The following is a 144,179-nucleotide window of genomic DNA, read 5'->3' as shown; positions in this document are numbered from 1 at the left end:
TACACTTGCTTCCAGACATCCTGGGCTTGAAATAAAGATACTGTACTACTATACTCTAACAGTACTGTACAGTAAAGTACACTAAAGTACAATCACTTGTAGAGGGTGCACGCATGTGACAATGTATGCCAGACACAGATGTTCGCATCTTTGAAAGTTCGCAACTCGAAGGTTCTTGTGTAGGGCACTTGTGCTGAGTTGAACAGCAACAATACCAAATGCGGTTGCTTCTTTAACTTATGTGACTCCAGTCAGTTGTTTCCTATGAAGGCTCAGTGACTTTTTAAAGAAATTGTTATGTCTCCAATTTACAAGTAACATATGTAAACACATTTTGAAAGTGGGGAAGTCAGATTCAACTGAAGGCAGTATCTTCCCCCAAGTTCCAACAAAAGGCCAGGTGGCCCCTTGTGAAACTTGTTTAACCACACCTGACCAACTAGAGCAAATGTTGCAACTGTTAACAAAATGTCTTCAGAAAGGTGATTTTGGAAGTGCTGAGTTTCAGAAAGACTCAGACTGAGGAAAGACCAGGTAACTTTAAGAAAAGGGTGGTTTGAACACCATCCCTGGTGTCAGACAGATCCCGGTTTCAGTACTGGTTATGTTCCAGATATATCACCTTGGGCAAATTCCTTCCACTCTCTGGGAGCTCAGCTCCCTCACTAAGAAAATGGGAAGGGGGAATAATAGTGCGTACTCAAGAGGGCGTTGTGAATAGGAATGAAGCAGTGCATGCCCAGTGTCCACACATAGTCAGTGCTCGGCAAAAATGTACCTGCCATTAACAACAAGGAGGGTGATCCTCAAGGGATGGGAGGGGAAAGCAGTGGAAAGTAGGAATAATGGGGACGGGATAGTGTGAACTGGGGAGGGAACATCTAAGTAGACCTTTTTGTATAGCTCTGACTCTTATGTTTTGCCATAATAAGTATTTACGACTGGGAGCTGGAGGGCTTACATGAAGTATGAAAGTGAAAGTGAAATCGCTCAGTCGTGTCCGACTCTTTGCAACCCCATGGACTGTAACCTGCAACCCCAGGCTCCTCCATCCATGGGATTTTCCAGGCAAGAGTACTGGAGTGGGTTGCCATTTCCTTCTCCAGATCTTCCCAACCCAGGGATCGAACCCGGGACTTCTGCATTGCAGGCGGATGCTTTACTGTCTGAGCCACCAGAGAAGCTGAGTTTATACATGAAGTTTATACATGAAGTATAAACACTAACAAATGAATCAAATTCCATTATAGGTTATTAAAGTAATTGTGGAAAATAGCATTTTTACTGAATACTGTAAGTCTTATGACAAAGATCTGTCCACAAATACTGGACTCTAGTTAATAAATCTGTTATAGGCATATGTAACTACTTTATGATACTAGGGTCAAAGAAACCAGTGAATTGAGCCACATTCTCTCTGTCAAAGAAAAAAAAGTTTAAGAATAAAGAAAAGGGGAAGGTTAGAATGGATCTTGTGGTGTGGATGAGAGTGGAGACAATAGACATATGGAAATAAACATACTGACGTCCCCACTCTCACTCAAACTACAGGATTCATTCTAGCCCAGATACAGAAGTAAACATAGATGTGTGTGTACATGGGTTAGTATGCATGCTTGTAATTCCTAGCTCTGTCCACTGGGAGGACCTAGAAGCAAGAACACCCCAACAGTCATAAGCACATCTAGCCCTCGGATCTTGATTTCTAATACCATTGTCCAGTAAAGGAACCAGGGCTTCTTGAAGTAATGGTTGATTCCATACCAGGGCAGGGTAAACACAAGGTAAACCTGTAATATCCCATGGTGTCAGGAAATAGGAAAGTGCTTGAAAAAGGGTGGGACTAATGGGAAGATGCACAGCAAATGTTCCAGGGGAAAAAAATGTGCAACAGAAATGAACCTGTGATTTAAGTTCAAAACTCTCAAATACTGTCATAATGAAAGGAATAGGAGAAAAAATGTTGAGAAGTTCTACTGAAAAGCTACTAAGTTTGAAAGTCACTTCAGTCATGAATCATGAGGAGGCTCATTATGATGTACACTCAGGCTGTATAAAGAGGAAACTTGAAACTTAATTTGGCAGTTTTTCTTGGTAATGCTTGAAGTTACAAATAATAATGAAAAACCATTAAAAATCATTACTCTTTCAAGTGGTTTGAAGTATCTATAAAATTCACATTTAAAAATGGCAAAGAGCACACACAATCGTTCATGCCAGAGTTATTTTGTCTGAAGCTGCCCACGGGATCATAAAATAAGCCAGCAGAAAAATTTGAAGATCACATTAGAAGAACTCTGTAATCATCTTTGAAAATGCTTCCCAGTGCCAGAGGAAGTCAGTTTGCATTCTTAAAGATCAGCCATGACCTCAAAAAAGCACTTTAGTGTACAAGTCATTTGGAATTATTACCTTCAATGAGCTTAATATTTTCCTCTATGCTATCAGTGTATTCATTTCCACTTAAGAGCTGAGTGCCAAAGGTTAAGTGGCAGTGAACAAAGAGCCAGGTTCTGGACTAAGATTGCCTGGGTTCAAATTCCTCATCTGCCCCTTCTAGCTGTGTGATCCTGGGCAAATGATGCAGCCTCTCTGGGCTTGCATTTCTTTATATGCAAAACTGGGGCAATTAAAAAAACCAACCCACCATCATAGGGTTTATCATAAAGATTCAAAATGCTTAGTATGGTCCTATTGCATATGGTGATAATAAAAGATTAATAATAAATAGGGTTTGGGGGTTTTGTGTGGGTTTTTGTTCGGGTTTTTTGTTCAACCTGAACATGTTTTGCTTCTTATTCTAGGTAATTCAGATACAATTTTAAAATATTATATTTACCTTTTAACTTTCTATCATTTATTCAACAAATATTTATTGGGCACTACAATTTGGCAGGCACTGTTGTAGGGGTCTGGGATAACGCAGTGAACAAAACAGTCCAGGTCCTGCCCTCACAGAGCTGATGGTGTACCACCGGAGACAGCCAATAAATAGGGAAATAAAGGAAAAGCTCCATTCGGCAGGTGCTTGTAAGGGAACAGCTCTGCCATAGGCCATGTGGACAAGGTCAACTGCAGTCAGACCCTAGTCTCAGATCAACGCCCTGACCCTCCCAGGAACATGGTAAACAGCTTTGTGAGGAGCTGTCCTGAGGCTACTGGTCACCCACCTCCCAATCTTGAGGGGCTGCCTCAGAAGGTAGTTTCTGGTCCCTCTCCTTGCTTCCTGAGAGGCATGGGACTTCCAACCTTGCATCACTGAGGGTACAACTGAGGGTGATACAATCATTTAGTTGGAGTATGGAGCCGACCCCACCACGACAGGGCAACCCACCACTTGTCATCTGTCTTCCCTGGTTTGGTGCCATCCTGCAGGGACTGGGGATGCAGGAAGCTGACATCATGCTGGGATCTCCCTACCCTTCGAAGTAATAAACTCTCTGCATCCACCTTGGGCTTTGTTTCCTCCCCATCCCAATCGATGGCAGAGTGGCAAGTCCCACCTAGCAGCTATGGCAGTAGATACCATTTAGGGACTGCCTGACCACTTGACAGAGCTAAGGACCATGAGGAGATTAAAACAAAGGTAATGGAGAGAGACTTTGAGGCTATTAGGCAGACCAGGGACAGGTCCACCAAGGTGATAGGTGAGCTCATCTGGGGAAACAGAGTAATAGGAGGAAGGAACAGCAGTGTGAAGTAAAGTGAGACAGGAGGCGGAGGATAAATGAAGTTAGGGGAGCGGGCAGGGGCTGATTTACCTTCTCCAAGATCCCCTGGAGAAGGAAATGGCAACCCACTCCAGTATCCTTGCCTGGAAAATCTCATGGACAGAGGAACCTGGTGGGCTGCAGTCCATGGGGTCTCAAAGAGTCGGGCATGACTGAGCAATTAACACTTACTTACTTACTTTTGCAGGTCTGAGGATAGCTTGAGTTTTCAAGTGTTAAGAAGGCAAGTGGTATACAGCTGACGCTTGACCAACACAGATTAGGGCCACTGACCCTTCAAGTAGTCAGAAATCCGCAGAGGTGTCAGTTCCATGTGCACAGATTCAATGCACAGCAGAGTGTGTAGCCCTGGAGGTATTTTTTTGTAACACATCGGCATATAAGTGGTCCACACAGGTGAACATTGTTATTCAAGGGTCAATTATAATCTGATTTGTAGTTTTCAAAAGACTATCATCCAAAAAAGAGGAAAAAAAACACATAAAATGAAAAAAGGATGTCCCAAACTATGGCAACCCACTCCAGTATTCTTGCCTGGAGAATCCCATGGACAGAGGAGCCTGGTGGGCTACAGTCCATGGGGTCACAAAGAGTTGGACATGACTGAAAGCAGGGGCCTAGCACTCTGGTGAAATATGCTCAGAGTACTAGGAGTCTGATGCTAGGAGCAGCAAGGTGGGGAAGAGATAATCTACCCTTGTAGGAGTTGGGCTTGAACTCTGAAACCAGGAGCCACAGGAAGGATTTGAGACTTCCCAGGTGGCTCAGACGGTAAAGCGTCTGTCTACAATGCGGGAGACCCAGGTTCAATCCCTGGCTTGGGAAGATCCCCTGGAGAAGGAAATGGCAATCCACTCCAGTGCTATTGCCTGGAAAATCCCATGGACAGAGGAGACTGGTAGGCTACAGTCCATGGGGTCGCACAGAGTCGGACTGAGCTTCTTCAGTCACTCACACACGCATACACAGCCCTATCAAGACTCACTCTAGATAAGATTTAAATTAGGATCACTTAGGGTGCTGTATTGAGAGACTGTGTCTGTTGGTCAGGGGAAAGGGGGACAAGAATGGAAACTGGAGTTCGAATCAAATCGAATTGGAGGTTACTGCCATAATCCACGGAAGAAACCATGGCCAATTTGTCCGTGGCAGCCTTCCCTCCACGATTTTGGCAACTGAAGCTCAGAGAGAGTCTCTTCTGTGAAATGTGCTTAGGATGGATAAAAATAATGTATATAAATAATTTAGCACAGCATCTAACATATATTAAACCTATTAAATAGTAGCTACTACTGGCTTTGCCAGTTTCATTCCTGAAGCCTCTGCACCTACCTTGAGAACTGCTCTTACAGGTTCTTGTGTCTTTAAAAAATGCAAATACAATCTTATCTCTCTCTACTTAAAAACCTTGAAGTGCCTTCACCCTGTGGAATGCAGAAAATCTACCTTCCTGGTCACAGCCTACTGAGTGGTCCATCGTCTGGCCTTGACCTTCCTCTCCAATCTCAGGGCCTGCCTCTCTCCTGGCTCAAAGACACTGGCTTTCCTTCTCTCCCTCTGACCCCTCAGATGGTTGTCACCATCAGCTCATCTCTTCATGAGGCTGGTTTCTCTTCCATTCAGTTGCAGCTCAACAATGACCTTCACTAACTGCCTTATCTAACATAAGGCGTCCACCCCTCACCGACCAGTCCCTAGCACATTGCTGTTTTAGGTCCTTCACAACCTGCCACTATTGGAAATTATTTGGTTTGCTGTCCCTCTCCCCAACTAGAATGAAATCTTTGTGAAACTAGGAACCTTGCCCATTTTCCCCAGGACCTAGCATATTGTAGATGCTCAATGTATTTCTAGGATCTCAAATGCAGGGAAGGACATTACTTGATTAACTTAAGCCTAGCTAAAGTATTAAGACACTAGCCCAGGTTATCTATAAATCTTCTATACATGGAATTAAAATGGGGACCTACCTATATTTACAGGTATGATTCATAGAATATTATAAGCATTCACAATATGGTAACATATGAAGGCTTTGACATAATGAATTTTCCAGGTTGCTGAGGTTTTCTTCTTTAAGCACCAACATTTCCCTGGATGGCAACATTCCTAAAACAGAGTCTGTGTTGCCCCAGCTCCTAAGATCAAGTAAATGAAATTTCATTTTCCCTTCCTTATGAACATTCCTTATTGTAAGAGGCCGAAGTGAAAGAGCAGCCCTGAGGGATTACTGAGGTGTGACATTTATGACCATCTGCTCCAATCCTCAATGACTGCATGGTCCCGGAGCCTGCAGCTTTTTCCTTTTAAATATTCTTCCTCTACCTTGACAGGCTGTTATCCTCAAAATTACTGCTATTCCTGTCAGTATCTCCCCTCCCCTTTCTTATAAATGTGTTAGGGGAAGCATACTAATTGAAACCGCCCACCCTGGCCAGGCACCATAGTAGCCATTTACATGAGCTGTTTTATGACAGGAGATCCTGATAAGGAATACGGAACTAATGAGCCACCACCAACTGGACGAGTTTGGGAAAGGTCGAAAGGAGACACTGCATGTCCGTCCACTTCCCGGAATCCCTCTCGCTAGCATCCATCTTGGCTGAGCGATGCATGTGCCACCAGGAAAGACTCTGAATTAGAATGATTGGCCAAAGACCACCCTGAAACTAATCCCGTCACCATAAAACCCGACATTGCAGGCCACACGGCAGAGCAGTTCTCCTGGGTTCCCTTACCCTACTGCTCTCTACCCGGGTGCCCTTTCCCTATAAAATCTCTTGCTTTGTCAGCACATGTGTCTCCTCGGACAATTCATTTCTGAGTGTTAGACAAGAGCCCAGTTTCGGGCCCTGGAAGGGGTCCCCCTTCCTGCAACAGAAAGAAGAGGGTGAGGCAGGTGTGCAGTGGGAGGCAGGATGCAGTGGTGAGTAGGGTGGCCTGGGACACCTGGTGGGGGGACGTGGTGAGGAGAGGACTTGCGAGGCATCCTCTTCCTGATCCTGGATGCTACACTCACAGGGTAACACTTACCTCAGACTCACAGGTCACAAAGATCAAATGAGATAACAAAAAGTGACAATATTTTGCAAACTAGGAAGTTCTAGGAGTGTAACACATTATTATTCATTATCATTCAAAGTTCCCCATGGGGAATCACAGAAAACTTTTTAAGGCACAAATATAGCTGGATGGCCTACAAGGTTGCTAGTTCATACCTTACCTGGAGCAGAGAAGCAGTGAAGAGTTTTGGCTTAAAACTTACCTTCCTGCTCCCAGGAAGGTTGTTGTTCTTTAGTCAATAGAGTATTCTCTACCCAAAGAAGGTAGCAGTCTATGTTTGAAAAGCTGTGGAAGTGTAGGTGAAGTTGTGACTGAAACAATTTAACAGAATTACAAAAGAGAGGGCCATGCTATTTTATTTTTGGTTGCCCTTCTCAGTTTGTGGGATCTTTCTTCCATGACCAGGGATCGAACTTGGGCCCTTGGCAGTGGAAGTGCAAAGTCCTAACCACCAGACCGCCAGAGAATTCCCTGAGTGGTGTTATAGGAAAATATAATAAACTATATACTATGTGTCTAAAATCCAAGGCCTCTGAAGAAGGTCTAGCTCCACCAACCCGTTTTAATAGAAAATCATTATTTGCTGTGTTTGGTAAGGATTACAATTAAACTATCTACTAAAATTTAACAGACAAGGAAAAGGTAGCCAACAGAAAACTAAACTAGGTTAATTTGTAGAGAAATGACAGGTATGCATAATTCCCTTTAAAGAGACAGCCTTTATTTGAAGGATTTTTACACTAAAGAATTCAAAAAGTGGTAGGTTTTTGGAACTTACTGACCTGTATTGAAAAGGAACTGTTGACAAACGTTCACCAGAAATAATCTGAACAAGCAAGAAAATATAGTTAATACTGCTGGAAATCGACTAAAAAAATTCCAGGACATACAGTTTCTCTGACATAACAATACTTCACAGACACGAGACTGCCTGTTACTTTTCTAAACGCTCAGTGGTATAGTTAACAATATTCAATCACTTGTTCTTTCCTGAATATATAAAAATTAAAATACCAATTAAAAAACTAATATATTCTTCTCTTTAAATGTTTCTTACAGATACAATTTCCATATTTTCAGTCAATAGTGGTGTGGCTTAAGAGATATTTCATTCACAAGTCAAACAACAATCTACCCAAAGGGAACTGATAGTCTTTAGGCTCGTAGTGCAAATGAAGAGTTCAGGAATGCAGCAACTGACATTTCTAAAATACAAAACAGATCGAATTCTTAGGAGATACATGCAATAAGCTCTACTAAGCAGCTGGCCACAGAACGAGAACATTGGATCATGTCACTGGTGATTTCAATGGGATGCCAGGTATTTCCAAACTCAACTCGAACTCTCATCTTAGGCTTTGTATTTTGCTTTTCCAGTTTCGCTAATGACACACACGTGCTATAAAATAAAAATTGAGACATTTACATTAGGAAAGTATCATCTGAAGTGAAAGGCAAGAACAATATTTGGCATGTCTTCTATGAATAGTATTATGCTGCAGGGGTTTTAGTGAAACCAACAGAGGTCTGTGTGCCTTCCCTATCTTCCTCATCCATGCTCACAAATGCATTCTCCAGATTCCTGCCTCCAGAGGAGGAGGTGGGTATTTGAAGCAGAGTGACTTAAGAGACAGAAACTAGTTCCTTTCTTTCTTATGATCATATCCATCATCTGAAATAATAATGGGACGGTAATTGTCTATTAAAGCTGTTCAACTGTTGAGCCAGCAAGAAGTGTTGCCCTCGCCTGGCCAAGTTCCAGCTCTAAGGACGCCTGTACTTGACTACAGCTTTATGTGACTAATGGGAACCATCAGTCTGTTCGAATTATGAGGCGGTGGAAAGAGAAAACAAGTCTTCCCTTTTGTAAATTTTTATATGGGTTCTGAAAACTGAGAGTGAAGAAAAGAAGCATTACTTACGTTCAAGTCCCTGAAGTATTCATTATAGTCAAGGGCATATCCCACAACAAACTTGTCTGGAATTTCAAATCCAACAACTAAAAAGAACCATAATTCATCATTCAGATACAGAAAACATCACTTTCAAATCTAATATGTGTAAACATTCTCTAAAGTAACTCTAAACCATTTCATATAAAACTTGTTTGGGTTAAAGATGGTTAAATGGTTAACGAAAAGTAATTCACTTACAGTCTGGTCTATATCCAACACTTCGAGGGGTCCTTTTCACCAGCAAGCTGTTAATTATAAAATGTGACATGTGACACATGGAGACAGCAGAGGGCATTACAGAAGAGGACATGTGTGCTCTGCAACATGGTTTCATCCGCCGTTTAGCCTGCTATGGTCAGTTTTCACAGACTCAAAGAAAGACTGTGAAATGGAGAGCAACATCACAGGGCTCCCTGGGCAGGGGCAGCAACGAGTTCACACTACAGATGGGGCCCTTGACTGATCTCCACCTGAGACAGAAGGGACTGTTCTGAGAGCTGCCCCCTGACTACCCACATGCCCATCAAAGGGCAGCTCACTAGGAGAATGAATGGGTGGGGAATGCCAATGAGCAAAGATGATAAGATAAAGGCTCTTAGTCCCAAATCCCCAGAAAACAATCCCTAAGCCACAAATAAGTGGCTTACAAAGAGGCACTTTAGCCAAAAAATAAATAAATAAACTACCACCCTAAAGGAGCTGGTATTTACTTTGGAGAGCAGAAACTGCTGGTAGGATGCGGCAACTCTACAAAAGCTAATATCCTAACCCAAATGCTGCCTGCAGAATTTTTTCAGCTGTTAAAGAAAAAAAAAAAACAACAAAAACCAGAACGTCTTTACATATGATAAGGGCAGTCCCAATAAAACTCAAGATTTCACACCTTCAGAGATAAGTATATTAAAAGGGCTGGAAAAAACCTACACATCAGAATTATCTGGGAACCTTAAAAAATATATAACAGAACTGAGATGCCCAAGCCATACCCCTCACCAATTACATCTGAAGCTCAGGGGAAGGCACTTTTAAATTCTCAGGTGAGGGACTTCTTGCTCCAAATACAGGGGGTCTGGGTTTGATCTCTGGTCAGGGAACTGGATCCTATGTATCAGAGCTGGGAGTTCACAATGCCACAACTCATGATTCCACATGCCGCAGCTGGGGATCAAAGATCCCGAGTGCCATAGCTAGGACCTGGGGCAGCCAAATAAATAAATTAAATTAATAATTATTAAAAAAAAAAAAACTCTCAGGTGATTACAATGTGCAGCCTAAGTTGAGGAGCACTAGCCTAAGTCTTAGACTCCAAGAGATCACAGTCTAGTAAGTCCTTCATGATTCTCCTTCCAGTAATGAGACCAATAGTTTTTTTATTTGCAATTTAACTTTGAAGTTAAAAAGCTTTCTAGTTATTCTTAATCCTGCTCTGAATAAAAAGAATAAGCTTTATGTTTCCTCTGCTTATGCATAAAGCACAGATACACATACACTATACAAATGCACAATATATCTGTAATATTAAAATGCAATGGCAAGGAAGAGATTAAGAAAAAAAGGACGAAAAACAAATGACCTGGGTCAAGTCCATCACTAAGAAATGACCTAGGTATTCTTTGAATACTTCACACCTCCAGCAACAGGAAATACCTCTCTCATGAGGCAGTCTTTCTCAGTTTCTCAGCATATTCCAGGAAAGAGGCACAAAAGAATATCTAGAAAAGTACATACCACGGTAGGTTGACATTTAAAACCCTAAAAGCACGTACAGAAATAAGCAAGTGCACTGACTGGTTTATAGGAAATTGGTTAGAGCACTAGAATGCATCATTTCTACACTTTCATCATGCCTGTCCCAAATCCTGATGATAAACTTGCACCAGCTATCCGAAAAGCCCTGAAAGACAAACTGCAGACATATGACTCAGTGGAAGGCTTACTCTGATTCAAAGATGTTCAACAAATACTTTGTTCCTTTAAGAGAGGTTTATGAAAAACCAAGTAATCATTAAGGGGGAAAAAAGGCAGATCACTATCTGACCCCTACAAAACTTGGTCTCAATTTTGCTAAGTGGCCCCAAACCCTCTGCCATGCTACCCTGGAAAAGTTGGTATCATTACTATATTGTTGAAAATCCAAATATTAATAACATAAGACGATAAGGCAACTGCACTGAAAAGCTTTAAAACGTGATGAATGATTTACAAGGACATTTACTGAGTCCTATTTGAGATTATATTACTTTGAAGATACAACTAGAGTTGAGAAAATTTACTCTTACAAAGAAGCAAGTACTCTTTTTTCAAATGAAGTAGATTATGTCAAAATGTTATATACATACCTCGCAACCTTGACCATCTTTGGTTTATGCTTCTTGACCAAGGAAAGCAAAGTCTGCATTGTCCTCCCAGTGTCAATTATATCCTTTAAAAACAAAGCAAAGATATTTAAATGGCAAATAAAACCATCACAGCTTTAAATTCAGTCATTATACAAACACACACAAAAAACAAAAATCCCACATATAACTGGAATAATGCCACTGTTTTCAGTGCAGTTATTCTCACCACAATTCATACTGAGATATTCTGGAATCTGAAAATCAGTTGGCTCTCAGCAAGCAGTAGGAACGCCAGTGCTCAGGGCTGGATTTTATAGGCACCAAGAGGTCAATGACAGCTAGTTTAAATATATATGCAAGTATGTACATGCATATTTTATTAGAGAGTTGTGGTGCTGCCCTTCATTATAGGAGATTAGATATTTTTTCATAAATTCAAGATGAGGATGCTTTCCTTCCAACTCTTAGACACGGATGGTTAAAAGACCACACTGAGAAACACTGTTTTATATCATCTTAGAAGTATCCAAGGGACTTCCCTGGTGGTCCAGTGGCTAAGACTCCACATTCCCAATGCAGGGGCCCAGGTTCTATCCCTGGTGAGGGAACTAGCTCCTGCATGCCACAACTTAAGATCCCGCATGCCACCACTAAGACCAGGTGCAGCCAAGTAAATAAAGACTAAAAAAAAGTATCCAAAATATTAGGATTTTACCATATAGAATGACTTTACATGAAAGTGAATTTTAGCTATTTAGTCAAAAGTAGGACATTATTCAAAAGAAACCCATCTCTAATTGGGAAAATATTTCTTCAACCATAACCCTAATGTTCTTTAGTGAAAATATTCTCTGCAGATGGTCTAAAGCAGTGCTCACAAAATGAAGCTGTAAGTCATCAGAAACATCAGGGCTGGGGATTTGTGAAAAATACCGATCTCTGGGCTGCGGTAGACAGACTCTGACTCCCGCTCTCTAGTGGACACGTCGAGAATAATCCCCTGCTCCCTGAGGGTGAGCAGGGCTTGTGAAATGACGGAGTAGTCATTAGGTTGTGTTACACAAAATGGCTGCAGCAGCCTGGAGAGAGATTTGGCTGGTTTTGAAGAAGTCAGCTGCCATGTGAGAGGGCCATGTGCTAGGACATGAGGACAGCCTAGCAAGAAAATGGGGCTCCCAGTCTCGCAACCACAGGAACTCAGTTGTGCCAACAATGGGAATGAATTTGGAAGACAGTACCAGAGTACCATGAACCAGCCTGATGAGACCTGGGGCAGAGGACTCAGCTACCCTGAACTCAGGCCCCTGATCCCTGAACCCTGAGATAATAGTTGTGTGTTGTTTTAAGTGCTTAGTTTGTCGTAATTTCTTAAGTGGCATTACCCTAGACAAAATGAATCAATCTGAAGTGGAATTAGCCTGAATCTGCATTTTAAAAAAGCAACCAGTTCCCAGGGATACTCATGTACACAAACCATTTGGAAAGAGTCTTACTTGTTTATTTTTTTAATCTATAAGCTAAAATCTAAGAACCCTGATAACAATAAAAAAAAATGAATTAGGGGTTGCTGGCGGCTCAGATGGTAAAGAATCCACCTGTAATGCGGGAGGCCTGGATTCAACCCCTGGGTCGGGAGGATCCCCTAGAAAGAGAAATGGCAACCCACTCCAGTATTCTTGCTGGGAGAATCCCCATGGACTGTAGCCCTCCAGGCTCCTCTGCCCATGGGGCTGCAAAGAGGAGGACACAACTGAGCAACTAAGCACATGCTGCTCTTAAGCCTTACATCATTTTACAGAAAAGAGTGAGAATTTATTCTATATAGTACTTCGATGAGTAATTTGGCAATAACAGTAAAATCGAAAATGTACAAATTCTACAACCAAGTCATTACACTTCTAAGTGCCTGCATCCAGAGGGAACTCAAACACATGCACACGGGACATCACAAGGATGCTCTTAGCAATCCTGTTGTAGTAGGAAAATTTGGAGGCAAACTCCCTATTTGTAGGGCAACAAATAGGTTGATTCATACACTGCAATGTTATGATGGATTTTAAGGTCAAGTAACTCTATATGTCTCAACATGAATAACCTCAAAACCAATTCTGAGTGAGAATAACAAGTTGTAAGAGAGAACATATAGAGACTACGGGCTTCCCTGATAGCTCCGTTGGTAAAGAATTCACCTGCAGTGCAGGAGACCCCGGTTTGATTCCTGGGTTGGGAAGATCCCCTGGAGAAGGGATAGGCTACCCACTCCAGTATTCTTGGGCTTCCCTTGTGGCTCAGCTGGTAAAGAATCCACCTGCAATGTGGGAGACCTGGGTTCCATCCCTGGGTCGGGAAGATCCCTGGACAAGGTAAAGGTTACCCAATCCAGTATTCTGGCCTGGAGAATTTCATAGACTATACAGTCCATGGGGTCACAAAGAGTCGGACACAACTGAGTGACTTTCACATGTAAATTATCAAAAGATACGCTTTGTATATGATTATATATATGCAACAGAAGCATAGAAACATGGATGGGAATGATATATGTAACTTTAAAAGAAAGTTTTAAATTCCAAGCCAAAAAGAGAGGGGTAAGATATATACCATAATGTCTCCACTACCCAATTTAACTTAAAAATAAATTACTAAATACTTCTTACGAACAATCTCATTCCCTTATAACACAAGCCCATCATGAAAACTGATGAAAAGGAATTTCTTTCCCTGGGTTACCTTTAGGACTGCGTATACAAAGTTAGAAAATCATAAACACCATATTAAAAATATGTAAAACTTACTTCGACAATCAAGACATTCTGGAAGAAAAAGAGAAATGAAAATCAGTACAATGAATCAGACAGTGTTTCCAATTATAGTTTAAAGTCACATCATAACAAACTCTAAGGATTTCTCCAAATTCTTGTTATAACCTACTTTACTATATCAAACCCTGATTTAAACAAATGGGCCATCTGTTGGGATTTGAAACTCTTTAATATAAAATTTTCACTGCAATGGAATTTTTAAAATAAAATTTGACCCATATGTTCAATTTTTTAAAAGAGTTTCTATTACTTAAACAGAATAATCTCAGGCAAGTTGAAAATTTTCTCTGGGCCTCAGTTTCCCATGTAGAAATATACTAATGTGTATTCCAACTCTAACATTTAAAAACTATAATTTGTACAATAACTCCAAAATCATGCAATTAACTTACCATATGGAATGCTATTAAAACCCCCATTTTCTTGGTAGGCTGAAATTGATCTGCATGTGCTCATATTCTTGGACTAAACTAAAAAAGAAGATACCAATGCTTCCTGCTACCATAAACCCTTATCCCAATTTCTACCTCTTAGAATTTTATAGCTAAAAGAACCCTTAGAGGAAATACTGCCTTAACTGTCTAAGATAGAGAAGAGTCCTATCTATTCTTGGGAATGAGGTAGCATTTCACATACTGATTATAATCAGTCATAAGAAGATTCATGTTATAGTATTTATTTGTAGTCCTCATTTCTCTGTCACATACCTATAGCATCAGGTATGATGTTCTCTATACTTTTCTAAGTCGGTGGTTATCAAGGGAGGTTTGAAAGAAACATTCGAAATTTTTTAAACCTCACCTTATGTAATCTGTAACTTTATAACTGCATGTATTTTATAATATACATAGTACTACAATAGTTCATATACAATACTCTCTTCCTCATATTACAACTAATTTATCTATTCTCAAAAGATACTGTAACCTAAATCTTTAGGAAAATTGAATATACATTTGACCCTTGAACGACAAGGAGGCTAGGGACACCAACCTTCCACACACTTGAAAACCACATATAACTTTTACAGCCGACTGTATCCACAGTTTCTCCATATTCACAGATTCGACCAACTACAGATTGTGTAGTAGTGTAGTACAGATAGAAAAAAATGCGCATATGAGTGGACTCACACAGTTCAAACCCATGTTGTTCAAGGGCCAACTGCAATCAAGTAATGAACCAATAATTGTTTCACCAACCACCATGTGGTTTGCTCAGCATTTTCTCTAGCCCAGCTAGCGCATCTGAAGGATAATATTTTCCCATCAGTAACTTTGGCTCACTGATGTGGCAGTCAGAACCATGGGATGGAGTTAGTTTGAAAACAGCATTGAATTATGAGACAGAGAAACTGGAGTCTAGTCTTGGCTCTAATACTAAGTAGCTGCAAAAGCTTGTCTAAATCATAATCAAAGACTTTTAGTACTATGAGACAGTTTACACAAATCAAAATCTAGAGAGATTAAATATTTGCCACACAAAATTATAGTATCCACAGTATGGTATCATTACTGTTTAAAAATAAAAGAATGAGAATTACAACTATTATTGAGAGTTTATTTTATATCAAATAGCTACCTCTTTACTTAATAAATGAAAAAAAAAGAGGTTCAGAGGTCAAATGATTTGCTTAAAGTTATAAAAATAGTCAAGTAGATAGACTTGAAGAGAGGTTTTCAGGGTTCAAAGCCCATATTCTCAGCTACTAACTAGAAAATAAAAGGGAAAACTACTCAAAGAGACAAACTGAAATAGAAAGTCTAAATAATCCATAATCTTACCCCTAAGAAATAACTTCACCCAACTTCTGCATCTTGATTTTTTCCACAATAAATGAGCTTACTCTAAGTTATTTCAGAAGCAAAGAACTTGTAAGATCACAGAGCTATGCAGTGGGACAGCCACTAGGTAGGAAAGGCAAGGTCAAATGGAATCAGAAAGCTTTGAAGGCTAGGCCCCTTCCAGCACTAAAAACTGATTCTAGGAGTAAGGGCTTCAAATGACTTCTAAATATGGACAAAGCAAGCTGAAAGGGAAGAAGGATATGTCTGGCAGAAAGGGAGAAGAGTCAACAGATTACAATTTCTCCTTTGAAGTTTTCAAAGATGTTGAGGAAGACAACCTTAGTCTGGCATGACTCTGATATGAGGCCATAGAATTTGACACAAGTGTTGTATGTTAAAATTGCCTTACAGATACTCAGTCATGTAAGTAAGCTATAAGCATTAAAATCTAAAAACCAGAGGAAGAAAAGAACTTTGGAGCTAGATAGACCTAAATTTAAATTCAAGTTCTATCATTCGCCAGCTTCCCTGGTAGCTCAGATGGTAAAGATTCTGCCTGCAATGCAGGAGGCCTGGGTTCAATCCCTTGGTTGGGAAGATCCCCTGGAGAAGGGTATGGCAATCCACTCCAGTATTCTTGCTTGGAGAATCCCATGGACAGACCATGGGGTCGCAAAGAGTCAGACATGACTGAGTGACTAACACTTTAACTTTCTTTCCCTCTGCCAGCAGAGTGACTTTGGACAAGTCCTTCAACCTTTCTGAGTCTTAAGTTTCTTGATCTATAAAACGAGAATGATAATATCTACCTCACAGGATTCTTGTGAAACTTTTATAAGTTTATGCCTTTATATCTGGTACTGTGTCTATCAGCAAAAAAAATAAAATAACTGGCAGCTGAAAAAGAAATCATAGCAGTCCCTCATTTATCACAGGTTACTAAAAAATCATTTCAGTGTATCAGAAGAATAATATTCAAACATTTTAATAGCTCTATTATCTCAGCTAAACGTCTATAGTGGAAGATTTCTGATGTATTTAAAACTCTTTTTGTGATTCCTTAAAATAATAGTATATTTAAAGAGTTCGAACTACCAGAAACTGCTGAAAGAGTTCTACACGATTATTATCACTTGACCCTTTTAATTCTCTGAGGTGGTTGCCAGTATAATCCCACCATACATATGGGAGACAGAGAAGTTAAAGAACCTGCCCAAGGTCACGAAGTTAGGAAGCACTGAGTCAAGCATTGAATCGAAGTTCTCCACTTCCAGAACCCACACTTTCAGTCACTACATTATACTGTTTATCCTTTAAGAAACTATGTGTGATCTAGCTTTTAAAAGGAGGCTTTTCCCTTCGTATATTCTTTTGAAGGATCCCAAATTAGATCCCCACAGAAGCATACCAACAGTACTTGGCAACAAGAGATTTGAAGTTTAATGTTGGATTCTGTGGCCTCTTTGCTATATGACCTACCTTAAACGCCTAACTTAGATTGTTTCCAAGGGCTAAATAACTTGTGTTTGAGTACATAAATAACTATCTAAACTGCCTCTTGGTGATGGATTGAAAGCACAGTATGACTTTGGTATGGAGTGTTCTTTTTTTCTCCCTCAAGATACATACCTTTCCATAAGAGGAAGTTTATCTATGAGCTTGCCTCAAGAAATGAGAAAAACATCAAATAAACAACCTAACCTTTCACCTAAGAGAATCAGAAAAAGAACAACAACAAGATACACACCTTTCCAGTTAAAGTTGAGAGATCATCTCCACCAATTACTTTTATTTCGCCTGTTGACTGGTCGTTCTAATTAAAAAAAAAAAGGTATAAATATACATGTATATCCTTCCATATAATACACACACATTTCAAGTTATCAAATGGGAACTAGGAGATTTAAGAAGTTAGCTATCTCATGTCACAGCATTATGATACTCTAAGAATTATGTTTCTAGAAATGAATGACAAAAAATTAAGAAGTTCTAATCGGCCATTACTGATTTGATGCTTTGAAGAGTCCTAAAAATGGGGCACACGCATTTTCGAGTGGGCAATATTACAGCAGCCACCCATCTTCAGTCTTAGTAATTTCTGAACTATGAAAGAATTTATTAGCATGACAGGTGTCTGGTTCTGGCCCTGGACCATTCCCATGAGTCAATCAAACTGTAGAATCTGGTCTATATCACACTCAACTCCAAAGATATGTCCCTCAAAAGTGTAGCTGAGGCCCAGGCCATCTTCAGCACAGTCTGGGAAATCAGGTCTGATCAGTAGTCCTTTAAAGCATACCTCTTAGGCTCCTAGTCTTATGCTATCACAGAATCTAGTAGAAACCATTAAAGGAGTTTCAAAAAGGAACACTCCACACCCACTCTAGCTGGTGATAATGATCACAATTCAGCTCTGCTGGATTCAAGACAGAAAACTACTGACAGAACAGTGAATGAAAGAGCTTAGACTTGCCCTACCAGAGAGCAAACCATACCAAAGTTCTGCCAATTACAATGGTGCTGTACAGCACAGTAATAGACAAAGAGATCAAGGAACAGAATGGAACCCAGAAACAGACCCAGAAATACATGAGGATTTAGTACATGATAAAGTTGGTTATTTCAAGTCAATAAGAAAAAAATGAATTATTCAATAAATGGTGTTTCATCAACTAGAATCCATTTGGGAAAAAAATAATGTATGATCCCTACCTCATAGCATACACAAAAATAAATTCCAGATGGATTACAATCTAAACATAAAAAATAAAGCCATAAGCAGACCAGAAGAAAATGCAGAATATTTTCACATTCTCAACAAAAATTGGAGACAACCAACATGTCTATTAACAGGGAATTATTTAAGTTCATCCACACAGTGTAATACTGTGCAGCTATTAAAAAGAATCTGACAATCTGTACATACTGTCATGAACAACAGTAACTAAAACACCAAGTTGTAGAGCAATGTGCTGCCTATGAAGCCATTTCTGTTCAGCATTTCTAAAAAGCTTATAACTGCAATTACCTCTGAGCAGTGACAAGGGATAAGAAGACTTTCTACTTTTACATGTAGGAATACTTCAGAGACATTTTGGGTTTGGTTCCAGACCATCACGATAACATGAATGTCGCAAAAAACTAAGTCACACAAATTTTTTGGTTTCTCAATGGACATAAAAGTTACATTTACACTGTACTGTAGTCCATGAAGTGTGAAACAGCATTATGTCTGAAAAACAATATACATTACTTAATTTAAAAATACTTTATTGCTAGAAAATGTTATCATTTATATGTGGAATCTTAAAAAATGGTACAAATGAACCTATTTACAAAACAGAAATAGAATCAAAGATGTAGAAAACAAACTTAGGGTTACCAGGGGTAAGGGGGGAGAGGGATACATGGGGAGATTAGGATTGACACATGCATACTACTATATATAAAACAGACAATAAGGACCTACTGTGTGTAGTGCAGGGAACTCCACTCAATACTCTATAATGGCCTCTATGTGAAAAGACTTAAAAAAATGGACATATGCCTATGTGGGGCTTCCCAGGTGGTTCTAGTAATAAAGAACCCGCCTGGTAGACAAGATATGGGTTCAGGAATTTGCCCTGGAGGGCGTGGCAACCCACTCCAGGATTCTCGCTTGGAGAATCCCATGGACAAGGGAGCTTGGCGGGCTACAGGCCATAGGGTCGCAAAGAGTCAGACGCGACTGAAGCGACTTAGCATGCATGCATGCATATGTGTATGTATAACTGATTCACTGCTGTACACCTGAAACTAACACAACACTGTAAATCAACTATATTCCAATAAAAATTCATTTAAAAGAAAATAAAGTAATGACAGCAAACACTGTGGAGGATGCAGACAAACTGGACCATTTATACTTCATGTGAGTGTACAGGCACTCTGGAAATCAGCAGTTTCTTTAAAAATAAAACATGAAACTATGGTACAACCTCCCCCCAAATATATATAAATAAAAATTCTAACCATCATCGGAGCCTTCAGTGAGTCTTAATCTTTTTGTAATGGTAACATCAAAGATCACTAATCACAGATCACCATAACAAATATAATAATAATGAAAGCTTGAACTATTGTGTGAATTACCAAAATGTAATTCACAGATGCAAAGAGTGCAAAAGTGTTGCTGGAAAAATGGCATCAATACACTTGCTTGACACAGAACTGCCCAAAACCTTCAACTTATTTTAAAAAATGCACTATAAAATGAAGCACAATAAAACAAGGTGTGCCTGAATGCTTCTATATACATGTCCATATTTGATGGCAGTGTTATTTTTGAAAAACACAAATGGGCCAACAGAACACAGTGATGCAAACGAATATAAGATACAAAAGTATGACTTCCAACATCAAAAAACCCTTGCATATCACTTCTCATTGCCACCTCTTATTCTAACTTAAAACCTAGAGTTTCAAACACAAAATAGAAAACAAAAAGTGTATAAAACCTGAAGCTTTCAATGAGCACAACAAATCAAGGTAAACAGCGACATCTTCTGTTAAAATTTGGTATTACAGTCCAACTTCAATTGACCCTTTTGTACAGAGGAAAGATCTGAGAACTGAAAAGTATGGAAAGTATGAAATCATGGAAAAAACCCTATGATTCAAAGGCGACGGTAATAGGGAAACAGACAAGAGAACTCCAAGTATGCAAGACACTGCTGATCTGGTAGATCTAAATCTCCATATTCGTGTTTGCCCCAAGGGTTTTAGCTTCTAAGGCTTCTTTGATGAAAACACAAACAACTTTTAAAATGCAGGCTAAAACAGAACATTCTTTTAAGAAAAATGTTACAGTCCACTGTGCTAGAATACAGGTACATGTTCCCAAATCACATACAAATGACAACCATGAATCCATTACCCCACCAGAGGATTTTCCCTCACTCCCTCCATTCCCGTCTAGGTCAAGGTTCCCACTGTCTACCTGCTGCATTTCACTACTGAGTGACTCTCAAGTACTTCAAACTTCATGAGATGATGGCACTGGCATGGGAGAGCCCAATCTGTCCTTAACTCAGAATGTCACTGTCCACTACATAAAATTCCCAGAGAAGCTCTTTGGGTTTACAAATACATACCCTTAGTGTCTGTGTTTCCATTTTATCAAACTTTTTCTTTTTAAAAAATATTTATTTATGTGGCTGTACCAGGTCTTAGCTATGGCATGGGAACTCTTAGTTGCAGCATGTAGGATCTAGTTCCCTGACCAGGGATCGAACCCAGGCCCCCTGCATTGGGAGTACAGAGTCTTAGCCACTGGACCACCAGGGAAATCCCTCCATTTTTAAAAAAATAAAACTTGTGGTTTCATGGGGCCAAACGTGACTACTTCCTTCATGTTCTATGAGTCAGGATGCTTGTATAAAACCTAAGCTGCGCAACAAGGACTACATCAAAGTAAAAATCCACAGGCAAGGATGAGAAAGTACACTTTTGACCTTTCTGTTAGAGTTTCTTTACACTGTGGACAGTACATATCCCCATTCCTGCCAATTTAAACTGAACAAATTCTTTCCCCCATCAGTGTCCAATGGTCTTAGTTCAATAAGCAGGAGAAATGCACAAATCACTTCACTTGCTTTATATATATATATAAATAGGTTTACAGAAGATAAGCTTTAGACCACATCAAAGTGGTACTCTACATTTAAACTTTAACTGTTCTGAAGAAAAAAGCATACCTTAAAGCAATTGACTAAATAAATACATACAGATTGAAAGCTACTGACCTCTTCTTAGAAGAGATACTTTAAGAAACTACTCCAATATTTTCTGCATTTTTCTTTAACAAACTCACTCAAAAAGCCAGCTTCTTACAAATAACAAATCGCTATAAGTAATTTGTACCTTTCATGTATTAAACAGTTGGCCTAATCAAGCTACTAATCAAGTGACCTCCAAGATTAAGACTGAAACTTACAGCTTTATGAATCTTGATTATAATTGAGGAAAAATCCCATAATTGGCAAAATGAATTGTCTTTGCATGCAAAACTGATGAAGAAATAATAGGAAGCCGATATCAGAGGATCCAAGTCAGTTAAAAAGTTTTCCCAAGTAAGACTCTTCTGCACAGAATTAAAGGCCTGGGTTCAAATCAAACGCCTGCATGATCTTGGGTAAGTCACTCAATCCCTCTGCCCCTCATTGTTCTCAAATGTGTTGTTGCTGTTGTTTAGTTGTGTCCAACTCTTTTGCGACCCCATGGACTGTAGCCTGCCAGGCTCCCCTGTCCATGGGATTTCTCAGGCAAGAACACTGGGGTGGGTTGCCGATTCCTTCTCCAGGGGATCTTCCTGATCCAGGCATCAAACCCGTATCTCCTGTGTCGGCGGGTGGATTCTTTACCACTGAGTCATCAGTGAAGCCCTCCCAAATGTACACTAACTCAAACAAGTTTTCTACAAGATTTAAAATCCTAAGAACAATTTCATTTTAAGGTAAGCCATTTAGTCTGAACACATCATAAATCAGGCTAATTTTTCCTTTGATTACGGCCCACAAAAAATTTACTCATCTGACAACTTTCCCTCCTGAGGCTTTCCTCTTTTTTAAAAAAATTATTTATTTTTAATTAGAAGGTAATTCGGAGAAGGCAATGGCACCCTACTCCAGCACTCTTGCCTGGGAAATCCCATGGATGGAGGAGCCTGGTGGGCTGCAGTCCATGGGGTCGCACAGAGTCGGAAACGACTGAAGCAACTTAGCAGCTTAGCAGAAGGTAATTGCTTTACAATGTTGTGTGTGTTTCTGCTGTACATCAACATGAATCAGCCACAGGTATATATGTGTCCCCTCCCTCTTAAACCTCCCTCCCACCTCCCACCCCATCCACTCCTCTGTGTTTTCACAGAACACCTGATTTGAGCTCCCAGCATCACACACCATTTTTCTATATTCCATATGTATGTTAATACATGATACTTGTTTTTCTCTTTCTGACCTACTTCATGCTGTATAACAAGGTCTATATTTATCCACTTCACTAGAACTGACTTTATGGCTGACTAATATTCCATTGTATACATGTACCACAACTTCTTTATCCATTCATCTTGTCGCTGGATATCTAGGTTGCTTGCACATCCTAGCTACTGTAGACGGTGCTGTAATGAACACTGGGGTACATGTATCTTTTAAAATTGTGGTTTTCTCAGAGTATATGCTCTTGGAAAAGGAAACAGCAACCCATTCCAGTATTCATGCCTGGAAAATCTCAGGGACATAGGAGCCTGGTGGGCTACAGCTCATGAGGTTGCAAAAGAGCCGGACATGATTTAGCAACTAAACAACAACAAGCTCAGTAGTGGGATTGCTGGGTCATATGGTAGTTTTAGTACTCGTTTTTAAAGAAATCTCCATATTGTTCTCCATAGTGGCTGTCTCATTTTTTTAAATTAAACTATTCTAGTAAAAAAAAATTACTACAAAATTGAACTCACAATAGAGAAAATACATTTGCACACCTACTGCTTTTTAAAAAAACATCAAAGATCTTTAGTGATGGAAAAGGTCACTGAATATATAACATTTTATTTTTGAAGGATATATATATATATATATATATACACACACATCTTAATACCTCCTGAAATTGACATATGACAGTTGCCAGCAACTTACAGCTATAACTGACAGTGTCTTCTTTCTTAGCAGTACAAAAAGTAGTGGTAAATCTTAAAATCGAGGCTATCTTAGATTTAAACATGGTATCTGGAATCCCTAGGCAATTTCTCAACTAGGCAGTAAGCAAATAAAAATCTGAATAGCTAGTCTAAAAGTATGTAAACTATAATATGTGTGTGTATACACAAAAAATTCTTCAAAATATTAAAATTAAAAGAGGTACTGGAATTTAATTCCTTTATAATTTTTTATGGTTGTATGTTCTTTTACAGGTTTCTTTTAATCAGAAAAATTTACTTTTCATTCCGAAGAAAAACTAGATAGGGTGTGTTAACACTCTTATGGCTGTTCATATATCTGGGAAAATTTAATAGTTCATGGAGCGTTTCTTTAGGATAAGTACAGATCAGTTAATGTTTAATTCACTACTTCAAACTGGTGAAGATCACACTAACATTATTGTTACTGACGCTACAAACAATTTTAAATGCCTATTTTATGATTATATCAAATTGTTTTATAATATGCACATGTAAATATCTTCCAAAACAAGTTGATGAATTATTAAAGAGGGTAGAAATGTTACTTCAAATCAACAAAGTATATATGGTTTCCCTAATTTCTATTGTTTAGTAGTAAATCTACACAAAACATCACATAAAATAGAACAGATAATTTTTTTCTCTATGGGAAAATTTACCTAAATGTTTGCTTTAATTATGTTCAAGATCTCAACACTTTTTATCAGTTGAGGAGTTCAGCTTAACAATCCTCTAAGATCTAAAACTAACAGGAAAAACTAGCAATTCCTTGGTGGTCCAGTGGTCGGGATTCCACACTTCCACTGCTGGGGCACAAGTTCAGTCTCTGATCAGGGAACTAAAATCCTGCATGCTGTGTGGCGTAGCCAAAAAAACAGAATTAAAATGTCAATGTTCCTACTGCTTCAAATTGCTCTATGACTATAAATATACTTAAAAAGAAAATATTAAACTCCCTTCATTTTTTAATGAGCTTTCTTTTCAAAGAAAGAACATTCTGCACAAGTCTCCAGAGTAATGAAGTAGAAGTCATAAAGCAACAAAACTGATTTTTATGTGTATGTGTGTGGGCAGGAGGATTCTTAAGAAGATCAAAAACAGAAATCATGCCCTGGACTGTGAGCCTCTAAGCAATAGCATATTAAAGTCAGTTATATTGACTAGAATTAAATCTCAGTGTAAATCAGCAAAACAACTTCTGTTAAGTAAAAATCCAAATTTTGCATTTAAGCAAGTCTTTAATTCAAGCAAGATTTTGACAAGTTAAAAGGAGTTTATAATTACAAAGTAATGTCATGATATATAAGCACAAAGATTTTTAACAGGATAGGGAAACTGTCTATGATGATACTTAAATAGTTGTCCAATCACCAGCAGGACTGATAAAAATGGGGGAAAGGTCAAAGACTTGGGTCAAATAGATGATTAACGAAAAGAAAGGAGGCTGAAAGTTAAATGTACATAAGCAGTCCTTATTTCCAAATGGAAGTGTAAACATAATGCAAGTTTCTACAAAGATGCCCTACAATACTGATTTATGAAACAGGAAAAGATCAGACATTCATTCTAATCCTTGAAGAAGCTAGGGAAAAAATCTATTATTTAAGGAAAATAGTAACTCTCAGAACTTACAATGCCAACATGCAACCAGATAAAAGGCAACAGTATGAAGTAATAAAAATCAAACATATGGTTGATGAAATTCACGTGAAAAGATGACATGGATTTTGGTTCACCCCACAAGCATCAATAATGCTTACTCTGTCAATATTCTGAAGCATTTGAGACTGTGTGACACAGATAGAGTGACTGTGACTCAAAGGTGGTTTCTTCAATGTGCTAATGCTCGCACTCCAACACGCTTTCTAAGGGACAACTGCTAACCCTCCTTATTACTTAAAACTAACTCCAAATGCCTAGGACTCCCCTGCAAGTCAATCTAGCGCCAGAGAGGATATCTGCCGCCAGTAAATAGAAGATCCCCTAAGTCCCAAGAGCAATTCCTCAAAGGGGTTTTAAAAATCCAGAAAACCGAAACTAGATCAAAAAAAACTTTAAAATAAATATAGGCTTTGGGGGAGAATGGATACATGTATATGTATGGCCGAGTCCCTTCACTGTTCAGCTAAAACTACCACAACATTGTTAATGGGCTATATCCTAATACAAAATATAAAGTTAAAAGTTTGAAAAAAACTAAAATAAATACTGGTGACTGTATAAGGCAACTAGTTTGAAAAAGACAATATTCACTTGGATATAAAGTACTAGGGAATATATTAGAAAAGCTCAGTACCATGTAAAATGAACATTTAAGTATAGTTTGAAGAGCTTCAAAACATATAGGAAAACCTACAGCTGCCATGGGTTTTTTTGGTTTTGTTTTTATTTCAGCAAAACATAATGCTTCACAATAAATTCATGTTAATCTGAATTTTAGAATCCATGTAGTTTTGTTTTTATTTATTAATATAGATCAATTTTGATTCTTGTATAAGATTTATAAACAAAAGGAATTTATGCACGATCAGTTAAAGCTGATACATATAGGATGCATATAATAAAAATGCCATGTTTATTTTAAACATGTATGAAATATACTTACACAGTAGCTCTTCAGTCTGATAAAATCTACAGTCATAGGAATGGATCTGTCACTATTTCTGTTCAGTGCTTTGATGTAATCCAACAGGTCGGCAAAGAACTTATAGCCCCCCTTGAGCACACAGAGGGCCACAATGTGATGGCCACCCATCTCCTTCATCACATCTCGAGCCAGTCGTTCGGTCCTACAGAAATTAAAATCAATAATTTAATAGAAATTAAATTATATTATTTAAAACAAAATTTAAACTTTATGGGAATTCCCTGGCAGTCCAGGGGTTAGGACTCCATGTTTTCACTGATGAGGGTCTGGATTTGATCCCTGGTAAGGGAACTTAGAGTCTGCAAGCCAAAGGGAATGGACAAACATTTGAAAAAAAAAAAAGGAGGTTCAAGTCAGTAAACCTATGGCTGATTCATGTTGATGTATGGCAGAAATCAACACAACATTGTAAAGCAATTAAAAGAAAAAAAAATAAGTTCAAAAAAATGAATAAATAAATAAAATCAACGCATTACAAATGTAGAAAAAAGGATTAAGCTTCCACAAAACACTTTCTCTCCCCCCATGAAGTCTATCTGTGCTCATAAAGCAAAGGAAAAAATTCCAAAAACCTTCAAAATCCATGTGTCCTATAACATCTATCATGAAAAAATTTTTAAAGCAAATTAAAATAAGATACAATTTTCACCTATTAAACTGGCAAATTCTGATAATACAATATTAGAAGAGATGGTGAGGAAAACAGCACTCTCATATACCATTGGGAGTATAAATTAATGTAACTTTCTGGAGGATACTTTGACAGTATCAAAACATTCAATAAACACCTTCCCCTTGGCCCAAAATTTCCCCATGGATAAAGTTAATTGCCCAAATATCTGTAAAAGGTTGTTCCCTTCTAGTATGATCTGTAAAAGCAAAATAATGGAGACATCATGCATCCATCAATAAGGAACTGGTTATATCAATTATGGTACAGCCAGAAAGTGGAATGCCATGCAACCTTTAAATATATTTTAAAGGTTGAGACAGCACCAGATGTACTAATCTGAAAAAATGTCCGATAAATTGTAGATCTATACAACAGCAATATTCATGTGTTAAAATATATGGTATACATACATAGGCAGTGAGTAGGGAAGAAATGTGTACAGGAGACCGAGAGAACTTTACTCTTCATGTTTAAGCGTCTAGAGTCAGAATATTTTAGAATATAGTTATAATAATATTATAATCTTAGAATAAAAAAGAACAGCCAGAGACACAAGACAAGCATTTAAATAAAGTGAAGTTTTTCACTAAAATTCATTTCACAGAAAATTTTCAAGCTAGTGTGCATAATAATATGACCTTGCCTCCCCATGATTGAGCCCCACTCCATTACCCTGTTCAGGGTTGAGAAATCAAAGACTCTGTGACTAAAGTTCATTCTTCCAGTTTCCCTTCAATATTTACTTTATTCTTCTCCATACAGATTCCTGGTATACCATGACTTATACTGGGTAATTCATAAGTTCTCCTCCCCTCCCTTTTTTGTCAAGAGGGCTTCTAAAATAGAAAGCATCAATTATGTGAAAAGCTGGCCTAGTGTATGTTCAAATATCAACTACTTAAAACAGCTGCTGACACTAGAAATCAATATAAGAAAAGACAAAATTCCAACTTGAGATCATACTAACCTGTCCATGATTAGTCCATGAGGAATGAACACCCTTTCCAAATCCTTAGCATAATGATTGGGTATACAGAATAAATCTAGGTCATAACCTGGTTCATCATCGCTAATCTGAAAAAGAAATACAGCTGTGTTAATGAGAGCATTTCAGGATACAAACACTTGATTGGATTTAGATGTTTAAAAACCTTAGCCTATCACAGAAATTTAGATATTATGAGATATCTTGTGTGTGTTAAGTCGCTTCAGTTGTTTCCAACTCTGTGACCCTATGGACTGTGGCCAAGAACTTTCTGTAACTTCATAGGTATAATGAATCGTAGTTATAGAAGAAATCAACCACATGTTTCAGAGATGAACAGTTAAGATTACAGAAGTCGAGTGACATGAAAATTTCTTTAGTTCAGCAGAGAAGAAAAACTAAATAGCTAAGACAAATATGGCAAAATCTTGATAATATTATAAACATAGGTGATAAGTATATGGAGATCAATTATACTTTTAATATGCTCTCCACTTTTGCATGTTTGAAAATTTAGTAAAAAATGTTTAATACACTGTAGTCCAACAAGTTAAAATATCACAGTGAACAAGAAAAATTGATGTTCCCTAACTCAAATCAAAATAGTCTCATCTCACAGTAGGGGAAAAAAAACCCACCAAAGAAGCTAAGTGATTCCTTAAAAACCCACGCTTATATAAGTCTGAGATTGTTATAATCAACTCATGAGGAGCCTTCATACTAGACACTCTAAGATTGTTTGAGTAGGACCACATATTGGTCATCTTGGTATGTCCAGGTCCTGGAAAATAAAATATTAATAACACTGAGGACGTGGTTCCTGTGGTGGTAAAATATACTATGACTACAGCTTTCTAAATTTTATATATGAACCTATACACACAGAGGACTTCCCAGGTAGTGCTAGTGGTAAAAAACCTGTCTGTCAATGTAGGAGATGTAAGAGACACCGGTTCGATCCCTGGGTCAGGAAGATCCTCTAGAGGAGGAAATGGCAATCCATTCCAGTATTCTTGCCTGGAGAATCCCATGGACATAGGAGCCTGGCGGGCTACAGTCCATAGGGTCACACAGAGTCAGACACAACTGAATTGATTTAGCATGCATACACTCAGAAAAACTATAATAAAATCACAAAAACCTTTATCTTGGGGAGTAGAGTTATAGTGATTTTATTTAGCTATATATTTCAAATTGTCTTCGATGAGTATATATTGCTTTTTACAAATTCAAGTCCTCATTAATTAGTTGTGGTAGTATGTCTTTTCATATATAATATGAAAAGCATAGGGAAATTTTCTAAGATATATTAAAACCAAATCTATAAATAAAAAATTATAATAGAAATAAAAGGAAGACAAGAAAAAAAAGAAAGGTTGGTATGCAAGAATATACCAAACAATGGTCAACTGTAAGAACTGGGGACCTGCCACTATCTGCACATTAATCTTGATTGGGTTTTTTTTATTGTCAATTTCACTTTTAAAAAAATTATAGTTTCTCTATAATTTCTATTTGGCGTTATATTTAAAACTTCAGCACCTGGCCAGTTAGCTCAATTGGTTAGAGTGGTGCTAATACAGTTTATTCCAAAGACACCAGCCAGAATTATAATATTTTGTTTCACATTTTATTCAAAATGGAATATCTTCCAAATCACATTCCAGAAGCTGATGACATGAACTTTGGCAGTTGGCAAGAAATATTGGTCAAACCATAATTCAATCTTGCCAAGTCAGTTATTATCTATTGAGCATCTCCTGCTCTAGTCAGCACTGTATTAGGTGCTTAAGGACAAGTAGCTTGGTCTTCAATAAATTTAAAAAATACATATTTAAGATGCATCTATTATCCACAGAATTGCTAATTATATTTTAAGAAATTTGAAGTTCATGTCTTTCCTTCAGTCCCCAGAGCTCTGAGTTTTCCAGACTCTGGTGGAGTTTCAACTGCTGTCAGACTGGTAGTAGCTCCATGCCCCTTCCATCTGGTGCTGTGGCCAGGAGGCTGCTGGTCATTTGGGCAGGTGGATCGGGACATGTCCACGGGCAAGGTCCAGCAGCATGCAGAGCACAAGCACTCGCTGGGCACGCAGTCTGAAGTCAATATTGGTTTGTTTTAAAAACAAACATGTATTACTTTCATACGCAGGGGGGAAAATCCTATTTTGGGTATGGGAGAAAGATTAGGCCAGATCCTCTAGGGTGAAGTACTAATGTTATCTACTCAGCATTCACATCAGGCTTATTTCAGAAGACATTACTACAAAAAGAATGGGAATGGGACATCTGTGACACCTCCAGGAGTATTTTAAGTATTATTTTTATAATGCTTCATAACAAGCAAGGTATTGCTTTTCTAAATTTTATAAACTGAAATCTAATGAAAGTTTTGGGGAAAAGAGAGGTAGACCTTGCTAGATCCTATGAGAGGATAAACATTCATGTCAGGCTTGTCAGACTAGATCTGTTATTACCTGACAAGAATGAAAATGTACCATTTCAGAGTGCTTTAAAATCAAGATCCAGAGCACCAAAATGGCTTCCCTTCCTCCCAGTTACTCACTGCTGGGTCACAAGCATAAACCAGGACCTACCCAGTACTCTGAAACACGCAACACTTTCACAGAAGACTACTGCTTCTGTGAAAATGGCTCAATATCTGGCTATGGGTTTTGCATGCATCCTAAGAACTTCAAGAGTTTTGTTTGTCTCCATCAAAGCTAATGAGAATTCTGCCCAGAGTTCATCCCAGACACGCAGTCTAACACAGACAGATCAGCAGGGATATACCCCCAAATAGGAATTCTCTCTGTCAACATGCTGAATTCATTTCCACCTCAGGGAATTCCCTGGCAGTCCAGTGGTTAGGACTCCACGCTTTCACTGCTGAGTGCCCGGATTCGATCCCTGGTCAAGGAACTAAGATCTCTCCAGCTGCGTGGCATGGCCAAAAAATGAAATTTTTCAACAAATGTTTTCCAATTCAAAGGTTTTATTTTCAATCAGTACTATTCTATTTATATATCACATTCAGTGTAAAAGGGTTGATTTGCTATTTGAAACATTAAAAAAAATACATCAATATAACTCTTTCCAAAAGGCAAAAACAAAATTCATAAAATCTGCATCACTTGAGGTACTTTAGACACAAATTCACAACTTTGTTCTAATTCACTATAAATATATGGGGTTGCCATTTCCTCCTCCAGGAGATCTTCCCAACCCAGGGATAGAACTAGTGTTTCTTGCATTTCCTGCACTGGCAGGTGGATTTTTTTTACCACTCAGCCACCTGGGAATCTCAATATTAATTGATTCATATCTGATATGAATTAACCCCATCTAATATGGATTAGGTAACAAGCCAGTGGGTACTTTCATAGGAAGGGATCATAATATATTTAATTAAATAAAAATGCATTCAGCATCCACCTTGATTACAGCACTATGCCACAGATTTTGTAAGGATACAAAGATGATTATAAATTGAGAGACTTCAAAGAGTTTATAATCTAATGGAAAAGACATATATATATATATATATATATATATATATATATATATATACGACTAACTATACAGCCCATTAAAGCTTATAATCTGTACCATATCTAATTCCACAAGCCCACAAATGTGTGATTGTCAAAAGTGCTTATACACACTAAAGATAAATGGAACTCAAGGTCACCTAGCACCAATGACTACTTCCTAAAGAAATATTAAGCTTAAAGTATATGATAAAGTATTATATTCTGTTGCCTAAGTTGCAAATTGAGTAAATTAGACTGGCATGTCTCTGGCACTGAATTAGCACAGCCTTCTAAATCAATTAGGTGACAGAAATGCCCAACTTTGTATATCAGTATAAATTACGTGTTATTATTTGTAGCTTGGTGTTGTGTGTCTAAGGACAGTGGTTACTACCAACACTTCCTAAAAGAACTGTATTAGTCTGCTGTAACAAAAAATCATAGACTGGGTGGCTTAAACAACAGTAACATAAACTTATTTCTCACTGTTCTGGAGGCTGTGAAGTCCAAGGTCAAGGTATCAGCAAAGTAGGCTCCATTATGAGGCCTCTTCTGGCTTGTAGGCAGCTATCTTCTCCTGACTATGTGTGTGTTGGGGGTGGTGCAGGGCTGGGAACTCTGGTGTCTTTCTTCAAAGACCAAGGCCCCACCCTCACGACCTTATCTAATCCTAATTACCTTCCCAAGGCCCCATCTCCACATACCACTGCTTGGGGGCGCCGGGGCGCCCCGGGCTAAAGCTTCAACATGTGAACTTAAAATGACTCAAGCTCACCAAGAAGCTTCTGGATGGCTTTGGGAAGGGCCCAACCCCAAAATATTTAGGGGAGAACTCTGGAGGGGCTGGAAGTGGTAAACAAATGAAAATGTGGTTTCTCTGCAGATACACCTTTCCTACTATGATTCCCAGTTCAGCCAGAAATGGCCAAAAGATAGGTTATTAATAGCTCTGAGACACTTACCATTTACTCAGTTTGGAAATCTGACTGCATCTCCTCAGAGCTTTAGAAGGTAGCTTTCAAATTCTAACTTATCTATAATAAACTTGTTAATGGTAAAATCTACAAGGCACTTTTATTAATATGAAAGAGTACTGAAAAATGCAACATTACTATATATCTTTTGTTTAGGACCAAAGCCAATCTTTTACTATCATAAATTATCAAAATTATTTTATTTTCCAGTAAAACTGGAGCCACGAATTCTTATTATATGTGTCACATCTATAATAATGGTCTTCATACATGAAAAATGTTGTTGTTTGTACATAAGATGTCTAATTACAAAGATATATTATCTAAAATAACAGTAAGCAAGGAAATTAACTAGAACTAAGATAACACATGCAACATCAATTCATCATCTGTGAGCTGGATGTCTTAGGTCTTTTTGTGATCCAAAAATGACAATGTTTATGGGTCTAAACGAGACTAAATGGAAGGGAGGAAGTGAGTTTTAAAATGTGAATTTAAAGGTGTATAGTAATAGATAAAATACATTTTATTTTATTCTTAGGAACCAACAATACAGGCTTCCCAGGTGGCAATAGTGGTAAAGAACCTGCCTGCCAAGGCAGGAGACGTAAGAGACAGGAGTTCAGTCTCTTGAGTCAGGAAGATGCCCTGAAAGAGGAAATGGCTACCCACTGCAGTACTTTTGCCTGCAGAATCCCATGGACAGAGGAGCCTGGCGGGCTACAGTCCACAGGGTTGCAAAGAGTTGGACACGACTGAAGCAACTTAGCACACACACAAAAACAATAATTCCAAGCTTCCAGAATGAGCAGAAATGACCAGGTGGCATATTTTTACCTTTGATATTCAGACACTTCCAAACTCTCAAAAAACACCAAAGCAGATATGTCATACCCTTGGGATAATTTGTGATAACTCAGGGTATCTTAAGACCAAAATTATGAACTATTGATGCATTTATTCCTAAATGTGAAAATAGTTTAAGCTCATTTTCCAATTTTATATTAGCCTTACAAATAAATTACATATATCACTTGCTTGCCCTCCCTTCTAATAGGTAAAGAATTAAAAGCGTTACAAGAATCTAAGGCTCACAAGAATTAAAATCAGCATTCTATTCAACTCAGGAATAAATTATTACCTGCTTCTATGTAAGCGGGCCCATAACTACTATCCAAATGTACAAGGACATGCATTTAGCCAACATTATCATCTTTCCTTTCCAGTGTGCACAGTAGAATAATAGGCATGTTAACTCTGGGCGAAATATATGCCTATCAATTATCAGAAGCACAGTGCTGAAGACAGCAGTTCACAGCAATTTAAAATGTCTGTCTGAATTCTTATTTGAGGCAAATATTTCTAAATATCAGACATTTGGCAGCCACTGGTAGGAAAATAACAGTCTTGATATTAACAATGGTGGCTGACAATTTGACAGCATATAAATCTTAGTGATGCATAGAAGATACAATCACAGAGGAAGAGGACACTAGCACATCTGCCATCTTTAGCATCTCTTCACACTGGGGGTAAAAATGACACGGCCTAACTACTGCCCAGTGAACTACAGAAAGCGAAAAGAACTCCAAGACCCTTCTTCCCTGTTGATCTGGTTGGTCCTTTTGTCTTTTTCCCACCTCTTGCCTACAGACTTTCTGTGACACCTAGATATAAAAAATGGACGGAAAAAGTTAAGATGACTCTGTAGGATGCATGTCGCATTGATTAATCAATTTGTAGAATGAAACTGCCAAATTCAACTACTCCATTTCTCAGCGGTCACCAAGGATAATTTTGGTCGACACTGTCAGCCTCAACCCTGTTGATAAATGTTGTGGACCCCCCAAAAGCACTATTTTATCAATTCTGTGAAAATCTAGCAGGGTAAGATTTAAGCCCAGTTCATAGGGATTACATTTCTAGCACTGCTGCTGTTAAGTCGCTTCAGTCGTGTCCGACTCTGTGCGACCCCATAGACGGCAGCCCACCAGGCTCCGCCGTCCCTGGGATTCTCCAGGCAAGAACACTGGAGTGGGTTGCCATTTCCTTCTCCAGTGCATGAAAATGAAAAGTGACAGTGAAGTCGCTCAGTTGTGTCCGACCCTCAGGGACCCCATGGACTGCAGCCTTCCAGGCTCCTCCGTCCATGGGATTTTACTGAAGTGGGCCATCCTGAAATGTAGAAGATATTTTATCCACATAATGTATTTCTGATGCTTCATAATAACCTGAAAAAATTCAGAAGCTTGTTCTTTGTTCAAGTGTGTTTAGAGACATAGTTAGAAGTAGCATGGGTCTTATCAGGCAGATCTGGGGGTCAATTTCATCTGATTGATATTGGGTAAGTTATTTCATCCATCTATGCCTCCAAGGTCATACTAGTATTTATCTACCTCCCTCAACCTTCCTCGGAATATCTATTATGTATTCTTAGGGCATTTATATTAGATAATGTTGTAAAATATTTACCTCAATGCCTAAGACATAGTATGTACTAAATAAACACCTACTACTGTCAGTTTGAACTTAAAAGTGGAGAGGTTAAGAGCAGACTCTGGGGCCAGATAGCTTAGATTCAAATTCTAGTATTGATGGATCATCTTGGGAAAGTTACTTAACCTCTCTGAGCCAGGTAAATTTTTTAAATAAACATCAAACCAATTAATATGTATAAAAGGCTTAGTAACCAGCACACAGCAAGCACTATTTAAGTGTTTGTCATTGCTAACATGGAGACAATTTCTGGGAAGGAAATAAAAAAGGGAACAGGAATTTGCAAACCAAAAACACAACGAATATCTTGGTGTTCAAACAAAACTAACAGCCAGTTATAGCAAAAATAATTCACTGTATGCTGGGGCAAGCATTGGACCCCAAAACTTAAAACCAATCATCCTCTTCAGCAACTGAACAAAAATAGCTGAGTATCTACTATTAGCATCACGTTTAAGCACATGGGCGCTTGATAGAGACCTAGGTTTGAGTCTGAGCTCCTTTCAATAAGTTCAAAGATTTAGAGCCTAAAAGGATTCAAGGATTCCATATGTAAAATGTAAACCATACTGTAAAATGATAACCATACTTCTGTTACAGGGTTGTTTTGAGGACTAAATAGGGATAGGCAGGTAATGACAATGATAAATAGGATCCCAGGGCAGACTCCATTAAGAGTACTGCTCTTTAAGTCACAAGGCCTAATATGAAATAGAATCCTTTCTTTTTTAGGGCTCAATGGTTTATTTAATTTACTCCTCTAACAGAAAATTAATGAGAATTTCTTACGTGCAAGGCACTGTGATTCCTGCCCTTGTGGGAGAGACAATCAACAGGTAATACGGTAACTGTTAAAATAATAATAATAGTAATAATGCAGGCTAAGGCATTTAACTATTGAGAGAGGGTTGGCTCTTTTAGCCAGATCAGAAGGGGAGAGCAAGGGGAGGGAGCAGCTTGGCTTCTTGGAGAAACAAGAACCAATGAGGTTGGAGACAGGATACCAGAGACGGATTATGGTACCAATGTCCTTGATGCTAAGGACCAGATTCGCATTTTTTTTGTCCCCTGAGACATCAAAGAGCAACGGATTGGGATTCAAGCATATCTGATTACGAGGCCTGGCTTACCTCTGGGCTGTGGGAAAATTACCTAATATCAGTTAACTATTTTCTACGCGTGTAGGCATGGTTACGGCTGCCAAGGCTGCCGCGAGGATGCAATGAAGCAATGCGCATTCCCACAAATATTCATCATAGTGTTTGCAGAACTAAGTGAAAATACCAGTCCCCGCATGCCTCCCATGTGGTCGTTTCCATGCCCTGGGGCCCTCTCCGGAGCTGCCCTGAGGACCTCACTCTCACACGCCAAACCTACAGAGAAGAGCCTCTCCTAAGAAAGCCCCCACCCTCATCGCGCCCGGTCATTCCCGAACTGGCCCACAGCCCCTCCCCACAGCACGCTCGCCAGCGGCACATGTCAACCAAAACGCCATTTCCACCCTCTCCTCCCACACGCAACCCTCTTTCCCGGGGCTCTCCGGAGGCGGCCACCCCAACCTCGCCGTTCCGTCACCCCAACGCCCCGGCGTGACAAGCGGCCGAACCCAGGAAGATGCGGCCGCCCCCCTTCCCGCGACCCCGGGCCAGCCGAACCCAAGCCCGCACTGCGACCCCGCGGCTCGGGGGGCCGGCGGCCGCCGCCACGGGCCTCGCGGGCCAAGCTGCTCACCACCACGCTGGGGCTGCGGGCCGCCATAACGGAGCCAGCTGGTGCGCGGGCTGAAGGCAGTCTGAGGAGGAGGAAGCCGCCCAGCAGGCGGAGCACGCGGTGGGTGGTGCCGCGCGGGAAAGCCAAGAGGTCTGCAGGAGCGCTCTCCACCGTCGCTCAAAGCTCCCGAGCAACAGGCCCCGCCCCGCCCCGCCCCGCCCCGGGCCGCCCGCGCGCTCCCCGCGCGCCGCCGGGGGCGCCTGCGGGTCTCCACGCTCCGGTGGTGGCCGTGGGAATTTTCTTCCCAAGGAAGCGGAGAGTCGTCCGCAACCTCTCTTTTGCTTTCCCTCAGTCTCTGTCCAGGCGGCCCCCAAATTCCCAGACCTGCCGCCGCCCTCCTTTCCTCCCAGTGGCCCTAAATCGGGCGCAGACTCTTCAGGTTTCTGTCACCAGCGCCCCTTTCCCAAGACCTTGCACTGCATTGCGGCTTCCATTTTCCTGACTCGTGGCCCAATTCTAACAAAAATCTGGGTGTAAGAGTTGAGACCTTAACTCAAAGAAGAAAATATTAAGAAGAGGTGGCAAGAATACACAGACGAACTGTACAAAAAAGATCTTCACGACCCAGATAATCACGATGGTGTGATCACTCACCTAGAGCCAGACATCCTGGAATGTGAAGTCAAGTGGGCCTTAGAAAGCATCACTACGAACAAAGCTAGTGGAGGTGATGGAATTCCAGTTGAGCTATTTCAAATCCTGAAAGATGATGCTGTGAAAGTGCTGCACTCAGTATGCCAACAAATTTGGAAAACAGCAGTGGTCACAGGACTGGAAAAGGTCAGTTTTCATTCCAATCTCAAAAAAAGGCAATGCCAAAGAATGCTCAAACTACCGCACAATTGCAATCGTCTCACACGCTAGTAAAGTAATGCTCAAAATTCTCCAAGCCGGGCTTCAGCAATACGTGAACCGTGAACTTCCTGATGTTCAAGCTGGTTTTAGAAAAGGCAGAGGAACCAGAGATCAAATTCCCACCATCCGCTGGATCATGGAAAAAGCAAGAGAGTTCCAGAAAAACATCTATTTCTCCTATATTGACTATGCCAAAGCCTTTGACTGTGTGGATCACAATAAACTGGAAAATTCTGAGAAAGATGGGAATACCAGACCACCTGACCTGCCTCTTGAGAAATCTGTATGCAGGTCAGGAAGCAAGTTAGAACTGGACATGGAACAACAGACTGGTTCCAAATAGGAAAAGGAGTACGTCAAGGCTGTATATTGTCACCCTGCTTATTTAACTTATATGCAGAGTACATCATGAGAAATGATGGACTGGAAGAAACACAAGCTGGAATCAAGATTGCGGGGAGAAATATCAATAACCTCAGATATGCAGATGACACCACCCTTATGGCAGAAAGTGAAGAGGAACTAAAAAGCCTCTTGATGAAAGTGAAAGAGGAGAGTGAAAAAGTTAGCTTAAAAGCTCAACATTCAGAAAACAAAGATCATGGCATCTGGTCCCATCACTTCATGGGAAATAGATGGAGAAACAGTGGAAACAGTGTCAGACTTTCTTTTTGGGGGCTCCAAAATCACTGCAGATGGTGATTGCAGCCATGAAATTAAAAGACGCTTACTCCTTGGAAGAAAAGTTATGACCAACCTAGATAGCATATTCAAAAGCAGAGACATTACTTTGCCGACTAAGGTCCGTCTAGTCAAGGCTATGGTTTTTCCAGTGGTCATGTATGGATGTGAGAGTTGGACTGTGAAGAAGGCTCAGCGCCGAAGAATTGATGCTTTTGAACTGTGGTGTTGGAGAAGACTCTTGAGAGTCCCTTGGACAGCAAGGAGATCCAACCAGTCCATTCTAAAGGAGATCAACCCTGGGATTTCTTTGGAGGAATGATGCTAAAGCTGAAACTCCAGTACTTTGGTCACCTCATGCGAAGAGTTGACTCATTGGAAAAGACTCTGGTGCTGGGAGGGATTGGGGGCAGGAGAAGGGGACGACAGAGGATGAGATGGCTGGATGGCATCACTGACTTGATGGATGTGAGTCTGAGTGAACTCCGGGAGATGGTGGACAGGGACGCCTGGCATGCTGTGATTCATGGGGTCACAAAGAATCGGACACGACTGAGTGACTGAACTGAACTGAACTGAAGAGTTGAGACCTAGAACTGTAGTCAACCGGAACAGGGTATAAATCCGAAGGGAAACCTTAACTGTTCTTTGACTTTGTGTGAATCAGACTCACTGAGCCACTCTTTTGCATCTCAGTAAAATGAGGATATTAACTTGGATCATTGAGAAATAATGATATGTACGTAGACAGTGTTCTATGAGCACACACTATATTTATATATGTGTATGTATATATATATATAGATGTAATGTGTGTGTGTGTGTGTGGCACAACACTGAGGACAGTGCATGATCAGTAAATGAAACTATTGCCTTCACTGATCTTTATTCTTTGCCACAATTCTCGATATGAATCTGGGGTTGAAAATCTTCCCCTACACTCCAATAAGTCAAGCACGCCAATAACGGTTGTTCCATTTCTACTCTGCTCATCTGTGTAGCTCCAGCACCCATCACAGCGCCTAGCACATAGTTGGTGCCTGCAATGCTGGAGACCCAGGTTCGATCCCTGGGTTGGGAAGATCCCCTGGAGAAGGAAATGGCAACCCACTCCAGTATTCTTGCCTGGAGAATCCCATGGACAGAGGAGACTGAGTGGGGTACAGTCCACGGGGTTGCAAAGAGTCAGACACGACTGAATGACTTCACTTCATTAAGGCCACTGACAGGTATGTGGTGGGAGGAGATTTGTGAAACTGGGAAAGTCATTGAACTTGGAGCCTCAGTCTCTTTCTCAGTTACGAACTTTTTGTACCTATCTTTTGGTGATCATGAGTGTACTTCCACTGGATATAGACGTTGACGTTCATATCAGCACATTTTTATTACTTATTCCTTTAATAAACACTGTTGCCCTGGGAAGTTAATTCAGAGGAGTTTCGGTTATCCATTTGGCCAACACATGCGGACTCAGCTGCCCACCTTGGTTTCTAAATCACTTGATTTATGACCACATCAGAACCCTTCCAGCTTGCTTCTACTTTGCGATTTCTTTCTCCAACCCCTATACTCCCACATTTTAACAGAGATTTCAAATAAATTGTGAAAGCCAGTGATTTAAAGATAATAAGAAACAAGTCATTATTCCAACCCTGTCATTGTAGGTATTATTGTAGGTATCATTGTAGGTGTCGTTGTGGGTGACAACTTGGAGTGAAAAAAAAATCTAAAACAGCAAACAGTGCAGTCTACAAGAGGTAATCCTTTTGTTTGGTAAGTGAAAATCTGGTTCATATATGACATCTTTTGCTGATTTTGGACAATATATTTTAAATTGAAATGTATTATTTAAATATTTAATTAAGACTAAAGATGAAACAAGAAAATAATGGTTTTTACTAATTACTATTTTTTTCTGTAGTAATTAGTAATAACCATTATTTTAACAGAAAATAATTTTGTCAGATAGGCAAAATAATTTTCTCACATAATTTTGTCATTCTGGGTGTCAAATACGCTAGGTATGCCACCATTCTTCACTAGAAGATCTGCATGCAGGAAGAAATAAAGAAAGCACGGGTATAACGCAACATTCCCCTGCCTGCCACACCCCTGCCTTTCAAGAAACAATTTTGTAATCCACTTATGTGGACAGAATGAGGAATTATTTCTGTACTACAGCCAATTCTGAGTATATTTCTGCTCCACAGGTTTCTTTGTTTAGTAAGAACCTTGTTTTTACCATGGTGCTATGTATTTCTATGGGGAAAAAAAATCACTACAAAAATCCGTATCCTAAATGTTGAATTTTCAAACTGAATTTACAATAGCCTTCTCAATGTCAGATGTTTCTCCATCAGAATAAATTCCCATTAGTTTTACTTTGATTCCATGAATTGGATGAGAAACTGAACAATTACTGGAATTAACTAATGGAATGGTTCATTTTATGTGCCAACTTTGCTGGGTTGTGGTGCCCAGATATTTCATCAAACATTATTCTGGATGTTTCTGTGCAGGTGTTTTTTGGGTGAGATTAGCATTTAAATCACTGGATTTTGAGTATACCAGATTACCTTTCCTTATATGGGTGGGCCTCCATTTCAAGGCCTAAATAGAACAAAGGCTGACCTCCCCTGCAGGCAGGAAAGAATTCTGCCAGCCAGACTGGAACTGCAACTCTTCCCAGTCTCCAGCCTGCTAGCCTTCTCCATCAGATTTTGGACTCAACCAGGCCTCCACAATCACATGAGCCAAGTCCATAAAATCTCTCTCTCTCTCTCTCTCTCTCCACACACACACATACTATTAGTTCTGTTTCTTTTAAGAACCTTGACTAAAAAAAAAAAAAAAAGAACCTTGACTAATATAACTGATTTTCAATTTGAATCCTCGCACGATATCAGTATAAAACTGACATCATTTAACTGTGAAGTTCTCCTGCTAGTAGAGCTACATCTTAAAAGCTATTGTTTCACTTTTCATCATGTACAAGGAAACTTGACATCAAAAAGTAAATGAATGTTGAAAAGTATTTGATCTAAACAAGTCATTCATAAGCAATATGAAGCTACCCTCTCTGCAGCTGGGCCTCCTTAAGTCATGCTCTTTGGCACAATTTTCTTAAAATAACTGCAAACCTTTGAGGTAGATGATGCTGTCTCTGCAGGCATGCATACGTTTTCTGGTTTTCATGTGATCAGTGATATCACTGAGGAGCCCCACCCACATGTGGATGGTAATTATCAACAAATGTTTTGTTCACATTATACATTCATGATCAATTTTCTTAAATAACAAGTTCAGTATTTTTCATTAGTTATGCACTTTAGTTTTTTAAACTCATGCTGAAAGGGTGGACTGCAAGTTTAAAAAAAAATAAAGTTTGTAGATTTGCAACATATAATGAATAACTATTGTACCAAGAGCATTCAGACTATTCGCTGTATTATGTTCTATGGCAGGACATATTTCTACCTCTATTTCCTGAATATATTTTACATACATGTACATATGTAATTTCCTATGTCCACTGGCCTAGTGGCTTCATGTATCTTGCAGGTTTTGGCATGGGCACACCTAGCTGGCACACCCAATGTCCAGCAAGAGGCAGAGTAGTGAATACTGCTCTCCCAACCCCCACCCAGGACAAAAATGAGTCGGTTGTCTCTAACTCATAGTGTTAGTAGTGCACTTGCTGACACCAGTGAACACACTGTCCTTGACAGGAAAAGGGAGGTGGTTTATCACTGGCTGTCCACTGGTTGTTGCTTAGGTTTAACTGTGTTAAAGTGAGAATTTGGTTCTCTGCATATTGCATCTCACAAGCTAGTAGACAAGACCAAGGCAGAAGCTGGAATTAATAAGTGGTATGCAACTGACCCATCCTGGCTTATTTTGATTCAACTATTAATACTTACACTTGGGACTTCCCTGGTGGTCCAGTGATTAAGAATCTGCCTGCCAATGCAGGGAACATGGGTTTGATCCCTGGTGCGGGAAGATCCCACATGCCGTGGTACAGCTAAGCCCATGAGCTGCAACTAGTGAAGCCCTCATGCCTAGAGCCTGTGCTCCACAAGAAGAGAAGCCACCACAATGAGAAGCCCACACACAGTGCAACAAAGTGCTTGCCACAACTAGAAAAAGTCCATGTGCAGCAACAAAGACCCAGCACAGCAAAAAATACATTAATTAATTAGTAAAAAAAATACTTGATAGGAAAATGAAAAATCTGGGACAAATGCTAAATTGGACAAGATGCAGGGTAACACATAAACTGGGACTGTCTTTGGCAAACTGGAATATATAGTCCCCCTATAATGTTGTAGGCCAGGTTGAGGATGCTTTCCAATGCTCCTGATTGGCAGCTCCCAATCTCTGACCAGTTTTCTTCCTCTCCAGTTCACGTTGGCCACCATGCCTAACATAATTTGTGCTTCAGATTCACAGCAGGTCTCCAATTTCATCATCTAGCATTCTGTTCTTGGCTCTCCTTACCTTTACTTCCCACTTCAGTTTGGATTCCACCTGCACCACTCTCTCACCACTGCCAGAGGTCCTTTGTACCCTTCTAATTCTGCTCTGCCACAGTGGCAGTGCCACACCCTTGTTCAACCCACAGCCTGCTTTGCCCACCCTATTAGGCCATGAAGGGCTGCAGGAGAATATCCCACAACCATGGACATTGATTCCTCTACAGATTCATGGTCTCAAACTTCAACTGGGCCCTAAACACCCATGTACAATCCTTTACAAGTGCTTGGTCAGTTCCCCCTCTTGTTCTCCTCAGGAATGTTCTGAACACATTCTCCTTCAACTCCATCAGATTCACTCTAGAACACAGATTCAACCCATTAACTTATGAAGAGATGGAAGGAATCAGACCTGAATCCCATCAGTTCCTTCTGCCAACATCTACACTGCTTCTTCACTTCTTTTCTCCAGGCCAAGAGATGATGAGTCTCTCCATACTTGCTCCGTCTGCTTTTTCATTTCCCATCTCCTCTCAACAAACCTTCATTACCTCTGTCTCCTGCACCAACCACTGTACTGAAAAAAACTTTTAACAAAGAACACCATTGACTGCTATCTTGCCAAATCCAATGGACATTCTTTTTGGCCTTACCTAATTGTCCTTCCCATTGCATTTGATACTATTTATCACTTTGTTCTTGAATGTCTCTATATCTCTTTGGCTGCTGGAGCACCGCCTACGTGATTCTCCTACTGCCCTTTCTTCTTGCTCTTTCTCTCAAACTTCCCAGCATACCCTTCCCATGTTAACATCCGATACAATCACACTTAGTGCAATGATCAAAATCAGGAAATTAACATTGCTACAACAGTGTTAACTAATCTAGAACCCTTATTTCAATTTCGCCCATTGTCTCATTAATGTCCTTCTTGGACCACGACTAGTTCCAGGAATGCATACTGCATTTCCTTAACTCTCCTTCATTCTGGAACAGTTCCCCAGTCTCTGTGGTCTTGACATTTTTGAAGGGCACTGGTGTTACTCTGAACAGTGTCCCTCAATTTGGGTTCGTCCAATGGTATGACATCATTAGATTTCAGGCAGTCCACTTTGGGTCAAAAATTGTCTTTCTGTCAATTCTGACAGTTGTGATGGTGTGTTCCTCACAGTGCTTCACCTTAGGTGGCACATGCTACCCATCTGTCCCATTATGGATGTTCACTTGGATTATTAGTTAAGGCAGTGTCTGCTAGGTTTCTTTATACACTATAAAGATACTATTTTCCCCTTTGTAACTAATAAAGATTTTGAGGAATGATACTTTAAGACTATGTAAAAAATATTGTTTCTCATAAACTTTCACCAATTTTAGCATTCTTGCCTGAAATAATTATCACTGGGATGTTTGTCAAATGTTGATTTTTCCTATTAACATAATTCCTTAGCATGACTTTGTTACCCAAATCGCCCAAGATTTGGCCATTGGGAGGCCCTCTATGTTGGCTCCTGTATCTTGATATTACCCCACCGTTCTTTGAGCACCGTGTTTTTCTTTTTTTGGCTATTCCACACAGCATCCTAGTTCCCTGACAAGGGATCAACTGGTGCCCTCTATCTTGGGGGCATGGAGTCTTAACCATTTGATTGCCAAGGAAGTCCTGAGCACTTTCTAATTTCTGGCACTGCATGATTTTCTATGCTCATCTTGTGCTTTCCCAGCCCTAGCCTTGGAATCAGCCATTCCCCAAAGAGCCCTGGTTCCTTTAGGTTATAACTTTTAATTCATGATGGTAAAAACCAAATGTCTTATTATAGGCTTTTAGAGATTCATTCATTCATGCGTCACTGCCAACTGGTAGGATCTTAGTTCTGGACCAGGGATGGTACTCCGGCCCTTGGCAGTCAAATCGTAGAGTCCTAACCACTGGACTGCCAGGTAAATCCCAAGAGTAATTATATTTTTAAAGCTAAGGTTTAAAATTTAATGCCATCTATCAGTATTTAGTATGTGTGCTGTGTGTGTGCTCAGTTGCCGAGTCATGTCTGACTCTTTGAGACCCTATGGACTGTAGCCCGCCAGGCTCCTCTGTCCATGCAATTTTCCAGGCAAGGATACTGGAGTGGGTTGCCATGCCCTCCTCCAGGGGATCTTCCCAACCAAGGGATCGAACCTGCATCTCCTGTGTCTCCTACACTGGCAGGCGGCTTCTTTACCACTGAGCCACCTGGGTATGTGTATGTATACTTAAGTTTGTACATTTAAATACTGATATATGTACATTTTGAGGTATGTTAAATTCTTTTTTGAAAAGAGAACCGTACATAAAATAGAATTAGTAGCTCACAAAAACAAAAAAGGGCTATATACTGAGTATACAGTTTGTTCTCAAGGTGAGGCAATAAAAGAATTAATTTCTACATGAAGACAGAGTTGTTGCCTCACCCAACATAAATGTGTACTCTTAAAAGGTCTACCTTTCATGCTTCTGTGCTGCATTTGAGCGTTTTTGCTATAGAAGATTGTAAAAATCAGCAAATGAGACAGAAAGAATAATAAGGGTTCCTTGCTTCTAGAGAGGCTAAAATCCCTAAGGTTATGTTACCTTCTGTTTTGGTTTTCAGAAAGCACTGTTACTCTGGTTATTAATACAGTTAAAGCTGTGGCTACTTGACGTTCTCAGGTATCTGTATGCTAACATGACATCTCTTTCTAATGGTGCTCTTTTCCAGGATCAGGCTCAAAATTCAGAATATTAAAAACAGACAGGGTATTTTACACCAAACTATCTTTAACACCTTCTTAGATGGCTGCTAGCACCAAAGGCTTACTCCTTCATCTCTTGACCCACAGTGTGGTATCACAAACAAAAGGATTGAGGGGTGTGTGTTAGAAATTATTAGGTATAATAGATATGCTTCATATATTTTTAATGAGTTCAACAGTAAACTGTCTTATACAGTTCAGGCTCCCATTGTAGGGAAAGTTGTAAGTCAAAGAAGCTCAGGTTATTTTAGGTTAATTTTGTATAGGCCAAATACTACTGTAGGAAATTGTGTCTTTTCAAGCTGGGCAGTAACAGGGAGACAGATAAATTGACTTCTAAAAAAGATTTTATTGCTGAGCTTAAAATACCTCTGTTGTTTGAAAGTGATTATTGTATGAACACATGGTACAGGACAGATTGTAACACTGAAGATTTATCAAGGCCTTCTCTGTTCATATGTTCTTGCCTCAGGGTTATCGTACACTAAGTAAATAAAAAGTTACGAGTAGGTTCATTCGCTTGTGTACTATTCTCTAATCAGACATTCCATTTTCCTCCCTTCTGATACTTTTGGTTATTCAAAGGAAGCAATCATTCCATCATTCAGCACAATAGTCACTGCTCTCCCTTTATGCTTTCTTAAAGGGCCCTGCTATAAATAAGATAGAGCTGTGGTGTCTAAGAGAGCAGCCACTAGCCACATGTGGCTCTTTAGATCTAATTTAAATGAACTAAAATAAAATCAAATTTAAAAATTGGTTCCTCAGTCCTACTTAGCCACATTTCTTTAAAAAAATTTTTAAATTGGAGTGTAATTGCTTTACACTGTTGTGTTGGTTTCTGCTGTACAACATGAATCAGCCATATGTATACGTACGTTCCATCCCTCTTAGACCTCCCTCCTGGTGGCTCAGACGGTGAAGAATCTGCCTGCAATGCAGGAGACTCAGGTTCGATCCCTGGGTTGGGAAGATCCCCTGGAGAAGGGAATGGCAACCCACTCCAGTATTCTTGCCTGGAGAATTCCATGGACAGAGGAGCCTGGCAGGCTACAGTCCATGGGATCGAAAGGTCAGACACAACTGAGTGAATAACACAACACCCACCTCCCCTAATCAGTTCCCTCTAGGTCATCACAGAACATCGGGCTAAGCTCCCTGTGTTATACAGCAGGCTCCCTCTAGCTATCTATTTAACACATGGTAATGTACATGCATCAAAGCTACTCTCAATTCATTCCACCCGCTCCTTCCCCATGTCTGTTCTCTGCGTCTGTGCCTCTATTCGGACTTCCCTGAAAGCTCAGTTGGTAAAGAATCCTACATTGCAAATAGGTTTATCGGTACCATTGTTCTAGATTCCATATATATTTACCACATTTCAAATGCTTAATAGCCATTTGCAGCTATTGTATTAGTGTGGACACAGAACATTTCCATCACTGTTAGAAGTAGAGTGGGTCTTCTGGAAGGAATGCCAAAGAACAGTCTCAGAGCCTCAGGAGGAAGGAAGCAGGCTTCTCAGTGTAAGCTGATACCGATCCCAGGTGCATAAAACTGACAGACTGTTCCACTGTACCAAAAACTCACAATTTCCAGGACTATTTTAGTGTAGGGGGAGATGAGTTCACAAAGGCAGATGACTATGGGGGGGGAACACATGTATACCTGTGGGTGATTCATGTTGCTGTATGCCAAAAACCATCACAATACTGTAAGTGTCCTCCAATTAAAATAAATTAATTTTTTAAAAAGTAGATGACTCAGCCATTAAAAAGAATACATTTGAATCAGTTCTAATGAGATGGATGAAACTGGAGCCGATTATACTGAGTGAAGTAAGCCAGAAAGAAAATCACCAATACAGTATACTAACACATAAATATGGAATTTAGAAAGATGGCAATGATGACCCTGTATGCAAGACAGCAAAAGAGACACAGATGTGTAGAGCGGACTTTTGGACTCAGAGGGAGAGGGAGAGGGTGGGATGATTTGGGAGAATGGCATTGAAACATGTATACTATCATGTGAGAAATGAATCGCCAGTCTATGTCCGATGCAGGATACAGGATGCTTGGGGCTGGTGCACGGGGATGACCCAGAGAGATATGGGGAGGGAGGTGGGAGGGGGGTTCATGTTTGGGAACACATGTACACCCGTGGTGAATTCATGTCAATGTATGGCAAAACCAATACAGTATTGTAAAGTAAAATAAAGTAAAAATAAAAAATAAAAAAATGCCATTATTCAAAAAAAAAAAAAAAAAAACCAAAAAACAAAAAAAGTAGATGACTACTCCAAGTGGAAAACAAAATAGGACTGAGTAAAATGGATGAGAAATCTATGTATGGCAAAACCAATACAATATTGTAATTAGCCTCCAATTAAATTTATATTTAAAAAAAAGAAATCTAGTTGTGGTTGTTTTAGACTCTTATCAGAATTGCTTTCAATATTCTATTTTCCAACAAAGGCCCCATTCTTTTTGCTCCATTTGTAACCCTCAGTTTAGCAGGTGGCATCAAGGTCCTTGAAATGAACACATTTGCTCAAAAATCACTATCAGTGGACTTCCAACTGAAACAACATTTCTAAAACAAAAGCATAAATTCCTCAGACTGATACGTTATTTCCATTATCTGAGGGAGGAATAGAAACAGGAGAGTGAGAGTTGTGGGCAAGGATAGGGAGCCCTGGACTAATCTCCTGCAGGAGTCCTGCCTTCAAGCCCAGATGACAAGATTTTGTATTCTGGTATCCCTGGCTACCTGGGAAGGTGGGGAGTGTACCCTCTCAAGCTCCTATCAGTCAAGCACAAGAAACCAGAGGTCCCTGTGTAAGGTACACTTGAAGCTAATGCAGGATGGGGGCATAGATAGTAAAGGGGCCTGGCAGGGCACTGCCAGCACAGAGCCATAGGCTACACAAAATAGCTACCAGTGGAAATGAAGTATCATGGGATTTTCCTTGGAAAAACCTTCCTAATATAGGAACTAGTTTGAAGGAATATTATCAGTATGACTAAAATAATGCTAAAAGTGGCTGTGTTACTATATAATTAAGACTATGCCTAATTTCCACCATTTATTAGAAGCAGCTGCTTTTTAAATAACTCATTTTCACCAGTAGCTATTGCAAAATAATTTAATGTTTGGCTGAATCCAGGTAAGATTCTGTAATTTTCATGAATATATAGAAATGTTTCCACTCAACTTTGTGTGTGGACTTTTAAAGACATACTATCTGACAGATGTTTGTGATAATTATTTAGCAATTGTATTTTGCCTCTATTATTTTGATTGTACCTCCTAATATTCTTAAGTATCTTTGGGAAGTTTAAATTAGCATTAAACTAGAAGAATAAGCACTTGATTTTATATATCTACCAGAATTGCCTGTAACATACACCTATATAACACATAATATAGGGGTACTTATAAGTGAATTTTGACCTTTAAGATGATTTCAAACAAAACCTCAAAAACTTGTGTTTGCTTCTTCCTCCTCAAATCTGTGGAAATTCAGATAATAGCAAACACTTATAAATAGTGCTTACCATTGGAGAAATTTAAATACTGGAGGGGTTCAATAATATTATTGTGATTATATTTTTTAAAGTCTTCATGCTATATATATATATAAAATAATGGGATTTGATTCAAAATAAACCATGGTGTGTGGGGAGGGGTGTATATGAAACAAGATTGGAAATTAGTAATTGTATCTGGCTACTGTGTTCACAATAAAAATTTTCTGCAGGGTACTTAGTTATGTGAATTAATGGACTTTAAAAATGTGCACAAAACTTTGACTTGGGAGTTTCTGTTTAGAAATTTACCTCAAGGAGATAATCAGACAGAGCAGAAAGCTATATGTTTAAGAATGTTCATCTCAGCATTATTTTTGAATATTTTTTACTCATGTATCCTATAAGAAAAAAAGAAATGTTACTTTAACAAAATGAAAAAGAAATCTAAGATGAAGACATGAAATACAAAGCAAAACAGTGGCAGGTGAAGGGTCCAAACAGCTCAAAAGACCAATTTCTTCTATTTTGGGTGTATGTCAGTAGAAAAGGTAGAGAATCCTCTGATTCTTGATTCCTAAATGGGAAAGGAGAGAGTCCTTTCTAGGCCACCCGATCCAAATATAGTTTATACCCTTTCCTCCAGTTGTGGTTCCTTCGTGAAACATCCTGATGACTCACCAAGGCTTACTCCTGTTTCCTGAGATTGGGCCTTCTTCAGGCTCCCTTAACAAGAACTGCTGTTTCTGCTAGTGTGCTTAACTTTAAAAATAAATAATAATTTCAAAATTACAGATAAGTTACAAGAATAGTACAAAGAACTCCCGTACATCCTTTACCAAGACTTACCAACCTGTGACATTTTGCTCTATTTGTTTTATGTCTTTTTATACATACACACACATGGATTACTTTTTGAACCAGTTAAAATGCAGACATGACACACCTTTACTCCTGAACACTTCAGTATGTATTTTCTAAGAACAAGGATATTCTCTTATATAACAATAATAATCACAATCAGAAAATTAACATTGATATAATATCATCTAATATTCAATCCATATTTACATTTAGTTAACAGTCCCCCAAATGTCCTTCACAGCAAGAATTCTTTTTCTGAACCAGGATCCAACTCAGGATTGCACATTGCTTTTAGTTGTCATGTCTCTTTGGTCACTTTTAACTTGAAACAGTTCCTCTGTCTTTGTTTTTCCAGACGTTAGACGTTGACTTTTCTGAACAGTACAGGCCAGTTGTTCTGTAGAATATTCTTCAATCTAGAGTTCCCTGTTGTCTCTTCATGATTAGATCAGCCCTCTTTGCACTCGCAAAATAATGGCAACAACATAACCTGCAAACAACTTAACTGTCTGATGATAGGGAAATGGTTAAATAAACTGTGATACAACCACAAAATGTACTATCATGCAACCAACAAAAATGATAGAGTATATTTACTGAGCTGTGAAGACATTTTTAATTGAAAAAAGAATACAAATCAATAGTTATAACTTGAGCCCATTTTATATAATTACATATATGCATAGAAACCCTGAAGATTTTACAAAAAAATATAATGGTGACCTATGGTCAACAGGAATATGATGGATTAAATTATTATTTTTTTTTGGTGCCATGACTGAGATGATGGATTAAAATTTTTAAAATTTATCTTTATTTTCTATGACTATACTACCAAATGCAATCTACAGATTCAATGTGATCCCTATCAAATTATCAATGACATTTTTCACAGAACTAGAACAAAAAATTTCACAATTCATATGGAAACACAAGACTCCAAACAGCCAAAGCAGCCTTGAGAAAGAAGAATGGAGCTGGAGGAATCAACCTTCCTGACTTCAGACTATACTACAAAGCTGTAGTCATCAAGACAGTATGGTAATGGCACAAAACAGAAATATAGACCAATGGAACAAGATAGAGAACCCAGAGATAAACCCATGAACCTGTGGGTACCTTATTTTTGACAAAAGAGGCACAAATATATGATGGGGCAAAGATAGCCTCTTCAATAAGTGGTGCTGGGAAAACTGGACAGCTACATGCAAAAGAATGAAATTAGAACACTACCTAATGCCATACACAAAGATAAACTCAAAATGGATTAAAGACCTAAATGTAAGACCAGAAACTACAAAACTTTTAGAGGAAAACATAGGCAGAACACTCAATGATATAAAGCAAGATCTTCTATGACCCACCTCCTAGAGTAATGGAAGTAAAAACAAAAATAAACAAGTGGGACCTAATTAAACTTAAAAGCTTTTGCACAGCAAAGTAAACTACAAATAAGGTGAAAAGAATGGGAGAAAATACTGGTAAAGGAAACAACTGACAAATAATTTCCAAAATATACAAGCAGCTCATACAACTCAATACCAGAAAAGCAAACAACCCAATTAAAAAGCGGGAAAGGGACCTGAAGAGACGTTTCTCCAAAGAAGACATACAGATGGCTAACAGGCACATGAAAAGATGCTCAGCATCATTCATTATTAGAGAAATGCAAATCAAAACTACAATGAGATATGCCTCACACTGGTCAGAATGGCCATCATCAAAAAGTCTACAAACAATAAATGCTGGAGAGGGTGTGGAGAAAAGGGAACACTCTTGCATTGCTGGTAAACCGATGGATGTAAACTGGTAAACTGGAATGTAAACTGATACAGCCACTATGGAAGACGGTATGGAGATTCCTTAAAAAACTAGGATAAGACCACCATATGACCCAGCAATCCCACTCCTAGGCATATACCCTGAGGAAACCAAAATTGAAAAAGACACATGTACCCCAATGTTCGCTGCAGCACTATTTACAACAGCTAGAACATGGAAGCAACCTAGATGTCCACTGACAGATGAATGGAAAAAGAAGTTGTGGTACATATATACAATGGAATATTACTCAGCCATAAAAAGGAACACATTTGAATCAGTTCTAATGAGATGGATGAACCTACAGCCTAATATACAGAGTAAAGTATGTCAGAAAGAGAAATATAAATATCGTATACTGACACATATATATGGAATCTAAAAAGATGGCACTAATTAATTTATTTTCAGGGCAGCAATGGAGAAACAGACATAGAGTATAGACCTATAGACATGGGGGGAGGGGAGGAGGGAGAAGGGGAGATGTATGGAGAAAATATGGAAATTTACGATACCATATGTAAAATAGATAGCCAATGGGAATTTGCTGTATGACTTAGGGACCTCAAACAGGTGTTCTGTGACAGGCTGAAGGGTGGGATGGGCAGGGAGATGGGAGGGAGGTTTGGGAGGGAGGTTTGGGAGGGAGGGGACATGGTGTACCTATGGCTGATTCTTGTTGATGTATTGAACAGAAAACCACAAAATTCTGTAAAGCAATTATCCTTCAATTTAAAAATTTTTTAAAAACTTAAAAAATTATCTGCATTTTCTAATTTTGTCATATGAGCATCAAGTCATCTGTGAATAGTGAAAATGTCTTTTAAAAACTTTAAAAACAGGATGGCTTCACTTTTATATCTGAAGGATCACCATGTGGAAAAGGAAATATTTATTACTTTCCTGTACCAAGAACCAGCTAATTTCACTTAAAATCACTTCATCTTATTTGCTCTTTACGTCAATCCAGTGGTTTAAGGAATATATATTACATATAACATGGATACTATTTTGACAGAGGTGTAGGGGCTGAGACTGAGAGGAGGAAGGTACCTTGCTCAGAGTTTACCACTTACTGGACACAAAGCTAGGACTCAACTCAGGACTTTCATAAAGTTCCTAATTTATCCACCTCACTCTGCTCTTGTGTGGCTCTTTTTCAGGTGTCTGCTGCCTGACCCTATCTGCATAATGGGCTTAGAATTTTGACAGTTTCCCAGATTTTAGTCTTACCATCATACCTCTGATGATTTTCATAGGTTTCATAAGTAGGCACATACCTTAACTTTTATTTTTTCTACTAAGCAAGATTTATATATGTGTATCTATGTACATTGGAGGAGGAAATGGCAACCCACTCTTGCCTGGAAAAATCCCATGGACAGAGGAGCCTGGTGGGCTTTAGCCCATGGGGTCACAAAGAGTCGGACACAACTGAGTGACTCGGCATCTATGTACATGAAATGATTTTGCTTTCTGATGTGCCTCAAGCTTTGAGTTATCTTTATTATGTGGCATTTTCCCAAGCAAGGTGGCTAATCAACTTCATTACCTCATCACACCACTGGCCTCAACATCTTCCTTCTCTCAACTTTCCCTTCCACCATTTTACCTCTCAGGTACTTACGGTTTCCTCCACTGTCTTTGTAGGTCCTCTGCCAAGGAAAGGAAACCAGATGGTGATTTTGCACAGGCACCTATTAAACCTCTGCTATTGGGGAGGGGCTAGGTAGACAGTCCATGCACAGTCCCAACCAACAGAAGGACTTTTCAGTATTGGTCTTGTCATTTGGTGGGTTACTCTTCTCTTCGGGTCATCTGCAAAAGCAGATTGGCAGAGAACCGTGTGATGGTGCGTGGACTATCATGGACACTAAATAGAGTCAAGGAAGTCAAGTAAAATAGGAACTCAAAAGCACAAATTGGCTTTAGCAACAGTCACTGGTGAACTGTGCCTGAGTGGTTTTAGTGTAGTTGAGAGAAATGGAGAGATGTAGACAGAAGTGTGTACAGTGAGCTAAAGAGTGTATAATAAAAATATTGAAGTGGAAATATCAAGTGAAGACTTGACTTTCAAGAAAATTATATGAAAAGAGAAGGGAAAGTAAAACTAGAAGGGAGCACAGGAACAAGGGAGAGCGTAATAGGGGATGGTGATCTTTAGTCTGTATTCTCTCCTCTAATTCTCACAGCTCTGTGCACAGAGTACTAGTTTCAACTGCATTTAAAAGATGAGAGATAATGGAAGTGGAGAGTCAGCAACCTCATCAAGGCCACCGAAATCTGGAGGCCATCTGTAAGTACAAAGGACTGCAGACTGATGTGGAGAATCTGAGACCAAACACCAGTATTTATGGGCATCAGTCTGCACTGGGATTTCCTCTAGCAGGTCATCTTCCACCAAAGTAAGAGTATGGTAAACTCTAGGCAGAGGAGAAGCAAACAGTGGAAGAGAATTACAAGAAGTGGGAAGCTGAGGCCAGTGGTGTCAAGGGGTAATGGAGGTCATTAACCATCTTATCCAAACTGGGTAGTTAAGGAAGCAAGACCAAAGAAAATGAAGGAACTAAGAGTCTGGTGGACATGGGCACAGAGTAGAAGTTAGGAATCTTGGCAAAAAGTTCAAAAGAAAAACATACAAACAAGCAAAACCCAGTAGAATTCAAACTAGTTTATCAGTGGTAAAAATAGATCCAAAAGACAGAATGAGATTCTAAAGAAGTATATGTAGAAATCAAAGCAGATCAATTTTATCACTATGATTGATGGTATCATTAACAGGCAGATAAAATTCAGGTCAGGACAATTTGATGTGACACTCATGCTTGAGTAGCCAGCACATTGGGTAAAAACATCCAGAAGAATAGCATAGTGTTCCATTTGAGACTCAGCTTCAGTGAGTGGAGCAGACTGTGGATAGGGACTGGAACTAATCAGCAGACCACACAGGTGACAGTTTGATCAGTTGATTGTGGGGACAAATGAGAACAATACAAGAGGGCAAAGACCAGGACACCGTGAAACACTTAGATCAGGGTAGGGGGAAGAGTCAGGAAAGGAGTAGTCTTGAATGGGTGGTATAGATCATGGAAATAGAGTTTCCAGCAGGGCAGCAAAGGAAAAAAAGAATAAAGATAGGAACGTTTTAAAGTTTTATGTCAACCACCTTTCTAGGAAATGGCCTACAAACAGTTGGCTGCATTTCCAAGTTTCATGAAATGGAATGACTCTAGTTATTAAATGCAGTAAAGGCGGCCTAAATCCTTTCCTACCTTGCCTCTTTCCCAGGGTAAAAGAAAACCTGTCAAGCCTTTTTCCTAAGCAACGTATGTTTTCTTTAACCCCTTTCCCTGCACCTTGGCCCCCACCCCCATCTCCACCCCCAGCATACTGGATACCTGCCCTAGGCTGCTTGGACACATGGGATAAGCTGAATCACTTAAGAACCATTCTTCCAAGGGAGGTCTGAGAAGACTATTGTGTTTGAGGATAATGCCAAAATTTCAGCTCTTTGATCTGCAAACTTTCAGACACTGCTTATCTTCTATGCTTGCTCTCTAACAGAGAACATGAGACCAGGGTCCGAAGAATTACTGCTTCCTGGTAATACTAAATCAATACTAAATATAGAACATAAGCCTATTTGGCTTAAGGATCAGGAACATTTGAAAATAAGCCTTTCTGTTAAGTTGTCTGGCTAAACTCTGAAATGAAAATAATACCAGTCTTCATTATCACTAAAGTTTCAAGTTACAAAAATGAACTCTCTAGTGTAGTTATTTAATATTAACATGATTAAAATCTTAAGTGTTTCCAAGGTAGTATTAATATTTAGATTGTATTACTGATCTTTTTCTAAAAAGCATGCAGCCATAATAGGGACTCCTAACATTTTTACCAGTGGTATTGCATTTGAAATTTCTTTTAAAAAATATTTACTGTTATCACAATATGTTACAATGTTTCAGCAGTCTTTCAGTTACTTAAACTTGTATAACTGAACATATGTCTCATTATTAGATTTAATACATATGGGGTCTGGGTAGATATCAGAGGGTGTATTAACATATTATTGACTGGGGGATTTTTGCAGAAAATAACGTGTATGGTTGGCAATGTGTTATGTAAGTGAATATTGAAACACTCTGGTCAATAACATTCGGGTAACAAAAGACATCTCTGGTCAATAAGTTGCTAATGAACTCTACCCATCATATGATATTTTCACTGCATAACCCAGCTCAGTGGTTAAGCTGCTTTGGTAACAGTCTTTATTTCCCCCTCGTGTATATCCCTTGGTTTCTTGGTCATTAGAGTTGCCTTTTGTAAACCAGTGCTTGGAGTCACTTGTTGTATCACCAAGGCAGTCCTGTGAACCATGGCATGAGGCTTTATAGGCACGTGACTTGGCAACTACATGCAGGATCCCAGGCTCTGCAGGCATGATTTCTTAGTAGTAATAGGAGATTTTCACATTTCTAAGTCTTGATCGTACAAGTTGAATTGTCACACAGCCTTTATGAGAATGTTTTCAGCCTTTTACAGATTTGTAGGAAAAATGGAGTTACAGACTGAATGTGTAATCACTGCACCTGCATGTATCTTACTGATACTATAGAGCCAGGTGTGAAGTTTTGGTGTTTCTACTTTAAACTTGTTGAAACAGAAACCCCCCCATGTCATTTCTTGAATGCTTATTCATAAAATTACTTTACTACAAATAATAAGATTCTCTGGCTAATTTTAAGAGTAATTCTATTTTGACTTAAGAAAGGAATTCTGATCTTTGAAGGACATTAGTTGCTAAACTACAGACTTAAAGGCTCAGCTAAATGAACAAAATACATTTCATTATATTCCCATTATTTTTGGATACCAGACTTAAGCTTTCATAATGAAAGTTTGAATGAGAATTTGCAAACTTGATGTGTTGTGTGCTCAGTCGCTTCAGTCGTGTCCAACTCTCTGCAGCCCTGTGGAGTGTAGCCTGCCAGGCTCCTCAGTCCGTGGAATTCTCCAGGCAGAGCTACTGGAGTGGATTGCCATGCCCTCTACAGGATCTTCCTGACCCAGGGATTGAACCGACATCTGTGTCTCTTGCATTGCAGGCAGATTCTTTACCACTGAGCCACCAGAGAAGCCCAAAACTTGATTACTGCTAGATAATTTAGGAAATCTCAATTTGGTTTGTGCTTTAAAATAGAGTAGTTATGTTATGGCCATACCACCCTGAACACGCCTGATTTCAGCTATAATTGAGTAGTAGTAGTTGTTTTTTTTTAGTGACCTCTTTGAAGGGAATTTTTTAAAAAATCATTTTAATTATTTTTAAGTGTGCACTTCAGTGGCATTATTAAGTACATTCACATTGCTCTGCAATGACACTATCCCTCTCCATAACTCTTTTATCATCCCAAACTGAAATCTGTACCTATTAAATAATACCTCCCTAATCCTCCCTTCTGCTAACCTCTAGTAACCATGGTCCTACTTTCTGTCTTTAAATTTGACTATTCTCGCTTCTTCTCCTGTATCGTGGAAAATAGCTGATTTTGATATTTTTAATGAGTTTTTAATTCTCTTCTTTCTACTCCAAATGTGAAACTGTCACAGTGGAACAGAAACAAATGAGGAAAATTATTGGCAACTCTAGAGGGTTTTATGTTTCTAATTACTGAAAGATGACAGTTCTTCTGGAGCAGTAAGGTAGCAAGATCTACATCCTGTATTAATTCCTGTTCTTTTTCTCATCCCACTCTGCTGTTCACCCTGGGAAAACCAAAACTATAACAGCTTAGTAACTTCTTTACCTGCCTTAAGCTATTTATGTTGCCATGCCATGTGGACTTTAATTGTATTTGGAGGCTGAAGACAAGTGGAATTTTAAGGTTTCCTGACCTTTTCATATGTCAAAGTGGGTGGATACTTAATCCTATAGTAAAAGTTAAACTTATCATTTAAGCACCTTTTTTTTAATATACCTTTTTTTAAGAGGTCATGAAAGTACTTTCTTCTCTAAAAACTAAAGACAAGCAAGAAAAACTTAATCTTTTTTGTACAGTAAAACAGAATTGTGTTCTTGGGTTCATACTTCCATGCATGACTGGATTTCAGAAACTAGACTGAGCTATTTTGCTAGTCAAATTTCAGAGGCCTGTGTCCTCTTACTACACACGTAAGTCTTGGTAGAAGGGGAACTTCATCTTGTAGGATTTCAGTCGTTCAGTAAGATCCATCAATGTACTTCCCCCCCTCCCCTTGTCTTAACTATTTCTCACTTTAAAAACAGTTGCCAGAAAGAAATCTGTTTATCAGGGGTGCTCTTACACGTGTTATTTTTAAGTTTACTTTTGTATATGTTCTTTGGTGCGCTTGAGGCAAGAGGGCCAGAGGGATATTTGGGGGGAGGTGATGACAGGGTATTACTATTTGGAGAGTTGAATGAGTTACCTTGATGTTACATAAAATTAGGCTTGTAGACTCTCATGGTTACATTGAATGCTGCTAGGAAATGGGGTCAATCTTAGGAGGTCAGTTCGAGTTTTGATTGCCAGTCTGATATTACTAGATTCTGAACACAACATGAAATTGGGCATATCTTTTGCAATAAATGAGGGATGTTTTTTCCTTGTATTGTGAGAGCTTACCGAATAGTTGTCCTCTGTATATTAAATATCTTTTAACAGAGGAAATTGAAAATGTTAACACATTTAATGTGGTTAAAAATTACAGAATAAAAATTATAGCCTTCATTTTAGATCTTGAGTAGACGGATTAGAGACAAAATAATCAGATGTAAAAAACATTTACTTCTCTTTTATATGTTCACATTTTGTGAAAAACTGAAATAATTTTTTTCTAAGAGCTTAAAGGAACCCTGAGATCATCCATTCAACCCCTTCCTGACTTTATTTTAGATAGTCTGTCTCTTATTTAATATAAAATCTTTTTGTATCATTTTACTACAGAATTTAGTAAAAGTAGGCTTTTTTTTACTCTCTTTGAGGATGTAAATTATATTGCTTACTGGCTCTATTTAGAGTATTACGCTGATTTTACTTTACCAGTAGTAACAGAATTTTCCTTACATGTGCTTATTAGACTTTGTTAGGTTGTGTTGTATTATTTTGCAGTCTTAAGATTTACTTCATTTTTTGATGGATTCATTTATGCACTTCGTGTATGATATGTTGGTAATCAGGTGTAAGTGCATTTATTTTTACTGTCACACAATCCATCATAGGGGTAGAACTTGTGTTGTTTATTATTGTTTAGTCTCTCAGTTGTGTCTCTTTTGTGACCCCGTAGACTGTAGCCCGCCAGGCACCTCTGTCTGTGGTATTTCCCAGGCAAGAATACTGGAGTAGGTTGCCATTTCCTTCTCCAGGGGATCATCCTGACTCCAAGGATTGAACTCAGGTCTCCTGCATTGCAGGGGATTCTTTACCGTCTTAGCTACCAGGGAAGCCCATGCACACATTCAGGTAAATACTCTAGTTCAGGAAAATTGACCAAAGTAAGGAGACTAGGACTACCCTTGGTTTGTACAAGCTTCTTCGTTTTAGGCCTTTTGGAGGGGACCCCCGACGGCAAAGCTGACCTGTTCTGACAGTAATGGGCAAGGTTTTCTAGAGGAGTTCTTAACAGAAAGCCTGAACTTCCCTCTAACATTGAAATTTTAGACATCATCTTACAAGTAAGGTCATTGTAAATCTGAAGTTGGTAGTAGAAAAATGTTCTTTTAATGGCCGTGCACTGTTTTTTCCCTTGGACAGTCTGGCAGAAAAAAATTTGCAGCAGTTATTTTGAGAAGGGACCTCCAGTGTCTAATATAAACCCAAGTTTTCTGTTAACTAGTCCTGAGATAAAATATTATCTTGTATTTTCATTATGTTCTGGACTTATAACAAGTGTGTGCTCATAGCATCTATTTGGTGAAAAAGAAAACAGAGACTTAAATTAGTGGTTCTTTGAAGATTGTGTAGCTGCAAAATATGAAAGGGCTGGATAGATTTTAGGTTGTTTACTTTTGTTCTGTTTGTTATCTCTAATACAACCTGTTTTAACTAAGCCAGTTTATCATGAAAGACTGGACTATGAACCTCAGTGTTCTAATTAACATAGTTGGATCTTAATTCATTTTAAAATAGTTTAGAGGAACCATGTCAGATTTTGTTCTTGAATAATTCCATTCATATTGAACTCCTGTAATGTTTTCAGTGTTAATTTTTACAATGAGAAAGTTTCTAAAAATGGAGTATAAAAATGTTTTTTTTAAGTTGTGCATACAGAAAGTCTCAGATCAAATACCCCTTTGTCAGATTCTGGACTGGACTTAAGGAAATTTAGCTTTTTAAAGATTTGTGGTTTTGGGGAATACTTGATAATGGATTTTTAGTGCCCATTTTATGTATCAAGATTATCCTTATGCAAGTTTACATCTCGGCTCTCCCCTCAGAGTAGTTTTCAGGTATTAATATTCCATATAGCTAGACATAGTTTGCTTTGATTTGTTTATACTTATTTCATTTCCTATAAAATTCACTAGGTTGAAGGTTATGGTTTTTCTTTGAACCTGAAGGTGTTGCTGCCCTAATAGTTTTATTAGACATTATTACATCTAGGATAGACCATACCTGTTCACACTAGAGGCTGTTATCTGATGGAATCACATGGCCGGTAATTGCCTCCTATTAGTGACTTCACTTTCACTTTTTACTTTCATGCCTTGGAGAAGGAAATGGCAACCCACTCCAGTATTCTTGCCTGGAGAATCCCAGGGACAGAGGTGCCTAGTGGGCTGCCGTCTATGGAGTCACACTGAGTCGGACACGACTGAAGTGACTTAGCAGTAGCAGCAGTGTAGTTATCCTGTTTGTGGCTACTCCTTAAAGACTTAACTATTTCATAAGCATATAAAAAAAAGGGAAGGAAACATGACCAAAGGTCAAGTTATTGGTAAAATATTAAAAAAAATTTTTTGTAAAAAAAAAAGACAAAAAATAAAAGAAAAAAATAAAAGCTGTTTGCAATATTATACATCTGACTTAAATCTATTTAAGTAAAATAGTTGTTTGGCTAAAGTCATAAATACCCAATTAGCACAAAATGTTAAACTAATGGCATCAAGTCCTGGTTCCAAATCAGGAAAGGAGTACATCAAGGCTGTATATTGTCATCCTGCTTATTTAACTTATATGCAGAGTACATCATGAGAAATGCTGGGCTGGATGAAGCACAAGCTGTAATCAAGATTGCCAGGAGAAATATCAGTAACCTCAGATATGCAGATGACACCACCCTTATGGCAGAAACCAAAGAACTAAAGAGCCTCTTGATGAAAGTCAAAGAGGAGAGAGAAAAAGTTGGCTTAAAACTCAACATTCAGAAAACTAAGATCATGGCATCCAGTCCCATCACTTCATGGCAAATAGATGGGGAAGCAAGGAAATAGTGAAAGACTTTATTTTGGGGGGCTCCAAAATCACTGCAGACGGTGACTGCAGCCATGAAATTAAAAGACGCTTCTTGGAAGAAAAGTTATGACCAACCTAGATAGCATATTAAAAAGCAGAGACATTACTTTGCCAACTAAGGTACATCTAGTCAAGGCTATGGTTTTTCCAGTAGTCATGTATGGATGTGAGAGTTGGACTACAAAGAAAGGTGAGTGCTTAAGAATTGATGCTTTTGAAATGTGGTGTTGGATAAGACTCTTGAGAGTCCCTTGGACTGCAAGGAGATCTAACCAGTCCATCCTAAAGGAAATCAGTCCTGAATATTCATTGGAAGGACTGACCCTGAAGCTGAAACTCCAATACTTTGGCCACCTGATACAAAGAACTGACTCACTGGAAAAGACCCTGATGCTGGGAAAGATTGAAGGCGGGAGGAGAAGGGGATGACAGAGAATGAGATGGTTGGATGGCATCACCGACTCAATGGACATGAGTTTGAGTAAACTCCAGGAGTTGGTGATGGACAGGAAGGCCTGGCATGCTGTAGTCCATGGGGTCGCAAAGAGTTGAACACAACTGAGTGACTGAAGTGAACTGACTAAATGGCATCAATTCATTCTTGACTACATTCAATTTATTCTTTAGAAACTTTCTTGATAACCAAATATTCACGTTCTTTTCCCCCTAATTTATTTACTTATGGCTATGCTGGGTCTTCCTTGCTGCTCAGGTCTGTCTCTCGTTGTGGCGAGCAGGGACTCCTTTCTAGTTGCACTGTACAGGCTTCTCATTCTGTGGTTTCTCTTGTTGAAGCACAGGCTCTAGGGCACTTGGACTTCAGTAGCTGCAGCACCTGGGCTCAGTAGTTGTGGCTCCCGGGCTCTAGAGCACAAGCTCAACAGTTGTGGCTTATGAGCTTGGTTGCTCCATGGCATGTGGGATCTTTCCGGACCAGGGATCAAACCCATGTCTCCTGCAGTCACAAGCGGATTCTCTACCACTGAGCTACCAGGGAGGCCCCTATTCACGTTATTTCTACTCTTATTTCTTACTTTATATTAAGACATGCAGGTAACTGGTGTTTGAAACTCTTAAATGAAAAAAAATTCTAGCAGATAAGCTAAAAGCATGATATGTATATCAAGTCATTTTTTCTAGTTAGTCTTAGATTTTATTCATACAAGGACAAACCAACTAGTTGAAAAGGTCAAGTGATTCTACCTTATTTTTTACATAATTGAGCAGTTGTTAGACAGTGTTTGGGGAGTAGGAACCATCTCAACAGAAAAAGGTCATAGGAATTCTTCAACAAAACAGTACATAAGCCCTTCAAGTACACTGAACTCAGTCACATCTGACCCTGGACACACAGAGAAGATCCATCTGGCAACAGTGAACAGCTATGAGCAAGCAGTTACTTTTCAGAAAGCAGAATGAAGGGAAACGATTCACCAATAATTAATATAAATAATAATTCGTACGAAACAAAACCTTTTGACTTAATCTTTTCACAAATGAAATATAGTGTCCAGTTTTCCAAAATAATTCATATTCCACTTTGAGATATAGTCTATTTGGTCTTTACAACAAAATCAAAACTCCACAGAATTCTTTATAGAGCATGTATGTTTTTTTAAAGGCTCCACACCTCTTTTTCATTAAAAAGCACTCCTTTGGAGTAGCAGAGCAGGGAAGCTTAGTCCCTATAGGTGGACTTTTAAATTGGTTCAAATTTTTTGGATGGTGATTTTTTAAAATCAAAACTTTAAATGTACATACCCTTTACTTATTAGAAGTTCCACTTCTAAAATATAGCCTAAGAAATTAATTGCTTAAGAACATGAAGATGTACATGAGACTGGACAGAACTCCAGTTCATCCATACACTCCAATGCCATGGTGCTGCTAAACAGAATGTGAGAAATCTAGTTGTGCTGACACTTTATAGTGTTGTTCAAGTGAAAAAGACAAGGTGCAGAACTGGAAGTACAGCATGAGACTATTTATGCTAAGTTATATCTTAACATAAGCATTTGGCAGAATACACATCAAGTATAGGGGAATAGGCTGGTGGAAAAGGGGGATTTTAGCATTTTGCTTTATACATCTGTATATTTTCATGTTGCACAATGACTACATTTCTTTAAACTGAGGTAAGGTTCACATAACATAAAATTCACCCTTTGAAGTATATAATTTGTGGTTTTTAGTATAGTCACAAAGTTGTATAACCATCACTACTATTTAATTTCACACATTTTCATCACCCCCAAAGAAACTCCATGCCAGTTATTTCTTACCCGCCCCCCCCCAGCTCCTGGCACCCACTAATCTGCATTCTGTCTCTATGAATTTGCCTCTTCTGGACATTTCATATAAACAGAATCCTACACTATGATGATCATAGTGTAGTAAGCTGGCTTCATCCATGTTTAGTATGAATCAGCACTTCATTTCTTTTTATGGCTATATATGACTGTAATAAATAAAAATCTGTAAATAGCTCTGATTTTAAAGCTACTCAAACAGAAAAACCTTACCCTTTAGTATATATGACTTTATAGAAACTCAACAGCTCTAAATCCAGTGTCCATATTACAGTTTATTTCTACCTCCCTGCTCCTAACACTCCCTTGAACATTTCCTCTCTCAGGTCCCATTTAAAAGGTTGCCTCTTCAAACAGTACTTTTGTTTTCACATAAATCTATTAGACTATTATCATCACACAGCAGAATGCTTTTTGCCCAGTTGTACCTTCCCTAGCTCCCCACCACTGGTCCCATCCCCAACATAAAACACATTTGTATGTCTATAGACGTGCATAGGCAAAGGTAGAATTTGGGAGTTTATGGATCCACTATCTTGACAAGGACCTGGGTCTGGTTGACTTCAGTACATTTACCACAGGCAGAAATGTCTGCTACAGTGTAACAAAGTAAAATGCTATCATTAACTTCCATAGTAACTTATTATTAACTTCCATAGGTATTTTATAGCTTTCATCTTCTGAATAAAAATCAAGACTATATTTCTGCTTTGTCCTTCAAGTTTGGTTACCTCATTATCTGAACAAGGCAAAATTATGTAATGCTGGTTGATACATAAAGCAGCACTGTCACAGGGACTGGTTTTTTCTCTTAAAAACATGGACTGGCCATAGAATTTTCCTAGGAAATTCTACCGCATTTATGCTTTGGAATGACCTCAGCAATGCTGAAAAAAGAAAACAAAAACACCCCAATCCCAAACCCCAGCTGTAAATAGTTTCAATTAGCTAAAGAAAAACCACATAATTCTCTTCTCCATATTTTTATTGGGTAATTAAAATGAAGCTAAGTAATGGATTTTCAATGTGCGTGCACACACACACACTCACTCAAACATGACAGGTAACATCTGCAATAAAGCACACTATAGTTCTAGTTCCAGCATTAATCAGAAATCTCTTGCTTGATTTTTTTTCCTCTTTGAGTAGGGATGCAGGCATGCAGGTTAGAAATTATATATATGGAATGAGCATATTCTACCAACTAAAACTTTGATTTCTGCCCTCAATAGGACCACCCCAATATATGAGCACTACTGCTAGAAATAAGTTGTCCACAGTAAAGGGAGTACATTTAAATCTTTAAGGTGGAATTCCTTTATGACAAGGATATTAACCTTGCACCCTTATGAGCAAGCTGATAAACTATACTAGGAGTTTGGGTTTATCTTTAAAATCACCTTCTAACTAGGTTTCAGAGGATCTGATGCAAGTCACAGGTATATGAATCCTGTAATGATAAAAGAAACAAGATGTAATGCAGTTCTATCATACTTTTGAAAGATTTGCTGTTTCTCTCGCTGATAAAGCCTTATGTGTGAAACGTCAAAATTAACTCAAATTCACATTTTTGTCTCTCTCATACTTATTTAACCACAAAGTTATTAAACAAGCTAGGCATTTCACCTTGAAATAATAGCAAGAGTAAAAGGAACATAATACTATTGCAGTTACAGATAAGTTTCATCATACCCTTGTACAAAAAAGACATAAGTACAAACATGAAAGTCATAACTCATTTATTGAATGAATAGTATATGCAAGAATACCAATAAAAGGAAACTAATACTACAAACTACAATTTTGAAAATAAAGCCAATATAACAGGAACAAAATATACATAATATGAGAGGAATGTTTGATTTTGACCCATAATGCATTCCTTATCTTTACAATAACCTAAATGTCTGTTAGAACAAAACTGTATACCTTGGTCTAACTTTAGTGCTTCTTAAAAAAGCAACAACATTCTAGAACGCTTTTCTTTTGCTTTGAGATATTTAAGATTCACACATTTGTTCAAGTACATAGATTCTGATTCAACAGTAGATCTACATATCTTGTTATTCTCTTAATATCTTGAGTAACATGTACTCCTGAGCAAGTACTATCTGAAATTCTAAAACTGCTGATCCTTGAAATAAAATGTACTTCAGTTGTGGGTTTTTAATAAATTGAGATGAAAGTAAAACTCACCCTTCCCACCCCCCTCCCCCCAGGAACAAAGAGCTCATTAAAGTATAGAAACTCAAGTCTATCTTTCTACTCTAAAGAACATTTCTTACTAACATTTCTGGTAAGGCAATAAATGCTCCAGAATAATCTTCAATATATGCTTGCAAAGATTACACTGTTTAATATTGATAACAAAAACAAAACAAAAAAAAGGGAAAAAAGGAAAAAAGAAAAAATGCTTCAAAATTTTAAGCTAAAATATGCATAAAGGACAGTCATGGCAGTATTTTTTGAAATGATGTAAATGTTATATACTTATCAAATAATGTCATGCTTATTAAAACTACAGTTAAGGACTTAAGAGATGAACAGTAAATACACTGCTGAGGTCCATTTTTCTAAATATTCATACCACAATGTAATTACTACCCAAAAGATGATGATGCTACTTGGGAACATAAGTACTGTACAATTTTTACATTGTAAGGCACTTTTACTCAGCATGTGACGAAAACATGGATAGAGAATCAAAATATTGGAAGTTTACAACCAAAGGTGATTTTTCATGTGACTTCAATTTACATTTCAATTTTTAATGAAAGACTGTTTAGCCAATGACACCACAGTGAGAAAAATAGGTAGCCAGCCACTTATCTAGCCAACCAAATGGTAAAGTGCTATTCTGGTTGCTAGTGGCAGAGAAAGGGTTGAAGAAACCCATACAAAGTCATACACTTTATTACATAACAAATTTATTAACTGACAGCTATAGTATTTGAAGTTCATTACATGATTATTGACTGGCCATTATTACCCCTTGGCACCTTCCATTTTTCCTAAAAATATCATTACAGTAGTTGTCCAAAAATGAAGGTGCTCTATTATTCCGTGGGTAAGTCTATGGCACACAATGTAAAAATGATCTAGACACAGTGATTCAAAGATTTAAAATAATGGGTTTCAAGCTGCTGTAAGGAAATAAAGTACAGATCCTTTGGGAAAAGTCACATAGCTTGGTAAACAAACATCTAGATCTGTCGTTGCACTTCAAGTCATGGTGAATTTTGAAAATTCATCACATACATACACAAAAAAATCCAATGGTATATTTAGAGCAAAAGGAGAACAACGTATAGGGCAATCCACTACTAAAGCTAGTTTCCTTCTAAAAATAATAAAAGATGGTTAAAATAAAGCAATCATTGAGTCCCTTGATTTAAGTAAATGTGTGAATACACACTTGACAAATGTGACTTTAAGGGACTAGCAGTTATAAAAAAAGATCAGTCATTAAGCACAGTGTAATTTTCCACCTGTTACATTTTTAAGATGCTTTTCCATAAGCTGCAGAACATCTCAATGTACAATCAAGTTAATGTGTTATTTCTTGTTGGCTAATCTGCTTTAATGTGGTAGGTTAATAAACCAGAAATCAGAATCCCTACCCTTGATACTGAGGTGCTATGGTAATATTAGGCAGAACACAACTAAAGTTTTTTTTGGTTTTGCCATAAAGAAATAGATAAATGTGCTTCAGCAGGTAAATGGAAGAAAATATCACTAGCTAGAAATGCCAGTGTGAAAATCCTTTCTAAAAAGCTGGGTTCTTAGGCTTTGAGAAACAATTCTGATGATCAATAAAACAATACCGAACGTTACCAGAAGAAAAATAGGTCACAGAAGCCTATTTTATAGATAAGCAAAGCAATGAATGAAAACATTAAAAATATTAAATAAAGTTTCTAAAATAGTGGTCACAAAATTAAAAATAAATACTGTTTTATGCAAAGACTGTTTTTTTTTTTTTTTACTTCTACAGCACATGAGACCTCCTTACATACTTTGGGCCAATATATGAAGTGTTCCACAAAAACACGGCACTTGAGAGGAACAAGTTTCAGACATGGTGGCTAAAGTCCTTAGTAAGTGGTAACCCCTTAAATCTTAAAGAGGTTTCATTTGCTGTTGCCAAATGTTAGTTTAAACTTGAAAGGATCCAATCATTTTGCTAGAAGCTCTTTGTATGACATGAAAAGAGAAGAGGTTTACTGTCAAGAGAATTTTGGCATAAGCACTGGAGCTCAAAGCTTATAATCACCAGTTGCCCGAGTCCATGCTGGTCAGTGAGAACAACTTTAACAGGAACCAAATGAAAAGCTTTAGCACACTTCTTGGAAGAGATTTTTTTAGCATGTGCTGTCAAAGCCAAGAGAAAAAGAAGGTTCTCTTCATTTCTAGCCTCCGTTACTTGAGCGTGGAAAAAAAATTCAAAAATTCCCATGTGTTGCCACCAGAGGCATGTTTGCACTGTAAAGTGAAATTTGCTTACGCTTTCCCTTGAGTATGAATCCACTAAACAAACTTAGACATTCTAAACAGTAGAACTTTGTTCAGTCCAGAAATATAGCTTACTTCATTTCAATGTCTGCTTTAACTGTTGACACTATACACAGGGTTAATAGTGTTTCAATTGCTTCCCAGAAACTGCAAACTACAGCTACGTAATATCAACATGTCAAACTCTGCCATCTAGTGAAGGCTCATAAAACAAACAAGATGCTTTTAGGCAGTTCAATGAAGGATCTAAGAGTTGGGCAGTAAAAAGTTACAAACCCTTTTTGATTTTAGAAAACAGTGAAAAAAGAATAGTAGTTATGGATGTCTTATTCATTCCCAGTTTTCTAACTCTGTCCCATGAACCTGTTTAAAAGATGATAAAAAAATGTAAAATATGATGCTTGAGGGGAACACAATAAATAAAATGTTATTGAGGAGCAAGAATATCTTATTGGTTTGACACTACAACTACATTTATTGATAAAGTGGATAGCTTGTTTCTACAGTTACAAAATCAGCTAGTTAAAAGAAAAAAAAACTATGCAAGCCTACACATCCTCAGCATTCTAGTAACATGCTTAACTAAATATAATAGCATTAAAAAAAACCAAACTGCACATTATTAGTTCAATATATATTTATCAGTGTGTACTGTATTTTGACAACACAGCCAATATAGTTAACTTTCATACCTAGTTTCCATTAAGCTGCTGCTGAGTTAGTTGTTGCTGATCAATTTCTACTTTTCCTCGGCTTTTACTCTCTCGTTCTTCATCTTCTTCATCTCTCTCATCATTTCCACTATGATTTTTACAATATAGTCTACAATGATGAAAGATAAAAATCTTAAAATGTTTTGTCATTATTGATGAGAACATATTTACATCATTAGTGGATGAGGTTGATGCCCATTTAAAATATGGTCTCCTCATCCATGCTTAAAAACACTCCACAATTAGGTAAAGGTTCATTTCTATTTAATAGAAAGGAAAGCACTCTATTAATGAGATACGAAACTTCATCTCAAATAAAACCTCTGGTTTAGGATGAAAGTTACCACATATGTCCAAATATAAGGCAATTCCTCACTTTGCCCAATGAGATTAAAAAGGTTTTCAGCCAACATAAAATAATATCAATTTTCAGTATATATGTGAAAGTGTCAGTTGCTCAGTTTTGTCTGACTCTTTGTGACCCCATGGACTGTAGCCCACCAGGTTCCTCTGCTCATGGAATTCTCCAGGCAAGAATACTAGAGTGGGTAGCCATTGCCTTCTCCAGGGGATGTTTGCAACTCAGGGCTCAAACCCAGGTCTCCTGCATTGGCAAGCGGATTCTTTACCATCTGAGCCACCAGGGAAGCTTTACTATTGGTGCTTTACTATATATATGCACCAATATATTTTGCATAATCAATCATCTCCACCATAGTCAAAGAAGGGTGGGGGATGATCTGAGCTTAGTTTTAAGACAATTATACACGAGATGACAAGATGGAACAATGCTTAAAAAATGTTCAGTAGATGCCCTCTTGTGGGCAGTAATGGATAAAAGATGATCACATAAGAATTCATCTGCCACAGACAATGTAAGAGAGCTTTAACATGAAAGTTTCTAACAAGTGAGTAGAATAAACGGCAGAGGTGGGGTCGGGGGGGCAACAAGGATAATTCACTTCTGACATAGTTTTGCTCATCACTTTTTATGCTTAAAACATTTTCAATAATTTTCAAAGTACTATGGAGAATTTCTACTCTTCAAACACTGTGCATTAGGAATCATTTTTTAAATCATGACTTCAAATATCAAGAGTGAGACTTTTTTATAGTGTACCTGTGAAGTATCTTCCTTCAAAATACAACCTGAATCTAATTAAGCCTTTGAAGCAAGTTATAAATATAAGAAATAGAGGGGTAGGAAATGAGGTATATGAAACCACAAACAAGCGAACAGATAAAATCTAGAACAAGGGGCTTTTCCAGGACAACTTATCAGGGTTCTTCAATAAGCAGGAGGAAAAGGCAAGAGTGGAGTGGGGACTGCTCTTTATTGACAGAAACTTACTTAAGAGACTTCCATTAAATGCTATGTAAGGACTGTGAATGTATTGAAATTTGAACAAATCAAGGCCAAAAGAACATTTTCAAGACAACTGGGGAAAGGTGCAAGTGGACTGGGTATGAGATGATAGTAAGAATTTACTGTTAATTTTTTCATGTACACCTGTGGTGGATTCATGTCAATCTATGCCAAAACCAATACAGAATTGTAAAGTAAAAATTAAAAATAAATAAATAAATTAAAAAAAAAATAAAATAAAATTTAAATTACAAAAAAAAAAAAATAATACATAAAAGTGTGATAATAATCGCATAGTGATACTAAAGTATATAAGGATAAAATGACAGAAGATCTGGGATTCTGCTTTAACATAGCTCAGAAAGAAAAAAATGTAGATGAAACAACTGTGGCAATAACTTGGTACCTGCATTTTAGAAATTTTTAGAACAGAATTTTATCTAAAAGATGAGTTCTTTCTTTGTTAGAAAAATATTAATCTTTTCTGGGATTGTTTTTCACTCAAGGACTATTTCCCATAGGCCTATTACATGTCTTTCCCCAGTATGGACACCTAGGCCACAGGAGTCAACCAGTCCAAGAAGATCTCTGCTGTCATAGAACTTACTGTTTTATGGTGGGAGGCTAAAATTTTAGAAAACTATATATTTATATAGTTTAGAAATAAAATAAAACAGAATACAAAGATCACTATATAATCTTCCCTTGCCTTTTTAATATGAATGTCTTCATGATCCATCCTAAAGGAAATCAGTCCTAAATATTCATTGGAAGAACTGATGCTGAAGCTGAAACTCCAATACTTTGGCCACCTGATGCAAAGAACTGACTTATTTGAAAAGACCCTGATGCTGGGAAAGATTGAAGGCGAGGAGAAGGGGAAAACAGAGGATGAGATAGTTGGATGGCATCACCAACTCAATGGACATAAGTTTGAGTAAACTCTGGGAGTTGGTGATGGACAAGGAGGCCGGGAGTGTTGTAGTTCATGGGGTCGCAAAGAGTCAGACATGACTGAGCGACTGAACTGAACTGATTCATGATCCAGAGAGGACTGGTAAAGAAAGAAGGGAAGGAAGCCATTTCACACAGAAATATTCCTCTTTTCATTTCCTCCTATCTGCCCATTCTTCTCTCCCCAAACTACTCGGTTATGGACTTATTTGAACTCAATGGTCTCCATGAAAAAAGCTAGATTCCACCTTCTAATTTTAGAAACAAATTTCAATGCGAAAAAATAAAAAGAACATTTCAAATCATCATAGATCCCAGTCCAAATATTTTTATTCAGAGATGACCACTGCAACATGGTGTTCTAACAACTAAAAAAAAAAACATCTAAACATCTAAAAGAACTGATTAAACAAGCTAAATCACGCACTCAATGGAATACTAGACAACTATTAAAATGGTGATGTACTACTGTTTAACATCACAGAAAAAATGCCTCTACTAAAGATACAGGAAGTGGAAAATAGGTTATAAAATATTATATATAAGAAAGTTTGGATTTTTAAATGTATACATGTAAATAATCACATAAATGTCTAGAAGAAAACATTCCAAAAGATTTAAAAGTTATCTTTGATGCTAGAATTAAAGTTGATACTTTTATTTTTATCTATAGTTTCCATTTTCTTTCTGAAATGAAAATGGATAACTCTTGCAAAAAGAATATCTAAATAAAGTTAAAATTTAAATACAATAATTCTCCATATATTTGATTTTCAATATTTTAAATGAGCTTGTTATTCTAAAATATTATTGGGGGACTCCCCGGTGGTCCAGTGGCTAAGACTCCATGCTCCCAATGCAGGGGCCTGGGGTTCAATCCCTGGTTAGGGAATTAGGTCCTATATGCCACAACTAAGACCCAGCCCAGCCAAATAAAATAAATAAGCAAATAAAATTAAAAATAAAGTATTATTGGCTACTTTAAAAAATAATGTATTGCTCATGAACTATATAAAGGAGAATATAAAATTGTCTCTTCTCCTTCCCTATGCAATGAATAAGAGGTGACAACTATTACATTTGCTAACTATACTCCTAGAAATTCTTCTATGTATAAAAACCATGCGACTTCCCCAGTGGTCCAGTGATTAAGACTCTGTGCTTCAAATGCAGGGAGCATGGGTTTGGTCCCTGGTCAAGAAGTTAAGATCCTACATACTGTGCAGTGTGGCCAAAAACAATCCTATAATGTGATGGGATCTAAATATAATTTGGACAAATAGGCTTTAAAAAATACACATATCTTGTATGCATATACTTTTCATATGCTAAAACAGAATTATGCAACTTTTCCCCCCTGACTGGAAATACCTCTTTCACAACTCTACACGTGGGTCTACTTTATTCTTTAACTGCTGCATAGCATTCCACTAGATGCTTGTATGTACTAAAATTCATTTACTAAGTCTCTTGATGGAATTCTGATTTTTTTCCTTTCTTTCTTTTCTTCTTGCTATTGTAGGTGAAACGTTAATAAAAATATTTCCCCTTTCTGCATGAGAATTTCACCTTTGGTTAACTCTTTAGCTCTGTTCCCCTGGCAAGTTAACAAACATTCAGTTCAGTTCAGTTCAGTTCAGTTCAATTGGTAGACTATATCTGGACTGAGGGCTTCCCTGATGGCTCAGCGGGTAAAGAATCTGCCTGCAATGCAGGTGACAGAGGAGACACAGGTTTGATCCCTGGGTCAGGAAGATTCCCTGGAGAAGAAAATGACAACCCACTTCAGTATTCTTGCCTGAAAAATAAATCCCATGGACAGAGGAGCCTGGCAGGCTATAGTCCAAAGGGTCACAAAGAGTTGGACACGACTGAGTGACTAAGCACAGCACTGAAACATTACGACTTCTCTAAGCAGAAAGCCTCCAACTCTGTGAACATTTCCCTTTCTAAAATTAGTTTTAATGGCGTCCAAGTCCTTACTGGCAACACACACAGGTTAACCAGGAGAGGAAACTTCCTCTGTAAACTCTGCTTCCCCCCAAATAAAAGCAAAATATTTAAATTCTCTAAAGAACCACAGATATAAAATGGAGAGCAGTTTATTATTGGAGTCCTAAACCTTAAACAATATATATCTTTTACTACTAGTCTGCTTGTGTGGACTGAGCAGACAATAGCACAAGAACATGTATGTGTAAGAAGTTCCATTGCACTGTTAGTGCCAATACCCACTAAGGCATCTTCTTAGATTCTAAGATTCCAACAAAGATATGGATCTGTCTTCAGTGATCTTTATCCCTGGGCCAGTACCATATTATTTTCACTACTATACTATATGATTGGCTTTGATATATAACAGGAAGAGTTCTTTTCTCAACTGCATTAAAAATTTTCTTGGCTTCATGTGATAAAGATTAGTTGGCTACTCCAATATCTATCCCTGCCCTTACCTACATAGTACTAAACCATATTTTGTTTGGGTAGCAGTGTCCACCAAGAGTATATTTCCCAGACTCCTTTGGACACGTGACTAGATTCTGGCAAATGAGATGCTGAGTGTATGGAAATTCCAGGAAGGCTGATTAAAGCCTGACTCAGGTGGAACAACAGCAACTTTGTCCTTTCATCTTCCTTTGCCCCTGCTTCCTCCTGCTTCCTATGGAAGGAGGAGACAATAGGAAGAAGGAAATGGGGACCAATGATAACACTGAAAAGCTGTCTACCGCATCTGCATTGCTTTCCCCTGGACGTCTTTCAGGAGAGAAACAAACTTCTATCTTGTTTAAGTTTCTATTTCTTTTTCCAGTTATATAAGGCAACAATCATTACTAACAGACAATAATACTACATTTACTTTTTTAGATAAAACTGTCAAAAAGTTGGGTTTCGTTAAAATTGTATTAAAATATATAACTTGGGAAGAACAGGTATCTTTCAAAGTTGAGTCTATCAAGGATCATAATATACTTGGTCATTCACTGGGGTCCTGTGTAAGATGCTTTTTTAAAACAAAGTTCACCTTTGGTATATATATGTGTGTGTGTGAAGAGGGGTAAGAGTTGGAGAGGAAGTGGGAGACAGTTTTCCTTTACATTTTTTAACTAGCTATTTGTTGTTTGGTTGCTAAGTCATGTCTGAATCTCTTGTAACCCCATGGACTATAGCCTGCCAGGCTACTCTGTTCATGGGATTCTCCAGGCAAGTGTACTGGAGTGTGTTGCCATGGAACTGTGGGGGTTTTTCTGTCATGGAATTGTTTTTAAAAATTCATCTCATATTCAGCAGCCTTACTGAGTGAGCTCTTATAAATTGTTAATAAATTCAGAGTTGATTTATTTGCATTTTCTTGGTAGACAATGAAATCAATAATATTGACAATTTTTTCTCCTTCACAATGTTTACTATACATTTTCCTTCCTTTCCTTGTTGTACTAGCTTAACCCTCCAGAAGAACAGTGAAAGTGACTTTGGTAGTTGGCACCCTTGTCTTGTTGCTGATCTGAATGAAAGTGTATTGGTATAGTGGTTCTCAATTAGAGATGAACTTGAGAATCACTTAAGTGAAGTGAAGTCACTCAGTCGTGCCCGACTTTTTGCGACCCCATGGATAGCAGCCTGCACCAAGCTCCTCTGTCCATGGGATTTTCAAGGCAAGAGTACTAGAGTGGGTTGCCATTTCCTTCTCCAGGGAATCTTCCCAACCCAGGGATCGAACCCAGGTCTCTCACATTGTAGACAGACGCTTTACCGTCTGAGCCACCAGAGAAGTCCTGGCGAGTCATAAAATACATGGTTTGGGCCCCAGCCTACTGTTAGGGTAGGGCCCAGGCATGACCATTTTTAAAGAGGGCTCTGTCTACCTTCTGGTTAAGAACCGTGGTCCATTTACTTTAACGCCAAAGCAGCTGTTTTTTTCTCTTAACACTCTAGTTAAGACTCCTAGCTTACAACCAAGAGCACTTTTGCTACCTTACTTTAAAATTCAGAAATGGATGTTGAATGATATCAAATGTCTTTTCAGTTTCCATTAGAAAGTGCTAGGATTTTTCTTTATTAATTATAATGGGTCACATTCCTAATTTTCAATAATCTTAAAACTGTTAGACTACAGCCCTGGACTTGATTTTCTAATATTTTATTTTGGATTTTGGTACATATATTTATAAAAAGTAAGATCAGTCTCTAGTTCTTAAATTTGTGTTGTTAAATGGTATCTTTGTCAGGTTTAGTGTCACAACTATGAAAGTGTTACAGAATGAATGAAGTTTTCCATTTTTTGCTATGTGCTGGACTTTTAAAAATAACATTGGAATTATCTGTTCCTTAAAGGCTTGATGGAATTCATTTGAAAAACATGTGCCTTTATTATTAAGCAAAGTTTGGCCAAGTTTATAACACAGCATTAGCACCTCCTGCAGTCACCCAAATGGCTTGGTGACTGCTGACACAAACTGCTTTGTCCATGAAGTAGTTGACTCTCGGTTTATTGCACACTGGGAATGTGAGAGCAAAGAAGTACTTTACAACTTGCAAAGACAAACCAAATAAATAAATATTCAGGGATCCCTATCAACTTACTCTCCATTTGATTAAACAATCAGAACCATTATAGATTCATATTGATAGCACTAGTCCAATGCAGCACAGGTAAGGAGAAGACAATAAAAAAAGAAGGTAACATATAATCCCAAATCTCCAAACCTTACTCTTTCATCAGTCTTCCAAGAGTACCTTTAGACTTCTATCTTCACAACTGCTATTCTAATCTACCAGCAATTCTCACCAGGACTTTCAGCAGTAGGCTCCTACCATCACACCCCTCCCCGCCACCATTTGCACCCTGGCTTGTGTACCATCTTAGGGCCTTGCACACACTGTTCTCTCTGCCTAGAACACTTTCCCAACACCCACATCCATTTTGCCTTTCATATCTCAGCTCAAGCACTATTTCCTTAAGGAAATTCCTAGACACTTCTCCACTACAGACTAGGTTAGCTCCTCCTCGTTATATGCTCTCACAGCACTTTGTAACAGAACTTTTACATCAGGGGTCCCAAACCCCACCAGTACCAGTCCATGGCCTGTTAGGAACCAGGCTGCACAGCAGGAGGTGAGCGGTGACTGAGGAAACCAAGCTTCATCTGTATTTACAGCTGCTCCCCATTGCTTGCATTACCGCCTGAGCTCCGCCTCCTGTCCGATCAGTGGCAGCACTGAATTCTCATAGAAGGGCGAACTCTACTGTGAACTGCACGTGCAAGTGATCTAGGTTGCACACTCCTTATGAGAATCTAATGCCTGATGGTTGGAGGTGGAGTTGAGGTGGTGATGCTATCACTGGGGAGTGGCTGCAGATAAAGATTATCATTAGCACAATAAATGTAATGGGCTTGAATCATCCTGAAACCATCCCCTCATCCCCCCAGTCCATGGGAAAATTGTCTTCTGGTTCGGAACCAGAAACCTGGTGCCAAAAAAGTTGAGGACCACTGTTTTATACCGTTTATGAAGTCTGTGATTGTATATTTATTTATGTAGCCATTTGACTGATATGTTTCTCCCACTAGACTGTGAGCTTCCATGAAGACACAGTCTGTGTCCATTTTGATCACTGTTGTATGCCCAGCTCCTAGCCCAATGCCAGGCACATAGGAAGCATAACAAACACTGGATAAACAAACTAATCCAGAGATGTCTAGGCACAGGAAACCGCCATCGCAGTACTCTGTACAGAGTCCTCAGTATTCTATACTTGGCTAAACATCACTTAAGAAGAGCAAGCAAGTAAACTAATGTCATCTAGCTAAGGGTGGTTACTTACTGACAAGTTTAGGAAAATGGACAATTGTTGTTTTCTTACTTGTAAATTCCTCGTGACATATTTTCAATGTATTTAGCTTTGTCTTGTACTCCACAGTGGTAATGGTAAGTCTTAACACAGGCTTTTATTTCACATCCAATAGTAGCACCGGGCTGACTGCAAAGTGTACATTTCTGTTTAAGGGAAGAGAAAGAATAATTATAAGCAGTATTTCCAAGTTTATGCAATCTTATTTTTTCTATTTTAGCCATATTTCAGCCAAACATTCCATGTTACAAAGAAAAGTTTTGCTATTGAAAGAGAGTGCACTGAACTTATAGTATAGCATATATATTAAATCATGTTGCAATCTAAATTATACTTTGACTTTCTAATATGTAGTCACCCCTGATGTTTCCATTATTTAACTCTACTAACCATTAGCAATCTGACACTGAAACATAAAGGGAACACTCCTTAACACTGGCAAACACACATAAAAATATATTCTATATTTTAGTGGCTGGCTTCTTCTCTTCCCTGCAATCAGTCCCTTTCTTATTATGACCAGGGGGAAGAATGAGAAGATAGGAAAGCGATGCCCCCCAGAAAGGGATTGCTACCAAGCAGGCAAAAAGGCAGAAAGAGACTAAGAACTGAAATTCTCGTAAGACTTAAGGTGATTGTTGGCAAGAGTTTCATAGTCAAAGAAGTTTGAGAAATGCTAGTTTTTAAACAGATTACTTGATTGCAGAACTTCTGACAGCCTTTCCTCCAGGAAGGAGGGTATAGTAAACAGTTTCCAAGTATATTGAATTCCAGATGCCCTTTTAATTTTGGAGCAGTGGGAGAGCATCTTGATGGAGCGATTTCCTTTGAAGTACATATGGGAAAATGCTAGGTTAGTGCTGACACTAACGGTCAACAGTGTAGAAGTAAGCAAGCTGATCAAGAGAACTGAATTGTTATCCTAGTCACCTATTTGACTTCAGATGTATGACATAACAACATTGCTCAACATGATTGTTTCCCCCTTTATTTTTTTTTAATACTCCACATTGTTTTAAAGGAGTTTCCTTTTTTAAAAGAATAATCAAAGTATCAAGAAACTGAACTGGATTTAAATGGAACAGATGATATCAATAATCTTTACACCCTGAAAAATGCAGTTCCACAGAGAAAAAGTCATTTCTAATCAATTCAGACAAAGATCAGCAATGTCTGAAACAGATCGAAGGGGAACTTCACAATGGAGGGATTGACTCACCACCTGAATCCAAGGATCAGACATTATGATTTGTCTGATGTGATAAAATATGGACGATATAGTCCCACCTGTGAAGAGTTCTTACCCCCCAAAATGTTGAAAACTGAATCTAATCAGTTTTTTACATCTAACTTCCACTTTAAAAGAAAATCTGGTGGATAGAGGGACAAGTTAAATGGCATAGTGAAAAAGCAAACAGACAAATAAAACATGTGGGATGTTCTATAGGACAATTAATTCATTTTCTTCAACAAGTCAATGGCATACAACAAAACAGAAACAATAAAGACAGGGAGGACAGAGTGCCCTAAATTACTTAAGGGATATGTAACAACCAAATGTAATGTGTGAACCTCCTCTGATTCACACAAACCAACTTTAAAAAGATAGCTTTAAGACAACTGGGGAAATACAAACTAGGTATTAAATGATACTGAAGACTCATTGTTAATTTGTAAGTTGTAATAACATTGTGGTTAGGTAAGAAAATGCCCAACTTTTAAGAGATACATACTGAAATATGTAGAGGTGAAATGATATGAAGTCTCAGCTCTGCTTTAGAATACTTCAAGCAGCAAGAATAAAAGGCATAGATGAAACGAGTGCCACAAACTTGATGAGTCAAGGTGATGGATAGACGTGTTACTAGTCTTTCTAATTTTGATGTTTGAAAACTTTCACAATAAAAATTTTTAAAATAAAGTCATTTCTAGAGACAACTGCTGCCTTAAATATTCTGCATTCCTAGAACATTTTATAATATTCATAAACTGTAAAGGAGTAAGTGATCAAATAAAGATGCCAATATTTCTTAAAGCTATTATTTATTAGTAATTCAGTATGTTTAAAAACACGAGACTTAGGCACATTTTATAAAGGAAACTTTAAAGCTATGATAAACATATTAAAAGACAACTATGTATGTGAACTTTAAACATAAGGCTCTGAAAAAAATCTTTTCCTTTTATTTAAAAAAAAGAATGAATAACAACATGGGGAGGTTTTCAATACTCTATTGGGGTCATGAAATTTTTCTTAAAGAGAGCTTAAACAATTTAACATTTTAAACTTAATAAGGTGTGTCACATTCACATCTTCATTTATTTTATTAAAAGACTCTCAAAATACCCTGAAATATAAATCTCTGTATAATTCTCTTAAGTAATGAAGTTACATAGAAAGAAGAATAACTTTCAGTAACATCAGCATCCTTTATTATATTACAAATGAGTCAAATATATACTTTGCTTTAACACATGAACTACTTTATATTAAAATTTTTGGTGACTGGATGAATTTAAGATGTGTTCTAAATTTAAAGCACAAAGTCAGAAGAGTAACGTTGCATAGCATAAACATAAAAGCACAGACCATTCTTTTCCCTCGTTTAATCTCCTGCAGTACAGTTTTAATATCAAAATCTCCAAATTCTGCTCTCGAAGTTGTTGTGAGCTGCACGGTGCCAGAAGAAAATAACTAGAGAAGAAAAATGTAAAAACATGTAATATTCAGAATTCTTGTGAGAAAAAGATTAAACAATGTGTGTACAAATGTGTTACATTATTTTAATATCCTGAGAAAGATGACTTTTCCTTAATCAAATACGACTCAAATATTTTCTTAATCTAGTCACATGTCTGATTAAAATATAACTCAAAATAAGAACAATGGAATAAAACTAATATTGCCCGTACAGAAACAAGATTAAATGCTTCATTAAACGAAAAGAGTTCAGCAGTGTCATCCTGTCATGGCAACTATTTTACATTTCCACAAAGTTTAAAAAAATAGTTTCAAATGACAAATTACAACCACAGATACAGATCAGAATCACCTGGAGATTTTTTTTTCCAACTAGACATGTTTGAGATCTACTCAAGGGACATATATTTTGGAAAAACCTCCCCAGGTAATTTGATATGCATCTCTGATTAAGAACTCCTGAAATAAGTAATATAATTTTTTTTTTTAATTTGGGGCCATGTCACATGACTTGTGGGATCTTCCTTCCCTGACCAGGGATTGAACCCAGGCCCTTAGCAATGAAAGTGTAGAGTCCTAACCATTGGACCACTAGGGAATTCTATAAATAATATAATTTTTAAAAGCTAATCATCAATGGGATAAATAATTTCAATACAACCTATTTCAAAAATGCTTACATATACTATATGTCAGACCTGTATCTAAGGATGCAAAGATAATATATAGTTTTTACCCTCAAGGAATTATGGCTTATAAATGAATAATTGCAATACAGTGTAAGAAATACAATAAGAGAGATTTTTACCAGGTTATAGTGGGGTCTAAATACAGCTTCCAAGACAAGTTTATAAAGGTGATGTTTTTAGTTATAAGACTATTAATTATGGATTATCTGGAACATAGTAACTACAATCAGGATTACTTTAAATCCCACTAAAATCATTAACACTATATATTTTAAAATCTAGAGTTTATGAAGATTTGGGATTATAGAACATGATCTAAAAGAGATGCTCAGAGGGCTCAAACAAACTTTGTGTGCACCAGGACCCAGAGACCCCACAGAGACTGAAACAGAACTGTGTTTGAGTGTCCCTGTGGAGGTACGGGTCAGCAGTGGACTGCTGCAGGGGCAGGGGCTTTAGATGCAGCAGACCTGGGTGTGGCCACCTTCTTGGAGGAGGCCGCCATTAACCCCACCATAGAGCTGCCAGAACTTACAGAGGACTGGGGAAACAGACTCTTGGAGGACACAAACAGAAGCTTGTGCACGCTAGGACCAGGGGAAAGGAGCAGTGACCCGACAAGAGACTGACCCAGACTTGGCCATGAGTGTCCAGGAGTCTTGGCAGAGGCATGGGTCAGCAGTGGCCTACTTCAGGTATGGGGGCACTGAGTGTAACAGTGCCTGCATGGGACCTTTTGAAGGAGGTTGCCATTATCTGCATTGCCTCCACCATAGTTTGGCCCCAGGTAAATAATGGGGAGAAGGAAATGGCAATCCACTCCAGTATTCTTGCCTGGAGAATCCTGTGGATGGAGGAGCCTGGTGGGCTGCTGTCTGTAGGGTTGCGCAGAGTCGGACATGACTGATGCGACTTAGCATGCATAGCAGGCATGTAAATAACAGGAAGGGAACACAGCCCTACCCATCAACAGAAAATTGAATTAAAGACTTACTGACCATGGCCCCACCCACCAGAACAAGACCCAGTTTCCCCCTCAGTCAGTCTCTCCCATCAGGAAGCTTCCATAAACCTCTTATCCTTCTCTATCAGAGGGCACACAGACTGAAAACCAGTCACAGAGAACTAACCAATCTGATCACCTGGACCACAGCCTTGGCTAACTCAATGAAACTATGAGCCATGCCATGTAGGGCCACCTAAGACAGATTGGGTCATAGTGGAGAGTTCTGACAAAACATGCTCCACTGGAGAAGGGAATGGCAAACCAAAGCAAGGTATTCTTGCCTTGAGAACACCATGAACAGCATGAAAAGGCATAAGATAGGACACTGAAAGATGAACTCCTCAGGTCGGTAGGTGCCCAAAATGCTACTGGAGATCAGTGAAGTAACTCAGAAAGAATGAAGAGACAGAGCCACAGCAAAAACAAAACCCAGTTGTGGGTGTGAGTGGCGATGGAAGTAAAGACTGATGCTGTGAAGAGCAGTATTGCATGGGAACCTGGAATCTTAGGTCCGTGAATCAAGGCAAAATGTAAGTGGTCAAACAGGAGATGGCAAGAGTTAACAGCGACATTTTAGGAATCAGCAAACTAAAATGGACTGGAATGGGTGAATTTAATTCAGATGACCATTATATCTACTACTGTGGGCAAGAATCCCTTAGAAGAAATGGACTAGCCATCAGTCAACAAAAGAGTCCGAAATGCAATACTTGAATGCAATATTAAAAACGACAGAATAATCTCTACTCATTTCCAAGGCAAACCATTCAATATCACACTAACCCAAGTCTATGCCCCGACCAGTAATGCTGAAGAAGCTGAACAGTTCTATGAAGACCTACAAGACCTTCTAGAACTAACACCCGCCAAAATGTCCTTTACATTATAAGGGACTGGAATGCCAAAGTAGGAAGTCAAGAAATACCTGGAGTAACAGGCAAATTTGGCCTTGGAGTACAGAATGAAGCAAGGCAAAGGCTAATAGAGTTTTGCCAAGATAACACACTGGTCATAGCAAACACCCTCTTCCAACAACACAAGAGGAGACTCTACACATGGACATCACCAGATGGTCAACACTGAAATCAGATTCATTATATTCTTTGCAGCCAAACTTGGAGAAGCTCTATACAGTCAGCAAAAACAAGACTGGAAGCTGATGGTGGCTCAGATCATGAACTCCTTATTGCCAAAATCACACATAAATTGAAGAAAGTAGGGAAAACCAGTAGACCACTCAGGTATGACCTAAATCAAATCCCTTATGTAGAAGGGAGAAATAGATTCAAGGGATTAGATCTGATAGACAGAGTGCCTGATGAACTATGGATGGGGGTTTGTGACATTGTACAGGAGACAGGAATCAAGACCATCCCCAAGAAAAAGAAATGCAAAAAGGCAAAATGGCTGTCTGAGGAGGCCTTACAAATAGCTGTGAAGAGAAGAGAAGCAAAAGGCAAAGGAGAAAAGGAAAGATATATCCATCTGAATGCAGAGTTCCAAAGAAAGCCTTCCTCAGTGATCAGTACAAAAAAATAGAAGAAAACAACAGAATAGGAAAGACTAGAAATCTCTTCAAGAAAATCAGAGATACCAAGGGAACATTTCTTGCAAAGATGGGCACAATAAAGGACAAAAATGGTAGGGACCGAGCAGAAGCAGAAGATATTAAGAAGAGGGGGCAAGAATACACAGAAGAACTATACAAAAAAGATCTTCATGACCCAGATAATCATGACGGTGTGATCACTCACCTAGAGCCAGACATCCTGGAATGCGAAGTCAAGTGGGCCTTAGGAAGCATCACTACAAACAAAGCTAGTGGAGGTGATGGAATTCCAGTTCAGCTATTTGAAATTCTAAAAGATGATTTTGTGAAAGTGCTGCACTCAATATGCCAGAAAATCTGGAAAACTCAGCAGGACTGGAAAAGGTCAGTTTTCGTTCCAATCCCAAAGAAAGGCAATGCCAAAGAATGCGCAAACTACCGCCCAATTGCACTCATATCACACGCTAACAAAGTAATGCTCAAAATTCTCCAAGCCAGGCTTCAACAGTAGGTGAACCGTGTATTTCCAGATGTTCAAGCTGGATTTAGAAAAGGCAGAGGAACCAGAGATCAAATTGCTGACATCCGTTGGATCATCAAAAAAGCAAGAGAGTTCCAGAAAAACATCTACTTCTGCTTTATTGACTATGCCAAAGCCTTTGACTGTGTGGATCACAACAAACTGTGGAAAATTCTGAAAGACATGTGAATACCAGACCACCTGACCTGAGAAACCTATATGCAGGTCAGGAAGCAACAGTTAGAACTGGACATGGAACAACAAGCTGGTTCCAAATAGGAAAAGGAGTACGTCAAGGCTGTATGTTGTCACCCTGCTTATTTAACTTATATTCAGAGTACATCATGAGAAATGCTGGGCTGGATGAAGCACAAACTAGAATCAAGATTATGGGGAGAAATATCAATAACCTCAGATATGCAGATGACACCACCCTTATGGCAGAAAGCAAAGAACTAAAGAGCCTCTTGATGAAAGTGAAAGAGGAGAGCGAAAAAGTTGGCTTAAAACTCAACATTCAAAAAACTAAGATCATGGCATCCCGTCCAATCACTTCACGGCATATAGATGGGGAAGCAATGGAAATAGTGAGTAACTTTATTTTGGGGGGGTTCCAAAATCACTGCAGATGGTGACTGCAGCCATGAAATTAAAAGACGCTTGCTCCTTGGAAGAAAAGTTATGACCAACCTAGAGAGCATATTAAAAAGCAGAGACATTACTTTGCCAACAAAGGTCCATCTAGTGAAAGCCATGGTTTTTCCAGTGGTCATGTATGGATGTGACAGTTGGACTATAAAGAAAGCTGAGTGCCAAAGAACTGATGCTTTTGAACTGTGGTGTTGGAGAAGACTCCTGAGAATCCCTTGGACTGCAAGAAGATCCAACCAGTCCATCCTAAAGGAAATCAGGCTGAAGCTGAAATTCCAAAACTTTGGCCACCTGATGTGAAGAACTGACTCATTTCAAAAGAACCTGATGCCGGTAAAGATTGAAGACAGGAGGAGAAGGGGATGACAGAGGATGAGATGGTTGGATGGCATCACTGACTCAATGGACATGAATTTGAGTAAACTCCGGGAGTTGGGGATGGACGGGGAGGCCTGGCATGCTGCAGTCCATGGGGTCACAAAGAGTCAGACACGACTGAGAGACTGAACTGGGGATGTAATATAGAGCATAGGAGACTTAGTCAATAATATTGTAGTAACTTTGTACGATACATGGTAACTAGTCTTATTGTGGTGATCATTTCATAATATATAAAAACACTGAATTGCTATGGTGTATGCCTGAAACATATAATATTGTAAGTCAATTATACATTTTAAAAAGATTTGAGATTATAGGATATGCTATTCCTAATTCTAAAACACCAATACTGTGGAGGGAAGTTCTATATTTGGTCACTAGCTAAATGCCTTTCCAAAACTTGGATTTAAAAGCATATAAAAAGAATCGTACTTACCATGCACTTATAATGTGCAGCTGCCTTCTTGGCATTAAATATATGCAGTTTTCCTCTTGCTTGATTTTCTTCTTCCCCTACATGACAAAATCCACATTTAGGCCTGGTGTCACTAGGGCTGCTTCTATGTGGAGACCGATCTCTCTGCAATGTGAAAAAAAAAGAAAAACTTGAAAAAAATCCATAATAAATATGCTATCAATACCTCAAGCTTAGTTAACACTTCAAATGATTAACTTTACCTATAAACACAGGTAGCCACAAAAGTAAGAATCCAACATTTTTCTACTTACATAGGAACTACTTTCCATTTCATCCGTTCCATGAGAGGATGTAGACCTGGTATCTTCCGACAGTCCTTTAAAATTAGTTTTTCGTGGCCTTCCTTTGCGACTTTTCTTTTTACTTTTAGGCGATGAAGGCTCCAGTTCATGTTCATTAAAACTTTCTTCTAAATCAGCTGTTTAAAAATGAACAAAAGGTTTACTCACATGGACCAATCTTAAAATGAGCATTAGTTCATGGGTCCTTAGAACATACGTTTTTCCTCAGAATATCACCTCAAGATATGAGGAGAAATGGTTTGTGGTATGTTTGATGTAACAGCCTAACATTTCATATAAATGCAATGAAAATCAAATACAAAGAAAGTTTTATTATAATCATTGTGAATTAATTTCCATCAAATTTATAATTCTATGCAAATGAGTTTTGTGATCCCAACTGTGTACATAATTCAGCAAACATTTCTTATTAGTATAAGGGAAATTTTAGAATTAGATCTTGTTGGACTTCCTTGGTGGTGCAGTGGATAGCAATCTGCCTGTCAATGCAGGGGATATAGGTTTAATCTCTGGTCTAAGAAGATTCCACATGCCATGACGCAAGTAAGCCCATGAGCCACAACTACAATTTAGAGCCCGTTAGCCACAAATACTGAGTCTGTGGGCCACAATTACTAAAGCCTGCACACTCTAGAGCCTGTGCTCCACAAGAGAAGCCATTACAGTGAGAAGCCCACACCACAACTAGAGTATAGTCCCCACTTGCCACAACTAGAGAAAGGCCATGCAAAGCAACAAAGACTCGGTGCAGCCAAAATAATAATAATAAAATAAATAACTTTTAAAAAAAAAGAATTAGATCTTGTGTTGTTGTGTTTTTTTTTTTTTTTAACCATAGGTTTCATAGAGTTTTCCCTCACACTATTGGTGAAATCAGAAAAATTACCCAAAATTTAAACTTACCATAACTTGGAAAACTAAATGAAAATAAAGTAGGTATAACATGCATGTGTGCTCAGTCCCTCAGTCATGTCTGACTCCTTATGACCCCATGGTCGGTAGCCTGCCAGTCTCCTCTGTCCTTGGAATTTTCCAGACAAGAATATTGGAGTGGTCTGCCGTTTCCTCCTCCAGGTAGTGGTGGTGGTTTAGTCACTAAGTCATGTCTGACTCTTGCGATCTCATGGACTATACCCTGCCAGGCTTCTCTGTCCATGGAATTCTCTAGGCAAGAATACTGGAGTGGTTTGGTTTCCTTCTCCAGGGGATCTTCCCAACTCACATATCAAACCTGGGTCTCCTGCACTGCAGGCGGATTCTTTACTGACTGACCTACCAGGGAAGCTCAGTCACCTCCTCCAGGGGATCTTCTCAACCCAGGGATTGAACCTGTGTCTCCTGCTGGATTCTTTACCACTGCGCCACCTGGGAAGCCCATGTATATCTGTGCTGTCCAATACAGCAGCCACTGGCAGTATGCTTTTTTAAAATTTAAGTCATTTACAATTAAGTAAGATTAAACCATCAATTTCTCAGTCTGACTGACCACATTTAAGTATTTATTAGTCACATGCAGTAAGCTGAGTCTCTACTGGACATCACAGATATAGAATGTTCCTATCATGGGAGAAAAGTGCTATTGGGCAGCACTGTTCTAGATAGCTCTTTAAACTAACATGAAAATCAAAAGACCTAATTCAACAAAGAAGTCATCTACAAATGAGCTAACCAACTGATCAAGTAAACAAATATTAAGCCCTGGTGGTTCTCAGATTGTCAAGAATCTGCTTGCAATGCAGGAGATACAGGAGACCTGGGTTCAATTCCCAGGTTGGGAAGATCCTCTGAAGAAGGAAATGGCAACCCACTCCAGTATTCTTGCCTGGAGAATTCCGTGGACAGAGGACCCTGGCAGGCTACAGTCCATGGGATCGCAAGAGTCGGAACACGACTGAGTGACTAAAACTTTCACTTCCTAAGTATAAAAGGAATTTCTAATGTAAGTGGTAGGAAAGCTATGTTGCAGGCTGTCTGTACATACTTTAATGGATTAAACAAAATTAATGTAGAAGTTTCAGAACTGTACTTCCCAGCAATTTGAAAAGAATTTGTACCATTAATAGAGGTGTTTCATTTGGTTATTCACTACAAATATTTTATTCATTGAGGGTGTACAGTATATAAGACAATGTATTTAGTATTCAAAAGATATAAAAACCACATATTCAGTCTTAGAGTCAAACTACAGAAAGTTTTAGGTACAGTTCTAATACCTATTTTGATTTTTCTTTCACCATAAATTATTGACTATAATTCCATGGACTAATTTCTCCATGAGAAAGCATATTAACTCCTATTCTCAGATGCTGGTCTTTCCTAATGAATATTTTAAGGGGTTTTTTAAAGCAATAAAAGCACATTAATTATGATAAGAAAAGGGTAATTTAAGTAGTGTACTTGCATATATAAACTCCAGGAACTGAGAGCATTAGATCATTTGCAAAACCGTTATTAAAACTTGTATCAATGTAACTTCACCTAACTATGGTAGAATCTGAGAGAAGAAAAAGGGGAGGGGGAGAGTTTTACAGGCAAAAATCTGGATAACTCTCCCTGTGAAGACAGACAAGTCAATTAAAGATATATTCTAATCTTAACACTATAGCAAATTTAACATCAGAACACACCACCTACTTTTTTAAACATTTAATCTGTGAATTCTTAAGACACAATTTCATTAAAGCTATTAGAATTACTTGTATGTACCAAAAATTAAAATGAAAAATCATAACCAAATGTTTCAATTATCCTGGTACATACTATATCATATATGTAAAATACATAATATTCTGTCATTTACAATGAAAACAAAAATCATTAGCACTATAATAACACTACATTGTTATTGTTAAATACCTATAAAGAAATTACTTAACTGATTCCATTATCAGGCCAACATGTCTAACTCTCTACATGGCATATGTCTGTCCTAAGTATGAAATCATTCAGTATAAAATTTCAGGGGACTTTAATAGCAATAGTAAAAAAAAAAAATCACAGAAGATCGACAAAATTTAACTATAGACTCTTAAACTTCTGAAAGTAAAAAAATAAGTGATAAATTTAAAAGGCAAACAATAAACTGGAAAAATATCTTCTGTATTTATGACAAAGGATCAGTATCTTTATGATCTGATAAGCTCATAAAAGATTAAGAATCCAACAGAAAAATATGATCAAATAATTCATAGAACATAAATAGTTAAATATACTTTGAGAAAATTTGACTTCTCTGGAGTCAAAGTGTAAATTAAGTGATATATCATTTTCACCTATCAAAATAGCAATCTTTAGTTATAAAAAGCTACAATAAATCCAACAAGAAATGTGTTAGAAATACAAACATAAAAGAAACCCCACAAATATACTGAGATAAATGATGCTTCTGGATGAACCAGATCAAGATGAGAATGGTATCAGTTCTTGCTAACCTTATTTAATGAAATGTTGAAAAGACAGAACTTAAGTTGATTCCCCAGTTTTCTGGAACAGTAAATGTATAATACTACCTTTAAAAAAAAGATATCAAAATATACCATAAAGCGAAAGTACTTAAAAAAACAACACTGGCATAGGAATAGACCCATATCAGAAGAGAAAGCTAGGCTGAAAACAAACCCATACGGATACGGAAAATCAGAGTATGATAATGGTGGCATTTCAAATGAGTTGGGGACAGACATAATGGCACAAATGGCTACCTATTTTCTAAAAATGGAGACTCCTATTCTCATACCATATGAAAAAATTAGAGATGGAGCCAAAAATCTAGTAAAATAACAAACTATAAATGTAATAGAAGAAAATGGAAGAGAATTTTGGGATTAGGACACCTAATTAGAAGCCATTTAGTGGCAGGGAATGAATATCTATACTTTACAGAGAGCACTTCAAATCAATTTTGAAAAGATAAACCTTGAAAGAAAAACATGTAAAAGACAGAACTGACAGTTCACAGAAGAAATATAAATGACCAAAAAAAATGGGCAGAAGCACAACCTTATTAGTGATAACAGAAATGGAAATTAAATGAGATAATCATATGGGTAAAAGTTATAAGGCTGATAATATCCAGCAGAGGTATAGGGAACTGGACACTCTCATACAATGTTGGTACATATTACAGTACTTATTTCCAATGTTAAATGCATAGACTGTCACCTGCCATCCCCATTTCTAAGATTTTATCCTATAGAATCACTTGCATAAGTACATAAGTATACAGAACATCAATGCAGTTTTATTTCTATGTGGAAAAAGCAGATATAGGTGAGTTTTTAAAACACTTTGTTTGTATTTATTTGGTTGCACTGGGTCTTAGTTGCAGAATGTGAGATCTAGTTCTCTCACCAGGGATCAAACCTGGGGCCCCTACATTGGGAGCGCGGAGTTTCAACCACTGGAGCGTCAGGGAAGTCCCAAGATGATTTTTTTAAAGTAGAGAAATCTATAAGTAAACTACAGTTCTATTTATTCTATGGGATATAAATAACACAACTATTAAAAAGAATGAGGTTGATCTGTATGCAGACAGAGAAGGGTGTCTGATATATCACAGAAAGAAAAGAACAAGTTGCACAACATCACCTATATATATACTATGATGCCACTGTATTATGAACAGTGCATAAATGGATACATATGTAAGATTGTATGTATGTAAGAAAGGTTCTGAGAAGATATACAAACCATTATTAGTAGTTACTCATAGAGTGTGATTCTGGGGTAAAGAGAGGGCTTTCTGAACTACTTTAATAGTACTACTGTACTATTTAAATTTTTTAAACAATGGGCAGTATACTACCTTTGTATTTAAAAGAATTCATAACATACAATGTGGTGAAAGGAGGGGGTAAAGTCAGCCACTGCTGATGGGAATATAATCTAGCACAATCTTTCTAGAAAATAGCATGGCAGTGTGGATTGAGAACCTTAAAAAGATTAAACCTTTTGACCCCAGCAATATTATTTTGGGAAATGTATTCTGAAAATTACTTGCACATGAAAATGTGAGTAGGAAGCTAGTCCCAGCACCTTTGTTTAAATTTTTCATGGTTGCTTACTGGTTTTTTTCCTATTCAAAACTGTGAAAATATTTTACATTTTTTAAAGTTAACATTTTTAATAATAATTATAAAATAATTATCTGCATGAAAGAAGGAAAAATCTCCCTTTCCACCTTCCAATTCCAACTGCTCTGCACTCCCAGCTCTTGTCCTAATTTTCTTGCTTCCCTTTCTTCATATTTGCTCCCTCCCTTCTCAAGGTACTATTGTTAAGGCTTCTTTTCTCAATCTCAAGGGTAGAGAGCTTGGTTTTGAATCCTGGATCTGTTGTCAGAGACTCTGTGTCCTTGGACCTGAGACCTACTTTAGAGGGTTCTTCAATTAAAAGAGTTAAGGTACTTAATCTGGAACAGGGCCTGGCACATAAGACACTCTCAATAAATGTCAGCTGTTATTTTCTATGCATATGCAAATCCAAGCATACTGCTCTACATCTTGCCCTTTTCCATTTAATATATAAATGCAAATACCCAAAATATAAGACCTAACATTTGAGTTTTTACTATACCAGATGTGCTATGCAGTTTACATGCATTATTTCATTTGAGTCTCAAAACAGCCCCATGAGGTTGTATCAGTCATCATCCTCATCCCCCATTTTACAGATAAGAACAGTAAATTCAGAAAAGTTAAAATTATTCTGCCCAAGATCACAAAGCTAGGGAAGAGCAGAGCTGGGACAGACATGTGTCAGTGAGTGACTATATGCTCTAGAAGTATTAATACCAAATAAACATTTTTATATGCCTCTGCAAGGCAGAAAATCAATAGCTATACATATGCTTATGTATGCATATTAGTGCTCTTGAAGGACACAAAAGAAACTGATCCTAGATGTTGCCTTCAGCGAAAAACTTTGGAAACTGAGAAACAAGGACAAGTATGAGAGGAAAGCTGCCTTTCCAGTACTTAGTAAATCTATTCTATGCACCTAAACTTAAAAGGTTTTTAAAGACCTTGATACCACATTAAGATCTCCCTAAATTTCCATTTAATAAAAGTAATGAAGATTGGAAATTGCTATCATCCTGGGTGATTTCACTGTCCACATGGACAATCCAAGCAACACGTAGTCATTCAGTTCCTTAATCTTCACTAATGTCCTCCATCAACCACCTAACCCAATCTTCACTAATGTCCTCCATCAACCACCTAACCCCTATAATCACACCCAGATACCTCATAATCACCTAAAAGGATTCTATCTCTGAAATCACTGCCTCATACCGTGGGACCACAGATGATTGCTTTCCTAAGTAGTTTCATTCTCATTGTTCTTCAATCTTACCAGAACTTCCAGTTTATTAATTCCTTTCAGTTTATTTCTCTCTAGCAAATATTCTAAACTTCCTATCCCTTTACTTTTTTGTTGAACTCACTTGGAAAAAATCCTGATTCTGAATGAACCAACTAGCCACTTTCTCTGTGCTACACCCAGGATCCCGAATTGCTAGAGGAAATGTCACACACCTGACGGCATCATTTTATAAATTCAGGGTTACTAACCTCAACTGCTCCAATAAGGTCTGGAAACTTTACACTTCTTTACATAAACTTTCTCCCCTGGTCTTCACAACTAGTATTTCAAAACTCTCTCCAACTTCCAACCCTCACCCATCCCCCTACAGTTTCCCTCACAGGGAAAACAGACCTAATAGGAACCGTCTATCTTCCTTCTCTCCTATTACAGTGGAAAGGTTCTCCTTATCACAGGGCAGTTGTTCCACCTGTGCACTCAATCCTCCTCCTTGTACCTTCAATCTCTTCTTGTCCATTGAATCCTTTCTTGTAAGCATTAACAACTCATCTCCCTCCCCACAAAGGCCAACTAAGTGAAAGAAACCAATCTGAAAAGGCTACATATTGTATGATTCCAAGTATATAACATTCTGGAGAAGGCAAAAGTATGGAAGATGGTACAGAGATTCTCAAATTTAATATTTCAAAACACAGTTCATGTTATATCAAGCTAACATAACAGACTGAATTATATAGTATTTATCACTTTAAGTATTAAAAGTAGGTACTGAGCCACAGATGGCAAATGATCAATATGCTGCCAGAGGTATCAATTCCTCTTTGCTCTATAGACTAGTGCGGTACAGTTCTCAAAGACAGTCCCTGAAATACAATCCTATAACCCCCCACCATAAACTACAATCATAAAGTAGAACATACGTTTCCCATTAGAATAATGAAATAAGTGGAAGTTCTGTTTCTGACAAAGCACCCAATATCTAATAAATTTAAGCTAGATAAATGTGATAAAAGTCTAAGTTCAATAAACAGAAATTGCCATATTTTTAAATTGCAAAGTTATGCTCTCAAGTTCTACAATATGAGTATATACACACACTACATGTCACTAATACAGAGAAGCCCAATATGCTATAAAGTATACACCGAACCCAAATTTCAAACCAATTGTATCATAAGTTTGAATTGTAGTATTCCTGCCAGTACTACTAAAAGAAAAGTCCTCTCGAAAAGTATGAATTTAGATCTTCCTCATTAAAAAGTTTCTCAAAGCGAAACGGTGGTTAAAATTATTTCACTTTCTGTAGTCTGCAGTGACTTATCTCCACCACTAGATGGTACTATCAGCTTCAGAAAGTGAGGGAATAAAAGGGGCAATGTCTATATGACTCACTGTCGCCACCCTTAAATACCCTGTCCCAGTATGCTGATACACTTGCCAGATCATTAAGTCTCAATCCTTGGTTTACTACATATGCTCACTAAAATTTTGAAGAGAATCAAATAAATACATTGTTAAAATCTGAAGCAATGAAAGGTGAGAAAGCTTACACTTAACCTTTCACTAAAGGTTTTTCAATTCAATTCCAGAATTAAATGAAAAAACTGAAGGAAAACACTATAAAGTTTATCAGTTGTACTTTATCAATTAAAAAAGATTCTGTTCTTATATTTGTCCAATATCTTATCTTAATAAGTTTTTGCTCAAGACAATCTTTAACCAGCACTTCTAAAGTATTTAGATTAATCCGGTCCTAAAGCGAAAACAATACTATTTTGTATTATAAAACCAAGACCTAAGAAATCAAAAAGAGCCACATATTTTAATGTGCTAACACTGATAATTAGGTAAGTCTTTATAAAAGAGACAACTTCCTAAAACAACAGGCTCAAATCATTCTTAATTCTAAGCAACAGGCTCTCAGAAGCTTACAAAAACTTGAAAGATCTCTAATCTAAATGAAAGGATAGAACAATCTCAGATTAAATCTGAGCTTTTCATACTGCTAGAAAGAGTATCAAAACCATCTGTATGAGAAATGTGAAACAAGTCAGAATTCAGTTTCAGAACTTTCCCATACCTTTTAAAAACCAACTATACAGCTTGGCTAACTATATATAAACATGACTGTCCTGGTTTTGTACAAATTTAAGTGGAAACAAACCATAAAATAACTTTAAAGGTTTGTATTTTAAAATTGATTACTTCTTATGAACATGTCTATATTAAGGGGGGTGAAAGTACTGCAATGTGAATAAAAATTCAACAGAAAGATTGTTAATCACAAAATGTACCAGTATTTCTAGTCCACGTTTTCTTTATCTGACAGTAGCAAGGACTCTATATAATTATTACTTTTACAATCCACTAACATAGTTACCTGAACACAGAAACCCATAGCCACTAGCATCATTGCCCCCTAAAGATAAATATATTCTCCATGTACTCTTTACAGGAATTTAAGGTAAAAGTTTTCTTTAAAAATTCAGATCTTTTTCACTATTAGTTTAATGTAAACTTTTCACATTAGTTTATCCAAATGCCTTTCTCTTTTTTTCCCATTGTTCTGGTTGATTCATAACTTGAGTAATTTTTATAGTGCCTTGATTTAAAATGAACAAACTTGTTCTCTATACTTAAGTATCTTCATTATAAATCTTAATAATAGGAATAAAAATTCATTTCCAGATATAATAAAACTGCTCTCAAAAGGCTTTGAACCTCTGTAGGAACTGGGTTAAGTATTCTTTAAAAAAAAAACTCAAGTATAGTTGATTTACAATGTTGTGAAAAATATGGAATGTCTCATGAATTTGTATGTCATGACTGCACAGGGGCCATGCTAGTCTCCTCTATATTGTTCCAATTTTAGTGTATGTGCTGCTAAAGCAAGCACCCGAGCGCTTTTCTTAATTCTTCAAATAGCATTCAATTTTAAGACACCTCTTGTGGTGAAAATTAATATAGTATAATTCACTCATACTTTACTCAAATTTCCTCTTAAAATTAAAAAGTGGCTGAATGACATACCTTCAGAATTATGTGCAGTTTTCTTGTGTTTTCGACAATAAACCCTACAAAAAAATGAAAAGATTAAAAATTACCAAGTAAACAAACCAACTCATTTTTCAAATTAAGAATGAGCAGTATACTTCACCCCATTCACTAGATTCCAAAAACCTTATCATTAAACCTTCTATGCCATTTCTCGAAGCAGTCAATTCCCTACCAAAAACACCCTTTACAACAGATGATAAGATGCTTGGAATCAGGCAAAAGTTTTTTGCAAAGACCTAAAGAAAGTATGACTTTTAAAAAAGCTAAGAGAAGTTAAATAATTACATGTATATTCCTTGTGAAGGTTTCTCTCGTATTTGAGCTTTATCATGCAATGCACAGTGGTAGTGGTATGTCCTGTGACAAGTTTTCACATCACAACCAATTGTTGCTCCGGGACAATGGCACAAAGAACACATCTACAGCAAAACAATAAAATATTATTATTAGTGTGTGGTTTTGTTACAGCTATGGTATCAGGTTAGAGGCATAGCAAATCTCTGTCAAGGAAAAGAAACTGGTTATTGAAAAGTTCTGTAACTAATATTGTTATTTTTCTTATTTTTCTCACCTAGAAATAATTCAAATAAAATTCTACTGGAAGTTATTTTTCCCATGTTAAACAATGACAAAATTAATGGAATATTATTGATGTCTATTGTTTTATTGTGGTCAAGAGAAAATCTGAAATGTTGCAGGAATGTAAACTGTAGACCTTTTCACAATCCAGATCTTCCTGGAAATGAGTAACTGGGGAAAATGGCTCATACCAGAAAAAACTGTCCTTCACATTTCCACTTATCAGCGAGAATTTTTAGAAAAGAAATCTCACATACTATTTGGGAACCTGGTAAAATCAATTTCAAGTGAGGGAGGGAAAGAAGATAAAAGAATTAGGTAGATTTTTAAATCCCTCGAGCCCTAAAAATATTCTGTGATGTCAAACTGATTGTGAAAACATGCTCATCTATTTTAATTTAATCTGTTACTTACCTCTCACAACATACTTTAATACAATTTACCTCTAACTTTACTGGATAATTCATATTGTTTAACTAGCTCATATCTAAATTTAGAAAAAAAATTCTTTAAGAAAAGTACATAACGATGACTATTAGCGGTTTTGATTAACATATCATAGTATACTGTACTATGGTGGTGGTTTAGTCGCTAAGTCGTGTCCAACTCTTGCGACCCTGTAGACTGTAGCCTGGCAGGCTCCTCTCTCCATGGGATTCTCCAGGCAAGAATACTGGAGTGGGTTGCCACTTCCTTCTCCAGGGGATCTTCCCTACCCAGGAATCAAACCCAGGTCTCCCGCATTGCAGGCAGGTTCTTTACCGACTGAGCTACGAGGGAAGCCCATTATGAGTGGACTTTTAATGAGGCTCTCTCCTAAGCTATAAATGCCATGCCAAAATAAATTCATAGGAAGGTAAATCTTAAAAACTGTTCACTTGTTTCTTGGTAGAGATGCCTCATTGGGAACTGTTCTCATTCCTCTTTACTTGGCCCCTAAGTAATTTTGGTGTACCAAGAGGCTAATGTAAATTCTAATAAAATACCTTCTATTTCTCTAAGCAAGTCAAACACTCAACCTTTCATTCAAGCTATCATTTAAAAAAGACTCCTATATAAGTCAGAAACAGAAACATTCTCAATACAGGTACTTCCCAGAAAACACGAGGGCCAGTGCCCATTATTAATGCTAAAGAAATACACCACTTCCTTAAATAAATACAGAAACTTCAAAGCAATACTGTAAAAAGAAACACTGTGCCAAATTATCAAGCAAGGAAAGTTGTTAAATCCTTTTGGGTGGCTTATAAATTGTTAAGGACATGGAACATTTGTACTCAGCTTACTTATGAGGTTCTATTATTTTAGTGAATTATACTTCTAATTAAAAAACATAGACTTATTATAGAAATTGAGGAAAATACAGAAGAGCACAAAGAAAATTCAAAGATCATTCATACCAACCAAGTGTAGACACCATTACAGTGTTGCAATGCTTATGTGAAAGTATTTTTCTCTGTAATTCTATACATATTAGTCATCTGGTTTTTAACTTAATAAATTGAACATTACCACTACATTAAGAACTGTACTGCAAGTAGCTCATCTCGAAATTACATTGAAAATGGGTTTGCTCAGGTACATTTTGAAAATATCTAATGCAATGAGCAAGCAAAAATACAAGGAGAGGTATTGTTAAAAATCCTGTACCAGCTCAGCACTGGCACACCTAGAGTGAGATGGGCACTTTCAGATACTGCTGGAAATTGGTATACTCTCTGGACAGCAACTTGCCTTATTTATCACAGAGCTTATTAAAAGTTTATATACTCTCTGATCCAATAATTTTCTATTAACCTAGTCTACAAAACAAATCAGACCTAATTTATATGCAATCACATTCACTGAAGAATTAGAATAACTCCAAATGTAAAACCACCTGTGGAAAACAGCCATTGAAAAATGTTTAAATTAAGTTATAGTACAACCATACGTAGGAATGTTCTTTACTCTTTTCAAAAACATTTTAATGGCATGGGAAAAGGTTTATGCATAATATTAAGTGAAAAAAACAGGACACAAAGTTAGGTATGCAAATTATGACCCCAATTATGTTTATAACTTTATTCTTTGAAAATAGCTGAAAGTAAACATAGTGAAATGCTGAGTGGCTATCTCTAATTGATTTTCTGCCTCATAATTTCCTATATTTTCTGATTTTTCTACAATGGAGAAATTACTTTTATATATGAAAAATTATTTTAAAACCATTGGGAATACTCCAGCAAATAATTTCAATCCCCATCTCTCAGTTTATTGAGAATGAAAAGGAAACCAAATACCAAAATATATCAAAATGTGTTTTGGTTGGTTATAAATTCAAATCTGCCTAAAGGATAACCAGTTAACTACAGCAACTCAGGACAAATAAATTTTTTGAGTGAGAAAAAGCTTATTCTCATTTTTATTTTGTCAGTTTCTCTCAAGGAAGAAAGGAAAGAGGAAGATATACCAATAAAAATGTTTTCAGAGAGGAAAATTCTTCTCAAGGTTAGGAGTAGGAATTTTTCTTAATTAGAATTTATAGGAAAAAGAAGAATTTACAAGATTTTATGCAGCATTCATATACCAGCAGGTATTTCTGCTTCTAAATACATTCTGGGAAGGTACAAAGAAAATACCAAAATATTATCCATAATAAAACTAAATATGAAATGTAAATCTGCTTATGCACCTGTGAATACAGAATGGGAACACTACTGTTACGTTCAAGATATCATTGCTATATTGCAACCCCTGAAATAATACTTAACTCCTATGGGACTTAAGATAGACTATTCATTTTGGCTGTTACCATTTTACTTCGTTGTATGACTAATTATCTTTGTAAATGTACAGATTTTATCCACTGATTGCTTCTAGACCAAGTTTTTTGAAGATACACAGTGACTACCATGTAGTACTCAATAAACATTTTGATTTTAAGCTTACTATGTTACTGAAAATTTTAATATCATATACCATATTTTTTCTCATTCATGTTTTTAACATCTGCAGACTTGACTACTTATCTTCAAGTATGTCTAAAAAATATTTTAAAAGTCTGATTTGAAAAGGTAAAATGAAGAACAATCCAATTGAAGGGGCAGAGAATGAACAGAGAGAATGAGGAAGAGATAAAAAAGACAATTAAAGACATAAAAATCCCAACTAAAGTTAGGAAACTAGATAGGTGGCTAGCATACTTTTCTTTTAAAAAATATTGTGGAAAATAAAATAAAGAGGACTTCTACTGGAAAAAAAAAGTTGAAGAATAGGAAAATAACCCCTACACAGCAAGGCACTAGCTGGTTGGACCAGAGTGATGTTATCCTGTATTCCTCTTTACACAAAACATTTATTTGCCCTTCAATCAGTTATAGGCTCTATTGGGCCCTCATCAGAAAAGTGTTAACCTGCCACTTACATCATGCTTGCACTGCAGTCAGAGTTCTCTCAAATGTGGAGAAATGAAAGTTAACCTGATGGGAACACATTTTTCAAGGACAATGGTGGACTACTTCCTCCTTGCAAAAAGGTCTTTTCCCACCTATCGAATAGACCTATCAAATATTCTGTTGAAGGTCAACTTCCTGTCTTCAGGATAGGCATAATGTCAATTCTCAGCTTATCCTGCCTAACCCTGATTTCAAGTTCTTTAAATAGAGGTGAAAATTTCTTTGTTGTTAATGATTTTTCTTTTACTTTTATCCCTCTATTCAGTTTGCTATCTAGTAGACCTAACAAATTCAACAATTTGTCTTCCAAAATAGGGAGATTAGAAAACAAGACTCAACAGATGTTTGCATAACATGGTATCTTTTTAAAATTTTTTAAATAAAAATTGCATATATTTAGGATATATAGCATGTTTTAATGTATATATACAGAGTGAAATAATTACTATAATTGAGCTAATTAACATACCTATCTCTCCAATATAGTTGCCATTTTTTGGTGCATTGGTATAATCCCCAGAAGTCTACTGTCAGCAAATTTCCAGGATACCACAGAGTATCATTAACTATGGTCATCATGTTGTACAACAGATCTCTAGACTTATTCATCCTACATTAAGTGCAACTTTGAAACTTTTGACAAACATCTCCCATTTCCCTGACTCCTCCTGCCCCTGGTAACCTGGGTTCTACTCTCTGGGAAGCTATACTATATTAAGTTGGGCCATACAAGCAGAGTCTCAAGGAGCTAATCCACAAACAAAAGAGGAACAAAGTCAAGCATGAGAGTAGATGAACAGAACTGAAAGGACTATGACTTAGCTAAAGTCCTGCAGGAGCCCAAGGTTGGAACTTATCTGCTCCTCAATCAACTGATCGAGGCCAGGACTGAAATTCACTCTATAGAAGGAAGAAGTCTTAAGTAATAAAAGGACAAATACTGCTTTGTTAGCAGCTATGGGGGAAACTCAGGGAAAAACTCAATTAAGACCACAGACAGAGACAAGGAAAAATAAATGAGATACCAACTTCTAGGACAGGTAGAAAGAAAAGGCTCTTGAAGAAAAGTTCTAAGACTTAGTTTGCCCAGCTCAATTGCTGTGTATCTACTATGTATGTCAGTAACTGACCACAAGTGTATAGGTATAAATTCTCACAGCCAAGTACTTACTACTCTCAAGACACTTGTTCCAAGAAAACTGCTACAAATGTATAGAGAATGCAAGAGATTTCCAAAAAAAAAGTCTATAAGGAAAAAAAGTACCCAAAGCAGTTGGAGTTGGGACTAAAGTACCTAAGATATTTTCACAGGAGAGATGAGACAAAAAATTGAGAGCAGTTTACCTTACACTGGTGTTTGTCACTTTGTATTTTTTTTAATAACAGAAAACAATACCTCAGTTATTAATAATAAAATAATTAGGTCTAATGGAAAGCTAGAAAGCAAAACTGAACTCTTAAAGTTGTCTAAGTCATTTAAAAAAATGACTTGATAGATTAGGACCTTAAATTCTCCAAGTGCTTCTAAAAAACAGGGCCACTGCAAAGTACTTTACTAGAGTGACAGACTAAATCTAAGCAGTTACTGAATAAATAATTTCAGAAGTCTTTTAGAAATCAGAGGGCAAGGAACTAATAATAAGTAAGCCTATCAAGCTCTTACTTAACCTAGTCTCCTGACCTTGCTCTCAATATCATGTACTCCAACTCCATCCAACTTTATGAATCATCATTATTGTTAGGGAAGCACACTGATTGAAACTGCCCACCCTGGCCAGGCACCATAGTAACCATTTGCATGAGTTGTTTTATGACAGGAGATCCTGATAAGGAATACGGAACTAATAAGCCACCACCAACAGGAAGAGCTCGGGAAAGGTCGAAAGGAGACACTGCATGTCCGTCCACTTCCCAGAATCCCTCTAGCTAGCATCTATCTTGGCTGAGCGATGTTTGCGCCACCAAGGAAAATTGGCTGAGCAATGTTTGCGCCACCAAGGAAAGACTGTGAATTAGAATGATTGGCCAAAGACCACCCGGAAACTAATCCCATCACCATAAAACCCGAGACTGCGAGCCACGCGGCAGAGCAGTTCTCCTGGGTTCCTTTACCCTACTGCTTTCCACCCGGGTGCCCTTTCCCAATAAAATCTCTTGCTTTGTCAGCACATGTGTCTCCTCAGACAAGTCATTTCTGAGTGTTAGACAAGAGCCCAGTTTCGAGCCCTGGAAGGGGTCCCCCTTCCTGCAACATTATGAGGAACAGAAATTCTCTTATTGGAGCTTTTGAAATTTGTTTTACTTATCTGAAAGATTCAGATTCAGAGTTTTTCGGAGCTCAGATCTTTATGTTTAAGCTCTTCTAAGATGTAGGTCTTACAGGCTGAGGGTGCATACTGCTTGCTATACTTAATCTGTGAACACCAAAAATCCATGCTCAAATAAGTACCAAGACATCCCCCCGAAATCAGACATAGATTATTTATTTTATATTATTGGTTGGGTTATCTTCCATTACCACAAGTAATTACATAATGACATAAATTTACAGTATTCTCAACTGCAAAGAAGTATTAAATGAAAGCAAAGGAGAAAAAAATTTGAATTTTTAAAAGAGTAGTTTATTCACTAATAGCCAAAGACCTGATTTTCTCCATCATTAGACTTGAAGTTTCTCTTTGGCCTCACATTTATTTTCTTTAGTCACCTCCAAAGTAAAACAAAGTAATTTTTCTTTTTATAAATGACAGGTAAAATATCTGTACACATTTCACCTGCATGCCATAATCTGAGCTTTGAAAACAATTCAGTTATATGAATAGCTTCATGCTGCATGTACACTTATTTACACAGATGACAATGAAGCCAGGGAAATTTTCTGGAAAAAAATTTACCTGTTTACCCCCAAAAATACTCTAAGGCAAGCCCAATTCGGCCCATCACCTGTCTTCACAAAGAAAGTTTTACTGGAACACAGTCACACTCACTTCTTTGGGTACTGTCTATAACTGCAACTGAAACAATATGGCTAGCAAAACGTTAAATATTAAGTATCTAATCCTTTATACAAAGTGCGCCAACCTCTGTCCTAAGGCAATGATCCATAACCGAGTGCTCATCAAAAATCATTTGGGAACCTTTTTCAACCCACCCACCCTTCTTTCTGATTGCTGGTTAAGTATCCCTGATCAAAGGATTTAGTAGCACCATTAAGTCCATGGGCATTTTGTGCTTCTTTGTATGTAGTAAGCAGTGGTAACATTCTATACACTTTGGGTGCTTCATTTTACCCTTGCTGCTGCTAAGTCACTTCAGTCGTGTCTGACTCTGTGTGACCCCATAGACAGCAGCCCACCAGGCTCCCCCGTCCCTGGGATTCTCCAGGCAAGAACACTGGGGTGGGTTGCCATTTCCTTCTCCAATGCATGAAAGTGAAAAATGAAAGGGAAGTTGCTCAGTCGTGTCCGACTCTTCGCAACCCCACGGACCGCAGCCTACCAGGCTCCTCTGTCCATGGGATTTTCCAGGCAAGAGTACTGGAGTGGGGTGCCATCGACTTCTCCGTCATTTTACCCTTACTGAATGCCAAATAAGCCACATACTCTAAATAGCACTGGAAGTGATATATGTATAATTATGGCAGATTTGCACTGTTGTATGGCAGAAACCAACACAACATTGTAAAGCAATTTTCTTCCAATTAAAAAATAAATTTAAAAAATAGCACTGGCATTTACTACTCTATACTTGTTAAAAGTACTTCCTCCTCCTTGAAACTCGTCCCTCTTTGAGTTCTACAGTATCATTTTCCCAGTGGAACACACTTCAAATGTCACTCTCTCTGAAGTCTTCTGATTTCTCAGGTAAAATTAATTATGATCCGCTCTCCCAGATCCCCTGTGGCATTCTTTACATTCTAAGGCTAAAGTACATTTATTCATGATCGCATACAAAGTGTCCAACATTGTGCTTGGTACAAAAGTAGGTGCTCAGTTAAGTATCTGATAAATTGACAGACAGATGACTTCTAGACTCTGGATAGAGGCCTTGATGAATACAATGCCTAAGGAAAACAAGAAAAATTTAACACCCTACTGGGAGAATGAAAGTTGAAGAAACATGGAAACGTCCTTGTTTGAGGCATACACAGCTCTTCACCATCCTGAACAAATAAGCAACCTGATCTTTCCTTCTAGATTTCTTTCATTCCTGTTTAAACAGTTAGAATTGCAAACAACATTCAAACACTGATTAACCAAAACAGAGGAATTTTATGCCTATACTCTTATCTCCATGGTCAATTTACACCTAGCCCATTATTAAAGCTTCACACTATTGTCCCATTGAAGCCCTTCCCTCCTTCAAATTCAGCCAACAATTAAGGAGTGCCCACTTAATAGAGTACAATTGAGCATAAATGAGATGTCAAGCACCGTGCTAAGTGTTTTCCATGCATTCCCCAGCCCCCACCCCCACTTAATCCTATGCTGGGCAAAAAGAATAGTTTCTGCTCTCCCAGAGCTCACAACACAGTGGAGAAGAAAGGTTTGTGCACCTGTAACAAATACAATGCAGGGTGTTAAACCCTATGTCAAAGATGAAGGTTGAATTGGACTCAAAACCCGGAGTTCTGAGAGGCAGCTAGGAGATGAATAACCTCAGTACATGCACAGCAGTGGGGGACAAGTGGAGGATAGTCAGGAAACAGCTAGAATGAGACAGAGGATGAGATAAACAATGAAAATGGTGGGTTAAGTTATGCCTTCTGAAGGGTAGATATTCTATAGGCAGACAGGAATCAGTAAAGGTTTGGAGTCAGGGAGTGAGTGATATTAGGTTATAAAGGTAGAGATCAAGTAATTACCAGCAGTATGCTGGAAGGATGGAAAGAGAAAGACTGGATATAGGGTCACAATAAGAAAAAAGGCTGAGACATTCCAGAAATAGAATCGATGTGAGTGATATGGAAGAAGGAAGGTAAAGGATTCAGAAAGAGAATCGGGTTTCAGGGCAAGGAGATGATGAACAGTGGAACAGACAGTTTAAGATGCCTGCAGGACATCTGGGTACAGCAGACAAGTATGCTGCCATTATTGTATTTCATTTTCCACAATGTATATCACTAGTCTCCTGAAAAATCCTGCTTTGCCCTTCCCTTCCCTTCTTACCTGAGTTGAAATTCCTGTCTAACGTTTAAAGACCCTGCAATCATCCCACCTTTCTCAATTCTAATCTATTACTGCCAGTCTCAGTGGCCCATTCTCATACAGTTAACCTATTTCATGGACTCATACTTTTCCCTTTTAAATCTTACCATCTCTGGGATATAGTCTTAGCTACTTAAATTGGCATGACTCCTCCCACACAAAATAAAAAGGTGTATCTATAAACTGTCATACTGCAGATTCATATATGCAGATCATATCTAGATTATGATCTCTCAAAACTCCTGTTTCGCTGGGGTGCCAAGCACTCAACTGGCAGAGAGTAAATAACAAAGTCAATATGTAGAATTGTAGAATTGGTCTTTTTATTTTCAGAGGCTACTAAAAATATCTTGCAAGTAACAGAGACTCAGAATATTCTTAGATAGTATGTAGGTAGGATTTTTGTTCTAAAAACTAACAATGCTATTAACAGACTATATTAATAGCAGCCTGATAATGTCCTAAATTCAGTATTATTTCCATCTTTATTAGAAAACTATTAAGCTTTAATTTTAAAATGTGATTTTGGGTTAGGGAGCTTAGAAACAGTCTAGTATAGCCTAGTGATTAAGATTTCTGGCTTTGGAGTTAACTGGCCCTGGATTCAAATTCTAACTCTGCCACTCACCAGCTCTATGATCATAGTCAGGTTACTTCTCTGAGCCTCAGCTTCCTAATCTGTAAAGTTAAAATAAATACCTTCCTATCTCACAATATGACTGTGAGGATTAAAAAGGATCATGTATTTAAAGTACTTAGCCCAGTCCCTAGTACATACTAAATGTTCAATAAATGTTAGCTATCTCTGCTACTGAAGAAGAAAACAGGAAAAATGTCCAGAGGATTTCTCAAGACGTGAGAAAAATTTAGTTTAAAAAGGAGAAAGTTTAGGAATGATCTGAGGATAGTCATCAAGTATATGAAGGACTTTTCATTCTTAACACAAGAGAAAAAATACTTCCCTTAATGGAAAGAGACAGACCTAGAATAAACGACTCTAAATTAAATGAGATAGTTGATTTATATAGAAGGATGAATTTCTCAGTTGTGAAGAGTGTAAGACCAATATTATATAATGGTCCTGTTTCAGCTTGCTTGGGTAGAATCACAATTTCTTAATATATTTAAACATAAGATAGACCCCAAAAAATTTGTTTTATGGCTTGTAGGTAATCTTGCCTAAGGGGAAGGAAAGTGAACTAAATGGCTTCTTAACCCCTTTCGGTCTTAAGAGTTCTTGATATATTTGACACAGGTACCAATTAAAACAGTTCATTATTTGATGTAGATATCTTTTTGGGGGGGGGTGCGGATTTTAGTTCCCTGACCAGGGCTTGAACCTAGGCCCAGCAGTGAAAATGAGTTCTGATCACTGGGCTGCCAGGGAATTCCCGCATAGATACTCTCTTAATGATCTCACCACCTAGCTCCATTCATCAAGAGTATGTTCTTCAATATTCCTCCCAAGTGTCTCCTTAAACAAAACGAAAACAGCAACAAAAACTCATAATTTTACTTGGAAATTTGCATTTCTTGGCTAGATAGCTGAAGAATAAGAGTAAATGGTACAGATGTTGTATCACCACATATGGATTCAACAGGAACTAGAAACCATTCTGGAAAAAAAATTTGTCTTAATTGCAAGAAGACTTTTAAATTATAAAAACCTTATATGCTGGCAAATGTCTTGATGTAAAAGAGATAAACATGTTCATGCAGAATGGCTTTTCTCTCCCATTCTTGTGGCTGACGTGATCATCTTGGAAAGTGGACTATGGCAGCAAGAACATAGAAACTAGCCACCCGTACCCCCTTCTTTTTTGTGGCTTCCCATCCTCTCAAGACTCTGACGCGCCTGGCCACCTATATATTTACATCTTACACCCCAGCCTCTTCTCTTTATGGTTTTCTTTGGGGCAAGCACAAGATACAGACTGGAACCTGCCTTAAAAGCACCTATGGACCAGCACTCTTGCTTCTCATTATTTTCAATGGATACTGACCCACTTCTCACCTAGAAATCTAGATGAACAAGAGCCAGGGCAAACAGACTCACAAGATAAAACGCCTTAAAAAGTGAATTGTGCTTAGTTGCTCAGTTATGTCCAACTCTTCGTGATCCCAGGGACTGTAGTCCACCAGACTCCTCTGTCCATAGGAATTCTCCAATCAAGACTACTGGAGTGGGTTGCCATGCCTTCCTCCAGGGGATTCTGCCATATGGCAGGTGGATTCTTTACCATCTGAGCCACCAGGGAAGCCCCAAAAGTCAATTAGGGAAGCTGATTATCTAGTTTTCATACAGTTTACCTACTTACATGAAACACTTCACTTTTTCTCTTGCTTTCTGATTTATGCCCTTTTAATTGCTTAGATAAATCTACACAGGGAAAAGTAAAGAAGAAAACCAAAATCTGGAATTTTGGTTACTTGACAATATTTCATGTAAAAATGATATAATGGAAGGGCCAAAACTAAGGGTAAAAAGGAGACTTAAAAGTTATTTCAAAATTTAACATATAAATGCTACTCTAGTCCTAGGCCCTATGTAAATTATTTAAATTCTGACATTTTAAGAGAAGGAAAGGAAGCAAAATTATATACCTGCTCAAAAATTCTCTCCTTCTGCCACTATTACTCAAGGCTGGATGCTCACAGCCTCAAAATTTTGGCTGCAAAACACCTTTCCTAAGGAACTTCCCTGGCAGTCCAGTGGCTAAGACTCCGCTATATCACTGCCAAGGGAGTGGGTTCAATCCCTGGTCGGGGAATGTCAAAAAAGAAAAGAAAAAAAAAACCCTAAAGTAAAACTCTTTACATCTTTTATAGCACGTTTTAGTTATGCAACATCACTGTATAGCAAGCAGTGATACAGCATTATCCATTTATACTGCTGGTAAAAATACAAATAAGGTAATGACTTGTCTAAAGTTACATAATTTATCAGTGGCAGCTATTAACAAAACAGGCCTCATGAATTTTCAACCCAGTAGGCTTTTCATTAGCCTACAACAATGTTAGCAGGGTCTTATTATTACTTATGAACAATAACTACAACAGGGCTGCCATTTTTCAAGTCTTAACTATGTGCCAGGCACCATGCTAGGTCCTCTACAGTTTCTTTTTAATTCTCACAATATCCCTGGGAGGCAGGGACTATCATTATCTCCTTTAGGCAGGTGAAGAAAACACGGCATAGAGAAGTAAAGAACTTGTGCAGGGTCACCCAGCTAGTCAGTAAGAGAGCTAGGATTCAAATCCCCGTCTGTTACTATAGCTTGTGGTCTTAACCTCCAGTACTGTTCTACTCCCTAGATCAAGGAATAAGCTTAGTTATGCATAACTCACTAGGGCAAAAAAATTAACTCCCCACATCTTGCCATTAAAAATTAATCAAGACAATTTATAATAGTGAAATTTGTACAAAGTTCTGATGCTTTCTGCACAAAGGGAAAATTTTATCTAATTTAAATAAATTAAATCTCCACTGAATTTAGCAATACTGATAGATGTATGTTACTGCTTCTTATAAAAATAGGCATCGCATTTGTTAGTACACAGTAACATCAGGGACCAAAGTGCTCCTGTTCTGACTAGAGCAGCCGCACAGAATAACAACAATGCTAACAAGTCAGGGTGTAGACACATTTTCTATGAATATTCATCATGCCAAGGAAAAAACAATGGCTGATAAGGGTTACAGTACAACTAGTTTCAAGTAAATAGTACTCTTTCTTCATATACAAATTGGTTTTTAAGGACTAGGAAATAAAAACATACTGTTCCGGTTCTCAAAACTCAGCAAGCACAGTAACATGAAGAAATCTAAAACCACCAAATGATAAAAAGATCACATTTTTTTAATGGGGCATTCTATTGTTATCTGCAGTTTTGGGGATGGGAAATATAAACATTGTCATGGTTAAGGTCTCACTGCAACAACAACAAAAATGTCTGACCTCTAAATTCCCATTTCTGCCTATAGTGACTCTAGAGTTTAAGACTATCCTAAGAACAAATCTCAAATGTTCTCTTTGAACTTCTTCATACTGCTTTTATTTTTAAACTATAGAAAACTGACTACTTTTCAAAATAGATTATTCCCAATATCAAAATGATAGCCCTCCTTCCCATCAAGATTCTTTATGAAGTAGGAGATTACTCAGTGTCTAAGGACATAGATATATGTTCTGCCAAATCCATCTATAAAATAATGAAACACTTGATAGTGAAGCTATTGAAGGTACATTTACAGATTCAATAAAGAGCTTAGAAGAGAAAAATAACCAAATAAGAAGAAATTATCTCAATGTAAACTATAACGTATCAAATACCACCTGAGACAATACTACTTTTCCACCAGAACAATACAGTATCTTGCCAAACTGGTTACTTGGTAGTGAAGACAACTGCAGGAACATTACACTGGTGAAGTTTGGGAAAAACTGTAAAATTCACCAAAAGTTATCCAAAGTCATAAACACTGTGTTGTATAACTGAATCACAGTAAAATATGGTGTTCAGACACTGCTAACATTTTCTTGTTGAAACAGCTCTGTCATCTTCATTTGTAATGATAACAATTACTTTATCATGGAAAGTAAAAACATTTCAGAATTTTAATTAAAAAAAAAAAACTTGAATGATGACTTTAACATAAAAAATTCAAATTAAGCAAACTGCTTGTTTCTAAGTCAACACAGCCCCCAAGAAGATTTTAATACTTTTTTTTGGGGGGGGGGAAGATAAATATACATATTGATTTACTCCTTTTTTGTTCATTGGCAAACAAAACTAGCCTTGCAATTTGCTGATTTGGGGGAAAAAATAAGACTGCAATTTTTAAAAAATTACACTCAGTTAATAAGGCAATACACTTTAAAATAAGCAATTTCCTCCTTAATGAGCTTAAAATAAGTTTTATTCTCAAGAGGCAGAAATAGCAACTTACCAGCTTCGTGCCTCTTTTAATTTCCTTTTGGACATCTTCAATAGAAAATCCACCAAGACTTTCGTTATCAGAGTGTGATGATACCAAAGCGGATGAGAACAGCTATAAATTACATTTAAAAGAAATTAAGGTTCATATAAAAAGAAATTACAGTGAAACGTAATTTATAGTGAATAAGATGCTAAATTTCAAAGGAAATAGTAAAGTAAAAATGACACAACATTAGCGAGGAAGCACTTCTTAGCCGTTTAACTCATTTTGGTGTTGTTTTGTTTAGTATTCAGGACTATTCATGGTTAAGATTCTCCGCTTCAGGTCTCTCGGCTGCTGCGCGCATACTTACCATACACTTATGGTGTGCTGCCACCTTCTGGTTTTCAGATATTAGTAACTGTCCACATTCCTTGTCTCTATTTGACTTACAAAAGCCACACTTGCGCTGTCTTGTAGGCCCTTTTTTCTGTTCAACAGAGCTTGACATGATTTTTAAATTGCCTTTAGAATGCCACTTTATGCCTCAAGAAAAGCTACAGAGGATAAGAAGGGCAACAAAATGGTTAATTAATTTTAAAAATCAATTTATACATTCATGTAAATTGTTTAATATCTGACCTAGGTTTTAATATGTATAATTTAAAATAGCTACTTAGTATAGACAAATGAACACTGAAACCTCTGTAATTTTACAAAGTGTACTATCTATGCATAAAGATAAATTAATGAAGTAACTGGGAAAAATCAAACTGCTTTCAAATTAAGGGACATGTGAAATAATTAGAACTACTTCTGCACGGATAAATAAAACATGAACAATGTGTGAAATTAAAATAGTCATCTGCTAAAATAGTCATCTGCTGACATAATTAATGAAAAACATTTTTCATGTATACCAGGGTGCCCCTTCAAGGAGACAAAGAATTATTTATCTAAGAGTAGAGCAAAAACCACTGAGAACTACACAATGTCCAGAGTGAACAGAATTCTTTAATTGCACAATTCTGTAAAGTTCACATATTGATAATCCAACAAATGAGAAATTTTACATAACCATGACTTTGGAACACTTATTTTTAAAATTTGAGTTCTTTTCAAGTTTAAAAAAAATCATTTATACATCTTTATTAGTTTTTGCTACTGTATTCCTTTTGCAAGTAAAGGAAAACTTAAGTTTTACAGCAGTCTATTAAAAAACATAGACTTTAAGAACCAATCATTTATAAAAACTATGTTATCTGACTCTGAGATTTACTCCAAAAGTCTGCTTATTAAAGTTACAAACTGACAGTGGTGTTCTGTATGCAGTAACTTTCATACTTAAATTAGTAATACTGTATAAAGGATGGGAAATTTTTCTGAATGAGCCTTCAATTTAGTCAAAATTATAATTACAGGCAGTATAGTCTCACAAAAAAAGGGAAAAAAAGTTCTAACATGAAAGGTTTCAGATTTAGACCATCAGTCTCAACATGGATTCTTCAGAAGAACAAAAACAAATGTAAAATCAGTTATTTGAATTGTGCCATTTTCCCAAATCAAAAGAACTAAGTAGTTCAGGACCTCGGTTACCATAACACACATTTCAATCAATAAAATCTCAATTTCTTATCTTCAAACTTACTAAATTCTTTCCATTCTTTCATATATTTGAACCCTTTCATAAAATGCGAAAACATGGACTCACTAACACTACACACTGGCTTTCTGAGGAGCGCTTGTTCACCAAGAGCAGCAGCAGCTGGATGCCAGCAAGGTGGTAGCTGCAAACCAGGCAGTGCTTCACAATATAAAAACACAAATACTGAAAAGTGAACATAAAGTCACAAAGAAACAGGTCTTCTCATCAATTTATATCTAGGGCTTTTGCTGTAACGAAACTTCACAGGCCCTGACAGTCTCTGCATTGATGGGTTTAACAAACTCTTAATGCTATCAACAATTTTAAATACCTCCCTCTTTCAAATGGCATCGGATACTTTACAACAGTACTGTATTCACAGCACTGGCTATAAACTGTGAAACTGATTGAAAACAGGCAGCAAATACTTTTAGGATTAAAGAAAAAAAAAGAACATAACAGAGAAACAAAAGAAACAAAAGGGGAAGTGTGTTTGCATTTGTTCAGGCAAATATGTGTTCAGTTGCTTTATCAAGAATATAGCTGCCAACATCTTTAGAATTAAATATGCAAAACACCAAAATTCATAAATAGCACCAGAATTTGCTACTTGGAGTTCTAAATTAGCTTTCTTTACTACTGTGCAATGAACAGTAAACACTCTGAAAGCACTGTAATGTATTCAGCATTTTTTCCGGTCATCCTTGGCCAGTTGAAAGGATGGCACCACTACGAATCCAATCTATACAGACATCTTAATGTGTAATTTCTGTATACCCCAGCATAAGCTATAAAATCAGCTTAAGATAAATTCCTAGATTAGAAAATTACTCTTTATTCTTAATATTAATTCTGAAAATGGTGTCCCCCAAATTCCACCCATATTGAATTCTACCTCTTTCCGTTTTTAAACAGATAAATGTCTCATCCTAATTTTGATATCTACTTTACTAGATATCAAAGACCCTAAAATCTAAAAGAGGAAAAAAAGGTACACTTTATTTTGCATTCAAAAATATTCTAGTGTATCTTTTCTATAATCAGTTTAAATATAATTTGTTAAGTGAACAGAAACGCACACAAAAGTGCACCAAACCAATTAAAAACTTTCCCCAACGTGCAATGACTAAATGGATTTTTCCACTAAAATTCAAATAATGCTTCTGTGCATATCTTGCTAATTTTTTTTACAACCTCCTTGTAAAACATGAAGTGGAGAACATCATGGAAACAATGACTCCTAGCAAAAAATGTCTTTATCATAAAAATATAGATTTTTATCTAATGCTGTCACATTTGTGGTTTCTACTTAAGAAAAAGGGCATTCCAAGGACCAATAATAAGTTCATAATGATCCATACAATACATGGCATTTTAGTTCTAGTCTAAAAGGTTTTTCCAGGCATGCAGAGATTAAACTTTGATGCTTTCGCCCAACAATGAAACCTTTTCCTTAAAAGAAATACAGCATTATGAATACTGTTATAAAGCAGAAATAAACAGGCAAAGATACCAGCCTGAGAAACATTGTCTGAAAAAATAGAAAAGCCTGTTTAGTTAGGCTGAAGCAATCAGTGCATTTCTGATTTTCCAAGATGCTGTAAAACACCAAGGTGGCAATAACCTGAAACATCAAGGAGAGCCTTCAAGAACCAACTCGAGAGCTCATTCAATGTCTGGTATCTGAAAGACCATTTTCATAGAAAAACAAAACAAAAACTGCAGTTCCGGAAGATCAAACAATTCCACACGCAAGCAAGTTGAAATATACAGACCAAAATATATATAAACATGATCCAAGAAGCAGTATTTCTATCAGTTACACTGGAGAGAAATTAACGAGTAAGAGACGAACCGGAAGGGCACCTGAATTTGGTTGCACGATATTGTTACAGGCTTCGCACTGTTTTTGCGGTTATTCAAAAGGAAACTGAAGGAATTTTCCAGTTGTTTCAAACCCAAGGGTAGAGAAAGAATTTGAACTGTATGAAGAAGACCTGATATTACGTAGTAAGCCGATGAAAAGAAAAGGCATTTCAAAAATAAAGGATTTTTCAACTTCCACGCAGAATATCGAAACGAAGAAATTTCAAAAGAATGCCGAGCTGCTCGTCCATATAATAAAGGATGGTACACAGAACGTACCAGATTCCTCTCCGTTATTTATTCCTCAATACAAACTAGACTCCAAGATCTCCCTCTAATCAAGCGCTAGATAAACTCGCAAAACTATCTCCCACTAAAACACTTTAGCAGGTTTCTTTCGGTCGTGAAGTCAGGGTCCCCTAATTGTCCTTTTCCAATCCTCCTGGATCCAGGAAAAGATCACACTACCACTTTCTTGAACCCTCCTCCCCCCAGGAGTTAGCCCTCTAATAGTCTTCGTTTCGTATCTCAGTTTCACCCCCAAGTCCCCCCACCCCGGAGTTTTTCCTCATTCCGAAAGGCTAACCTTCTTGTCATCCTAACAATTTTTCCTCTCACTCTTCCCAAACTGCGAGTCCCCCTCCTCCCCAAATATGTCCTAAGCGATGGGAAAGACTAAAAATTCCCTGTATTTTGTCCTCCTTAAATGTCGCGCCCCCTCCCCCGAAGTCTAGGCTTAAGCCTAACGTCTCCCTCCGCTCCTCCGAAGCACTTTTCTCAGCAGCCTCTTCGCCAAGCGCCTTCAATGAGTGGCGCTTCTGGGGTCCCTGACAATAAAGCGAGACCACCAAGAGTCCCCCTTAACAACGGGCAGGGGCGGCGGCCTGGCCACCGCCATCCTCCTTGTCTTTCCCCGCTGGGCAGAGAATGGGGGGGCCCAGGGTACCGTGGGGACTCACCGGCGGGGCCCGGAGGCGAAGGGAAGGGGAGAAGCGCCAATAAGGGGAAAGAGAAAGAAGTCGATCTCGGTTCTCCGGCAGCGCCTGGGAGCGGGGCTCTGTCGCCGGAGGTTGTTTCCTTTCATTCGAGGAGAGACGGGCTCGCGGAGCGCCCTTACGTCGCCCCCCTCGCACGCAACGACACACTGAGCGTTAATACGTCTCGAGCGCGCCGCGGGCCCTGATTGGCCGCAGAGGTGCAGCTGAAGCCGCCCAGCCAGGACGCATGTGTAGAAGCCACCCCCAGGATGGATCCGGGCAGCAGGCCCCACCTCCTGCTCGCGCGCGTACCTTCTATTCTCCGGTCCACCGCTTAGCCAAGTGTTTGGGGGCAGAATCCTAGGAGATGGAGAAAGAGATTCCAAGATATCGCTGTGGGTTGGGCGGAGAAGGGACTGGGCTGGGACTAGAAACCGTTGACCAGGGGCCCTGGGTAACCAGTTTTCAACAGTGATTCAAGTGGGTAGGCCTTATCCCTTGCACTTGTTCACTGAGGCCTTTTCACATCCATTATTTCATTGTACTCTCGTGGCATCTCTTTCAGGTCCTCCATTCTCTCGTTTTACTGCCAGGAAAAACTGAGAAGCTGGTAGTGGAGTCAGTCTGCCTGGATTTCAGTCTGTGGGCGAATCATGTTTCACCTCTGTGCCTTAAATTTGTGTGTATCTTTAAAATGGGGATAAAAATAGTAGCTCACGGGTTTATTGTGAGGTACAAATGAGATAATGCCAGTAAACCGTGTATTAGCGTCCCTGACGTATACCAGGCCGTATAAGTTATGAGATTTTTACAATCAGACAAGATAAGTGATTTTCTTCATAATTCGCACAGGTAAACCCAACACCTAAACTGAGCACTTTCCTCTTTAATGTATGACGCCAGACTGCGTGAGTTTGAATCTCAGCTCTCCCACTTCTAGTTCAATGACCTTGAGCACGTTGTATTACCTGTGTCCCTCAGTTTCGAGATATCGAAAATGGAGATCACAGCGGTATCCATCTCCTAGGGTTGTTAAGAGAAATGGATTGATATGTGTAAATCACATAGAATGATGCTTGCACACATAGTACGCCATAAGGGTCAGCTTTTGTTATTTTTCTCCTGGGCTCACAGACTGCTAACTAGTGGTTTAAAAGAACAACAGCAACAAAAAGCCCTAATAAACCGATGTAAAGATGTCCTTCAAGTAGCTATTTTTCCCGTCTAAAAAATAAAGAGGGGAGAAGTGGATTTCCATTGTTTTGATCCGCTACCATTTCAATGCTGTTTCACCATTTTTTTTTTCCGACCTCAACGGCAACATTAGATTGTAATCCGCAAGAAAACAGGAACGGCGTTTGATGTAACATTAAATCCCATTTGAAAGTGTTAGTCGCCCAGTTCTGTCCGACTCTTTGGGATTGCATGGACTTACGCCTGTCAGGCTCCTCTGTCCGTGGGATTTTACAGGCAAGAACACAGGAGTGGGCTGCCATTTTCTTCTCCAGAGGATCTTCCTGACCCAGGAATCGAACCTGTGTTTCCTGTGTTGCAGACGGATTCTTTACCTTCTGAACATGTACCCAATAAGGGTAGACAAAGCAGGACCCTTTGCCCTTTCTTCCAGGCCCTGTACCCTTGAAAGGGAGAGACTAGAGATTTTCATAAGATCCAGAGTGAGTATTCCAAATATTTACAGTGTGTTTGAAAACAGGTTCTCCCCCACCCCAACCCCTAGCATCATTTTCCACCAACTTCACACACTTACTGATGTGAGGATGAGACTGATGATTGTGTAAGTGACAAAATGTAGCACCTGTGCAGTATGTCATCATTTTAGATTTCCTCACAAATCCCTATATTTTGCTCTCTTTTATTCATTCTCTCATCCATGCATTCCTTCTAACACAATTTGATTGAGTAAACATCTGCACAGCAACTAAGTTCCAAACACAAGAAGAGACATAGATCAACTCAATCCCTGACCTTGAACTCATGGTCTGAAAAGGGAGACAGACAAGCAAACAAAAACATTATGATGTGAAATATGCTATATTAGGTGTGTGCCTGGTACAGACATCCTCTATTATGTACAAAGTACTATGCTAAGGCACAACGCAACTGTGAATAAGACACAGTCTTTGCCCTCAACAAGGTTAAGATGAATAGCTGCGATAGGGGATAGACTATAGCAAGTGCCTTTACAGTGGAAAGGAAGTGCAAGGAGAGTTCAGGAGAAGACATCAGTGACCCCAGTTAGTTTCAGGTCCCAGGTCTGGTAACTAGTTCCAGTTAGTCTGACTGATAGATGCAGCCTGTTACTTCAAAGGCTACAGAAAGGAGTCAGATGGTGATAACTTGCTCTTAACAATGCCTGAGGATGGAACATCGGATCTCTTCATCTCTTACTGATTCACCAGCACACTCCCACCCAATACTCTTTCTTTTCCTTTCACTTTTTCTTCAGGCTCTAGGTCTGGTTTTTTGTGCCTGATTCTCAGCAAAGTTTTTAACTTCCTGACTTATTTAGTGTAGGGCCATCTGAGCTACAGTACTTTATCTTGTACCCCCATCCTCTCTGGCTTCCTTCAAGATGTAGAGAGAGAATCGTGCTTCCTTCTTTTTAAAGTTAAAGCTGTAGGTTTAATCACATTGTTTCTGTACTCTGGAGGAACTGATTCCCTACTTATTTTCTGCTTCAGCAGCATCAATTGCCCTGCTCTCATTTACCTTCACTGCCACACTCTACCTTCACTGGTAGACTGTGTTATTTCCCTCAAATTGCTCTCCCATCACTCATTCAGCAAGCATTTGCAGATATTTTCTATATGCCAGGTATTATGCCAGACATTGCATGTTTGAAAAGGAATAAGATACAGCTCCTGCCTTCAAGGAATTCTCAATCTAATGAGAAAGACAGAATTTCTTTCTGTCTGTAGGTGAAATGCTACAATAGAATTACATACCGCCAAGATTTATGGACTCTGTCCAGTGGAGCAGGAAATACATCCCTGCAGAGTAAATGTTTTGAGTTGAGTCTTAAAAGACAGGTCCTGGTCTAGAAAAATCTGGATCCCATCTTCATGACTTTTCTGTCTTCATTCTTTACATCTTTGTTACATTTGACTCTTTAGGCCATTTACTTGTTCTGAAATGTTCACCTTCCTTGTCTTGTAGCAAGGACTCTGACTCTGGCTTTCTGGCTGTTATTTCAGTCTCTTTTGTAGGTTTCCCTTCTTCTCTTTTTAAATGCAGGCTTCTGCCTAGACAGAATGCTATACCCTCCCCTGGTCTACTGTACTATAAGCCCGTGTGTGTGCTAAGTTGCTTCAGTCATGTCCAGCTCTTTGCAACCCTGTGGACTGCAGCCCACCAGCCTTCTCTGTTCCATGAGATTCTCCAGGCAGGAATACTGGACTGGGTTGCCATTTCATTCTGCAGGGGCTCTTCCCAACCCAGGGACTGAACCTGCATCTTTTATGTCTCCTGTACTGGCAGGCAGATTCTTTACCAAAGTGCCACCTGGGTTGAACCCAGGTCTCCCACATTGCAGGCAGATTCTTTACCAGCTGAGCTACAAGGGAAGCCCAAGAATACTGGCGTGGGTAGCCTATCCCTTCTCCAGTGAATCTTCCCAACCCAGGAATTGAACTGGGGTCTCATGCATTGCAGGCAGATTCTTTACCATCTGAGCTATCAGGGAAGCCCTGTATCAGCCCAGCCAGTCTTAAATTTTGGAGGTGAGAATTACCTAAGGAGTTTGTTAAAAACGCAGAATTTTTGACACCCCTCCTCTGAGGATTCTGAAGGTTTGGGTCCAGGAATCTGTGTTCTTAAACTGGCCAGATAGTCTGATGTGGATATGCTGGGGATCACACATTAAGAAACTTCCCTGCGTTCTTTTTTTGTAGAACAGATACAATCTCTTGACTTTCACTAACTTGTAAACAACCATTTAGCAACTGTGCTTGCTCTGCTTAGATCAGCCCTGTCCTTGAGCTTAAATCACTAAGTCCAATATAAGCAAATTCATCCTCTCCAGCAACTACAAAGTACTTTTTCTTCCATCTTCAGTGTTTTTGTGTAAGATACCACTAGCATTTCTGCTCCTGCCTAAACCAAAGGCTAAATTTGCCTAGTGCCATGACCTCCCTTCTAGCTGTAATCAACACCAGTGGATTATGCATTCATTCATTAAGTACCTATTGATTACCTACTACATTGTTAGATAAATATGGACATGGTCCATTTGGGTCGAGTGGGGGAGACAGACAGTAATCAATTAATCACATAAACCAGTGTAAAATTATAATTATGACAAATTTTGCACAACTTGTTCAAAAAAACAAATGTCCCTTATATGAAACTGAAGTCTATTTGCATTTTGTATATTGGATACATATTTTTTTATTCTTTATTTTTAAAGTGGATGGATTAAGCATTTGAAATGTTTCTGTGAAAAAAATACAATGCTATGTATTTGTATGAGATGCTGCATGAGAGTCAGAAGACCTGAGTTTGAATTCCTGGCCTGCCACTAATTAGCAGAGTTGCCTCAGGTTATTCATTTGGCTTTGTTTACACATCATTTAGATGAGATTACTGTTACTTGAAAAATTGGTTGCAGGTTACTTGCAAGATTGCTGTTACTTGCAAGGACAGATATGAGGTACAGGAATGTTCTTGCCCAATAAATATGAAGGACAATTTTGTATCCCTGAACTGCTGTATCGTCTGCTTGATCTACCTGCTAATGTAGGCTCCCAGCATTTGGCCGCTATACTTTTCTACTTAGTTTTTGTTGTTTTCAACTTCCACTTAGTCTGTTGATGAGTCTTTATAATATTGTTAACTCTCTCCACCCTATGGAGCTATTCTGGTACCTAAGTGAGGAGATGGGGGCCTTGAGGGAATTTGTATAGATCTCTTTCCCTAGTTTAGCAATTTGAAGCTGAATGTGGAGAATGGGCAATGGAAAAGAGAGTAGAAAATGGAGAATGGGAAAGAGACTGTAATGAAGAATGGGAAGAAGGGAAATTGGAATGGGATGACATCATCTCAAGAGTTTGTTAATAATACAGCAGCCCAAGCCCTTACCCCAATAATTCTGGCATAGATATGAAATGAGGCCCAGCAACTATATTTTTAGCAAGCTCTCCAGGTAAAAAACTGTGATAGATAGAAAAGTTTGAGAACAACTGACCTATAGCCATCAAGTTGAAAGCAAGAAAAAAAAAAAATCACTTGGGCAATTCATCAGTTTCACCTGACTGCCTAAGAGATTTCATTCTGATAAATATCATTCTTAGACATAGATGTTAGTGAGGACACGTGCTTATAACTGGCTTTGCCATTGGGTCCCAGGTGATCTTGAACATCGTGGTTCTGTGGCCGGCCCTATTTTGGCTGTTGGCTAAATAGCATGATCAGACAAGTCTACACTAATCTCACATATTATAATAATGTTTTAAAACAAGAAGATTGCATATGAATAAGATTTGTGGGGAGCTAATATTCACAATGAGATATAGTCTGAGCCAGGAGACAAAAAACAAATGGTCTGGACAAAAATCCTGGTTTCAGGTTAACTTTTCAGTGCCTTAGTTTCTTCATCTGTACACTGAAGATGATGGAAGTGCCTGTCTCAAAGATTTTTTTTTAGGATGGCTGGAGATAATCCACATATAGCATCTGGCACAGTTCCTGGCCCACAGAACTCAATAAACATTAGAGCTAGCTTTATGGGCAGCAGTATGGAGTATTTCACTTAATGAGCAGCTGTAGTTGTCTTCAGTTTTTCTGATAAGTGAAATGGAGAGACAAAAGTCTTTTGTTTCTTTCTTTCTGCTGTGTTTGCTTCCTACAACTCCTTTGACAGCTTTCTTGGACTTGCTAGGACCTAGCAGCCTTCAAACTCTGGTTCAGTTGTCAGCCCTTAGCTTCCCGAAGCTTTAATTAGCCTTCCACTGAGTTAAGCTCCCATCTTCTGTTTCCACAGCATCCTGGCCAGACCTTGATCTCGTCATTTTCCACCTTGTATTGGAGTTATTCGTACTTCTGTCTCTCCCACTAGACAGTGAGCTCTTCGGGAGAACAGGCCATGTCTTATTCATTTTTCTACCCTTTGCACCTAGCACAGTGCTTGCCCCATAAATGTTTACTGAACTTTCTCAGAGGAACATGCTAGGGAGCCAATGGTTACTACTTTTGGAAGAGTTTTTCCTGTCTGAGACTGCTGTCTTTATTATTTTGTTTATTTGGCTGCACTGGGTCTTAGTTGGGGCGTGCAGATCTTTAGTTGTGACACGTGGGATCTAGCTCCCTGACCAGGGATTGAACCCAGGCCCCCTGCATTGGGCGTGCAGTTTTAGCCGCTGGACCACCAGAGAAGTCTCTGTGACTGCTATCTTGTACTCTGGGCCTTGGCTCCTACACCCTTCTGTTGTGCTGAGAATCATTCAATGCAATTTAGCAATTAATTATATACTGTAAACACTATAGTATTTTAATTGCTTCATATGTTAATCTACTGCTTATTTCCTCTTCCCTCAGGCATTAAGAGAAGACAGGAAGTGGATAATCTAGCTGGAAGCCACACCCAGTTGTCAGTCAGGCCTGCTTATTGAATGCCCAGGATACCTCGAATGATACTATCAATCACCAGAGGTGAATGCAAATGAAAAAGTAGCATAATTTACCACAAGTGCCTAGAACACTTAGGCACTCAGTATTTGTTAAATGAATGAGCAATTTTGTGAAAAACAGCAGTGTACTTGATTAGACTAGAAATCAGGAGCCCTGGTTTCCAAACTTCATTTTGAACTTGAAAAGTCACTTCATCTTCCTGGGACAACTTTTCTTGTTCTAAAAAAATATGAAATCAGACTAGATTATCTTTAAGATCTCTTCTAGTTTTAATATGCAGTTCTGCCCAATAGTTAGGCTCCTCAAGGGTAAACCGGGTAGATATTACCTCTTATCTTCTCCATAGCACCTAGCACTGTGGTGAGCACACAGGAGGACTTGAGAAATAGTCAAAGTCAGAAACTTCACCAAGATATATTTTTTTACCAAGATATTTTTTTAAAAAGCACAACCGATGGACTCCAAGTATGCCATGAAACATGCCTCATCTCTAAAAATGGGACCTCATAAAAGTAGGAGAAAACCTGGAAACCTGAATTGTTGCATTGCAAAATCATTAAAATATTTAGGATTTGAAATCCTAACTTAGGCTCCAGTTGACAATCCAGTGATTTCCTTTCCTTAATCCTAGTGAAAACTTGAGTGCATGTGGGGTACAATTACAACTTGATCTTAGACTCTGTTCTCTCTCTTACTTGGTAATCATCCACCCCCACCACTTTATTTACCACCCACTGGGATTGACAGCACACTCAATTTAGCTCTCTAGCCAAAACATCTCTCCTCTGAATTCTAGGGCCATATATCCAACTGCCTATTTGAAATTGCCTAGTCACCTCAAAAGCGTCTCAGATTCAGTATGTCTGAAAGAGAACTCGTTATCTTCTCCCTATAACCTTGGTACTGGTCCACTGTTTGCTAACTCACTGACTGGTACCTCTGTCCACCAGTTCTGCAGGCCAGAGATCAAGAAGTCATCCTTGACACCTCCCTCTATTTCACTCCCCACACTCACCTCTAGTCTATCAATAATCATGGTAATTTTGACTCCTAATGATCTCTAAAATCAGCCTAGTCTTTGTTATCCCTACTGCCTCTACCATTTCCAACGTGGACCACTCCACCAGTTACTGACTTGGCTATCTGATTTAATTTTCTCTCTTCCAACTTATCTCCAACACTCCGGCAAGTGTCATTAATTCATTTATTCACCAAAAAATATTTATTAAAAAAAGAAAAAGATGAAGCAACTGACAAACAACTAATCTCAAAAATATACAAGCAACTCCTGCAGCTCAATTCCAGAAAAATAAACGACCCAATAAAAAAATGGGCCAAAGAACTAAATAGACATTTCTCCAAAGAAGACATACGGATGGCTAACAAACACATGAAAAGATGCTCAACATCACTCATTATTAGAGAAATGCAAATCAAAACCACAATGAGGTACCACTTCACACCAGTCAGAATGTCTGCGATCCAAAAATCTGCAAGCAATAAATGCTGGAGAGGGTGTGGAGAGAAGGGAACCCTCCTACACTGTTGGTGGGAATGCAAACTAGTACAGCCACTATGGAGAACAGTGTGGAGATTCCTTAAAAAATTGCAAATAGAAATGCCTTATGACCCAGCAATCCCACTGTTGGGCATACACACAGAGGAAACCAGAATTGAAAGAAACACATGTACCCCAATGTTCATCGCAGCACTGTTTATAATAGCCAGGACATGGAAACAACCTAGATGTCCATCAGCAGATGAATGGATAAGAAAGCTGTGGTACATATACACAATGGAGTATTACTCAGCCATTAAAAAGAATACATTTGAATCAGTTCTGATGAGATGGATGAAACTGGAGCCGATTATACAGAGTGAAGTGAGCCAGAAAGAAAAACACCAATACAATATACTAACACATATATATGGAATTTAGGAAGATGGCAATGATGACCCTGTATGCAGGACAGCAAAAAAGACACAGATGTGTATAGCGGACTTTTGGACTCAGAGGGAGAGGGAGAGGGTGTGATGATTTGGGAGAATGGCATTGAAACATGTATAATAACATGTAAGAATCGAAATGCCAGTCTATGTCTGATGCAGGATATGACACGCTTGGGGCTGACGCGCGGGGATGACCCAGAGAGATGTTGTGGGGAGGGGGGTGGGAGGGGGGTTCATGTTTGGGAACGCATGTACACCTGTGGTGGATTCATGTCAATCTATGCCAAAACCAATACAGAATTGTAAAGTGAAAATTGAAAATAAATAAATAAAAAAAAAAGAAAAAGAAAAAGAAAAAAAATATTTATTGAGTACCTACAAAAGATGTGCCAAGCACTCAGGATATAGCAGTGTACAAAACAAGCAAAAATCCCTATTTTCATGGAGTCTGCATTTTAGCAAAAGAGACACACACTAAAAATAATAGGTAGGGACTTCCCTGGCAGTCCCGTGGTTGAGACTTCGCCTTCCAGTGCAGGGGTTACAGGTTTGATCCCTGGTCAGGGAATGAAGATCCCACATGCCTCGTGGCCAAAAAAGCCAAAATATAAAACAGAAACAACATTGTAACAATTCAATAAAAGATTTTTAAAAATAAAAATAATATGGAGAATACATAGTATGGGGAATTTACTTCCAGCATGATGAATTAAGAAAGTTAATAACTCTTCTCCACCCAAAGCAACTATGAAGCTTTACAAAACTATCAAAAACAGCCCTTTCAGTGCTCTGGAAAGCTGCCAAAGACATAACAGGGTGACCAATTATCCTGGTCTTCTTCGTTCTGTCCCAGTTTCAGCACTGAAAGTCCTGCATCCCAGGAAACTCTTTTCCAGTATGCAAAATCAGTTTTCAGCAATGGCTGCCCAGGTTTGAGGGAAAGGTACCAAACTCATACTATGGCTCCAAATACAGGGGCTGAAAGCAACGCTATTTTCAGTGTCCAATGAATATGGTATCAATTATCTACCCTAGTCACTGTTGCTGTTTTTAATCCTGACCACACTGATATTGGCAACCATGATTCACTGTTCACAATATCCCATCATTCATTGTTGTAATAGTCAGAGAGATGCAACTTTAAGTTTGCAGCTTATATACATTATAGTCATGATTTGTAACATTCTGTCTTTGACTTTGCCTGTGGATTAACTGTTGTGATTTGGAGGAGATAGTGGCACTGTAATTTTTTTTTTAATTATTTTTTGTTGGGGTATAGACAATATTGCGATAGTCTCAAGTGAACAGTGAAGGGACTCAGCCATACATATACATGTATCCATTCTCCCCAAAATGGGCTTACCTCATAGCTCAGTTGGTAAAGAATCCACCTGCAATGCAGGAGACCCCAGTTTGATTCCTGGGTCAGGAAGATCTGCTGGAGAAGGGATAGGCTACCCACTCTAGTATTCTTAGGCTTCCCTGTGGCTCAGCTGGTAAAGAATCTGCCTGCAATGAGGGAGACCTGGGTTCAATCCCTGGGTTGGGAAGATCCTCCGGAGAAGGGAAAGGCTACCCACTCCAGTATTCTGGCCTGGAGAAAGTCACTGAGTTGGACATGACTGAGCGACTTTCACTCACTGTTCTCCCCCCAAATCCCCTCCCATCCAGGCTGCCACATAACATTGAGCAGAGTTCTGTGTGCTATTCAGTAGGTCCTTCTTGGTTATCCATTTTAAAATAGCAGTGTAGTGGTACTTTAATTTTAAACTTTATGAACATTGTGTTCTAAGTGTTCAGATAAAGAAAATGAGAACAATTGCAATACCAACTGCAGCTTGACCCAGGAATTACCAAAAAGGAAAACTAAATAAATGACTATGTTATTTTGATGACAGATGGAAGGACACATACAAATGGATTAGGGAGGTAAACAATGAAACAACATACTGGATAATAAACTGAAAAGAATTTGGAACTGAGCGTGGCAGAGAAGGAAATGTGTAAGCACATATGGAGATTGAATCTCACAGGTGAAGGGTAAGACAGATAAGTGCTTATAAAGCAGTCAAGGCTTTTGGTCTTCCAAAAGGACGCTAATGTTTGGTTGAAACTGGTGGCCACTAATTTACCCTAGGCATATCATAACAAGTATGTGTTATTCTATCATTCCTATCATTGCCCTTTGAATAAAGTTACATTTCCTGGTTCTAAGACAGCAACTAAAATGTCCTGTGGGTGAACAAAAGGGGAAATTTTGGTATAAGATGTTTGGCTCCTAGCAGTCTGGAGTTGATTTTACCAAGGATCTTACCAAGGATCATGCTTTGTACAGTAAATCAAATGATGTGTCAAATCACGGCAACTGAAAAATGTTCCTCCTAGCTTTTAGGTACTTTGATTTGAAAAGGAGGATTTCAAATCATCTTCTTAACTTCTTTGAAGATCATAATGAAGCTCCAAAAAATAATAAGAATAAAAGATTGTTGATATCTATCTTTGATCATTGTTCTGCATATTCAGTAGACAGTGCCAATGTAAATTTTGGAAAGCAGATGGTTTTAGAACTCAAAATAAAATGTCGCCAGTAAAGGGCAGTCAAGTTAAACAGTGCTTCCTCAATTTCTTATGAACTGGAATCCAATTTTGATTTCACAATTTCAAATTTCCTCTGTACTTTTTTTTGCCCTGAGAACAAGGGTTAACTTATGAGTAAAAATTATAGACATTTTAGGCATGGATAAGCCCATACAATGAATTTATAGATACAAAGGACCTGATTGGCAAACAGCTAGTCTAACAAAAGTAGCTTGAAGATACAAAGTGAATGAATGTATATTTTTTGAGAGTTGGAAAATAATTCCTGCAAGTCTAGCAACCTGTTTCCATTTAGTAAAATCTATGTATTCTGTGCTCAACACTTTTGTTGAGATTATTTTAGCTCTTACAGTTAAGTCTTTGATCAATTTTTGGTTAATGTTTGCATATGGTGGGAGGTAGGGTTCCAACTTGACTCTTTTGCATGTGGATATACTGCTATCCCAGCACCATTTGTTGGAAATGCCATTCTTTCTGCATTGAATGGTCTTGGCACCCTTGTTGGAAATCAATTGACCATAAATGTTAGAGTTTATTTCTGGACTCTCAATGCTCTTCCATTGATCAATATGTTTATTCTTTTGTTAATACCTCACTGTCTTGATTATTAGAGCTTTGGAGAAAGTTTTGAAATTAGGAAATGTGAATCCTCCAACTTCGTTCTTCTTTTGCAAGGTTGTTTTGGCTATTCTGGGTCCTTTGACTTTACAGATGAATTTTAGGATCAGCTTATCAAATTCTGCAACAAAGCCAGCTATATTCTTAATAAAAGATTGCGTTAAATCTGTAAATCAATTTGGGAGGTATTTCTATCTTTGCAATATTTAAGTCTTCTGATCTGTGAACATGGGGCCATTTTTAATATTTTAGGTTTTTTAATTTCTTTTTTAATCCAATTTATTTTATTTATTTTTTTACCATTTTTAAAATTTTAATTGGAGGCTAATTACAATATTGTGGTCGTTTTTGCCATACATTCACATGAATCAGCCATGGCTGTACATGTGTTCCCCATCCTGAACCCCCCTCCCACTTCCCTCCCCATCCCATCCCTCAGGGTCATCCCAGCGCACCGGCCCTGAGCACCCTGTCTCATACATTGAATCACAGTTTTCGGTGTACAAGTCAGCACATCTTTTGTTAAATTTATTCCTAGGTATTTTATTCTTTTTGATGCCATTGTGGATGGAATCATTTTATTTTTTTAATTGAAGTAGAGTTGATTTACAGTGTTGTGTTAATTTCAACTGTACAGCAAAGTGGTTCCATTATGCATATATATACATTCTTTTTTATATTATTTTCCATTATGGTTTATCACAAGATATTGAATATAGTTCCCTTGCTATACAGTAGGACCTTGTTTTTATCCATTCTATATATAATATTTTGCATCCTATGGAATTGTTTTCTTAATTTCACTTTCTATTTGATCATTATTAGTATATAGAAATACATGTAATTTTTGTATTTTGGTTCTATGTCCATGACTTTGCTGAAATCATATATTATTTCTAGTAGGTTTTTAATGTGTTTGTTAGAATATGCTATATATAAGATCAGTTCAGTTCAGTTCAGTCACTCAGTCATGTCCAACTCTTTGTGACCCCATGGACTACAGCACACCAGGCCTCCCTGTCCATCACCACTCCCAGAATTTACTCAAACTCATGTCCAAATGAGTAGGTGATATCATCCAACCATGTCATCTTCTGTCGTCTCTTTCTCCTCCTGCCTTCAATCTTTCCCAGAATCAGGGTTTTTTCAAATGAGTGAGTTCTTTGCATCAGATGGTCAAAGTATTGGAGTTTCAGCTTCAACATCAGTCCTTTCAATGGATATTCAGTACTGATTTCCTTTAGCATGGGCTGGTTGGATCTCCTTGCAGTCCGAGGGACTCACAAGAGTCTTCTCCAACATCACAATTCAAAAGCATCAATTCTTCAGCACTCAGCTTTCTTTACAGTCCAGCTCTGACATCCATACATGACTACTGGAAAACCATAGCTTTGACTAGACAGACCTTTGATGGCAAAGTAATGTCTCTGCTTCTTAACATGCTATCTAGGTTGGTCATAACTTTTCTTCCAAGGAGTAAGTGTCTTTTAATTTCATGGCTGCAGTCACCATCTGAAGTAATTTTGGAGCCCCCCAAAATAAAGTCTGACACTGTTTCCACTGTTTCCCCGTCTATTTCCCATGAAGTGATGGGACCAGATGCCATGATCTTTGTTTTCTGAATGCTGAGCTTTAAGCCAACTTTTTCACTCTCCTCTTTCACTTTCATCAAGAGGTTCTTTAGTTCATCTTTGCTTTCTGCCATAAGGGTGGTGTCATCTGCATATCTGAGGTTATTGATATTTCTCCTGGAAATCTTGATTCCAGCTTGTGCTTCATCCAACCCAGCGATTCTCATGATGTACTCTGCATATAAGTTGAATCAGCAGGGTGACAACATACAGCCTTGACGTACTCCTTTTCCTATTTGAAACCAGTCTGTTGTTCCATATCCAGTTACTTTACTGTTGCTTCCTGACCTGCATACAGGTTTCTCAAGGGGCAGGTCAGGTGGTCTGGTATTCCCATCTCTTGAAGAATTGCCCACAGTTTGTTGTGATCCACACATTCAAAGGCTTTGGCATGGTCAAAGTAGAAGTAGATGTTTTCCTGGAACTCTCTTGCTTTTTCCATGATCCAGCGGATGTTTGCAATTTGATCTCTGGTTCCTGTGCCTTTTCTAAAACCAGCTTGAACATCTGGAAGTTCATGATTCATGTATTGCTAAAGCCTGGCTTGGAGAATTTCAGGCATTACTTTACTAGTGTGTGAGATGAGCATTCTTTGACATTGCCTTTCTTTGGGATTTTCCAGTCCTGTGGCCACTTCTGCATTTTCCAAATTTGCTCGCATATTGAGTGCAGCACTTTCACAAAATTTTCTTTTAGGATTTGAAATAGCTCAACTGAAATTCCATCACCTCCTCTAGCTTTGTTCATAGTGATGCTTCCTAAGGCCCACTTGACTTCACATTCCAGGATATCTGGCTCTAGGTGAGTGATCACACCATCGTGATTATCTGGGTCATGAAGATCTTTTTGGTATAGTTTTTCTGTGTATTCTTGCCACCTTTTCTTAATATCTTCTGCTTCCATTAGGTCCATATCATTTCTGTCCTTTTTCGAGCCCATCTTTGCATGAAATGTTCCCTTGGTAACTCTAATTTTCTTGAAGAGATCTCTAGTCTTTCCCATTCTGTTCTTTCCCTCTATTTCTTTGCATTGATGGCTGAGGAAGGCTTTCTTATCTCTCCTTGCTATTCTTTGGAACTCTGCATTCAAATGGGTATATGTTTCTTTTTCTCCTTTGCTTTTCGCATCTCTTTTCAAAGCTCTTTGTGAGGCCTCCTATGACAGCCATTTTGCTTTTTTGCCTGTCTTTTTCTTGGGGATGGTCTTGCTCCCTGTCTCCTGTACAATGTCACGAACCTCTGTCCATAGTTCATCAGGCACTCTATCAGATCTTGTCCCTTAAATCTATTTCTCACTTCCACTGTATAATCATAAGGGATTTGATTTTGGTCATACCTGAATGGTCTAGCAGTTTTCCCGACTTTCTTCAATTTATCTGTGAATTTGGCAATAAGAAATTCATGATCTGAGCCACAGCCAGCTCCCGGTCTTGTTTTTGCTGACTATATAGAGCTTCTCCAAGTTTGGCTACAAAGAATATAATCAATCTGATTTCAGTGTTGATCATCTGGTGATGTCCATGTGTAGAGTCTCCTCTTGTGTTGTTGGAAGAGGGTGTTTGCTATGACCATTGCATTCTCTTGGCAAAATTCTATTAGCATTTGCCCTGCTTCATTCTGTACTCCAAGGCCAAATTTGCCTGTTACTCTAGGTGTTTCTTGACTTCCTACTTTTGCACTCCAGTGCCCTATAATGAAAAGGATATCTTTTTTGGGTGTTAGTTCTAAAAGGTCTTGGAGGTCTTCATAGAACTGTTCAACTTCAGCTTATTCAGCATTACTGGTCAGGGCATAGACTTGGATTACTGTGATATTGAATGGTTTGCCTTGGAAACGAATAGAGATCATTCTGTCATTTTTGATATTGCATCCAAGTACTGCATTTTGGACTCTTTTGTTGACTATGATGGCTTGTCCATTTCTTCTAAGGAATTCTTGCCCATAGTAGTAGATATAATGGTCATCTGAGTTAAATTCACCCATTCCAGTCCATTTTAGTTCACTGATTCCTAATATGTCAATGGTCACTCTTGCCATCTCCTGTTTGTCCACTTCCATTTTGCCTTGATTCATGGACCTAACATTCCAGTTTCCTATGCAATATTGCTCTTCACAGCATCAGACCTTGCTTCCATCACCAGTCACATCCACAACTGAGTGTTGTTTTTGCTGTGGCTCCGTCTCTTCATTCTTTCTGGAGTTACTTCTCCACTATTCTCCAGTAGCATATTGGGCACCTACTGACCTGGGGAGTTCATCTTTCAGTGACCTATATTTCTGCCTTTTCATGCTGTTCATGGGGTTCTCAAGGCAAGAATATTGAAGTGGTTTGCCATTCCCTTAATAAGATCAAATTATCTGCAAATAGAGATAATATTTTTACTTTTTCATTTCCTATCTGGATGCCTAGTTTCCTTGCTAAGGCCTAGTTAGAACCACCAGTACAATATTGAATAGAAGAGATGTTGTTTATGGATGAAAACTTGCAACTAGTAGGTAAATAAATCCTAGAAATCTAATATACAATATAGTGAATATAGACAACAATATTGTATTATGATCATCAAACTTGCAAAGAGACTAGATCTTAATTATTCCCACCACAAAAAAAGAAATGATAATTATGTGATGTAATAGAGGTGTTAACTGTCCCTACAATAACAATAATATTACTATGTATATATGTATAACACAGTATTATATGTCAAATATATGTCTTTTAAAAATATTTATTTATTTAGCTTAGTTGTGGTACATAGTATCCAGTTCCTTGACCAAGGATCAATCCTGGGCCCACTGCATTGGGAGTGTAGAGTCTTAGCCACTGGACCACGAGGGGAGTCCCTACGGCAAATATATTTCAATAAAAAATGTTGAAACATGTGGTTGACTACTATTGACTTGAGCAGACATCCATGTTTCATTCCTGATCTTAGGGAAAAACTTTTAATCTTTCATCATTAAGTATGATGTTAATTGTGGATTTTTCAAAGATATTCTTCATCAGGTCAAGAAAGTTTCCTTCAATTCTTAGTTTATTGAGCCCTTTTATCAGTAAGGGATGGCAAATTTCATCAAATAATCTTTCTGCATCTATTGAGACAATTATGTTAGCTTTGTCCTTTATTCTATTTATATGGTATGTTATTAATACATTAATTGACTTGTGGATATTAAAACAGCTTTGGAATCCTGGGATGAATCCCACTTGGTCATGGTGTGTAATTCTTTTTATATGTTGTGGGATTCAATTTGCCAGTATTTGATTGAGGATTTTTGTTTCTGTTTTCATAAGAGATACTGGTCTTTAGCTTTCTTTATTTGTTGTATTTTTGTCTGATTTTGGTGTCAGAGTAATACTGGCCTCATAAAATGAGTTAAGAAGTATTCGCTCCTCTTTTATTTTTTGGAAGAGTTTGTGGGAAAGTGCTATTAATTCTTCTTTAAATATTTGGTAGAATTCACCAGTGAAGTTTTGTGTGGGGGTAGTTTTTTTTTAAATTAATTTATTTTTATTGAAGGATAATTGCTTTACAGAATTTTGCTGTTTTCTGTCAAACCTCAACATGAATCAGCCATCAGTTGTTCAGTTCAGTCGCTCAGTCATGTCCAACTCTTTGTGACCCCATGAATTGCAGCATGCTAGGCTTTCCTGTCCATCAGCAACTCCCAGAGTTCACTCAAACTCATGTCCATCGAGTCGGTGATGCCATCCAGTCATCTCATCCTCTGTTGTCCCCTTCTCCTCCTGCTCCCAATCCGTCCCAGCATCAGAGTCTTTTCCAATGAGTTAACTCTTTGCATGAGGTGGCCAAAGTACTGGAGTTTCAGCTTTAGCATCATTCCTTCCAAAGAACACCCAGGACTGATCTCCTTTAGAATGGACTGCCATAGGTATACATATATCCCCTTCCTTTTGAAACTCCCTCCCATCTCCCTCCCCATCCCACACCTCTAGGTTGATACAGAGCACCTGTTTGAGTTTCCTGAGCCATACAGCGAATTCCCATTGGCTATCTATTAAAAAGACTAATTCAGTCTCTTTGCTTATTTTAGTTCTATTCATAATTTTCTGTTTACTATTCTGTCCAGTACAGTAGGTTGTGTCTTTCTAGTAATTTTTTCATTTTATGTAAGTTATCTAATTTGTTGGCATATAGTTGTCCAGGTGGTGCTAGTGGTAAAGAACCCACCTGCCAATGCAGGAGATAATGAGAGACATGGGTTCAATCTGTGGTTCAGGAAGATTTCCTGGAGTAGGAAATGGCAAGCCACCCCAGTACTCTTGCCTGGAGAATCCCATGGACAGAGGAGTCTGGCAGATTACAATCCATAAAGTCACAAAGAGTTGGAGATGACTGAAGTGACTTAGCACACAATTGTTCATAGTATATGCTTATAATCCTTTTTATTTCTGTAAGGTTGGTAGTAATGTCCTCTATTTTATTCTTGTTTTTAGTAAATTTTTTCTTGGATAGTCTAGTTAAATGTTTTTCAATTTCCTTGAACTTTTCAAAGAGCCAACTTTTGGTTACATTAATTTTTTCCTGTTTTTTTCCTATTCTCTATTAATTGCCACTCTATTTATTATACCCTTCTAATTGCTTTGGGTTTCAAGTTTAGTTTTTTGTTTGTTTTTTAGTTTCTTAAGGGGGAAGTTAGGCTATTAATTTGAATCTTTCTTCTTTTTTATTGTAGGTGGTTTACAGCTATACATTTCTCTGTAAACAATACTGTAGCTGCATCACGTAAATTTTGTATGTTGTGTCTACATTTTCATTTATCTCAAAGTATTCTGTAATCACTCTTGTGATTTCTTTGGCCCATTGTTCATTTAGGAATATGTTGTTTGATTTCCACATATTTGACTTCTATTTCCCATGTGCACACCATTGCAACATTATTTATAATAGCCAAGATATAGAACAATCTAAGTGCCCATCAATGGATGAATGGATAAAGAAGATATATACAATGAAACATTACTCAGCCATAAAAAATCTTGCCGTTTGTGACAACATGAATGGATTTAGATGATATTATGCTACACGAAATAAGTCAGAGAAAGACAAATACTGTATGATTTCATTTATATGTGCAATCTAAAACAAAACAAATAAACAAACATAGCAAAACAGAAATAGAAGTATAGAGAATAAACAGGTGGCTGCCAGAGGGGAGCAGGTGGGTAGAGGACAGAAATAGGTAAGGGAGACTAAGAGGTACAAACTTCCAGTTATAAAATAAATGAGTCACAAGGATGAAATGTATAGTATGGAGAATATAGTCAATAATAATGTAATATCTTCATATGGTGACAGATGGTAACTAGACTTACCATGGTGATTATTTTGAAATCTTAGAAATATCACATCACTATGTTGTATATCACTATCTTGCGAACCCCATGAACAGTATGAAAAGGCAAAGTGATAGCATACTGAAAGAGGAACTCCCCAGGTCGGTAGGTGCCCAATATGTACTGGAGATCAGTGGAGAAATAACTCCAGAAAGAATGAAGGGATGGAGCCAAAGCAAAAACAATACCAGTTGTGGATGTGACTGGTGATAGAAGCAAGATCCGATGCTGTAAAGAGCAATATTGCATAGGAACCTGGATGTTAGGTCCATAAATCAAGGCAAATTGGAAGTAAGCAAACAGGAAATGGCAAGAGTGAACATCGAAATTCTAAGAATCAGAGAACTAAAATGGACTGGAATGGGTGAATTTAACTCAGATGACCATGATATCTACTACTGTGGGCAGGAATCCCTCAGAAGAAATGGACAAGCCATCATAGTCAACAAAAGAGTCCGAAATGCAGTACTTGGATGCAATCTCAAAAATGACAGAATGATCTCTGTTCGTCTCCAAGGCAAACCATTCAATATCACAGTAATCTAAGTCTATGCCCCAACCAGTAACGCTGAAGAAGCTGAAGTTGAACAGTTCTATGAAGACCTCCAAGACCTTTTAGAACTAACACCCCAAAAAGATTTCCTTTTCATTATAGGGCACTGGAATGCAAAAGTAGGAAGTCAAGAAACACCTGGCTGCTGCTGCTGCTGCTGCTGCTAAGTCACTTCAGTCATGTCCGACTCTGTGTGACCCCATAGACGGCAGCCCACCAGGCTCCTCCGTCCATGGGATTCTCCAGGCAAGAGTACTGGAGTGGGGTGCCATCGCCTTCTCCGAGAAACACCTGGAGTAACAGGCAAATTTGCCTTGGAATACGGAATGAAGCAGGGCAAAGGCTAATAGAGTTTTGTCAAGAGAACACACTCATCATAGCTAACACTCTCTTCCAACAACACAAGAGGAGACTCTACACATGGACATCACCAGATGGTCAACACCAAAATCAGATTGATTATATTCTTTGCAGCCAAACTTGGAGAAGCTCTATACAGTCAGCAAAAACAAGACTGGGAGCTGACTGTGGCTCAGATCATGAACTCCTTATTGCCAAATTCAGACTTAAATTGAAGAAAGTAGTCAAAACCAATAGACCATTCAGGTATAATCTAAATCAAATCCCTTATGATTATACAGTGGAAGTGAGAAATAGATTTAAGGGATTAGATCTGATAGAGTGCCTGATGAATTATGGATGGAGGTTCGTGACATTGTACAGGAGACAGTGATCAAGACCATCCCCATGGAAAAGAAATGCAAAAAAGCAAAATGGCTGTCTGGAGAAGCCTTACAAATAGCTTTGAAAAGAAGAGATGCGAAAAGCAAAGGAGAAAAGGAAAGATATAAGCATCTGAATGCAGAGTTCCAAAGAATAGCAAGGAGAGATAAGAAAGCCTTCCTCAGCCATCAATGCAAATAGAGGAAAGGAACAGAATGGGAAAGACTAGAGATCTCTTCAAGAAAATTAGAGATACCAAGGGAACATTTCATGCAAAGATGGGCTCGATAAAGGACAGAAATGGTCTGGACCTAACAGAAGCAGAAGATATGAGGAAGAGGTGGCAAGAATACACAGAACTGTACAAAAAAGATCTTCACGATCCAGATAATTATGATGGTGTAATCACTCATCTAGAGCCAGGCATCCTGGAATGTGAAGTCAAGTGGGCCTTAGGAAGCATCACTATGAACAAAGCTAGTGAAGGTGATGGAATTCCAGTTGAGCTCTTTCAAATCCTGAAAGATGATGCTGTGAAACTGCTGCACTCAATATGCCAGCAAATTTGGGAAACTCAGCAGTGGCCACAGGACTGGAAATGGTCAGTTTTCATTCCAATCCCAAAGAAAGGCAATGCCAAAGAATGCTCAAACTACTGCACAATTGCACTCATCTCACATGCTAGTAAAGTAATGCTCAAAATTCTCCAAGCCAGGCTTCAGCAATACGTGAACCATGAAATTCCAGATGTTCAAGCTGGTTTTAGAAAAGGCACAGGAACCAGAGATCAAATTGCAAACATCCGCTGGATCATGGAAAAAGCAAGAGAGTTCCAGAAAAACATCTACTTCTGCTTTGACCATGCCAAAGCCTTTGAATGTGTGGATCACAACAAACTGTGGGCAATTCTTCAAGAGATGGGAATACCAGACCACCTGACCTGCCCCTTGAGAAACCTGTATGCAGGTCAGGAAGCAACAGTAAAGTAACTGGATATGGAACAACAGACTGGTTCCAAATAGGAAAAGGAGTACGTCAAGGCTGTATGTTGTCACTCTGCTGATTCAACTTATATGCAGAGTACATCATGAGAATCGCTGGGTTGGATGAAGCACAAGCTGGAATCAAGATTTCCAGGAGAAATATCAATAACCTCAGATATGCAGATGACACCACCCTTATGGCAGAAAGCAAAGATGAACTAAAGAACCTCTTGATGAAAGTGAAAGAGGAGAGTGAAAAAGTTGGCTTAAAGCTCAACATTCAGAAAACAAAGATCATGGCATCTGGTCCCATCACTTCATGGGAAATAGATGGGGAAACAGTGGAAACAGTGTCAGACTTCATTTTGGGGGGATACATTTTGATGTATGGCAAAACCAATACAATATTAAAGTAGTTAACCTCCAATTAAAATAAATAAATTTATATTAAAACAAGACGCTTACTCCTTGGAAGGAAAGTTATGACCAACCTAGATAGCATATTCAAAAGCAGAGACTTTACTTTGCCAACAAAGGTCCATCTAGTCAAGGGTATGGTTTTTCCAGTAGTCATGTATGGATGTGAGAGTTGGACTGTGAAGAAAGCTCAGTGCTGAAGAATTGATGCTTTTGAACTGTGGTGTTGGAGAAGACTCTTGAGAGTCCCTTGGACTGCAAGGATATCCAACCAGTCCATTCTGAAGGAGATCAGCCCTGGGATTTCTTTGGAAGGAATGATGCTAAAGCTGAAACTCTAGTACTTTGGCCACCTCATGCGAAGAGTTGACTCATTGGAAAAGACCCTAATGCTGGGAGGGATTGGGGGCAGGAGGAGAAGGGGACGACAGAGGATGAGATGGCTGGATGGCATCCCTGACTTGATGGACGTGAGTCTGAGTGAACTCCGAGAGTTGGTGATGGACAGGGAGGCCTGGCGTGCTGCGGTTCATGGGGTCGCAAAGAGTCAGACACGACTGAGCAACTGAACTGAACTGAACTGAAATTTTCAAAGTTTTTCAAAATGAAATGAAATGCTTTAAGCATATATCTTTAAATGCACTGTGTGTGTCTCTCTCTCTGTGTTTGCTTTATTCTTTTTTTTCTTAAATGTCTTCTTCTGATCTTAGATTTCACTTGCTCAAAAACATCATCATCTACCATTTCATTATCAAGTTTCCACATCACAACTCATTCACTCACTGAGGAAAGAAACTTTGAATCATCTTGGAATCCTTTCCTTCCTCCGTCTATTTATATTATATCACAGAATAAAGGAAGCAGGCAACAGAAATGCATCAGGAGAGATGCTTAAGTGTTAACTATTATCTTGAAATGTGTAGAATGGGACAATGTAATAAAGCAAATGATGTAAGATGTGAATGTAAATCCACATTATTTCAAATTGTCTTCTTGATAATTAGAAAAACTTTTGCCTGACTTTTTGTTATATCTGCTTAGAGTGTCTCAGTCTTCACCTTAAGATAGAGATTAAGAAGCACTTATTTGGGAATGATGGGAAACCTCTGCTCTTCCATTTTCTTTGCTTGTTTTGTGCTTGCATCATTAGCATTCACTTCAACCAGTGGCTTCTTTACAAAGATCTTCTAAATTATTTTGTCCATTGTATTAGAGTTGGTTTAGCTCAAATTAGATAACATCATGCATAAACATATTTAACCCTCCACAGGTAAACTGCAAGACTAAAGGGCCAAGGAATGTGGGAGAACACCATGAGCAAGTCATTTGCTTTGTGGAACTTCTCTCTGACTCATGAATCCCTCAGGCCTTGTTTGTGACCATCTGATATATGGATCCAGGCAAAGTGCTGATGTCAACTTGTATATTAAACATTAGTGAAGCTGACTTTTAAAATTTTCTCTGGATTAAAAAAACCATCACTATAAGCTCTAATATTTTCTTAATGTACCCAGTGGTGCATCTTGCACCTCACCTCGGTATATACACCCCGTTGGGGATCATTACCATCTACTGTCCAGAAATTTTGACCCATAAGTAACAGAACTTCACTACAGAAAGTCAGGCAAACGACAACGTACATTTTTCTCCTTCCTTCCTGTCTCAACCCTAAAGTTTTCAGTGCAGAAGAGGGAAGAGAGAGCAAAAGAGAAGGAAATCCCCTACTCTGTTCTAGACCCATGTTGGAACTCCTCCTTGCCCTGAGAAAAGAGTTTTGAATGAACTCAAAGACTGAAACTTAGAAATCAGCATAACTGGGGAATTCCCTGGTGGTCCAGTGGCTAAGACTCTGCACTCCCGATACAGGGGAGCTGGGTTCAATCCCTGGTCGAGGAACTAGATCCCACGTGCCACAACTAAGACTCTATGCAGTCAAATAAATAAAAATAAATATTAAAAAAGAAATCAGCATAACTGGATCTTAATTACTAAAGTGAAACTCATGGAAGGGGCTGGAAACTCTTGGGATTGGACCAAGATGTCATTGAAACAAAATGAAAAGAAAAAAGGGAATTTCAACCTAGTAGGATGGTCATCATATTTAAGAAAATCCTAAGGAAATGTCATATTTTGAAACTTCAGAGATATCCAGTTGTGGACAAGTCCAAAAGACAGAGAGTGAAGGAACTACAGAGAAAACTGGGCCAGGCCAATGGAAGGAGGCACGGAAGCAGTATCACTGTGGGGTGTGACACAAGCCTTCCAGATGGATCGTATAGATGGTCTTGCCAAGAGACTTGGCCGGTCTGGCATAAATGAGTGGTGTGGATCACCTAAGATCTCAAGCACAACCTCAAAGGTGAGGACATATTGGTTTGGATCTAGGCTCTGCCATTTTCACTTTAAGCATGTTGCTTAACCTCCTTAAGCCCGAGTTGGCCCAACTGTAAAAAAGGGAATGATTATAGTACTGGTCTTATAGGGTTGCTGTAAGGAGTAAATAAAGGTAAATGGGCACATAGTAAGTGCTCCAATAAATGGTAGGTAGAGTCATCATCGTTATCACCATCACCTTCTTTATCATCAGATGGTTGCTGTTGCTTCTGCTGAAAATGAAACATTTGGTAAATTCTTTACCTGCTCTGCTGAAAATGTTCCATCTTGAAAGAAGTTATTGGCTGCCTTTCACAGAACTCCTATGTTATTACAGGTACTGTGCTAAAAGCATTTCTCACCTAATTGCCACATAACTCCCACAAGATGGATTGTTGCCATTGTTCAGTCGCTAAGTCATGTCAGACTCTTTGTGACCCAATAGACAGCAGCATGGACTGAATTTTACAGATAAGAACTATCACCAAGTTTTAAAGAGCTTAGTTCACCAACTTGCCCAAGTTCACAATGCTTGTTGGAGACAGAGCCCTACTATTTCCACCGAACCACAGTGCCTCCCACTGAGCATGGACCTCGTTCTAGAGAATCTGCTAATAACATGGAAATGTCAACAACAAAGAAAGAAAGGGACTGGGTTGACAGCAAGTTGCAATTGTCAGAAAAAGAACTAAAGGCATACTCATAAATGTACCATGATTTTAGGGAAGTCAACTTCAAAATGTTCCAGGTTGCAAAGTCATTTTTAAGACTTCTTTCGTTTTTCTTTTTCTTTTTTTTTTTAAGGTAATTTGGCTTTTTCTCTTTGGTTGCTTCTAAGACTTTGTCTCTGACTTCTGCAATTTTACTCTGACATCACTATAAGTGTTTTTGTGTGTGTGTACTTAGCCTGTATGTGGTTCCATCTGTGTGTTAATGTCTTTACTTGATTTTGGAAAATGCTCATCCATAATCTCTTCAAACATTACTTCTGCCCCAGTTGTTCTCACTCCTGTCCTTCTGGGACTTAAAGGACATTTATATTAGGCATTTTCAATTTGTCCCACCTGTCTTTTTGTTCTCTCTATTTTTTATTCTTTTTTCTTGCAGCACTACAGTTTAAGTGTTATGTATTTAACTCTCAATTCACTGATCTTGTCTTCTGCCAGGTCTGTTTTGTTGTTAAATGTTTCTAGATAGTTCTTAATTTCAGATATTAGTTTTCTGTTCTATAATTTCCATTTGATTCTTTTTTCCAGCTTTATTGAAATATCACTGACATAAAATATGGTGCAGGTTTAAGGTATACAATGTGATGATTTGACACATGTATATATTACAAAATGTTTACTGTAATTAGGTTAATGCATCAACCTCACACATTTACCGTTTTGTTTTTGCTGTTGTTATGGCAAGAATACTTAAGATTTACTCGTAGCAACTTTCAAGTATACAATACAGTATTGTTAACTACCCTCACCATGCTGTACATTATGTTCTTGGAATTCCTTTATCTCATAACTGGAAATTTGTATCTTTTCATCAATATCTTCCCATTCCTCCACCACCCCAGCCCCGGTAACCAGCAATCTCATCTCTATTTGTATGCCTTTAATATGTATTTATTTTAAAAACTGTTTATTTATTTATTTGGCTGCACCAGGTCTTAGTTGCAGCATGTGGGATCTAGTTCCTTAACCCGGGATCAAACCTGGCCCCCTGCCCTGGAGGTGTGGAATCTTGATCACTGGACGACCAGGGAAGTCCCCCAACTGTCTTTCTCGTTTGACTATAAACTCCATGAGGAAAAGAACCCTGCCCATCATGTTTACCACCATAATCTCAACCCATATGGTACTAAGTTAATGTTTACTAATTGAATGAGTGAGTGGATGAAAACAAGAAGGCAAGGGGACACACATGCAAGGAAAAATACACAAGAGAGTGTCACAGTTAACTGTTATGGATTAGTTAATTAACTAGTTGATTATGAATTAATTAACCAATTAACTTGTCACTGAATTACATTAATTAATTATGTTAATTAGTTTATTAATTATGAGTGAACTATTAACAAGAAGGAACTGAGACTTGCAGTAAATGTTGAAAACGAAGAAAATACACAAAAAACCCAAAGCTAAAACAAACAATAACAAAAAGACCTCTTAGGGAACTTATATTCAGAGAAGGAGAAGGAAGATTAAGAAAGGTATATACCTGACGCTTAGGGCAAATGATTAAATTTGATGGATGACACAGGAAATGAATAACTCCAACTCTCACTGTGTTTATTTCTGCTTTGATTGAGGAGTTGTTGGAGAAAAGAGATGCTCAGCAAGAGTGGAACTAAGGCAAAGGAGCTTAGAGGAATAGATGTGGACATTAGAACTAGACAACAGTGTGATGAATTCTGGCTCTGACATTGGCTTTGTTTAAATCACATAAATAATTCTCACAGCCTCAGTTTTTCCCATATGTAAAATGAGGATATAATTATTGGACAAGGTAAGGATTTGAATAATAAATGTTGTGTGTTTAATGCTTAATACACCATAGAGCTTTCTCCTCAAAGAGAAGGTAGATTCCTTAAAAATTACTTGTTATTAATATAACAGTTAATTCTGGCAAAGATTATCAAAGGAAAACATTCTTCAGTATTTGGATAAAGAAGGGACCAACTGACATGATATGTTTATATATAGGGGAGGAGAAGAGGATCAGTTCAGTTCATTTCAGTCACCCAGTCGTGTCCTACTCAGTGACCCCATGGACTGCAGCATGCCAGGCTTTCCTGTCCATCACAAATTCCTGGAGCTTGCTCAAACTCATGTCCAATTGATTCGGTGATGCCATCCAACCATCTCGTCCTCTGTCATCCCCTTCTCCTCCTGCCTTCAATCTTTCCCAGCATCAGGGATTTTTCCAATGAGTCAGTTCTTCCCATCAGGTGGCCAAAGTATTGGAGCTTCAGTTTCAATATTCAGGAATGATTTCCTTTAGGACTGACTGGTTGGATCTCCTTGCAGTCCAAGGGACTCTCAAGAGTCTTCTCCAACACCACAGTTCAAAAGCATCAATTCTTCGGCGCTCAGCTTTCTTTATGGTCCACTCTCACATCCATATGTGGCTACTGGAAAAGCCATAGCTTTGACTAGATGGACTTTTGTCAGTAAAATAATGTCTCTGCTTTTTAATATGCTGCCTAGGTTGGTCATAGCTTTACTTCCAAGGAGCTAGCATCTTTTAATTTCATGGCTGCAGTCACCATCTGCAGTGATTTTGGAGATGAAGAGGATATATGTACATATTTCTACATAGAGATACAGATAGCAAACTAACTTGATTTCTTTCTTTGATAGAGTAATTTAGACAGGTTGAATTGGATTACCAAATTGATCATAAAATGACATACAGCCTCTCCAGACTTCAGCAAGGCATTTGACAAGGGTTCTTTAAGTGCAAAAATACAGGTGGACAGTTTTTTAAATTATGGTAAAATATTCTGTGATATTGTGATTAATAATAAGAAATATATATTTGGTCTTCATCTCCATCTGTAGCACAGAGCTCCTAAAACCTTTTGTATTTCCTAAGTGATGAGAACCATAAAGGTATCTTTTGTACGTTAATCAATAACCTCAGATGTGCAGCTGACACCACCCTTATGTCAGAAAGTGAAGAGGAACTAAAAAGCCTCTTGATGAAAGTGAGAGAGTGAAAAAGTTGGTTTAAAACTCAACATTCAGAAAACTAAGATCATGACATCCAGTCCCATCACTTCATGGCAAATAGAGGGGAAACATGTGACAGTGTCAGACTTTATTTTCTTTGGGCTCCAAAATCACTGCAGATGGTGACTGCAACCATGAAATTAAAAGACGCTTGCTCCTTGGAAGAAAAGCTATGACCAACCTAGACAGCATATTAAAAAGCAGAGACATTACTTTGCTGACAAACGTCTGTCTAGTCAAAGCTATGGCTTTTCCAGTAGCCACATATGGATATGAGAGTTGGATCATAAAGAAAGCTGAGCGCCGAAGAATTGATGCTTTTGAACTGTGGTGTTGGAGAAGACTCTTGAGAGTCCCTTGGACTGCAAGGAGATCCAACCAGTCAGTCTTGAAGGAAATCAGTCCTGAATATTCATTGGAAGGACTGATGCTGAAGCTGAAGCTCCAGTACTTTGGCCACCTGACGTGAAGAACTGACTCATTAGAAAAGACCATGACGCTGGGAAAGATTGAAGGCAAGAGGAGAAGGGGATGACAGAAGATGAGATGGTTGGATGGCATCACCGACTCAATGGACATGAGTCTGGGAAAGCTCTGGGAGTTGGTGAGGACAGGGAAGCCTGGCATGATGCAGTCCATGGGGTCACAAAGAATCGGACATGACTGAGCAACTGAACTGAAGTGATAAGAGCCAGAAAGGTGTCTTTTGTGTGTTAATGAGTGAATTTGGAACTCATCTAAGGATAGGGATGGGTTGTCAGGGTAACCAATTGGGATTAGAGGGTTGGAATTTTCAGTTCCACTTCTTGATTTCTGGGGAGGGGAGAGGGGCTGGAGGTTGAATAAGTCAGCAACAGCTAATGATTTAGTGATTTAATCAGTCACACATACATAATGAAACTGTCATAAAAATCCAAAAGGATGGGGTTCAGGGAGCTCCCAGGTTGGTGAATCTATAGAGGGCTGGGACAGAGCATGGACGCTCCATGCCCTCACCCCATACCTTGCCCTCTGCATCTCTTCCATCTGCTGCTCCCCAAAGAATCTGCCTGCAATGAAGGAGATCCCAGTTCAATTCCTGGGTCGGGAAGATCCCCGGGGGAAGGGATAGGGTATTCATGGGCTCCAGTATTCATGGACTTCCCTGGTGGCACAGATGGTAAAGAATCCGCCTGCAATGCAGGAAACCTGGGTTTGATTTCTGGGTTGGGAAGATCCCTTGGAGGAGGGCATGGCAATCCACTCCAGTATTCTTGCCTGAAGAATCCCATGGACAGAGGAGCCTGGAGGGCTATAGTCCATGGGGTCACAAAGAGTCAGACATGACTGAGTGACTAAGCATAAGTTGGTGAACCTGTGGAGGGCTAGGACAGAGCATGGACGCTCCATGGCCTCACCCCATAACTTGCCCTCTGCATCTCTTCCATCTGCTGCTCCTGAGGTCTATCCTTTTATAATACACTGGAGATCTAGTAAGTAAAATGTTTCTGAGTTCATTAGCTGCTCTAGCAAATTAATCAGGAGAGTTGTAGGAACCTCTAATCTATAGCTGCTCTGTCAGAAGCGCAGGTGATAACTTGGCTTGTGACTGGTGTCTGAAGTGGGGCTGGGGGTGGGAGCTGGGGGACAGTCTTGCAGAACTTAACCCTTAACCTGTGGAATCTCATGCTATCTCAGGGTAGATAGCATCAAAATTGTGTCGAATTATAGGACAACTTGGAGGCTTCCCAGGTGGCTCAGCAGTAAAGAATCCTCCTGCAATGCAGGAGACATAGGAGACCAGGGTTCAGTCCCTGGGTCGGGAAGTAGGAAATGGCAACCCACTCTAGTATTCTTGCCTAGAAAAAGAAATTATTCCCTGGAGGAGAAAATGGCAATCCACTCCAGTATTCTTATCTGGAAAATTCCATGGACAGAGGAGCCTACCAGGCTGCAGTCTATGGGGTAGCAAAGAGTCAGACATGACTGAAGCGACTGAGCATGGCACGGCAGAGCCTAGGACAGTTTACCGGAACAACTCATCTGCTGGTATCCAAGAATTGTTTGGTTGATATGTGGATAAGTCTCCACTCCACATGTTGGAAATTGTGTCCAGGAATTCAAATTATATACACAACATTAAATTTACCATTTTAACCATTTTAAATGTGTAATCCAGTGGCCTTAACTATATTCACAATGTTGTAAATTCATCACCTCTATCCACTTCCAGAACTTCTTTTTAGCCTCTTAATTAGAAATTCTGTATCTGTTAAATAATCACTCACATTTTCCCCTCCTCTGAGCTCCTGCTAATTTTTTTTCTTTTTCTGTCTTTATGAATTTGACCACTCTAGATACTTCTTATAAGTGGAGTCATAATATTCGTCCTTCTGTGTCTGGCTTATTTCATTCAGCATAATGTTTTTAAGGTTCCATGTTGACAGTATCAGAATTTCATTTCAAGACTAAATTATATTCCATTTCATGTATACGCCATGTTTTGCTTATCCATTTTTCTGTTCATGGACATTCTTATTGTTTCCAACTTTTGTTTATTGTGAACAATGCTGCTGTGAATAAGCTGTTTAAACAATTTGATGAATTAGCGACTGGTTGATATAATTGTACTCAAAAGGTGCTGCTAAGTGATGGCACCCTTGAAGGAAGTTTCTAGTGGTTTGCCACAGGGTTCTTTTCTGCAGCCTTCCTCTGTTCATCAGTCTTTTAAAATATATATAGAGAGAACATAAGACTGGCTCCTTGTGTTGCAGTAAATACAAACTTGGGGAAATGATAACGATATCATATAGAAAAATTAGAACTCAAAGAGATATTGGCAAGTTACAGACACTGAATGAATTAAGAAAGATGAAAGTTTACAGGGGCAAAATATAAGGTTATATATTTGAGTTCAAAAAACCAACTGCATGAGTACAGTTTAGGTATGCTGTCTCTTTGAAAGCATAAGCTTAATGTGTGCCAATAATATAAATTGTTCCCTCCAAACATTCAACTGATGCTAGGCTACATTCAAGAAAATATAATATCTAAAAAGGAGATCATAGCCATACTTACTTTGTGCCACACCTAAGGTATTGGTGTTCAGTTGTGAGCAACACTCTTAAGAATGCAGAATAGTTTGATGTGGGCTTTACTGTCCCAACTGCTCTACCCCACATTCCAGTTTTGTCACTTTTAATTCAATTTGTCACTTTTCATTTATTTTTAGTTTTGTGGCATTGAGCAAGTTACTTAACTTCTGTGTTTCTTCAACTGTTGGATAAAGATAATAATAAGGATATTGTGAAAATTAAATGAAGTAACACATAGTAAGTACTCCATAAATATTAATTTTTAAGATGATGTGGTCAAAACAGAGTATTAATATAGTCAAAGAAAAGGAACCACTTATCTTTTAAACCCACAAATATTTAATAAGCTTCTCCACGGTTATAGGAGGAACACTTGAAGAAACTAGGGATGTTCAGCCTAGAGAAGACATAACATGTAGGGTATGAGACCTGTCTTTAAATCTTTGAAGGACTGTCACATGGAAGAGGCATTAGACCTTTTTTTGAATGGCCTCCTGGAGTAGAACTAAAACCAGTGGGTAGAAGCTACAGAGTTTGGATCAATGTAAGGAAGATGAAATTCTCTGCCTTC

The 144,179-nt window shown here is 38.2% G+C and overlaps 2 protein-coding genes and 3 non-coding genes across 6 annotated transcripts; 1 reads left to right on the top strand and 4 right to left on the bottom strand.

Moving 5' to 3' along the window:
* The first annotated feature begins 4,484 nt into the window (after window positions 1-4,484).
* Window positions 4,485-4,556, top strand: TRNAC-ACA. Its single transcript has one exon. It is a non-coding gene; the product is annotated as a tRNA-Cys (tRNA).
* A 2,937-nt stretch (window positions 4,557-7,493) lies between these two features.
* Window positions 7,494-36,583, bottom strand: HPRT1 (hypoxanthine phosphoribosyltransferase 1). The gene is made up of 9 exons (XM_040266190.1): window positions 36,456-36,583; window positions 27,705-27,811; window positions 26,023-26,206; window positions 17,445-17,510; window positions 13,884-13,901; window positions 11,089-11,171; window positions 8,948-8,994; window positions 8,717-8,793; window positions 7,494-8,193 (listed from the first exon to the last, which is right to left on the bottom strand). Exons 1-9 carry the CDS (start codon window positions 36,480-36,482, stop codon window positions 8,146-8,148), a joined length of 657 nt encoding a protein of 218 aa, XP_040122124.1. The 5' UTR covers window positions 36,483-36,583; the 3' UTR covers window positions 7,494-8,145.
* On the bottom strand, window positions 20,950-21,022 carry TRNAG-CCC. Its single transcript has one exon. It is a non-coding gene; the product is annotated as a tRNA-Gly (tRNA).
* A 28,410-nt stretch (window positions 36,584-64,993) lies between the features above and the next one.
* On the bottom strand, window positions 64,994-113,123 carry PHF6 (PHD finger protein 6). Of its 2 annotated transcripts, none has more exons than XM_040266188.1 (11): window positions 112,940-113,123; window positions 108,843-109,026; window positions 108,500-108,601; window positions 94,611-94,744; window positions 94,299-94,342; window positions 84,894-85,060; window positions 84,601-84,744; window positions 79,258-79,362; window positions 76,680-76,813; window positions 68,476-68,605; window positions 64,994-68,146 (listed from the first exon to the last, which is right to left on the bottom strand). In XM_040266188.1, exons 2-10 carry the CDS (start codon window positions 108,978-108,980, stop codon window positions 68,476-68,478), a joined length of 1,098 nt encoding a protein of 365 aa, XP_040122122.1. In that variant the 5' UTR covers window positions 108,981-109,026; window positions 112,940-113,123; the 3' UTR covers window positions 64,994-68,146. The 2 variants fall into 2 exon arrangements, with proteins under 2 accessions (XP_040122122.1, XP_040122123.1); XM_040266189.1 differs by having other exon boundaries at window positions 64,994-67,463.
* On the bottom strand, window positions 94,058-94,164 carry LOC120882753. Its single transcript, XR_005725605.1, has one exon. It is a non-coding gene; the product is annotated as a U6 spliceosomal RNA (small nuclear RNA).
* Window positions 113,124-144,179: the final 31,056 nt, after the last annotated feature.

This window comes from Oryx dammah, unplaced genomic scaffold, assembly GCF_014754425.2.
Source record: "Oryx dammah isolate SB20612 unplaced genomic scaffold, SCBI_Odam_1.1 HiC_scaffold_23, whole genome shotgun sequence".
Classification (NCBI taxonomy): domain Eukaryota; kingdom Metazoa; phylum Chordata; class Mammalia; order Artiodactyla; family Bovidae; genus Oryx; species Oryx dammah.
Note: the sequence above shows the minus strand (reverse complement) of the source record. Positions and strands in the feature narration are given on the sequence as shown.

What these genes read in the sequence shown, in the direction of transcription:
- HPRT1 (XM_040266190.1), bottom strand. Translation starts at nt 36,482, where the DNA reads ATGGCGGCCCGCAGCCCCAGCGTGGTG. An exon ending in TCAGACTGAAGAGCTACTGT is followed by an intron (nt 17,511 to 26,022) that starts GTAAGTATATTT and finishes TTTTTTAATTAG; the next exon opens with AACGACCAGTCAACAGGCGA. An exon ending in AAGATGGTCAAGGTTGCGAG is followed by an intron (nt 8,995 to 11,088) that starts GTATGTATATAA and finishes TATAATTAACAG; the next exon opens with CTTGCTGGTGAAAAGGACCC.
- PHF6 (XM_040266188.1), bottom strand. Translation starts at nt 108,980, where the DNA reads ATGTCAAGCTCTGTTGAACAGAAAAAAGGGCCTACAAGACAGCGCAAG. An exon ending in TTAAAAGAGGCACGAAGCTG is followed by an intron (nt 94,745 to 108,499) that starts GTAAGTTGCTAT and finishes GTTTTGCTGTAG; the next exon opens with ATGTGTTCTTTGTGCCATTG. An exon ending in ATGTCACGAGGAATTTACAA is followed by an intron (nt 68,606 to 76,679) that starts GTAAGAAAACAA and finishes TCATCATTGTAG; the next exon opens with ACTATATTGTAAAAATCATA.